We start from the raw sequence: 121,941 nt of genomic DNA, 5'->3' as shown, positions 1-121,941 counted from the left end.
TAAGTGAATTTTGGAAACTGAAACTATTTGTGTTTTTGTTCCTAATTCTTTGTTTTTCTTTTGTGTTAATACTCCGTCTCTTTTAAAAAACATGATAGATATGAATTGCCTATTTTCCCTACGCTATCATCAATACATTGGTATAATAGCAAGATAATTTAGTATGAATATTTTTCTCCTCTATGAGTTGAGGTTCTCAAACACATGTGAAAACGAATCATGTGAATTTTATTAAACAGCTAATTTACCAGCAATCCTAATACGAATACCAAATAATAATTTTATTAACAGTGAATTAAACATGATTTTTACATTCTCTTCCCCAAATACTTAAGAAATTTGAACTCCCTGTTCATCCTCTTTACATCCCAAATCGCTTCTCCACCCTTCCTAGTCCTTTGGCTCCACAGCAGAATGTAAAGGGACGGGAGTTTTAAAACATCCCACGATGCTCACACATACTTGTTCACACACAGCGTTATTTTTAGTTCTGGTTACGTGACATGTATTTCAACTCTGTTTTCTATGATGTTGTGAGTTATCTTAATTTCTATGTGACATTGTGAATTTTTCTCCTAAAATTGGTAGTTACATTGAAGGGATGTCATATAATATATGCTTCTTCAAAAAAGGAGGCTGTCATCCCAAACCTGGCTGTGCAGCTCTACGTGTTGGCCCTCCCAGCCCTGGTCCCCACACCGCTGCTGCTAGGACAGGGTCCAGGGCTGAGTCAAGGGAGTCCCCTGTCCCCTCACACCCCAGACATGGGCTCTGTGATGTCACAGTGGACTCACTACTGGAGGAGGAGTGACTGCTAAGCTCCTCCAAAGAAGACAAGCAGGGGTTTCACTGAGGAAGGAAGAAATGACCCAGGAATGGGGTGAGATTTGGGATGGACTAGATTCTGGGCAGGACGTGAGGACACCACATCTCCTCCTTTAGCTCTCAGACTCTCCCAGGAGGCTGAAGAGCTGGCATCCTGGGAGTGTCCCCACTATGGTCTGGATGATGTTTCTGCTCGGGCTCCTCACTTACAGCTCAGGTCAGGGGCCAGGGCTATGCATCCTTGGGGACACCTACAAGTAGGGGCTTGTCTCCATAACAAGCCCTGTCTCTCTCCTGTCAGTTTTAGGGGTGGATTCTCAGACTGTGGTCCAGGAGCCGTCACTTTCAGTGTCTCCAGGAGGGACAGTCACCCTCACCTGTGGCCATAGCTCTGGGTCAGTCTCTACCAGTTACCACCCCAGCCGGTACCAGCAGACCCCAGGCCAGGCTCCCCAAACTGTTATCTACAACACAAACAGCCACTCCTCTGGGGTCCTGGTCACTTCTCTGGATCCATCATTGGGAATAAAGCTGCCCTCACCATCACGGGGGTCCAGCCCAAGGACAAGAACAAGTATTATTGTGCTCTATATGTGGGTAGTATGTTCATGTAGTGATTTATATCCATGGGGAAGTGCGAAAAAAAATCCTCATATGCTCAGAGGGCTCAGCCCTTAGAGACAGGAGAGTTATGGATTAGAAAAAAAAAGAACAAACTAAACCCAAAGCTAACAGAAGGAAGGAAATAATAAATTTTAGAGCAGAGAAAAACCAAATAGAGAATACAAAAACAATAGAAAATCGAAACAAAACTGAGTAGGTTCCCTGAAAAGATTTTTTTTAAAATTAGACAAACCTTTAGTCAAATTGACTAAGAAAAAATATAGATGACTCATATAACTAAAACTGTAAAGAGTAAGCATTACTGCCAATTAAACAGAAATAAAAAGGGTTACATGAGAGTTCTATGAACAACTGTACACCAACAAATTAGATTCTTGTTTCTGCAAGGTGTCATCAAGCTGAAGAACAACGGTAATTTCTTCATTGTCAGTGAGGGCCGGCGACCCGTCTACATTGATGGACGACGGCCTGTGCTGTGTGGCTCTAAATGGCGCCTTAGAGACAACTCTGTGGTGGAGACTGCCAGCCTGTGATTCATCTTCCTCATCAACCAGGACCTCACTGCCCTTATTCGGGCTGAGGCTGCCAAGATCACGCCACAGTGAGAAGTGGTGGCAGGACCCATGGGCTCTCTCTGGCTTCAGTTTCCCCTGCCATCCCAGAGCCCTGGAGCTGGGAACTCAGGCTCCTGGAAAAACCAGAGGGGGCTGCGGGAGACTCAGCTCCTGGCCCCTTGATCTGAGCCTCCGCGGGAGGGTAGGGCTGGCCCTGGGGAAGCCCCTAGAGGCTGGGACCCTCAGGCTTCCTTAGTGCCAGAGCCCCTCCCCTTCCCTCTCTGCAGAGGACCCTACCCTTTCCCCCAGATTCCCACCTTTGCCCCGTGCCTACAGCTGATTAGCTTCAGACTTTTCCTTTATTATTTTTCTTTTGTAAATACAAAGCACTGAGTTCCACCCCCCCCAAAAAAAATGTATGTTCACTAAAGGACATTACCAACAGAGTGAAAAGGCAACTCACAATGGAAAAATACATATGTGTGTGTGAGTGTGTGTGTGTATAAAGCTTATATCTGATAAGGGATTAATATCCAGGCTATATAAAGAACTCAGCACCACCAACAAAATAAAATATGGGCAAAGACTTGAAGAGACATTTCTCCACACAAATGGGCAATAAGCATGTGATAAGATGCTGAACACCACAAATCATTCAGGGAATGCAAATCAAAACCACAGTGAGATACCACTTTATATTTACTTTTTATTTATGTATTTATTTTTTTTGCGGAGCACAGGCTCCGGACCTGCAGGCTCAGCGGCCATGGCTCACGGGCCCAGCTGCTCCGCGGCATGTGGGATCTTCCCGGACTGGGGCAAGAACCCGTGTACCGTGCATCGGCAGGTGGACTCTCAACCGCTGCGCCACCAGGGAAGCCCCCCACTTTATATTTAGAATGGTATTACCAAAAGCATAGAAAATAACAAGTTTTAGAAAGGATGTGCAGAAGCTGGAACTCTTGTGCATTGCTAGTGGGAATATAAAATGGTGTAGCCACTGTAGAAGACAGTATGGTGGTTTCTCAAAAAATTAAACCTAAAATTACTATATGATCCAAATTTCACTTCTGGGTAAGTGCCCGAAAGAATTAAAAGCAAGGTCATCAAGAAATATTTGTGCACCTATGTTAATAGCAGCATTATTTACAATAACTAAAGGGTGGAATCAACCAAGTACCCATCAACGGATGGATGTATAAACAAAACGTCGTATATACAAACAATGGAATATTATTCAGCCTTAAAAAGGTAGGAAGTTCTGACACATCCTACAATGTGGATGAACCTTGAAGACATTCTTCTACGTGAAATAAGATGGTCCCAAAAAGAAAAATCTTGTATGATTCCCCTAAAAGAGGTACCTAAAGCAGTCAAATTCATAGACACACAAAGTAGAATGACGTTTTCCAGGTGCTGGGTGAGGGGACAATGGGCAGTTACTGTTTAGTGGGTATGGAGCTGCAGTTTGGAAAAAAAGAAGGTTCTGGAGATGGGTGGTAGTAATGGTTGTTCAATAATGTGAATTTACTCAATGCCACTGAACTGTGCACTTAGAAATGATTAAAATGGTAAATTTTATGTTATGAATATTTTACCACAATAAAAAATGAGGAAGGTTTCTATTGTGTGCAGTTTCCAAGAGCAGTGGAAGAATACAGGACTGGGAAGGTGTGCATAAGTATCCAGGATATCCTTCCATTTATGCTGGCCCTGTGGCACCTTAACAGGCCAAGAGACTTGGAGTTGCCTCATTACAGGTGACTCAGAATGATGCCGTCAATGTGATAAACTGATGTGAGTTGGGATCCTGCAGAGTCTGAGGGTACCTAAGAACACCCTCAATTCTGACACCAATTGCAAGTTCAGTTTTGATAATTCCCTAGCATAACTCACTCAAACTCATATTTGTATTCATAAATATGGTTTATTACATCAAAAGGGTACAGATTAAACTCCATCAAAGGAAGAGGCACTTGGGCAGGGTCCAAGAGAATTCCAAGTTCAAGCTTCCAGTTATCTTCTCCCAGGGGAGTCAGAGACAGTGCTGGCTTCTCCCAGCACCAGTGTGTGGTCCTGTGCAGGGAGGACTGCAGACCAGGAAAGCTCACCCAAGCCTGGTGTCCAGAGCTTTTTGGGGGGTTGGTCAAGTATACTTTGTTGGCTTTAGTCTCCACTGAACTGGCAGAAAAACCTATAACCCTCAGTTTTTGGTCATTTTTAAAAATTCTCTAAAGTAAATTATTAAAATAATTCTGATTTAAGCCAGCTGTTTATTCGACTTGAGATTCTAAATTAATAACTCCAATAGAGTGAGTTGTTCATGAAACAATTCGTTTAGTCATTCAAAACACTTAGATAAGAAATTAAGATCGCGTAACGCTAAAATTAAATTACAGACGCTGGGGTGGGATTTCAACAACAGGTAGAAAAAAGAAGTATTTACAAACAGGACCGAGCAAAGAAGAGACAAGCAATGAATGTGGATTGGCCTGGGAAATACAGTTGCAATGTCAAAAATATAAATCAACAGTTACTAGTACTTGTTAAAGGAGACCACATGCCCTCAGCATGGGGAGGCCACTGGGAGGCGCTGTGAGTCTTCTCAGAGGACTTGAGAAAACCCCAGTGATTCAGATTTTTTTAAAAAACATTTTTTAAAATTTATTTATTTATTTTGTTTATCTATTTTTGGCTGCGTCGGGTCCTCGTTGCTGCGCGCGGGCTTTCTCTAGTTCCGGCAGGCGGGGGCTACTCTTTGTTGTGGTGCGCGGGCTTCTCATTGCAGTGGATTCTCTTGTTGCAGAGCACAGGCTCTAAGCGTGCGGGCTTCAGTAGTTGTGGCACACGGGCTCAGTAGTTATGGCTTGCGGGCTCTAGAGCGCAGCCTCAGTAGTTGTGGCGAATAGACTTAGCTGCTCCGCGGCATGTGGGATCTTCCCGGACCAGGGCTTGAGCCCGTGTCCCCTGCATTGGCAGGAGGATTCTTAACCACTGCACCACCAGGGAAGTCCCCCAGTGGTTCAGATTTAATGGGACCCTGAACCAATTGTTCACTGGCCCGGGGAATATCTTAGAGCAGCTGTTTCCTCTCACAGGGTAAATCCACAGCACACAGCCACCCCAGGCTACCCCTGACGGTGCAGCTGCTCTCAGGGCTGAGGACCTGGGTAGTGGAGAGGCTGGTAGAGGGCTCAGATTTGCATAATCACCACTCAAACACACCCGCTTCATGCAGGAAGCTCAGTAGGGGATAAGGAACCATCAGAGTCCAGCGCCCGCTCTGGGGCAGGGATCCTTCCAATGTCTGCACCATGGCCTGGATTCCTTTCTTCCTCCTTCTCCTCACTCACTGCCCAGGTCCACACAGATGCAGAGACCAGCCTTTGGAGGGATCCCTCTGCCTTTGTTCCTCACTCCTAACATGTGTCTGGTTTTGGTTTCAGGGTCCCAGGCTGTGGCGACTCAGGAGCCCTCAGTGATCGTGTCCTCAGGAGGGACAGTCACTCTCGCCTATGGCTCCAGCACTGGAGCAGTGACCAACAGTCGCTATCCATGCCGGTTCCAGCAGAAACGTGGCCAAGCCCCCAGGACACTGACTTAGGACACAAGCAGTAACTCTCTTGGACCCCAGCCCGGTTCTCAGGTTCCCTCCTTGGGGGCAACACTGCCCTCACCCTTTCGGGGGCTCAATCCGAGGACGAGGCTGAATACTGCTGTTGGCTGGTATACAGTGGTGCTCGCCGCACTGACAGACCCAAAGGAGGAACCAAGACGTTAACCAGCCCTTGTGGTAAGGTCTCAAGTACAGTATTCTTAACTTCACAGTGAATAGAACAGGAAACAGGGAGCTAACTGCAGCACACATTCGTTGGAGGCAGAACAGATGGAGGCATTTGGGACAATTCACATCCAAAATCACACCAGTGCTTCCGAGCATGCGTTAGACCAGTTTCTCTCAAACTTTAATGTGCACACGAATCATCTGAGCATCTCGTAAAATGTGGATTCTGATTCAGTGAGTCTGGAATGAGGGCAGATATTCTATATTTCTAAATGCTCCTTGCCACACAAAATCCACATGTATGTTTTAGTAATAGCAAATCTGTAAGTACAGTATAAAATTAAAACAAGAATTGTTGGCAGGGGACTTCCTTGGTGGCGCAGTGGTTAAGAATCCGCCTGCCAATGCAGGGGACACGGGTTCTATCCCTAATCTGGGAAGATCCCACATGCCATGGAGCAACTAAGCCTGTGTGCCACAACTACTGAGCCTGTGCTCTAGAGCCCACGCACCACAACTACTAAGCCCACGTGCTCTAGGGCCCGCGTGCCGTGACTACTGATCCCGCGTGCTGCAACTACTGAAGCCTGCGCGCCTAGAGCCCGAGTTCTGCAACAAGAGAAGCCACTGCAATGAGAAGCCCACGCACTGCAACAAAGAGTAGCCCCCGCTCACTGAAGCCAGAGAAAGCCTGCGCATAGCAACGAAGATTCAACGCAGCCAAAAAATTTAAAAATAAATAAATAAATAAAAACTAAAAGAAAAAGAATTGTTGGCAGATGAGAACCTAAGAGAGGTCTCTGACATCAAGAAGTGATGAGTTATGAGGATTACGGAAAAATGCCAAGCAAACACACATGAAAAGACCTCTTCTCACCTGCACTCCCCTCCAGCTCCTGCCCAGGCCCATAGGCGCAGAGCAGATATGCCCCAGGCCTATGGTCACTTGTCTGACATCCCAGTAGCTATTTCCTTTTCAAGTAACTAAATGTACTGGCCTGGGGAGATTATTTGCATAATTTCTCCTGTAGGGTTTAGGGACTGGCAATCCCTGGCCGGCCAGAGGGGTGTCAGGGCTCCGGAAGACACACCTCTTGGGGTGTATACCCCATGGTCCAGACAACTTTGCTCCTCTTCACACCCGTCGCTCACTCACAGGTCAGAGGGAGACCCTCTGAGCTTTGCTAGCAGAGGACCATGGAGGTAGTTCCTGTCCCATCGTGGCCCATGACTGCTCCCTGACATTTCCATCTCTGTCACTGCTTGTAGGACTCACTTTCCAGGCTGAGGTGATTCAGGAAACCTCACTGACCACAATCGCTGGTGAGAAGGTCACACTCATCTGTGGCTCCAGTGCTGGGGTTGTCACCACCAGTAACTATGCAGATTGAGTCCAACGGAAGCCTTACCAGGGTCGTCTGATTGGTGACCACACTCACAGAGACCCAAGTGTCCTCAAGCTGTTCTCCGGTGCCTTCCTTGGAGGCAAGTCTGCGCTTACCATCACAAGAGCCCAGCCTGAAGATGAAGCATTTCACCACTGTGCAGCCTGTTTCACAGATTACCACCACCGTGACAGCTCAACAGAAAAGCGACACTCGAACCTCCTGGCTCAGCTCAGCGCCCTGCCCCGAGCCCCTTCCTTCTTCTTAGTTCAGAGGCTGGTTCTTGGTTTGGGGCCTCAGGATGGTCAATGATCATGCCTCAAAAGAAGTGGGTCACACTTAGTGTTTGAGCTTCAAGGCTATAACTGCTGAACAGGGAGAACGGTGTCCCACTTCCTTTCTCTCTCTGGGTTGCAAGCACTATTCTCTTCCAACGTTATTTCTCCCTCCTTCCTTAGCAAGGAAAGTTCAGTAAAGCTTTGACACACAGACCTGTGGCTGCCTTTCCCTCTCCCGAGCTCTTGGTGGGCATGGAACAAAGCCCTAGTAAATAACATATAATCTAAACTCTGTTGCAGGACTTCTGGAAGTCTTCTTTGAAAAGACAGGATAGCTCTGCTTTGGGTATATCTGTATAAGCTCCTACTGAACAGAACCCTATGCAGATATCAACTACATATTCTGGACAAAGTATTGAAAAGCAACTATCTGAACGACCTGGACAGTGAAGAAAAGCAGGAAGATTCTGATTGGAAACTGATACTTTGAAGAAGGGTATGGTGAAACAGTTTCCCAATTTTTATGGCTTTTAGACTAGAGTCAGCAGGAATTGCCATGGCTAAGCCCCTAAAGAAAACCCACAGCCTGTCTTTCTTGAAGACATAATCCACAGAGTCCGGAGAAACCACAGCCACTGGGAAAGAAGGAGGAAATCCTAAAAACAGAAGAGCCACGGAGGGGAAACCTGAAATTTTTGTATGATTTCTGCCTAACTCTCTGACTCATATCTGAACCGGGCATGTGGTAGGCAGTTCCCAAGAAGCCTAAAGAATAACAAAGGGATTGACTGGATTTGAACTACCTACTCTCCAAGAGGCAGGGTTTCCAACGTGAACCCAGCAAAATTACTGCCTGCTTTAAAAAATCAAAATTACTAGGAGAAATATAATGGAACCCCAAATCAATATGATATAAAGTTCCAAATACAATCTCAAATTATTTAGCAGCAAAGAAATGTGAAAATGTGCCTATTTCCTATGAGACAAGATACTCAGGAGATAAATCTTGAGATGACCCAGAGGTTGGAATTAGCAAACAAAAATTTTAAAGAAGCTATTATAATTACATCAAATGAAATAATGTTCCTTAATTATAAGAGGACCTCCGTGCATTGTAGAATTTCCCTGTAGCCCCTTCTTGTTTTTACCTAGTTACAATCTGTCCTCCAGCAGCTCTGACGCTCTGCCCCATCTCCTCCAGATACCCTGTTGGTCCTTCCGCCTCTGGCTGCAGGAGCCCCTGAGATGTGGAGCTACTGTTCTGTCTACTAGTGACTCACTTTCCAGACCTGGGGCTCCTTGAGCAATGGTCATTTTGAGCATGGTGGGAGGTCCAGGATTCCTGACCCTGGGGGTCAGCAGTGAATGAGCTGTCAGGCAGTGCCCTGTTGAGCCCAGGCAGAAGCCTCTGGACCACCTGGACTCCTCTGCTGCACATGCAGAAGCTCAAAGAGCTTCAGAGGGGTGACAGGCTCAGCCCCATCTCTGGTGGTTCCTCCCACGCCATGGGGACCAAGAGATCTACCACAGCCTTCCTCGTGGAGAGGAGCGGGGTCCATCTACACATACAAAATTTGCAAGGAGCTCCCATTTTCTGATACTCATTCTTTTATGGATCCTGCCTGTCCCCAAGTGCCCTTCTACTTGGAAGGAAAAAAGCTCTGCCTTGTGCTTTTCCTCCAGGAACCTGATGTATGGGCTTGAAAATGTGTCACCCAGTGCCCTCCTTCAGAACCAAGACTCTCTTCCCTCCAACTTCCAGGAGTATTTGCTGCTGATAGCTAACAGCTACGTCTCTCTCTGGTAATTCCCTGGCATTAAATGAGCTGACCTGCATGAAATTACACCCCTCACCCAGGGGCACCCACATCAAATGATTGCTTGTTGCAGGAGCACAGAGGCCCAGTCACCTGCCACAATTTGCAATAAGTCTGAAGGACCCTCCCACCTACACAAATCCGCACGGCACCAGTTGAGGCCTCGACTGCTACTCCAGTGCAGATCGGTTTCTTCTGCTGTGCCATCCCCTTCCCTCACTCCTTTATAGGTCACTTACAATAAAACCCTGCAGGAGAACCTTCAGCTCACAGATATTTTCCTGAGGAAGCCACCATAGAAGAGGTACATTTTACATTGCCATTGATCTGGTGAGTGCATACTTTTCCATTTCTATCAAGAAAAAAGATTGAAAGCAATCCATAGTCATAGGATGGACTAACAGTATAACATTGATGTTTTATCCCAGAGCTACACTAATTCTTCTACTTTAAGTATCCCAAGGGACCTGGGCCATCTGGACATTCCACGGACCATCAGGCCAATCCGTTCTATTGAAGACATGGTATAAGATATGGCAAATACAGTAAAAACCTTGGTATAATAACTGCTCTAGACAAACCCTGTAAATTTTAGAGGCCCATCATTATCGATGAGCTTCCTAGGGGAGCATTAGTCTGTGACATGACAGGACATGCCCTCCAGAGTAAGACCAATTACTGCATGTCACAGTTGCCACCCTTAAAAGAGAAGTACACACTTAGTTGGCCACTTCAGCTTCTGGAAGTCTATATTCCACTGTTGGGAATACTGCTCCATCAGCTTACCGGGTTATACAGAGGCTACTAGGTTTAAGGTGGCCCAGAGCAGACAAGTGCTCTGAAGCTATGGGGCACACAGCCCTGCCATTCGAGTCCTGTGACCCAGCCCCTCGACCCCAAACACACAAAGTATTTGGCAAGCCTAAAAGAAAAATCATAATGTAGCCACCCAGTTTTCTGAAGCAGCAGAGAACTAAACACCATTCAGAAATCAATCCTGTCAACTCTACCTCAATTTTTAAAATTTTAATGTTTTTAAATTAAAAAATAATTTTAAAAAGAAATTGAAAATTCTGGTAAGAGAAAGAAAGAAAGAAGAAAGAAAGAAATCAGTTCTGAAATGCTACCAGGCCCTGGTAGAAACCAAGCATCTGACCACGGGACAGTCAGCTGCCTATGTACCCACGTTCCTGAGTGGGTCCCTGAGGAGCTGAGATAGCAGGAGAATCCAGGACCTCGGCTCCTGTACTCCACAAGCAAGTCTAATGTGTGTGAATTGGAGTAAAGAAGAAACAGAGGTGGTGATTCATTCAGGCCTCCTCTTCCTGAAATTCCTCCATCCAGTTCCTGCCTGGGGCATCCCAGGCACTGACCTCAAAGAGACCTGAAAACTCCAGACCTGAGGGAAGAGGGGTTGCGGAGAGGAGCGCATCCGTCAGTGATATTTTCAATATGGCCACTAGAGGGGGCTGTGATCCAGAGCCTGAGAAAGCCGACGGCTGTGAACCGGTCCTCCAGGCTCCCACTAACTCATGGTCACAGGTGAGGAGCAGATCAGCAGCTGTGAGCTGGCCGCCTTGCGGACTGTTCCCAGGAAGAAACTGCATCTGCGCGAAGGCCCCGCCCCACAGGCTGGTGGGAGTTATAACAAGAGCTGTGGAGGCTGACTCTGCTGAGGGCTCTGGAGAAGCACAGCCCGGGGCATTTACACCATGGCCTGGGCTCCTCTCCTGTTCACACTTCTGGCTCACTGCACAGGTCAGGGGGACATTGGGCTTGGAGGAGGGGGTTGTAAGGTCGGATCTTAACAAACGGCACCGCGAAACAAAGGAAAGCTTCAAGTGAGCTTTATTAGGGAGCGCTCCCGGGCGAGGTTCACTGGTCCGAGAGGAAGGGGCCAGAGAAGTCGCGCCCAGTACTGGATGAGAGGGATTTTTATTGGGGTAAAAGCAGAAGGCGGCTTGCAAGGGGAGGGGGTGGTTTGCTATACAGGGTAATTCCTTATTTGGTGAGGATACAGCAGGGCCAGGTGTTGGTTGGTCTGTTGTGGGGCGTAAGCCCATTTTCCCTTCCAGTCAGCCCCATTGTTTTCTGGGCAGGAAGTTAGAGTCTCTTGTTGATTCCCAGAACAGGTGAGGTCGTTATGTCCCAATGCCTCTCCTACCTCATACTGGTCGATGTTTTCTCTTACCCCCGGGGCCTCCTTTCACCCGGGCCAACGGACCTTACAGGGGTGGGGGTTCACCTCCATGCCCCTGTCCCCTCTCCTGACTTTTGGTCTCTCACCTCTTTTCAGGGGCCACTTCCCAGGTGGTGACTCAGGAAACTTCACTGTCCACAACTCCTGGAGGGACAGTCACACTCATTTGTGGTTCCAGTTCTAGGGCCATCACCACCAGTAACTATGCCAGCTGGGTCTAACAGAAGCCGTGTCAGGCCCCCTAGGGTCTAATAGGTGGTAGCAGCACCCGGGTTCCGGGGGTCCCTGCCCAATTCTCCAGCTCCCTGCTTGGAGACAAGGCCGCCCTCACCATCTCGGAGGCCCAGTCCAAGGATAAGGCTGAGTATTACTGTGTTCTGTGGTTCAGCAACCATTTCCACAGTGACAGATGCAGGTGGGGAAGGGAGACATAAACCCCCGGGCTCAGCCTCACCCTCTGCTGTGTGCAAAGCTGAACACGGGAAATGTGTCTGGTGTGTGAGACGGACGTGAATCTTTGGCGGCCAGAGGGCAGACTGTGGGGGGCATCCACTGAGATGGCTGCAGTGATCCCCACTTCTGGTATTCCTGCCCTGTGTGATCCCCTCCCTCAAGTGGGGGCGTACCAAGTACTGGGCAGTGAGTTTGAGGATTTCAGGCTGATGAAGGAAAAAGACAAAAAGTATGGTTACAAGATGGCAGTAACACATAGAGAGCTCTGTTTGGGCGACACAGAGAAGTGGACCTTTCAGAAACAGTAAACCATCCAGAAACGGTGGTGCAGGGCCAAAACTAGAAGAGGGCAAAGAACTCCCAGGTAGGAAAGGAATCAGAGAGGGACTTACAAATCTAGGATGAATCATTCAGCAGCACAGCCAGGAATCTCCTGGTCAGACAGCTACAAAGGGCAGAGCAGTTTGTGATCCTTTATAGCCCAAGGACTTCTCTCAGTTATGACAAGCAAATATTAAGTGCAATTTCATGGGGTATGCAAAGCAGGCAGGCTCTAAATGGCTATACATATGCTTATTGGGTCTATATTTAAAGGAAATGGGCAGGTGAAAATTTTATTTTGGTGCAGGCAGGCTTAAGCTCATGGCTACAGGCTTCCGTGAAGAAGTAAACAACGCAGGGACCAATGTACAGAGACCATCTTTAACCACTATGTGTAACAACTGGATTCTAGCAAGTAGAACACAGAAATGATGGACGTCAGCTCTGATACTAGGTTACAGAAAGACAGGGGTCTGTCTTGGTTGCCCTCTCTTGCTTTCTCTTGGATCGCTGACCCTGGGGGAGCCTAATACAACCCCACAGAGAGGCCCACGTGGTGAGAAACCAAGGCTGCTCCAACCAAGCCTTCAGGTGTACGTAGCCCCTTACAGACAGCTCACCTGCAACTAAACACTAAGCGCTATAGCAAGCTCTCAATCCTTTTTGGTCCCACTCCCAGTGCCCACTCCCCAGCATCCTCACTCCATCAATATCATTTATTATTTTAAGTCCAAGTTGATATGAATATGTTATTTTATTCTTCCTTTCTTCCCTCCTTTCCTTCTTCCTTTCCTCTCTCTCCTCCTTCCTTCCTTTTTACTGTTTGTCCTTGCTTCTTTAGAGAATAAATCTATAGGTTAATTCCTTATCCGTAATTCCCATATCTCTTGCACTTCTTCATTTATTGATCTAGTTCAACAAGTATTGATTGATTCAATACCCACTAAGAGTTAGGCCTCATTCTAGGTGCTGAGGATACAGACAAATACCTCACAGAGAACTCACTGTAAGTGGGAGAAACAGACTAGAAAGATAAATTGTGTGGTGTGTTAGGTGATAAGTGCTGTGGATAAAAATAAAGCAGAGAGTAGGAATAAGGATTGGCATGGGGATACAATTTTAAATTATCTAGTCTGTTGGCCACATGAAGATGATATTTGTGCAAATATTTGAGGAGGTGAGGGAGCAAGCTATGCAGGACACTGAGGACGACTGTAACTCGTTTGGTGCAAAAAATTCTCTTAATAGTTTATTACTGGGCTGGCCAAAAGGTTCGTTCGGTTTTTTCCGTACAATGGCTCTAGTAGCACTTCGTTGTCTTTAACTTCACTTGAAACAATTTTGTTAGATTGTATGTGACAGCTGTCATATCAGCGTGCATTTAAAAAAAGACATCAAAATCGGTGAATTTTTGTGTAGCCATTTTAATACTGAAGATGGAAGGGAAAAAGCAACATTTTTGGCATATTATGCTTTATTATTTCAAGAAAGGTAAAAACGCAACTGAAATGCACAAAAAGATTTGTGCGGTGTATGGAGAAGACGCTGTGACTGATCAAATGTGTCGAAAGTGGTTTGCGAAGTTTCGTGCTGGGGATTTCTCGCTGGATGATGCTCCACGTTCAGGTAGACCAGTTGAAGTTGATAGCGATCAAACTGAGACATCAATTGAGAACAATCAACGTTATACCACGTGGGAGATAGCTGACATACTCAAAATATCCAAATCAAGCACTGAAAATCATTTGCACCAGCTTGGTTACGTGAATCACTTTGATGTTTGGGTTCCACATAAGTTAAGTGAAAAAAACCTTGACCATATTTCCACATGTGATTCTCTACTGAAATGTAATGAAAACATTCCGTTTTTAAAACAAATTGTGACGGGCAATGAAAAGTGGATACTGTACAATAATATGGAACAGAAGAGATCGTGGGGCAAGCGAAATGAACCACCATCAACCACACCAAAGGCTGGTCTTCATCCAAAGAATGTGATGTGTATATGGTGGGATTGGAAGGGAGTCCTCTCTTATGAGCTCCTTCTGGAAAACCAAATGATTAATTCCAACACGTACTGCTCCCAATTAGACCAGCTGAAAGTGGCACTTGACGAAAAGAGTCCAGAATTAGTCAACAGGAAATGCATAATCTTCCATCAGGATAACGCCAGACCGCATGTTTCTTTGATGACCAGGCAAAAAGTGTTACAGCTTGGCTGGGAAGTTCTGATTCATCCGCTGTATTCACCAGATATTGCACCGTCAGACTTCCATTTATTTCGGTCTTTACTGAATTCTCTTAATGGAAAAAATTTCAATTCCCTGGAAGACTGTAAAAGGCACCTGGAACAGTTCTTTGCTCAAAAAGATAAAAAGTTTTGGGAAGATGGAATTATGAAGTTGCCTGAAAAATGGCAGAAGATAGTGGAACAAAACAGTGAATACGTTGTTCAATAAAGTTCTTGGTGAAAATGAAAAATGTGTCTTTTATTTTTACTTAAAAGACAAAGGCACTTTTTGGCCAACCCAATACCATTCTTCTTCTTTATATCTTTGATAACATTACACTTATTTAAATATTCATGTTCTGTCTCGTTGAGTCTAATTCCTGTTGCTATAACATTGAGTTGATGCCTTCTTACAGTGCGCTTCTCTATGGGCACCTGTTCACTTTGTTACCATCCCACTGGTGTATCAGCTATTCAGGCTAGAAAGCACCAAGGAGAGGGCATTAAACTCTGAGGCTTAACCTGTGTTACTCCCACTGAATTTAAATGGAGAGGTGTGATCTGCCCAGGCTTTATAAATGCGGTTGAGTCCCTGCTCTTCTGTTGCTTTCCCCCTGCTAGGTGACTACAGCCCCACCACTTTATCTCCTCCTAAGATTGATTTTATCTTTTTTGTCCTGTAAATTTAGGGCCTAGAGGGGGTTGAGGAGTGAAGAAACACTCCCACAGTGGCCTGCTGTGCTGTTGATCCCTGCTGCCCTAATGTTAGACTGCAAAATTCAGTTTGGCTGTGAGCTAGGTTTGTTTAGTTTTGTTTTTCAGTCTCTCAGTGGTGATAGCACAGGCAGCAATACAGCCAGGGCAGCAAGGGAGAGAGGAAAGAGCCAAACTCAAAAGCTCTTTTGCCAACTCTGGCCTCACAAAGAAGACTCTAGCCCTCCGCCCCAGGATGCTGCTTTCCACACGTAAACAAGGTCTCTTCTGTGCTGCTTCCCCACCTGGCCCCGCTTCCCTTTTTTTTTTTTTTTTTTTTTTTTTGCGGTACGCGGGCCTCTCACTGTTGTGGCCTCTCCCGTTGCGTAGCACAGGCTCCGGACGCGCAGGCTCAGCGGCCATGGCTCACGGGCCCAGCCGCTCCGCGGCATGTGGGATCTTCCCGGACCGGGGCACGAACCCGTGTCCCCTGTATCGGCAGGCGGACTCTCAACCACTGCGCCACCAGGGAAGCCCCCCATTCCCTTTATTTTAAACATAATTTACACAGATCAGTTGCTTGCCTCTCTCCTCGGAGGATCTTCCACGGATGAGCTGGGGGTGTGGTTTGCTGCCCTAACCTGGGCTCTCCCATTAGCCCCTCCAGCTCTGCAGGAGGACTTCCCTTTCCATCACCTCCTGAGGTGCTCTGCTTAATGTCAGGAAGGATCTTCCAATTGACAACTTCATAGGTGCACAGTACTTTTCAAATAACTTTCCCCTCCCCATTAGTTCAAAGTACTGACATCTTCCTTCTTGAAAATATCTTTTCATTAAGTCCCATGAGAGGCCCCTCCCCCGTTTCTCCCTGAACTATGGGCTCCACTTGCCTTTGCCTTTCCTTCTTTCCAGGCCCCTCCAATCCTATGTCATCTAGAGTGTTTTCCTAAACTACAAGTATGCTCCTGACCCTTTCCCCTTCAGAAGTCACACATACCATCTAAAACATCAAGTCCAAACTCCTAACTGACACATTCTCAGCCCTTTCAGTCTCGGTGACCCAAATTCTCAGCCCCACCCTGTGGCCCAGTCAAGTCAAGTTACTTTTAGGTATCAGACAACACTCTTCTTTCTTGTCTCTAATCTTTTATGCAGGATGATCTCTCGTCCAGAAAGCACCGTCTGACCAACTTCCCTCCCAGCATCCCCACTATGTCTAACTCCATCCTGGTCTTTCTCAAAGGTCAAATTTCAGATATTCTGTCCCCTGGAAAGCTTTCCTTGACTTCTCCAGGCAGATTTACCCACCCCACCCCCACCCCCGCTCATTCATGTGTTACATTAACATATTTTCTGACCTATATATATTTTTTCAAGTCTCTTTTTTCAAATAGACTGTAAATTCTAAGAGGGTAGAATGTTTTCAATTCATCTTGTGTTTGATAAGTAAAAATAATTTTATAAAGTTGAATGTATAGATGAATGAATATTTAAATCCTTTAGTTTCCAAAGGCTCTATCACATTGGCATCTCCATACCTGGAATCACCCTGAGGTACCCCAGGAAAATCCACACAATCATAACCTCTCGTCTCAGAGATATGCAGAGGCGGGCGGTTGTGCTGCTCGACAGTGAACCCGGTCATGGAAGGCTCTGCTGCCATTCTGGTCTGATGCATCCTCCCTGGCACCTGGAAGGATGCCTCCAACACAGCTGAGGAGTTTTCATGGAGTGAGTGGCCTCAGGCGTGAACATCTGCTTGACCGCGGGTTCCGCCCTCAGGGTATATCCATCAATTGTTCCATTTCAGTGGGCAGTTCTGCCCACGAGGGTGAAGAAAGAGTCCAGGACTAGGTGTGTGAATTCTGGGCCTAGGGAAGAATATTCGTTTTGTGCCACACTCAAAACATCTTACACCAACCAAGTCTTAAAAAGGCCTTATCAGACATGACAGTAGTCAGGGCCCATGAGTAGTTCCAAGTGTTTATTTCATTCCTTTAATCTTTCTGTATTTCTGTCACTGTTAGCAATAACAGTGTCAGCAATTTCTTTCATGATGATAAAAATTTTTTGACAAAACTTTTTGTCAAAACAGAGATGGAGAGCACATTAGGGTTGCCAGGGGACAAGGATGGGAGGGGTGGGCAAATATAAAGGGGTAGCATGAGGTGATTCCCTTGTTATGTTGGAACAGTATCTTGACAGTGGGGATAGTTACACAAACGTAGACATGGGATAAAATTGCATAGAACTATACACATGCATACACACACACAAATGAATGCATGTAAAATAGAGTGAAAACTGGATAAGGTCTGTAGTCTAGTTAACAATACTGTATCAATTTTGATATTTTTCTATAGATATAAGAGGTCACCATTGTGGGAAGCTGGATGAAGGGTACACAGGACTGTATGTACTATTTTTGCAACTTCCTGTGAGTCTGGTTGTTTTAAAATAATTTTTAAATAAGTATTTTTCAGGAAAATATAATCCAAAATTTGGAAATACAACAAAATATAATTGGATGATCCTGGAATATCACACTAGAGATTTTTTTAAATAGTCCCATCTGACCTTATCAGAATTTGTGACTTTGCTTGTCTAAGAATTGATTCCGGTCCAGATATTTTATAATGGGTGAATTTAGGTTAACATGTAGAAAACAGATTAGAAGTAAGTAGAAAAGATAGGCCCAAGGATTATAATTTTAGAATTTTTAACCAGCTTTGTACTTAATTTAGCAATCTACTTTACCTATCTTATTTCAACATAAGATAGCTGACTACATAAATCTTACTTCTTTACATCCTTATTGAATCAGCTTTGCCAACCTGGTTTCTTGGGAACCTGGTTTAATGGGATACTTAAATTTGGCATGTGCCACTATTTATATGATAATTAGTTTTCAATAATATAGGAATTATGCTTTCATGGTACTTGGAGGTACCACTGAAATGTGCTCAACTCATGTTCATTCCAACTGGAATAGGCTCTATGTCAAGGAACAACATGATAAGCATACTTTCAGGATCCTTTATGTTTCCCTGAACATAAAAAATTCATGAAGTTTTTACTGAAACATAAAGAATAGTTTTCATTTTCAGAGCTTGTACATGTCTAAGACATATGCCCTAACATATACCTACTATTCAACAGAAATGTATTTATATATGCTCTCCCAGAAAGTGCCAGCTTCTGTTGTCACAGTTTAATGACTTATTGCTACATAAAAAGTAAAATTTATGTTACTAGAAACTTCCATCTTGAAAAACCATTAACATGTTACCAAGGAAAATCTATGAAATATTTTTATGTAAGGGACTAATTTCACCTAATATTCCTCAAGTTAAATCCTGAATTAAATCAGAGATTTAATTTTGGTTCCAAAAAATAGGGGGAGGGAGTATAAAAAATTGGAAAGGAAGAAATAAAAACTGTCTCAATGCTTTTAAGATATTAAATATTTCCAAATTAGTATAGACATTCAAACCAATCCCAATCAAAATTCCAGTGGGTTGGCAGAAATTACTAAATGATTTAAAGTTACTTAGAAATGTAATGCATCTAGAATAGCCCTAGTAATCTTGAAACTTTCTACAAAGCCACAGTAATTAAGACCATGTGGTACTGGTGTAAGGATAGAAAAGTAAATCAGTGGAATATAATAAACAGTTCAAAAATAAACCAACATTTTATACTGTATATTTTAAATTTTCTAAGAGAGTAGATAAGTATTTTCACCACACACACACACACACACACACACACACACACACACAAAGGACACTATGTGAGATGATGGATGTGTTAATGAACTTAATTCCGGTAATCATTTCACAGTGTATACATACAGCAAGTCATCATGAATACTGTACAATTTATTTTCTTTATTTTTTTGTTTTTTTTGTTTTTGTATGTTTTAAATATATACAATTTTGTCAATTATACCTCACTAAAGCTGGAAAAAAAACCAAACACATTTATAGTCATTTGATTTTCAGCAAAGGTACCAATGAAAATCAATAGAGGAAAAAGTGCTTTTGATAAATGGTACTAGGACAACTTAATATTTATATTGGGGGAGAGCTCTGACTCCCTACCTCACACCACACACAAAATTAATTCAAGATGGTTATAGGGCTTCCCTGGTGGCGCAGTGGTTGAGAGTCCACCTGCCAATGCAGCGGACACGGGTTCATGCCCCAGTCCGGGAGGATCTCACATGCCTCGGAGCGGCTGGGCCCGTGGGCCATGGCTGCTGGGGCTGCGCAGCCGGAGCCTGTGCTCCGCAATGGGAGGGGCGGCGGCGGTGAGAGGCCCGTGTACTGCAAAAAAAAAAAAAAAAAAAAAAAAAAAGCTCTATTTGGGCTTCCCTGGTGGCGCAGTGGTTGAGAATCTGCCTGCCAATGCAGGGACACGGGTTCGTGCCCCAGTCCGGGAAGATCCCACTTGCCGCGGAGCAACTGGGCCCGTGAGCCACAATTACTGAGCCTGCGCGTCTGGAGCCTGTGCTCCGCAACAAGAGAGGCAGTGATAAGGAGAGGCCCGCGCACCGCGATGAAGAGTGGCCCCCGCTTGCCACAACTAGAGAAAGCCATCGCACAGAAACGAAGACCCAACACAGCCATAAATTAATTAATTAATTAAATTTTAAAAAAAGATGGTTATAGAATCAGTGAAACCAAAACAATAAAGCTTCTAGAAAAAATAGCAATAAGAGAATAAAAATTAATAATATAATATTTCTATAATATTTGCATAGAAAAGGCACAAAAATACCAAAAATACAAGAAAAAAATTGATAAATTGGGCTTCATAAAATGTAAAAGCTTCTACTCATCAAAAGATACCAGTAAGAATGTGAAAGGCAAGCTACAAGTTGTAGGAAAAAATCAAAGGAATTAAAACAATATTTGTTAGTTGAATGAATGGATGATCACTCATTCTCACTAATCTCCCATTACCATTCACATTCTCTTGAAGAAGCCCCCACGAGGCACTATGCATTCCCTCAGAGGTGAGCACAGCCCGAAACAAACTCAACACTTCAAATTTAAGGGGCTCTGGACCCACTCGCTTCACCAGACAAACTTGTCTCCTGGCAAGGGAGCTGCTTTGAGAGCTGAGGACACGGTTGGGAGGAGAGTAAAGGGAGCAGATTTGCACAATGCACCACACACAGGAACTAAAGAGCCAACAGAGCTCTGTGGAGCCAGCAGATCCTTGGAGCATCTGCACCACGGCCTGGACCCCTCTCCTCCCACTGCTCACTCGCTACCCAGGTTCGTGGAGATTTCAGAGACTGGTCTTTGGAGTGATTCCTCTGCTTTTGTTCCTCATTCCTAAAATGGGTCTGTTTTTGGTTTCAGGGGCTAGTTCTCAGCCTCTGGTGACTCAGGAGCCCTCACTCTGGACAGTCACTCTCACCTGTGCCTCCAGCACTGGAGTGGTCCCCGGTGGTCACTATCCATTCTGGTACCAGCAGAAACCTGGCCAAGTTCCCAGAACGCTGATTTAGGACACAAACAACAAACATAGATTCCCACCCGGTTCTCAGGCTCCCTCCGCGGGGGCAAAGCTGCCCTCACCCTCTCGGGGTCCCAGCCTATGGATGAGGTTGAGTACTACTGATGGCCGTACTAGTTAGTAGGTTTTTTATTATAAGTAGTATGAGTTAACAATTCTGAATCTATGTAATGTGCTTTCTAGAACTGAGCAAATAAGAAAATATATTGTAGTTAATAGGAGCTAGTGTTCTCACTAAAACAGAAGGGAGATATAATATGGAAAAGTAGTCTAGACTGAATCTAGGAGTGCTGGAATTAAACAGGAGGTATCAGTATAAACTCTTCCAATAGACAGGTATGGAAATACCATATGTATAGTATAACTAAAATATTGAATACAATTTAAATTTTAAAGATTAAAAATGTATATTATTCTCCAAAGTTCTATCAGTCAAAGAAGATTGAAGAAAATTATAGGTGAGAGTTGAACTGTTATAAAAAGGAAAACTTTAAGAGCAAAAGAAAGAAATGAATAATTCACAAACATTGCATATGTTTTCTCTCCTCTTATTCTGCTATTTTGCCAAATTTTAAAGATGCCTCCTATTTATTTGCTTTCTTATCTCATTTCCTTTTGCTTTTGAGTTCTAGATCTCATTATCACATGAAGCCCCTATCTTTAAATATTTTAACCACAAAGTATTAGGGGAAAATTAATAATTGTTTAATCTAATACCCTCATTTTACAAATATATGTCTTGGGCTCAAACTTTCATCCATCTATTCATCTGCCCATGCATCAATTCATTTACTCAACCATTTATTAAGGGCTACTCCTTATAAGGGCTAAACAATGTATTAGGTTGGTCTGGGAGGGTGTAAATACAAAGACAAATAAGACAGGTTTCCTTCTGTGAAGAAGATTACCCTCAAAGATATTAGAAATAAATTATAAACTCATATGCTAATTACTATTACAGAGAATTAGCTAGGATCTTTGAAACTCAACTGATAAAGCAACTACCCTTTTTCTGGACAAATCAAAGAAGAGTCCACTTAGGTAAGACATGTACGCAGGGTCTTAGAAGAGGATGGGTAGGTGAATGTCGAGAGAGTAAGGGAATCTTCAGCAGAGGGACTGTGTGATGGCTATAGAATGTATCTCTCCAAAAATTCCTATGTTGAACCCTAACCCCTAATGTGGTGGTGTTCGGAGATGGGGCCTTCAGTAAATAATTAGGCTTAGATGAGGGTAGAATCCCTATGATGGGATTAGTGTTCTTATAAGAAGAGAAAGTGACTAGAGCAAGTGCTCTCTCTCGCTCCCTCTGCCTGTGAGAGGATCCAGCCATGTGAGGCAGGCAGCCATCTGTAAGCAAGGAAGAGTGCCCTCACCAAGAACCAAATCTGCTGGCACCTTGATCTTGGAATTCCTAACCACCAGAACTATGAGAAATAAATGTCTGTTGTTTAAATCACTCATTCTATGGTAATCTGTTATAAGCAGCCCAAGTTAAGACAGAAATTGGTACCAAGAAGTGGGTGCTGCTCTAACAAAGACCTAAAAATGTGTACGTAGCTTTGGAACTAGGTTATGAGTAGAGGCTGGAAGAGTTTTAAAATGCATGCTAGATGAAACAAATATTGACATGAAGGGACATGAAGCCCCTTTAGTGAGGGCTCAGAAAAAAAAAATAGAGCAGCTATAGAGGAGGCTTCCATCTTCTTAGAAAATACATAAATAGCCATATACAGAATGTTGGTAGAAATATGACAGTAAAGGTCATTCTGATGAGGTCTCAGGGGAAAATGAGGAACATGTTAGTGGACAATGGAGAAAAGATAATCCTTGTTATCAAGTGCCAAAAAACCTGGCTGAATTGTGTTTGTGTTCCAGTATTTTGTGGAAGATAAAACTTGCAAGTGATGAAATTGGATATTTAGCTGAGGAGATGTCCAAGCAGAGTATTGAAGAAGTGGCTTGGCTCCTCCTGACTATTTAAGGTAAAATGAGAGAAAAGAGAAATAATTTCTTTTCTTTTGGCCACACCATGTTGCATGCGGGATCTTAGTTCCGTGACCAGGGATGAAACCCGCACACCCTGCAGTGTCTTAACCACTGGACCACCAGGGAAGCCATGGAAAGAGAAATAATTGAACAAAGAATTGTTAAGCAAAAAGGAAACAACTTAAAGATTTGGATAATTCTCAGTCTATCTATGTTGCAAAAAATGAGAAAGCATACTCCAGAGAACACTAAGGGTGTGGCCGAGCGAACATTTGATAAAATTGGTTATCACTGACTTAGTCAGCCACCCCAGCAGGAGCACTGAAGGGTATGGAGATGGGACAGAATGAAGGTGCAGAAAACTTGTAATATAAATCAGTTATATTAAAAAGAGAGAGAAAAACACTAGAAATTATATAGAAGGCTAAAAAAGAACCTGAGAATGGTAGTTATAGTTTTTGATGTTTGAACAATGTGAATATATTATGTATTCCAAGTTTTAAAAATAATGTATGTACTTCTAAAAAAAAATCTCATCTCAGATTGACCAGTGTCAGCCACAATGGCAAACTGGAGAGTGGGAAAGTAACAGCATGACCATTAACTCATTTTTATCTGCATTCCTTGTAGATTCTGTGTCATATATATTTCTATGTTCCATTCTCCCTGTGGTAGCCTCAAGATGGCCTGCAAGGATTCCCCACCCTCTGGCATTCCTGCCCATATATGGTCAACTTCCATATTATATCAAGTTTGGTCTGTGTCACCGACAGTAAACAACAGAAGTGGTGGTATTTCACCTCTAAGGCGAGATTACAGCTTCTCCCATGCTCTCTCTTGGATTAGTCACTCTGCCACAGCCAGCTGACATGACACGAGGAGCACGCGACAAGGAACTGAGGCCTCCTGCCAACAGCCATGTAAATTTAGAAGTTGATTGTCTTATTCTGTTCAAGCTATTATAACAAAACACCACAGACTTGGTAGCTTGTAAACAACAGAAATTTATTGCTCTGGAGGTTGGAAGTCCAAGATCAGGGTGCCAGCATGGTCAAGTTAGGGCCTTCTCCCAGGTCACAGACTTCTTGTTGTATCCTTACATGGTGGAAGGAGCTAGGGAACTCTGTAGGAACTCTTTTATAAGAGCATTAATCCCTCTCATGAGGGCTGCCCCCTCACAACCTAATCACCTTTCAAAGCCCCCACCTACTCAACACTATCACTTCTGGGAGACAGGATTTCAACATGAATCTGGGGGGACTAAACACTTAGACCACAGCACTGATCCTCAGCCCCAGTCAAGCCTTCAGATGACTGGAGCTCCATTTTAACATCTTAACTGTGACCTTATGAAAGAAGCTGAGCCAGAACCACTCAACTAAGCTAATTCCAAATTCCTGACTCTTGGAAACCATAAGATAATAAATGTTTGTTGTTTTAAACTGATAAGTTTGGGGTAAAATTTTATACAGCAATAGGTTACTTGGAAGGGGAGCACTGCTGTAACAAATACCTAAAATATGAGAGTGGCTTTCAAACTGGGCAGCGGACAAAAGCTGGAAGGACTTTGAGGAGAGTGTTAGTGCAAGCCTTAGTAAAAAAACAAAAACCGAACAAAAAACCCTGGACTTTGAGAAGGCATGGGTTAAAAGGAAGTGAGGGACATGTTATTAGAAAACTGAGAAAGGGGGTATATAGCAGCAGAAAGTTTAGTAACACTACACATACAGTTCTATGACAAGTAGAAAATGTACCTACTGAGCTGAAAGGAGAAATTGTACCTAATTAAGTGAGTCATCTAGCTAAGGAGATTTCCAGCCAAACGGCTGAAAGTGCTGCCTGGTTTCTTGCTGACTATAATATAATATGAAGGGAAATAAAAAAGCTAAGGGAAAGACTATTAAACAAAAAAGGAGACAGAACTTGCTGATTTTGAAATGTTCCAGTCTTTTAAGATGGCAAAAGATGCTAAAATTAATGGCTACCAAGCAAAGATCATATCCAGGGCCCTGAAGAAAGGTGGTCTAAATATAATATTGTACATCAACTATACTTCAAATTTTTTAAATTTAAAAATTTTTAAAAAAGGTGGCCTAAAGATGAGTGTGACTGTAAAATTTTTTTTAATTTATTTTATTTATTTTGGATCCTACTTGGCAGATGGAGAAACTGATGCTCAGAGAAGGGACTGACCTGCCCTGAGCTAGAGGCAGACTTGGAACCTGGGTATCCAGGCTCCTGCTGGCTTCACTTCCCACTGCTCACATTTGGGTTGTTTTAGGTCTTCGTTGCTGCACGCGGGCTTTCTCTAGTTGTGGAGAGTGGGGGCTACTCTTCGTTGCGGTGCACAGGCTTCTCATTGCGGTGGCTTCTCTTGTTGCAGAGCACGGGCTCTAGGTGCACGGGCTTCAGTAGTTGCGGCACATGGGCTTCAGTAGTTGTGGCGCATGGGCTTAGTTGCTCAGCAGCATGTGAGATCTTCCAGGACCAGGGATTGAACCCGTGTCCCCTGCATTGGCAGGAGGTTTCTTAACCACTGCACCACCAGGGAAGCCCCAAAATAGCTTTTAACCAGAGGAAAGGGAGCCTGGCCTTCTTGGAGGAATGGAAGGAGAAGCAGATGGCTGGAACAGAGGTTCAAGAGAGAAGGTGGATTCTAAAATTCTTTGTTAAGCCTCAGAAAGATTGAAGGTGATGCTTCACAGCATCATTTAGTCAGGCCAAGGCCCTCCAAAGAGTTAGGGGTGTGACTCAGCAGTCATCTCAATCACACAATACGACTTCTACAAAGCTTAAGGGTGTTATCCCTCAGCTATCTCAGCAGAAAACTAAGGTAGAGTAGGCCTTATCTTGAAGAGATGTGTGGTTGTGGCTTTGGAGTGGAGTTCTTTGGCATGAACACCAATAAGATTAACAGGAGAAACACCAAGTTTTAAAGAGAATATATTTAAGAAATGCCTCTAGCTTGTACTGAAAGGACCAGAAATAGTACAAAATAGAGAGCTTTGGACTTCTGCCTTCTACAAGCAGGAACCAGGCTAGGCAAAGACTATTTCACTGTAACCATGTATTACCTACCTTTCATAAAATGGAAGCATGTCAGAGGGCAGAATCAAGAATCCAGAGATTGAAGCCCAGAAAGTTTCCAGGTCTTGAATCCTAGTCAATGAACTGCCAACATGTACCTGGTGGGATTTCAGAATTGCTACTGACTATTGACTCCCATCTCCCCTCCCCTTTTGGAACAGGAGTATCTATGAAGGTTATCTATGCCATCCCACCACTGTATGTTGGCTGTGGAAGTGGACAGATTAACTTATCTCTTTTGTTCACAGGTCTTCAGATCTAAAGGAACTATACTTGAGATGCTGCACAACTGGACCCTGATCCATATCTGGACCTGATTTAGATAAGATTTTGGACTTCAAGTTGGAGTCTTTGGGGGGAAAATGGATTTTGCACATAGGAGGTATGTAAACAATTTGTGGCCAAGTGTGTACCCTGGTGGTTTTAAATTATGTCCACAAATTCTTTCCTTCAAGGGTGGGCTGGATTTAGTGGCTCACTTCTAATGAATAGAATATTGTAGAAATGACAGTGAAATGTCTGAGACTAGGTCATAAAAGGCATTGCAGCCTCCTTGCTCACTCTCTCTAGAAGCCAGCTTACTCATATCTTGAGAACACCCAGGTAGCCCAGTAGAGAGGCCCACATGAAATTATGGAGGCTTTCTCCCAACAGCCAGCAAGGAAACTGGAGTTTCAACAGCTATGTAAGTAAGCCATCTTGGAGGGAAAGCCACCAGCCCCTGTCAAGCCTTCAGATGACTGCAACCTCATGAAACCCTGAGCCAGAACCACCCAGCTGAATTGCTCCTGGATTCACAACTCTCAGAACCAGTGTGAGGGAATAGTTTTTAAGCTGTTAGTTTTGTAGTAATCTCTTATGCACCAACAGTTAATTAATACACTGCCAACTTTGGGCTATGTCTTTATCCAGGGGCTCTGCCCATTTAGTCCAATTTTAGCAAGAATCCTGCTGAGTTAGTCCAGGAAAAATCCCCCACCCTTGATCTGACCACCCTTGATATCAAATTCCTCTCCCCTCACCTAAATATCTCATCACCCTGGCCTGGCCTCAGCAATGATCCCATCAGTGGGTTTAGCTAGAATCCACCCTTACCCCTGATGCTTCCTCTCAGCAAGTTTCCATGCACTGACACCCACTCTGATCCTTGGCTATAAATCCCAACTTTGTCCTTGCTGGAGTCAGAGTTAAGCTCAATCTCTCTCCCCTATTACAAAACCCCATTGTAGTAGTCTTCCCTTGAATAAAGGTTTTCTTACCACCTTTAATAGGGGTTATGAATAATTTTTAACATTTCCAAGTTTTGTTACTAGGAATTACTCTCAAATGAATATTTTCATGCCTTTACCTTTTATACTATATTCATTTAGGGGGAATAGATTTCTAGAATTAAAACATTTCACGTTTTTACCAAACAGAAAATATCTTTTTAAAAAATACCCATATAGTAATCTGAAAAGGATGTGTATATAGACATGTCAGTGTACATACACACAAACACTCAGAGCTCCAAGGAAAACTTAATTCTCAGTAAACTATAAATTAAGACTAAAACATTCAGCCTGCAAATTCTGAAATCTTTGGAATTAACTTACAAAAAACATACAGAGAATGAAAATTTTAATAAAAAAAATATATATGCATCAAAATATTTGGGATTCAGACAAAACTGTTATTTAAATAAAGGTAGGTAAAGTCCTAATCCTTTATTAAATAAAAAAATACTCAATATCTTGTAATAACCTATAATGGAAAACTAAAAAAGGATATATACGCATAACTGAATCACTTTGATGTACACCTGGAACTAACACAACATTGTAAATCAATTTTCACAAAAATTTTTAAAAAGAAAAAAAGAAAGCTTTTAAAATGCAAGGTTATAAAAAAGAACAATCATAAAGAAAGTAGAAGGTATATAATGAATTGAGACAAAAATAGATTACAGATAAAACTTGTTGGGATAATAAAGCAAGGGTTGCTTCTTGGAAAAAGTAAATCAGAAACATTGATAAAACTGTGGCAAATCTAGTAAGGGGAAGAGGAAATTAATTCCAATACTAGAAATGAGAAATGGAATGAGATTCTGAGAGGATAATATTCAACCCCAAGTGGAATTATTTTTGTTTCACGAAAGAAAGTTTCTAATAGAAAAGTTGTGAATCCAGCCAAGCAAAACCTTGGGTTAGTGAAAGAAAGGAAAGAAAGGGAAGGAAAGAAAGGCAGGGAAGGAAAGGAAAAGAAGGGAAGGGAAGGGAAGGGGAGGGGAGGGGAGGGAAGGAAGGAAGGAAAATGACTGTCTCAACGGATGTTGTAAACTATCCAATAAAACAATTCTCTTTAAATTTTAAAGATAGAAATAGAAATTCATTAAGCCATATACTCATTACCTCTGATGGTAAAGCATTTCTAATTAAACCAAGAAGAAGAAAGCCCATTTACACATCATTGTTTAGAAGTCCTGGCCAATGCAATAAGATTACAAATAAAACTAAAAATATGCCACATTACTGGTGAAAAGACAACATAGTGAAAACACTTTTTCAAAAAAACATTTTATTTCTATAATTGCTAATTTTACTTACAATTTTTGGCAACATTAATAAAATAATAAATTTTATCTGAAAGAACAAGCAAAATAGACAAGGAAATTCACAAAGGGCAATAACAAAATAGTAATCTTGACAGATATTCAATATATTTGTAAACAAAACAAAGTGACATTCCTTAAAAAAATATAGAGGTATCAATAGAAAAACAGAGAAAGTTCTTGAAAGAACTCAACTCACTATTAATTGTCTTCTATTTGCAGGCACAGAAACTGACTCAAGCAAACTCAATTCTAAGAGAGAAGCAAAGCCCTTGATAATTATCTCTTCCCAGCTTTTTGTGAAAACCTAGGAAATTTAGACTGATAGGGAAGAAGAGTGTGGAGACTTAAAGTGCGTTTAAGAGGAGGAAGAAAAGGGGGGTGGGTTGGAGACTTCACTGTGTGATTGTAACAACACTGGTGAAGCTCAATATACCAAAGGAAGTGTCAAACAATTAAGCGAGGTAGCAAGCCATGCAGGCCTAGGGGAAGAGCATTCCAAGAAGGAGAACAGCAGTTACAAGTCTTTGGATCGAGAAGAAATGGAATTTGCTTGAGGAAAAGCAAGGCCAGTGTGTCAAAAATAGTGCACCAGTGGGGAAAATGGCAGAGTAGCACGACAGAGAATGGAAGAGAGGAGGTAGTCAGGGGCCATATCACCAGAACCTTAGTTGGCAATAAATAACAACTTGTACTCCTTAGGAGCATACTTTAGAGCAAACAACAGTAACAGGGTTGATAACACTGAGCAACCACAAACACAAAGAACTAAAACATTTCATATCTTTACCACAGAAACAGAATAAGGGAGATAAGTATGCAAAAGTATGCACATTTATTTATATATAGAAGTTTCCACCTGAGACCAGCACACACACACACACACACTCTTTCTACACCTAACGAAAGGGGTTCAACCTGAAATTTTACCAAAGTGCTTTGGCCCAAGCAAACTAACTGGAAAGGCCTAGTAAAATATTCAAAGTGCAAATCAATCAATCAAGCATTGAGCAAATAAATACAACAGAATCTACACTCAGGAAATTAAAATATGGATGATATACTCACAACAACTTTGTTATCTGTAGTCCTTCCTCCTCAATTCTAAGAGGGATGCTAACCCCTTGATGATTATACCTTTCCAGCATTTTGTGAAGGCTTAGAAAATTTAACTAGATTGAGGAGGGGGCAAAAGGAGTGGGGAGAGATAAAGTACCTTTAAAGGGGAGGAGAAAGCAACAGAAAAAGGGAGAGATTTCTCCTGGAACAGGTCTACAGCCAGGATCCCAGATTCCTTGAGTGGTGCACAGAGGCTGCTAGGTACCTGGGCTGGAGGTGGAGTGAGAAGGGATGGCACTTAAACATGCCTAGAGAGACTCAACTCCAGGAGCCCACAGAGGTAACCAAGGCTGCTGATGTTCAGGAACCAATACTTAGAGGGTACCCCAGTTCTGTGAAAGAGCCCTTGGAGATGGCAAGGAAAAAGGTTCCGGCAAGTATAATCACAGATTAGACAGTTGATAGATCAAATGAAGGATAATAACCCTATGACCTGATAATTACTGAAATAAATGAGACATTTCTGGCACATTGGAGTGTGTCAAGTAAGACCCAAACTCAGTATTAGTTTAAAAAATGGGAAATTATACAAAGAATTAACTGTTAACTGTAATACATTCATGTCCAAGGCAAGATACAAAATTGCAAACTTCACATGTTCAATTAGGGTAAGACATATGTAATTGGAAATGTTAGGAAAAGTCCTATAATGGGTTTAATCACTCTTAACTATTTTTATCCACTATTCCTACTTTTCTTGGACAACCCCATTCCAGCTTAAGGGTAAGAGAACTAAACTTAGCTCAATTCATAAACTGGACAGATTCCATGTGTTTGGCCCTTTTCAGTTAAAACTATGGGTCCAGTACAGATCAAACTATGGATGTCAGGGATTTTTTTCCTTGGGAACGTTAACTTGCTTTACTGCTGTGACTGAGAGAGATATGGCTAGTTCATTCTGACTAAAGGCCAGCCAGATGGGAGAGGTGAGAGAACAAATTCCCCTTTTGATCAGTCAAAAGGAGGTCCCCTGGCACCAGGTCCCATTCTATTAATTATCTCTACTTCCCCATCTGAAGCCAATGATACACAGTACCTGCTTGATGCCTGCAGGGGCCCCTCACTAAACACAGGCATTTTATTTTAATGGTTTGGCTTCCTTGGATGTCCTTGGGCTAGGTAAGGACAGTCCGAGACAGTGTTCCTTCTGCCTTGGCTCCAAGCCTGGAGTGAATGTGTGCCCCTTCCTCAACTGGGACAAGCCACTGCTCTCCACTGACTGAATTCCCTGTTTCTGGTCCCCATTCACACCACAGGGTCTCCGTCAACTTCTCCACACCAAGGCTTTCAGAGCCAGGTTATTTTAGATCAGCACAACAGAGGCACTTCTGAGAGTTCAGCAGCAAACGGGACCATGCCATAACAAAGCCATTTCAGTCTGGCTATAGTTAATATTGAAATATTCAAGGCATGGAAAAAGTTGAAAATAAAATTAAGTTGTTAAAAAATTCTACAGATTATATGTATAGCAGAGCTTTCAAACTTACAAATAACACGAAATACCAAAATAATAGAGGTTTTCACTTTTCTCTTTCTCTCTCTTCCCCCCATTCACACACACACACACACACACACACACACACACCTTTTATGTAAGCCAGATAGTTATATGAAAATCAGGTAATATATTTTTTAATAATATCTCAAAATTCAGATCAAACAATATTGTACTTCATGAGTTTTTAGAAAAACCTCATAAATGATCCATTGGTTTCACTATATTTGATGTTATTGAATAATGTTATGATTTGGATTTTTTGTTTTTAGTGGGGTTTTTAACTTTGAAGTATTTGCTTCAGATTTACTGAAAGTAGAATTAATGGGGTCTTTTTGAAATTCTACTTTTAGACCTGGGGGGTGAAGGTTCAGAATCAGATGTGTTCACAGTAATGGATGCTAATTCCACTGATCCTGGTTTAAGAGGTCCCAGTGACACCTGGATAACAACTTTTGTTTCAGGAGGCAATCCTTCTAGTTGCTTAGGCTTCTTAAACATTTGATGACACTGGGTCTTGTGCTCCATTTTCTCCTTGAAAGTTAAAAACTGTAGCCGGCATTTGGAACACTGGTGAACATTCTTTTCCCAGTGTCCTCTATAATGACACATGTATGGTGTTGCAGTTTTGAAAATTTTGAGACAAAATGGGCAAAGCAAATTCTTAGTGTTTTTGTGGTATGTTCTGAAATGTGTTTCTACATCAGCAAAGGCTGACGATCTGTAATTGCAGACCTGGCACACATAGGGCATTTCGCCAGGCTTATGATTGTCCTTCATGTGCTGTAAGAGAACCTGATCTGTTTCAAAAGACAACTCACAGATTTTACAGACTGCAGAGGGCTCCTGGAAAGTATGGACACTTTCAATGTGACACTGCAGCTGGAAGGGAGTGGGAAACTGGCGGTGGCAGTGCTGGCAGGTAGTATGGTTTTTCCAGCTGTCACCCCTCTGCTTTTCAAGTTCCAAATGGTGCTTCATGTGATTCATAAACTTGACATTTTTTAGAACTTTCAAGCAGCTGAGGCATTTAAAGGCTGTGTGAGTCTTCTGTTCTGGCTGCCCATCTCCTGTATGCTGTCCATAGTAAAAGTCATGAAGTAACACGATCAGATTTCCTTTCGTGGGATCAACAGTCTTGTTTTGACTTGTTGGACTCGAAAAGTCTGTTTTAGCCAGTCCATTTTCCCCAAAAGGACTTATAGGCTTGCAATGAACACTGTCCTTTGGAAAAGCTGTTGGACAAGGTTCTCCATTCTGAACATGGCTTAATGAGGTATGAACACTGTCTGAGGGTGTGCTTTGCTGAGCTGTCATTGTATGAAAGATACCTGAAGGGGCCAGAGCTAAAGAGTGTCCCCCTATGATTCCATTACTGAGTTTAGGCCTTTGGGGATTTGTGCTATTTGTTTCAGAAGTGGAAAGTCGTTTTGTTACACGAGGACTTTTATTCATACCTCCTATAGAAAGTGCTGCTCCTACTGGATGCTGCAATGAACTTGTGAAGGTAATCAAAGGAGGAGAACATGACTCTGAAGAGCTAATAGGCACGACTTGTAGTAAATTATTTTTATAATCAGGTTTAGACAAAGGCTCAATAATAATAGGACTATCTGTTGATCTTGACTCAGAGTCAGAAACTGGTAAGACAGTCATTGCTTCTGATGTAGGCATCACATGACTTACAGGCCGCAATTTGTGAGCATTATCTTTTCTGACGTGACCAGACTGTCTTCTCCTTGAACATGAACCTGGGGTAACTCTATTCAATATGTTTGAAACGACTGGTTTTGAATTTGAGGTCATCCCAACAAAGATCAGCTCAGCATCTTCATTTACATGTTCCACCCCAACGAAGATCAGTTCAGCATCTTCATCGTCTACTTGTTTGGTTTCTTGTATGCTTTTCTGCGGTTCTGACTCTTGTTCTTCACATAACATACATGGTGGTTCCATTTTCTAAATTTTTTTATTCTTGAAGGGTGTGGCCACAGGTCCCAGTGCTTCCTTTATATAAACTGCCACCTAAGTATAAACATACCACACATCAGTTAAGTACAGAAAAATACGTTACTTATTTCTCTCCAAAACTCTAGGGTATTTATAAACATCCTTATTTTACAGATAAGGACACTGAGAGTTAAAGAGGATAAATGACAGCTTAAAAACCTATGATTACAAGTCTGTACGACTCTAGAATCATAGCTTTGCCCTATGCTGATTTTGATCTCTCCTATTAAAAAAAGAAAACCCAAAACTCCAACAACTAATCACTAGGTGAAATCACATGTAAAGTATGAGTATTTTTACAAAAGCACCATTGTGCAGTGTTTAGAAACATGGGGTCCGGAGTCAAAGAAGATTAAGCTGGAATTCTAACCAGCTACATTTTTTTTTTTTTTTTGTGGTATGCGGCCTCTCACTGTTGTGGCCTCTCCCGTTGCGGAGCACAGGCTCCGGACGCGCAGGCTCAGCGGCCATGGCTCACGGGCCCAGCAGCTCCGCGGCATGTGGGATCTTCCCGGACCGGGGCACGAACCCGTGTCCCCTGCATCGGCAGGCAGACACTCAACCACTGCGCCACCAGGGAAGCCCAGCTACATCTTTTTTGGAAAATTTATAACTTTTAAATGTGTTTCTGTATCTTAAAGGCAAAAATCCTTATTTCTTAGACTTAAAGTAACAGCTCTTTTTAAAAAGCATCGGGACTTCCCTGGTGGCGCAGTGGTTAAGAATCCGCCTGCCAACGCAGGGGACACGGGTTCAAGCCCTGGTCTGGGAAGATCCCACATGCCGCGGAGCAACTAAGCCTGTGTGCCACAACTACTGAGCCTGTGCTCTAGAGCCCGTGAGCCACAACTACTGAACCCACATGTCACAACTACTGAAGCCCGTGTGCCTAGAGCCTATGCTCTGCAACAAGAGAAGTTACCTCATTGAGAAGCCTGCACACCGCAACAAAGAGTAGCCCCCCTTGACGCAACTAGAGAAAGCCGCGCAACAACAAAGACCCAACGTAGCCAAAAAATAAATAAATAAATTTTAAAAAAAGAAAAAGCATCAAATATTCAATGGCATCTTGTTTTGTACTAGAATTGGAAGAAAATTTATATTAAATGCACATATATAAATTGATTCACACATACTGATTTCATATATGTTAATATAGAAAAGAAGTGTCAACTTCAAAGAATAGAATAAGAATATCTACATATGGTCAACAAATAGCATAATTCAATGTCAAGCGCTTAGCACAGGCCTAGCAAATTGGGAATGAACTCTCTTGATAATCTCACCCCAACTCAACACTGATGTCTCCTAAATTTCTTCCTCTAATCCTGACTTCCCTACTAAACTTAAATCCAACAGTGCTTTGTGCCTCACTCCACCTGTCTCTTCACATAGCAGGCAAAGTAATGCTGTTCAAACAAATTAGACTGCATCACTGCTCAGCTCAAAACCTTCCAATGCCTTTCTGGTTCACTCAGTAAAAGGCCAAGTCCTTCCAATGCCTGTAAGACCACACTTCCAACCCTACATACTGTCCCCTGCAATTATCTCATACTCCTCTCCCCCATCCACTTCACTTTAACCACACTAACCTCCTTGCTATTTCTTGAACTAAACACTTTACCTTACTTAGAGTCTTTATATTTGTTGTCCCTCTAATATGAATGCTCATCATTCAGATACCTACATGGCTGGCCCCTCACCACCTTCAGGGCTCTGTTCCAAGCCTTCTTCTCAGAGAGGTTCTCAAATACTCCAACCAACCTCTAATTCACATTCCCAATTTCTCTTCCCTTCTCTTCCACCTATAAGCATTTATCACCACCTAATATATTATAAACATTATTTATCTTGATTATTTTCTATTGTCTATCCAGTAAAATGTAAACTCCAAAGGGCAGGAATTGTCTTTTGTTGACTGCTGGATCACCAGCACAAAGAACATTGCCTAGCATAGCATGGGAGCTCAACAAATACAGAATTTGTTAAATGAATTAATAAATAGTAACTCTCATCAATATGAACCTTTATTTGTAGAGCAGAGTGTGCTCCATTAATTCCATGTTTTCTATCAATTTACTCTGAGAACCTTGTCTGAATCAGAAATTCACGTGTTGAAGCCCTAACCCCCAATGTGATGGTATTTGAAGATGGGGTCTTTGGGGGATAATTAGGTTTAGATAAGGTCATGAGGGCCCTCATGACTGGACTAGTGCCTAGAAGAGACATCACAGAGCTTGCTTCCTCTCTATTTCCCCCAACACCCCCCCAAATGTGAAGACACAGGAAGAAGGTGAAAGAGAGCCCTCAGTGGGGAACCAAATCAGCCAGCACCTTGATCTTGGACTTTCCAGCCTTCAAAACTGTGGGAATAAATTTGTTGTTTTTAAAAAATAAAAATAAACTGGGTTCCAATAACATTGTTGAACTTTCACCTAACTGATCTTCATAGAATTTTTAGCTGTTGACCATACTGATTAACTTTTCATCCAACCAATCATCCGAGATGAAAAGTTAATTAAGAGTGGAGAAAGAATGATACATAAAACAAACAAGTTAATGAATGCGTTCATTTAGAACAAGAGTAACAACAGACCATGGGAATTTTCTTATCACTTCTCCTCTAGTGTCCTTATTTTCTACAATTACCAGAAACTTGAGAATTCGGGGTAGGGAGGTTGGACATGCCAAGACCTGCTAGATCTAAGGGATGAGTCCTCAAAAATCACTTCATTTCCCCCACCAACAAAGTTGCCAAGGGCTGTCCAAGGAGCCAATGAGAGGTTTCACTCCAAAAATAGCTGAGAGAACAGTGGGTGATGACCCACCTCCCAGGTTATTCCTGTGCATTTCAACAACGGCCCTTTAAATGGGTTTTGTTATAGCCACACAACAGATTTTTTCAGGCATCAGTCCCTCTTAAGTAACTTCCTGAGATTACACCACTAGGACTCCTCTGGTACCTACCCTCACCATTTTCCCTTGCCCGTGACTCTTTTCACCCATTACTGCTCCTCCAGATTCTTGTCCCAACCCTGTCACTCTCTCTCCACCACAGCACTCAAGTCCCTTCTCCACCACTCCTTCTTCCCGCTACTCCATTAACCCCACACAGTTGCTGCCTTAGAATTTAACATCCATTAAACACAGACCCTTGGGGGAAATGGGGGTTTCACAGGATCCTTAAAACTGCCATAAACATTTGGATTCTATCCTAGGGCAACTGAGCAAAACAAAAGTAATTTTTTCATAAATATTTTTTAACAAATATTTTTTCACAAATAAGCTCAGGATGATAAAGGAATGCAAAAATAGAGTCTAATCTAGCCTGGGAGTCGAGGAGGAGAACAACTATTAAGCCAAGGTTGTTCATGGTCAAAAAAACAAGACTATTTCTATAGAATGGACTGAGAGAAAAAGTAAGGATTTACAGACCCTCACCACCACTTCCACTCTTCCTTTTTTACTTTATTTTTGAGGTCGCCCTGACATAAACCCCCTCCTTCGCCTGAGGGCTTCTCTCTTTCAAAAATTTTATTTATTTATGGCTGTGTTGGGTCTTCACTGCTGCACACAGGCTTTCTCTAGTTGCCGTGAGCGGGGGCTACTCTTCGTTGCGGTGCACATGCTCTTCATTGCGGTAGCTTCTCTTGTTGCGGAGCATGGGCTCTAGGAGTGTGGGCTTCAGTAGTTGTGGCATGGGGGCTCAGGAGTTGTGGCTCACGGGCTCTAGAGCACAGGCTCAGTAGTTGTGGCGCACAGGCTTAGTTGCTCCGTGGCATGTGGGATCTTCCCGAACCAGAGTTCGAACCCGTGTCCCCTGCATTAGCAGGTGGATTACTTAACCATTGTGCCACCAGGGAAGTCCCACCATTTCCACTCTTGCTACGTCTCTGATCTCTCCTCTCTCTACTCTAACATTCATTCACTCCAATCCAGCTACAGTGGCTTCCTTGCTGCTCCCTTCGAAGTCTCCACCTGAAATTCTTGTCTTCCAGATATCCCCATGGCTAACACTTCTACCTCCTTCAAGTCCATGTCCAAACCTACCTATTCCAAGAGACTTACTCTGACCACCTTATCTAAAATCACAACACTCCTACCTACCCAACATTCAATCCTATGACCCTACTCTATTATATTTTTCCTAATTTCATAACATCACCTTTTATTTCACAAGAGAATGTACATATTTATAATACTATCTTTCTTCTTCCACTGAACTGTTAGTTCCTTCCACGGGAGAAATTCTGTTTTGTTTTTTAGTTTGTTTTTGTCTGTTTTGTTCACTGATTTCTCCCAAGGGCCAAAAGCAGTCCTGGCATACAATAAGCACTCAAATATTCATTAAAAGAAAATAATTATCTCGAAGGGGATAAAAATAATTCAACAAAAGAAGGTAGGGTGATGGAAAAGGTAGGAAATGTTCAAACTTGGGATATAACCAATTTTCTTCAAGTCTGGGAGCCACTGAGGTGCACTGTTATACCAAATGTGAGAGCCCTGCAATCCTGGGATTCAGGAGGATGACTGGCCAGATCTCATCATGGGAACCAACAGTTTGGGGAAGCCTTTTCTTAGAACAGTATGGTTAGAGTACTACATTTCACCCAGGCAGGCAGGAGAGAAATTCAGCCACTTTCCCTTTTCCTTCCTTTCCTCCCAACAGCAGCATCTTAGAAGAATCCACAAAGGAGATATGAGCAGGGTAGGAGTTCAACCTAAAAGTGGCCTGTTAGTTCTGAGGCAATTCCTTTCACTAAGACTAAGAATTTGGAGAGGGTTTGGAAGTATCAGGTGAGTGGAGAATGATTTAAAGAGAGGGGCTGTGGAGGACCACAAAAAAGACACCTTAAAAAAAAAATGGGGCTTCCCTGTTGGCGCAGTGGTTGAGAGTCCGCCTGTTGATGCAGGGGACATGGGTTCGTGCCCCAGTCCAGGAAGATCCCACGTGCCGTGGAGCGGCTGGGCCCGTGAGCCATGGCCGCTGAGCCTGCACGTCCGGAGCCTGTGCTCCGCAACGGGAGAGGCCACAACAGTGAGAGGCCCGTGTACCGCAAAAAAAAAAAAAAAAAAAAAGACACCTGCCTGCAGAAAAAGCATTTGACTAAATCTAGCACTTTTTCATGATGAAAAACAAACAAACAAAAAACCCTCAACAATTAGGAACAGAAGAGAACTTTCTCAAGCAAAGGGTACCTGTAAAACACCCACAGCTAGCATCATACTTAGTCGTGAAAGACTGAAAGCTTTCCCTCTAAGATTGGGAACAAGACAAGGATGTCTACTACTGCACTTTGAATCAATATTATACCTGAAGTTCTATAACCAGGACAATCAGGCAAGAAAAAGGAGTTAAAAAAAAAAAAAAAAAAGTAGCAGCAGCATTCAGAATGGAAAAGGAAAAAGTAAAACTATATTGGAGATGACATGATTTTGTATATACAAAATCCTGAGGAATCCACATAACAAGTATTAGAATTAAAAGGTTGCAGAATACAAGATCAATATAAAAAAATCAATTATGTTTCTATATAGTAGCAATAAATGTTCTGAAAATGAACGTAAATAAACACTTCCATTTACACAGTTACAAAGAATACTTATCAGAAAGAGAAAGACAAATATCATTATGATATCACTTATATGTGGAATCTAAAATAAGACACAATTGAACTTATCTATGAAACAGAAACAGACTCACAGACACAGAAAACAGACTTGTGGTTGCCAAGGATTGTGGGGAGGGATGGATTGGGAGTTTGGGATTAGCAGATGCAAACTATTACATATAGAACGGATAAACAACAAGATCCTACTGTATAGCACAGGGAACTATATTCAATATCTTGTGATAAACCATAATGGAAAAGAATATGAAAAAGAATGTATATGTACAACTGAATCACTCTGCTGTACAGAGGAAATTAACACAACACTGTAGATCAACTATACTTCAATAAAATAAATTTTTGAAAAAAGAATACTTAGGAATAAATTTAATAGAAATGCAGCACTTTTTTATTCTGAAAATACTGAATTATACTAAATACATTGTTGAAGCAATTAAAGACCTAAATAAATGTAAAGACATCCCACATTCATGGATCAGAAGATTTAATATTGTTAAAATGGCAAGACTCCCACAACTGATCTATCAAAATCTTGGCTAGCCTTCTCACAGAATTGAAACTCATATGAAAATTCAAGGAACTCAGAATAACCAAAACAATCTTGAAAAAGAAAAAAATGAAAGATTCAGACTTTCTGATTTCAAAACTTACTACAAAGCTATAGTAATCAAGAAATGTGGCACTGGCATAAGGATAGAAACAGATCAATGGAATAGATCAATGGAATAGAATTCAAGAGTCCAGAAAAAAACCCATGCATTAATGGTGAACTGATTTTCAGCAAGATTACCAAAATAATCAGTGGGGAACAGATAAATCTTTTCAACAAATGTTGATGGAACAACTGGACATCCATATGTCAAAGAATGAATGAAGTTGGGCCCCTGCTCACACCATACATATAAAAAATAACTCAAAATGGATTGTGAAACTAAAAGTACAGCTAAAACTAAAAAAAACTCTTTAAAGAAAATTGGAGTAAATGGTTTCTTAGAGAAGACACCAAAAGAATAAATGACAAAGGAAAAAATAACAGGACTTCATCAAATTGACAACTTTTGGACTTCAAAGGACACCGTCATGAAAGTAAAAAGATAACTCACAGAATGGGAGAAAAATATCTGTAAATCATATATGTGACTAGGAACGCATATATATATGATACATATACATTGATATGTTACAAGGGACACATATAGATACTAACATATGTGATAAAAGAATATATAAAGATCTTTTATAACAGAAGAATAAAAAAACAACTCAATTAAAAAATCAGCAGAGGACCTGAATAGACAATTCTCCAAAGATGATATAAAATGGCTAGCAAGTATATGAAAAGATGCTCAACATACTAATCATCAGAGAAATGTGAATGTAAACCACAGTGAAAGATCACCTAACACCCATCAGGATGGCTACTATAAGGAAGGAAGGAAGGAAGGAAGGAAGGAAGGAAGGAAGGAAGGAAGAAAGGGAGGGAAGGAGGGAAGGAAGGCAGGAGAAAGGAAGGGGAGGGGAGGGGAGGGAAACTGTTGGCAAGCATGTACACAAACTGTATCCTTGTGTGCTATGGATGGATTGTAAATAGTGCAAATGCTGTGGAAAACAGTATAAACGCTCCTCAAAAAGTTAAAAATAGAACTACCATATGATCCAGCAATTCCACTTTTGGATATAGATCCAAAAGAAATGAAAGTGGGGTCTCTAAGAGATATGTGCACATCCATGCTCACAGCAGCACTATTCACAATAACTAAGAGGTGGAAGCAACCTAAATGTCCATCAACTGATGAATGAATTTTTAAAATGTGATATACACATACAACGGAACATTATTTAGCCATAAAAAAGAAATTCTGCCACATGCTACAATATGCATGATCCTTGAAGACATCATACATCATGCTAAATGAAATAGCCAGTCATAAAGATAAGGTCATGAGGGCCCTCATGACTGGATTAGTGCCAAGAAGAGACATCACAGAGCTTGCTTACATACAAATACTGCATGCTTCCACTTATGTGAAGTATCCAAAGTAGTCAAAGCAATAGAAAAGAAACATAAAGGAGAATGGTGGATACTATGGTCTAGCAGGAGAGGGAAAAGTTTGTTGTTTAATGGGATGGGTAGTTTCAATTTTGCAAGATGAAAAAGTCTAGAGATCTAAAAGTCTAGAGATCATTTCAAAACAATGTAAATGGGGAATTCCCTGACGGTCCAGTTGTTAGGCGCTTTTACTGCAGGGAGCCTGGGTTCGATCCCTGGTCGGGAACTATCCTGCAAGCCGCGCAGCGTGGCAAAAACAAAAAAACAAAAAAGGAAAAAAACAATGTGAATATACTTAACACTTAAAAATGGTTAAGATGGGGCTTCCCTGGTGGTGCAGTGGCTAAGAATCTGCCTGCCAATGCAGAAAACACGGTTCGAGCCCTGATCCGGGAAGATCCCACATGCCACAGAGCAACTAAGCCCATGTGCCACAGCTACTGAGCCTGCGCTCTAAAGCCCGTGAGCCACAACTACTGAAGCCCACGTGCCTAGAGCCCGTGCTCCGCAACAAGAGAAGCCACTGCAGTGAGAAGCCCACACACCACAACAAAGAGTAGCCCCATTAGCTGCAACTAGAGAAAGCATGTGCCCAGCAACAGAGACCCAACGCAGCCAAAAATAAAATAAATGAATTTTTAAAAAATGGTTAAGATGGTAAAATTTATGTTATATGTTTTTTACAACAATAAAAAAACCTTTTTTAAACAGGCAAAGGATTCGAAGAGACATTTCACCAAAGAAGATGCTATACAAATGTCCAATAAGCACAGGAAATACTGCTTAACATGATTAGGAAAATGTAAATCAATCACAATGAGATACTCCTTCACACTCACTAGATTGGCTATAATCAAAAAGAGAAACAATAACAAGTGCTGCAGAGGATGTGGAGAAATTGGAATCCTCATATATTGCTGGTGCAATTGCTACAAAGTGCTACAACCACTTTGGAAAACAGTTTGGCAATACCTCAAAAATTAAATATAGAGTTACCATATGATCCAGCAACTTCACTCTTAGATATATACCCATAAAAACTGAAAACATTAAGTCCACGCAAAAACAATGTTAACAGCAGCATTCCTCACAATAGCCACAAAGAGCACACAATCCAAATGTCCACTAACTGATGAATGGATAAACAAAACTGTGGTGTATGCTTACAATGGAATACTATTCAGCCATAAAAACAAAGCACTGCTGTGTATCTATGACATGGATGAACCTGAAAACATGCTAATTGAATAAAGCCAGACACCAAAGGTCACATATTGTATGTGAGAGAATTGTATGTAGAGGAGAATCAAGAAAGAGAAGCATCCTGTAATCTAAATGAAAATTTTTTTCAGGGAGGAGGAAATGAACTACTTTGATAAATGCTGCCAATAAATCAAATAAAATAAAAACTAAAAATTGACCATTGAGTTAAACATTGTGGAATTCATTAGTGACCTTGACAAGAGTGGATTTAAAAGAAAACAAGAGACTTGGAGATAACAAGTATGGCCAACTCTGTAGAAGTTTTCCTATAACTAGCAAGTATGAAATAAAACAAGCAGAAGGGGGATGTGCCATCAAAAGATGGATTTTTTAATGAGAGATGACATTATAATCAGCCTGTCTGCTGATGGGAACCGTCCAGATAAACAGAAAACTTAATCCGAAGAAGAGACTTGCTAGAATATCCTTGAACAAACAGGAATTGATTGGATCTAGTATACAAGAAGTGTACACAAGCCAAATAATTCACTCATAGTAACAGACCTGAGACCATATGAAGAAAGGCTGGCATGGTGGATTAATGAGTATGGTAGCCAGCCTCCAAGATGGCCCCAAATGAATCCCGCCTCCTGGTATTCCCAATCCTGTGTAGCTCTCCCTCACACTATCACAGGGTTGACTGTGAGACTAAGCAAAGACAGAAGTGAAGGTGTGTAACTTCTGAAAAAGACTCTGCACTTCATCTTGGGTGCAAATTCTCTCCTGAATCACTCGCTCTGGGGGAAGCCAGCAGCCATGACATGAGCAGCCCCATGGAGAGACTCAGAGAGGGAGGAACTGAGGCCCCTTGCTAACAGCCAAGTGAGTGAAGTTAGATTCAACAAAAGTCATGGAGAGACCCTGAGGCAAAACCACCCAGCTAAGCCACTCTTGGATTCTAGACCATGAGACAATATGTTTTTTCAAGCTATTAAGTTGTCAGATAATGTGTACAACACAGATATTTCAAGTTACCATATCACTCACATGTCGTACTTGCAACTCTGAACTGTCATACACAGAATAGCTCTCCTATAAGTACAGCAAAATTTAAAAAACAAGCAAACGAAAAAAACAAAACGGGAATTCCCTGGCAGTCCAGTGGTTAGGACTTAGCACTCTGACTGCTGGCGCCCCAGGTTCAATCCCTGGTTGGGGAACTAAAATCCCATAAGCCACGCGGCGCAGCCAAAACAAAACAAAACATGGCAAAATTGACATGCCATGAAGCTTGTATAGTCAAATCAAACTTGTATAGTCAAGCCAAGGACTCAAAGTTGTACCAGCGACAGATAAGTAACTATACAACAGAGCTGTATGCACAAGTTGCTGGGCATAAAAACTTGTTTACTGACATGAAGTGAACACAGATACCCCGCCCATCCAGTCACATTCAATTACTTCATGAAATAAAACCCTTAAGGAAAAGGGTACAGAAATGAACAAACTAATCCCATGGAATCATGTTAAATCACAACACATTTACTCCGAATGAACCACTTTATTTATTTATTTATTTGGCCGTGCCACGTGGCTTGTGGGATCCCAGTTCCTCGAACAGGCACTGAACCCGGGCTACTGCAGTGAAAGTCCAGAATCCTAACCCGGAGGCCACCAGGGGGCTCCCATCACTTTATTATTTTAATACATTAGGTGAAACCTTAGGCCACGCGCATCAGCCCACATTAGCCTCACTGCGTGGTAGAAGTCAGCTTTACACAACTTAAAAATCCATGGTGCTCTTACTTTTTTCCCTTTCAAAACAGCAGGTGAAAGCCGGCCCCCAGCCCCTGCCCCTTTTTAAGGCCGCAAGTTAGAGGGCTCCAGAATGAGCTGAACCAATGGGTGCCCTGAAGTCGTCACACACATTCTGGGTCGGCTCCCACCCGCGCAGGAGAACGCTCTCTGGGCAGCAACGTGTTAGCCCGGGAGAGAAGAAAAACGCTAAGGGTAAAAAAGATACCACTCTGGGGGCTTCTCTGGTGGTGCAGTGGTTAAGAATCCGCCTGCCAATGCAGTAGAAACGGGTTCGAGCCCCGATCCAGGAAGATCCCACATGCCACGGAGCAACTATGCCCGTGCGCCACAGCTACTGAGTCTGTGCTCTAGGGCCCGAAAGCCACAGCTACTGAGCCCGTGCGCTGCAACTACTGAAGCCCGTGCACCCTAGAGCCCGTGCTCCACAACGAGAGGCCACCGCAATGAGAAGCCCGCGCACCACAACGAAGAGTAGCCCCCGCTCGCCACAACAAGAGAAAGCCCATGTGCAGCAACAAAGACCCAACACAGCCATATCTAGATAGATAGATAGATAGATAGATAGATAGATACCACTCTGGTTCTCATTAGAAAGACGTCTGTCACCTTACCTCAGGCGCGCACTGAAAACCTGGGGGCTTGAGATTTTCCAGGCAGGAGCAGGTCGCATCCTAGAGACCAGCAGAGAAAAGGGTGAGGGTGAGTCACGTGTTACGGGATCATCCTATCCCCCAGGCCCTAGCCGGTCCTGCCCTGAGCATGTTTACCAGGCGTCTCACACTGAACCAGAGAACAGAATCGCGAACAAGCCTCCTCCTCCCACCTCCCCTCTCTCAGTAAAAACCACCTCATCTGCCACCTGCCCAAACCAAAAGCCTGGACCTCGGGCGCCCAGGGGGGCTCCCACAGGGGGCCCAGGCGCAGCGGCAGGGGAGAAGCCACCAGATCGATTTGTTTTTTGTTTTTTTTTAGCTGCGCCCTCCTGACAGCGCCTGGACCCACGGCTCTCCAGAACCCCGCCGGGCCTGCGTCACAGAACTGCCCTGACGTTGGTTTGTGTTGTAACGTATTAGGAGACCTCGGCGGGGGCCGGGGGCCTGATACGCCCTTCCCCCGAGGCCAGCTCGGCCCACCCCTGGGGGAGGGAGGCTGACGGAGAGCGGCGCCCGCCCAGATTGGGGAAGGGAGAGGGTGAAAGGGATGTCAGGGCCTGGGCCTCACCCTCCCTCCTGAGGGCCCGCGGCCCCACACAGGCCGCCAGGGCCGTGCCAGGCCCGGCGCTCGTGAGGACCCGAGAAACCCTCCCCTCGGCCCTCAGGGACCGCTCCGGCCGCGCCACGGTCCCCGTCGACGGCGGGGCCAGAAAGTCCGGCGGCTCACCGGCCCCGAGGCGCTCCCCTGGCGAAGCCTGAGGCGACTACGCCTCCTCAGGCCCCGGGCGCCGCAGATGCCGCCAACGCCCACGCCTCGGCTCGCGCGCCCGCTGTCACCTGTGATTGGCTGCCAGGTGCCGGCGCGAGGTCGGGCGCTGTGGTCTGATTGGCAGCGAGTCCGGGTGGGCGCATGCGCGCTCTCTAGCGCCCCGGCAGTTGGAACCGTTGGGAGCGGGGTCAGGCTGAACCTGTGTCTCAAAGGTATTGGGCTGGCAAGACGCCAGAGTTCGCCAGGGCTCAGGGTAAAGAGCGGGCTCCCAGTCCCTCCGGGGAGTCCAGCTCTTGCAATCCTCAGGTGTGATCCCTCTCCCATAAAAGCACTATCTGCCGGCCCCTTGCTTAAGGAACTTTGCAACTGGGTGTTGAAGCCCGTCTTCTTGGACTTGCATTTGGGGCCAATCCAGTGCAGCCTGCCTCCTGTTTTTGTACAGCCTGCAGTGAGCTAAAAAAAGAGCTTTACAATAAAAAAAAAATTCTTTTTATTTTAGAGCTTTACATTTTTTAATGGCTGGGGAAAACCACAAAGAGAATATTATTTTGTGACAAGTGAAAATTATATGAAATTCAATTATCAGAGAGTCCTTAAAGTTGGAACAGGGACTTGCTTGTTCCTTTAGTTATCATCTATGGCTGCAAAGTAGATTAATTGCCAGAGAGCATATTCGCAAGCCTAAAGTATTATTTGGTCCTTTACAGAATCTTTTTTTTAAAAATTAATTTATTTATGGCTGTATTGGGTCTTCGTTTCTGTGCGAGGGCTTTCTCTAGTTGTGGCAAGCGGAGGCCACTCTTCATCGCGGTGCGCGGGCCTCTCACTATCGCGGCCTCTCTTGTTGCGGAGCACAGGCTCCAGACGCGCAGGCTCAGTAATGGTGGCTCACGGGCCCAGTTGCTCCGCGGCATATGGGATCTTCCCAGACCAGGGCTCGCACCCGTGTCCACTGCATTGGCAGGCAGATTCTCAACCACTGTGCCACCAGGGAAGCCCCTACAGAATCTTTTTTAAGTGCCCTGTTTTGCTGGAATCTCCTAGTAATCGTTTGAAAAAAAAAAAAGTTTTTGGTTTAATCTATAATGCTATTTTCTTCTCTATTATATTCATTTTCCATTCTTTATTATTTCCTTCCTTCTTATTACTATAGGTTTGTTCTGTTGCTCTCCTTTACAACTTTTTGAGATAAATGCCTAACTCATTTATTTGTAACTGATTTCTCTTGTATGTAATGCTATAAATTTACCTTAATTTACTAAAGTACAGATTTAACTGTGTCCCACAATTTTTGCTTAATAATGTGTTCATTATCATTCACTTCCAAGTATATCCTAATTTCCATGTATATCCTAATATCCTAATATTCTCTTCTTAAAACAAGGGTTATGTATTATATACTAATATATTTATTTTCCAAATCTATGGGATTTTAAAAGCTGTTTCTTTATGAATTTCTCATTTCGTTGCATTATGGTCAGATCACACAGTCTAAATATTATTGATCCTTTGAAGATTTCCATTCAGTGAAGTATACCATAGTCAAAATGAAGAGGATGTAAGGTAGAGAAAATATTTGCAATGTCTAAAATGTGTATATGTGAAATGACCTCCTTTAGGCCTCACAATTACTCCAATACCTTTCAGTAAGCTACCATCAACTAAGCTCCAGGCTTTATTCAAATTTCACTAGTTTTCCCACAAATGTCCTTTTTCTGTTCCAGATTGCCATATAGGATACCGAATCACATTTAATTGTAGCACCTCCTTAGCTTACTCTGGTCTATGGCAGTTTCTTAAACTTTCCTTGCTTTTCATGACTTTTGACAATTTTCAGGAATCCTTAAGTGTCGGGTATTTTGCCAAATGACTCTCGGTTTGAGTTTGATGTGTTTCTCCCGGTTACACGGGTTTATAGGTTTTTAGAACTATACCGCAGAGGTGAGGTATCCTTCTCATCACTTCCCATCAGGAATACATACTATCAATATGACTTACCACTAGTTTCTCCACTGTAAAGTTACTTTTCTCCCCCAGCCATATTCTATTCATCGGAAACAAGTCACTAAATCCAAACTACACTTAGGGAGGGGCAAGGAAGCTCATTGAGGGGAAACATCTATGAGAAACACAAATTATCAAGTACACAAATTAACTGGAACTCATTTGTAAGGAAGATCTGTTTCTTCTAGCTTTACCTTTTAATTTTAAATTAATCAAATTGAATAAAATTAAAAATTTAATATCTCAGTCTACACACTAGCTACATTTCACCAGCTCCGTAGTCACATGTGGCATATTGGACAGAGCAGATACAGAACATTTCCGTCTGAAATTTCCAGTGGTTAGGACTCCACACTTCCACTGCAGGAAGTACAGATTCGATCCCTGGTCAGGGAGCTAAGATCCCACAAGCCTCGCAGCATGGCCAAAAAGAAAATTCTACAAGATGAATACTCCAACCAAAAAATGGGCAAATGATATGAACAGGTCACCTCACAGAAGAGAAAAATACACATTTATACATGTGAAAAGCTGATCATCCTTATTAGGAAATAAATGTTACATTACATTTTAGGAAATAAATGTAACAATAACATTAAAAAAAATTCCATCACTGCAGAAACTTCTGTGGACAGCACTGACTTAGATCATTCTTCTTTTAAAACATAATGCACTTAAACATATGAATTTCTTCTAAGAACTGCTTTAGCTCTGTCCCATAAATTTTGCTGTTTTCAATATCATTCAATTCAAATATTTTCATTTTTTCCATAGTGATTTCTCATAGGAGCTACAAGTTATTTAGAATCAGAACCAGGACTAGGGTGAGCCTCAGACCACAACATTAAAGAGGCTTGTGAAACACAGGCATGGCACGTTTGCACTTTGGGCTCCTGGCAACACTTACTCTGGCCCCAGCCCTGTTTGCTTCATTATATTGCTTCATTTCAAAATTTTGGGGTTTTTTTCCTTAATTATCTTTCTGGTTGGTTTTTTTGTTTGTTGTTTTGTTTTGGTTTTGGCCATGCCTCAAGACTTTTGGGATCTTAGTTCCCTGACCAGGGATTGAACCCTAGCCCTCAGCAGTGAAAGTGCCAAGTCCTAACCACTGGACTGCCAGGAATTCCCATATCTTTCTGTTATTGATTTGCAGCTCAATCTTCCTGCAATCAGTGGGTAGTTACAAAAAGCCCTATAACTCATGTCACAATTGATGAACTACAGTACACAATGAACTACAGTGTCTTGAGAACAAGATAAGAATGTTCACTATAACCACTGCAGTACAACAAAACACCTGGAATAGCCAAGATAATTTCAACACCAAAGCTGGAGAACTTAAACTCCCAGATATCTGTGTTAGGGTTCTCCAGAGAAATGCAACCAATAGGATATATACATGAGGAGGTATGTTATGGGAATTGGCTTATGTTAAGTCCCACCATATGCTGCCTGCAAACTGGAGAACCAGGAAAGCCAGTGATATAACTCAGTCCCAATCTGAAAGCCCAAGAACCAGGAGCCTTGATGTCCAAAGGAGAGATGGATGTCCCTTCCTTCCCCTTTGTTCTCTTAGCAATGAACCCACATCCCATCTTAGGGATCATCCACATTCTCCTGGATGATGCCAACCCACATTGCTGAGGATTTATATTTTTACTCATTCTACTGATTCAAATGCTAATCTCTTCTGAAAACACCTCACAGATATACCCAGAAATAATGTTTCACTAGCTATCTGAGCATCCCTTAGCCCAATCAAGTCGATAAAAAAAATTAACCATCACACAAACTTAGGCAGAACCCCAGTAATTAAGAGCTATAATAATTGTGGCATTAGCACAAGACTAGAGCACTGGACAAATGGAATGGAGTCCAGAAATACATATACAGCCATCTCCCTGATTTACACAGAGCTTCCACCGCAATACAGTGGCATGGTCTTTTTAGTAAATGGTGGTTGATTTGAATACACATATGAAAAAACTAACGTTGATACCTTGATTTATCACACCATAAATAAAAAAAAAATACATTTGAGCTAGATCAGACCTAACTGTGAAAAGCTATACCGTAAAATTTCCAGAAGAAAACATGAGAGGAATATGTCCTTGGCAGACAATTTCTTAAACAGAACATTCCATGAAGCACCACTCTTTGTACATATGTACACCCATGAAATCACCATCGAGGCCAAAATAAGGGACGTTTTCAGGGTCCCAGAAGTTCCCTAATGCCCTTCCCAGTTGACAGTCTATAGTTTTGTTTTGTTTTTTAAGAGGAGGAGCAAGACTTGAATAGGCACTTAATAAAAGAGAGTAATATTCGAGTGGACAATAAGCATGTGAAAAAAATTCTCAAAATCATTACTCATCAGGGAAATACAGATGAAACTACAATGTGATACCACTACAACGTCAAGAGAATAGCACTAATTGTTCCTGAACAAAACTTGAGTCTGCTAGCCCGAGCACAGTAAAGCAAATCTACTAACACCATGTTGTGATGAAGGAAAGTACTGTGTTTATTGCAAGCCATCCAAAATGGGACCAAGCAAGAACAGGCAGCTCATGCTCAAAAGACCCAAACTCTGGGATGGCTTTCAGGGAAGGGTTTTTAAATACAACGTGAGGGAGAGGGTGGCAGGGTGTGTGATCGGCTCATGCACAATTATTATGACCATTGGTTGGTGGTGAGGTAACCAAGGTTGTATTTCAGCAGTCAACATCATCAACCTTCTGGTTCCAGCTGGTCTGGGGTCTACATGCTGGTGGGCAGCATACAGTTAACTTCTTCTGTCTTCTGGGGGTTTTAGTTTCTGCAAAACAACTCAAGGATATGGCTCAGGATATTATCTGTAGCCCCTGAGGAGAAATTAAAGATCCTTGACTTTGTTTTATGGCTAAACTATTATTGTTTTGTCTTGCTTGCTTGATTGTTTTCTTTTGTTTCTGCATTTTCTCACTTCTCTAGTTAAATTCGCTCTTTGGAACATGGGGAAGGCCTAGGACCTAAAGTTTTTCTACAAATAAGAGGCAGGGACATGGGGGTGGGGGGGGTCTGTCCCTGGGAAGGCCCTGCAGGGTCCTGCTCAGTTATATACTGAAAAGGACTGACAGTACCAAGTGTTGGAGCTGTAGAAATGGAATTCACAGTACTGTTGGTGGAAATACACATTGTTTCAATCACTTTGAAAAAGTGTTTGGCCAGAAAGCTAAATCTATGCAGTTTCAGAACTTCTCATATCTATATTTAGATGTATAGATATAGATATCCTAAAGAAATTACTATGAAAGACAGACACACGCTCATAGCAGCTTTATGCAAAATAGCAAAATTATGAGCCTCAAAGTTCAGGAACAATAAAATGGATACATAAACTCTGCCATATTCATTCAAGGGAATTCTACTCGGCAATGAAAAAGAATGTGCCACAGCGACACACACCAAGAATGTATCTCACTTATTTAAAAGAAAACAAAGACCAGACCAAAAAGAATCTATTGTGTGATTCTATTTACTTAAAATTTAGAAACAGGAAAACTAATCCCTGGTGGTTGAAGTCAGACAAGTGGTTACTTTGGGAAGGAGAGGGTGGCTGGGAAGGAGCATGGAGACTTCGGAGTTACTTGACAGTGGAGAGATGAAGCAGGTACAACCTCAGTCACTGTAAAGCCAGACAGGCGCTGACACTGCTTGCTGGCATCTACGAGCCACTACGTACAGCTGGCCTAGCCTCAATTCAGCTTTTTGGGATTTCTGGAGGTGGGTAATAATTTTTAGCCAGAACCCCTGCTGCAATACGTCTGGAATATCTCGTGTTCATAGCCATCCTCTTGGTAGTTTTTTCAGGTGACACTCGGGATTCAGTGCTGGTCACAATCATGGATGCTGCCTCTCTTGGTCCTGGTTGAACTGAAGTTTGGATCTTGACCTCTGTTTCAGGAGGCAGCCCTTCCAGTTGCTCTGGTTTTTTAAATGGTTGATGATTCTTGGTTTGGTGCTCCATTTTCTCCTTCAAAGTCAAAAACTGTAGCCGGCACTTGGAACATTGAAAGACCCTCTTGTTCCAGTGCCTCCAAGCATGATTTACGTAGGATGTCGTCACTTTGAAAATTTTGAGGCAAAACAGACAAAGCAAACTGTTTGTGTTTTCATGCCATGTTCTGAAATGTGCTTCCACATCAGCAAAGGCTGACGATCTGTAATTGCAAACCTGGCACACATAGGGCATTTCGCCAGGTTTATGATTGACCTTCATGTGCTGTAAGAGAACCTGATCTGTTTCGAAGGACAATTCACAGATTTTACAGACCACAGAGGGCTCCTGGGAAGTGTGGACACTTTCAATGTGACACTGAAGCTGGAAGGGGGTGGGAAACTGGCGGTGGCAGTGCCGGCAGGTGGTGTGGATTTCCCAGCCGTCATCCCTCTGCTTCTCAAATTCCAAATGGTTCTTCACGTGGGTCATAAACTTGATATTTTTGAGGACTTTCAAGCAGCTGAGGCATTTGAAGGCTGTGTGGGTCTTCCATTCTGGCTGCCTGTCTCCTGGATGCCGTCCGTAGTAAAAATCATCAAGTAACATGATCAGATTTCCTTTCTTGGGATCAACAGTCTTGTTTTGAGTTGCTAGACTCGAATAGTCTGTTTTTGCCAGCCTTTCCAAGCTACGTGCTCCATCTGGATCCATAACATGGTAACGTGCCTGGTTATATGCATGAGCCCATGGAAATGATGCCCCATTGTGAACATGGCTTGACGAGGTCGGGACACCTTCCGGGGTCATACTCATGTTCTTTGTAGGAAGGATACCTGGAGAGGCCACAGCTAAGGCCTGTCCCCCTGGGATTCCATGGCTGACTTTAGGTCTTTTGGGATTCCCACCGTATATATCCATATCTGAAGTGGGACGTCGCTTTGAATCACGAGGACTTTTATCCTTGCCTCCTACCGAGAATGCAGCTCCAGGTAGACAATGAGACCATGGAGAGAGCAACTCTGAGGAATTGTGAAGCACGACTTGCAGAGAGCTCATTTTATAATCAGGTTTAGATGAAGGCTCAAAAATAATAGGACTATCTGCGTCTCCCCATTCAGATTGAAAAGCCGGTGAAATGGCTGCTGCCTTTGACATCGGGGTCCTGCAATTTGAAGGCTGCAATGTGTAAGTCGTATCTTGACTCACGTGACCCTTCTTTCTTGTTGAGGATGAGTCCCTGGTCACTCTGTTCAAAATGTTAGAAATGACCGGCTTTGAATTTGAAATCACTCTGACAAAGAGGGTTTCAGCATCTTCATTGACATGCTCCACTCCAACAAAGATCACCTCAGCACTGTCATCGTCCTCGTCTCTGGGTCTGGACCCTCCCATCTTCTTCTCTGGTCGTTCTGGTGCTTGTGCTTCCTCACACAGAAAGGCGTGTGCCATTTTACAACCGCTTTTTGCTTGAAGTGGTCCCTTCTTCTACTGCTTTCTTTTGGCAAACTCCCACCTAAAGGCAACCACATGACACGGTCAGTACAGTTGTCCCCCCAGATCCAAGTTTTCGCTCTCTGGGGTTTCAGTGAACTCTCGGTTGTTAACTGAAAATATTAAATGGAAAATTCCAGAAATAAATAACTCATAAGTTTTAAATTGCACACCATTCTGAGGAGTGTGATGGGAGTCTCGCACCGTCCTGCTTCCTCCCACCTGGGACACTCGGTTATCAGATTGTCAAGGTATCACAGTGCTCGTGTCCAAGTCATGCTTATTTTACTTAATAATGGCCCCAAAGCACAAGCAGAGTGATGCTGGCAATTCAAATATGACAGAGAGAATCCATAAAATGCTACCTTTAGGTAAAAAGGCAAAAGTTCTCAGTTTGATTAAAAAAAAAGAAGAAAAAATTGTACGCTGATGTTGCTAAGGTCTATGGTAAGAATGAATCTTCTATCTGTGAAATTGTGAAGAAGGAAACGAATCTATGCTTGTATTGCTGTCACATTTCAAACTGCAAAAGTTATGGCCTCAGTGCATGGTAAGTGCTTAGCTGAGATGGAAGAAACATCAAATTAGTACAATAATATTTTTGACACAGAGACCACATTCACAAAACTTTTATAACAGTGTATTGTTATAATTGTTCTATTTTATTCTTAGTTACTGTTGTCAATCTCTTACTGTGCTTTTTTTTTTTTTTTTTTTTTTTTTGCGGTACGTGGGCCTCTCACTGCTGTGGCCTCTCCCGCTGTGGAGCACAGGCTCCGGACACGCAGGCTCAGCGGCCATGGCTCACGGGCCCAGCCGCTCGGCGGCACGTGGGATCCTCCCGGACCGGGGCACGAACCCGTGTCCCCTGCATCGGCAGGCGGACTCCCAACCACCGAGCCACCAGGGAAGCCCTCTTACTGTGCTTTTATAAATTAAACTGCATCGTAGGTACATTTGCATAGGAAAAAACATTGTGTATATAGGGTTTGATACTATCCATGGTAGCAGACATCCACTGAGGGTCTTGGAACGCATCCCCCCCTCCCCATCGTGGATAAGGGGGGACTATTGTATTTATTTCAAAAGACAAAATTGGTGCCTTATTTAATCATCAGCTGAAACATTGAGATAACTATTAACAGCCTTATTTTATACGTGAGGAAACAGGCTCAAACCCAGTTAAGTAACATGATAATTGTAAACTTACCTCTCTGGCCCCCAGCCCCCACTTTTGCCTTATCTCCCCAGGGCGGCCCCAATGCTCCCATTAAACTCTGCAGGAGAGCTGGCATGCACCCTTTTGCTTATAGATCTCCAATCTCACTCAGAAATGCCAACCAACATGAAAGGTCCAAAAGAGCCCTAGGCTATCGCCCGGGATGCCCCTCCCTCCCTCCACTCCGTGAGTCTGGAAGGCACCAGATCCTGTACACCGATCAAAAAAAATTTTTTATTTTGGTTGCACTGCGTGGCATGCCGGATCTTAGTTCACCGAACAGGGACGGAACCCTCGTCTCCTGCAGTGGAAGTCTTAACCATTGGACCATCAGAGAAGGCCTCGGATCAAATTTTTTTTTTTAATTCCAGAAAGATCTTAAAAGCAAAACTTGAAGTTGCCTTGTGCTGGCAACTATATATATAGCATTACACTGTACTTAGAACTATTTACACAGCATCAACATTGTATTAGGTATTATAATGAATCCAGAGATGATTTAAAGCATATGGGAGGATCTACTCAGTTTATATGCAAATACTACACCATTTTATATAAGGGACTCGGGCATCCATGGCTTTTGGTATCTTCGGGGTGGGGAGTCCTGGATCCAATCTCCCAAGGATACCGAGGAAGGACGGTACTTTCTCAGGACTTCTGTTGCTCCCCCTGCTTTGGATGCTCTTTCTCAGGTACCCTCATCCCAGCTCCTGACCTGCTTCAGGTCCACAGCTTCTCTGCAAGACTTCCCTGACCACACTTTCAAAAATCACAACCTCCCCCAACTCACATGCTATATTCAACTCCGAAGCTATTTTTCAACAGCGTTTATCACCTGCCTAACACACAAGTATAAAATACATCTTGCTTCTTTCGTCTCCACCCACTAGACTATGAGCTACATACACGAGGGCAGGGAGTTGTGTTTTGTTCACTGCTGTATTCTTTGTTTCTAGAGCAACATCTGGCATGCTGTCAATGCTACATGTTTGCTACATAAATATAAAGTAACTGTTAGTAATATGATCATTTACCTGTACAACAGGTCCGAACCCACTAATTCCAGGCTTCCCAAGCACTTACACTTGATCTTAGCCAAAAGACTGAGAAGTGATTTTCCAAGCATTTAATTAAATCCAAATCCTAATGATTTAACAGCATCATACAAGGGAGGAAATCAGCCTGTATGTAGTTGGGTGTGGGGAGGGGTGGCTATTGAAATAAAAGTTTTGTAACGTAGTTCTGTCCCTACAATAGATTTGCTGATAGCTGCCATGCCATTAACACATTCATTGACACGAAGGGACATTCTAATGTTGACATTCGACCATTTCTGTTATCTTGCATTTCTTCAGTAGCACTTTATAAGTTTGTTTGGCTGTATATATATATATATATATATATATATATATATATATATATATATATATATATATTTATAGTGGTATCAGAAATAATGTTGTATCTTACAGCTGATGGCATCTTAGATTCAATGAAAAATTCTATTTCTTTTCATAAGCTGAATCCAGCCTACTAAATTGACTTCACAAGTCACTAATGGGATGCTAGCTGCATTCTATAGGCAAATGGTTTAAACGGGGATTGGCAAATTGGCTTGCCCCCTGTTTTTGTTTTTTTATTGCTCAGCCACCAAGCTAAGAATGTTTTTTATATTTGTTAAGGTTTTTTTTTAACTTTTAAGAATATATTTAATTTTTTTTTAATTTGGGGGAAAAAAACAAAGGAATATTTTGTGACATGTGAAAATTACATGATATTCAAATTTCAGTGTCCACAAATAAAGTTTACTGGAACACAGCCACGATCACTTGCTGTTGCTGGAGGCTGTTTTGCACTACTAGGGCAGAGTCAAGCCACTGCAAGAGACCACATGGCCCTTAATGCCTAGTTACTCTCTAGCCCTTTACAGAGAAGGTTTGCAGACTCATGGCTTCAGAGAACAAAATGGAGCATACCAAACTCCGTAGCTCACCAGCTCCTGAAGTCCAGATGATTCAGTGAACTCTGAGCCCCAGCGAAGGGTGAAGCTGGAACGTCCTGGTCTCCATATCCAGGAGAGATTTCTCTCAAGTTCAGCAGCGCTACTTCCTGAGTCCTCTGTTCCTGGAACTCCTACCTGGCTCTCCTCAGTGACGCTGAATCAGAAGATTCCAAGCCTTTTAAAGCCCATTATAATCCAATCCCTAGCATCCAAACAGGGCTCCAATCATGTCCCTGAACCAGTTTATCCTGATTGGATATTCAGCTAGAAACCTTTCACCCAAATTGCCAGTGAAAGGAAAGAATGTGGGTGGGGCTTCAGGGCCAGGCCCAGAAGCTGCCTTCCTGGTCCCCATGGCAGGAGTCCCCACTCCTCTCTCTGGCGTCCACAGGCTCACCACCTCATCTCTAATTTACCTGCATTTTAAGCTATTGGGGGTCAGCAGGGGCAGGGGAATGTGGTCCACACAGATATTCCAACAGAACCCAGGCTGAGGTCAGGAACCTGAAAGGACAGAGGTCCTTTTCCAACGCCAGAAAATTCTCCATCTGCAGAGAGCAAAACCCTGCTCTCCTCCTGTCCCTGGGGGATCCAGGGGGCAGGGCTCACTCCCAAGTGGTCTGCACTTGAAGACTCAGCACCCATGGGACTCCCGGGGTCCTCATTGTAGGTCTTCAGACTGAAGCCCAGGAGCTTTTTCTAAGCAGGGGCTCATTCTTTCTTAAACCAGTTCCAGGGGTGACAGCTCATACCCTGGTCTCCCTCTCTCTCCCCTCCTCCCTCCTCCTCCTTCACTCTCCCTTCCCTCCTCACCACCTAGATTATATCTGAAACTTTCCCTCCCACTGCCTTTACAGCCCTCTGCAGACAGATTCTTGGAGATAGGGAGGGCTTCTAACAACTCCTCACTGGCAAGAATTATTTGTATTTCCACTCCTAATGCAACAGAGTCACTGAATTAGAACAAAAATGAAGTTCACTAAAGAAAGCATACTGAAGTGCCATAACCTGATATAACATCAAAAATACCTTTCTGGGACTTCCCTGGCCGTCCAGTGGTTAAGACCTCATGCTTCCACTGCAGGGGGTGCGTGTTTGATCCCTGGTTGGGGAACTAAGATCCCACATGTCAGGCAGAGCAGCAAAACAAACAAACAAAAACCTTTCTTGGGCTTCCCTGGTGGCCCAGAGGTTGAGAGTCTGCCTGCCGATGCAGGGGACACGGGTTCGTGCCCCGGTCCGGGAAGATCCCACATGCCGCGGAGCGGCTGGGCCCGTGAGCCATGGCCGCTGAGCCTGCGCGTCCGGAGCCTGTGCTCCGCAACGGGAGAGGCCACAACAGTGAGAGGCCCGCGTACCACACAAAAAACAAAAGAAAAAAAACCTTTCTTATATAATCAACATGCTATACACCTTAAATTCACACCATATATGTCAATTATATCTCTCTGAAGCTGGAAAAGTAAGTATAAATGATCTGACCATTAGAAAAGGCTCATTTTATACTTTTTCAAACGGATGGTGGTGAGTATCAAAACCCTATGCTATTTACATTCTTTTGGATACGTTTAAAAGCATGATAGTAACAGTTTTATTTCCTTTTTTTTTGGCCACGCTGTGCAGCTTCCTGTAGGATCTTATTTCCCTGACCAGGGATTGAACCCCGGCCCTTGGCAGTGAAATCGCCACCAGTTTTATTTACTTAAAGGGCCTATTTTTATTATACGCCAGAAGCTACATCCTTTGCAGTGTTTACACTTATGATGAAAACATTTTTTTTTTTTTTTTGCGGTACGCGGGCCTCTCACTGCTGTGGCCTCTCCCGTTGCGGAGCACAGGCTCCGGACGCGCAGGCTCAGCGGCCATGGCTCACGGGCCCAGCCGCTCCGCGGCATGTGGGATCCTCCCGGACCGGGGCACGAACCCGTGTCCCCTGCATCGGCAGGCGGACTCCCAACCACTGCGCAACCAGGGAAGCCTTGATGAAAACATTTTTGATGTCAACTTTAAAATGTTTGCAAAAACTTAGGGGAAAAGAAGGAAAACTTTGACTATTTGATACGTTTATAAAGATTGCTCAAATCTCAGAATCACCTGGGACATTGTGAAACATACAGATTCCAGGGCTGCATCTCACACCTGGGAAACTCAAATTACCAGGGCAGGGGCCTGGGAATCTGAATGTTCAATGTTTGCCCCATTTGATTCTGAAGTGAGGGGTGGCCCAAGGTGGAAAATCCTCCAATACTTTGGGAAACACTGATCTCTCCTATGATTAAAATACCCACGAGTCCACTCCTTCAAGGGAGCCTGAGGATGGGTTGAGGGTCGGGAATTCATTTCTCTTTCATTTGACACACTGAGCACCTGCCTTGGGATGAACATTTTATTGGTGACTCAACAAACCAATCAGGGACTTACATGGTGGCCCAGTGGTTAAGACTCCACACTCCGAATGCTGGGGGCCCGCGTTTGATCCCTGGTCAGGCAACTAGATCCCGCATGCCGAAACTAAAAAATAAAATAAAATCAGAAACATCCCGCATGCTGCAACTAAGACCCGGCACAGCCAAGTAAATGAATGAATGAATGAATGAATATTAGAAAAATATAAAAAATAAACCAATCAGAGGCTGGAGCTTGAGCTGGGTGCCTCCCCCTCCCCCTCAGAGATTCTAGGACCCCCACCTGGATATGTAAGCAAAGCCCAGAGATCAGGAGTCAGTTCGGGCTGCACTTCTGAATCACCTGGATTGTGCTTCTTAACCCTCAGTGAATCTAAGGAATCACCTACACGGTCTTGTGAAAATGCACATTGTGGTCCAGCAGTTCTGGGTAGAGCCTAAGAGTCTGAGTTTCTCACAAGCTCCAGGTGATGCCCAGGCCACTTGGCCAAGGACCAAATACTAACCAGTAAATACTAGGGAGCTATTGAAAAGTACTTATGTCCTGGTTGATTCTGCCCATCTTACTCCAAACCAACAGAATCAGTATCTTCAGAAATGGGACCAGGGAGTCTGTATTATTAAAGGTCCCAGGTCTTTCTAAGGAGCAGGTGGGGTACAAATCCCCTGCTTCAGATGATGACAGCACCTGTGCAGCATTCACCAGGTGAATCACCCCTACCATCACCCCCTGTTTTGGGCTTCATTGTGTCCTGCAAAATTCATATGTTGAAGTCCTAACGCACTTCAGAATGTAACCGTATTTGGAGATAATACTCTTAAAGAGGTGATTAAGTTAAAATGAGGTTATTAGGGTGGCCCCTAATCCGATCTGATGGGTCTCTGTATAAAAAGAGGGAGGGGAATTCCCTGGCGGTCCAGTGGTTAGGGCTCCGTGCTTTCACTGCCGAGGACCTGGGTTCAATCCCTGGTTGGGGGACTGAGATCCCAGAAGCCACGCAGCGTGGCAAAAAGGGAATTGGGACACACAAGACATCAGGGATGCTTGGACATAGAGGAACACAGGGACACAACAAGAACACTCTCTCCATCTGCACGCCAAGGAGAGAGGCCTCAGGAGAAGCCACCCTGCCAACACGTTGATCTTGGACTTCTAGCCTCCAGAACCGGGAGAAAATAATTTCCTGTTGTTTAAGCTCTCCCCCACCCCCAGTCTGTGGTATTTGTTATGGCCGCCCTAGCACTCTTACACACTCTTTAGATCAGGAGCCCATGGAGAGGGCTCACCTCAGGTATAGGTAGGGGGTATGCAGGTGATAGCTCAGCTCCCAGGTGACTGCCGGCCATCAACAAATGCCCAACCACCCTGATTTTCCAGGAAGCAGTCTGTTCCTCTTGTGGATTCCTTCCTGAAGACCACTGCTGCTAGGGGCCCCACTCAATTCTCTTTCTGGCCCCAACTCTTTTACTTCTCACTCTAGACTGTGATGGACAGAACCTTGAGGACAGAGCAAGTCCCATTCTCATACCTTCCTGAATGTGAGGGGAAGTATCTGTTTTGGCCAAGAAAAGGAAGAAAAACAAACACAGCTGTATAACAGAAACTCTGGGACATCCCTGGAGGTCCAGTGGTTAAGACTCCATGCTTCCACAGCAGGGGACGTGGGTTCGATCCCTGGTCCGGGAACTAAGATCCCACGTGCTGCACGGCGGGGCAGAAAAAAAAAAAAAGGAAATGACCTGTTCTAACCTTTCCTTCCATGGACAGCCCCATGGCCAAGTCCAGCCCAGGCCCAGTGCCGTGGAGACAGCTCCCTGGGACTTGTGGTCATGATAGTGGAGTGATATGTGGTCAGCCTGATTATCTACCAACAGGGCTGGGCATCTCACACCATCTTAGAACTTTGTACCCAGGAGGAGATCATGCCCTCAGGACCACAGGCTGTCCTCCTGACATGCGGACCAGAGCTGTGTGAAAAGTGGACTCTACTTTACAATGTGGCCCAGGAAGCACACCTGTTCCTGAGGACGCTAATCCAGATGGCCAGCCTCTACCCCTTCCTCCACCTCCAGGGGAGAGCTTGGCTCTACCATTGTTCTCCAAGCTTTTTCCTCCTCCACTCTCCCTGGGAGAGCTTTATCTCAGGAGATTAGGGCTTTCATAATCAGTGGCAGAGCCTTTGGCTTCCTGCTGCTTCTGTGCTCAGCTCTAGGCTCTGAGTTAAATGTAAGGGTGTGGCAGAGAGGGACCAAAAGGAAAGGGACCAGGACACACTGAAAAATTCAATCAGTGATGACTTATACCACCTGCTTACCCAAAGCAAGGTGATGTTAATTTCCAGGGCATTCCTGGATGAAAATTTCGGTGGCCCATGCTAGCCACAAAAAGGGTTTAGTGGGAGCCCCCAACTCTAAGGGGTACCCCTAAGGAAGGGGACTTGGTCACAGAAAAGTGCTCTGATGAGCAAGGGGAATTAGTTAAAACCTTAGCTCTGCCAGGTTGGCAGAGAACCAGGATTCGGGGGAAATTCTGTCTGTACCACATGGATTAAGGTAAAAACTCCAAATTACAGATGAATCATGCCAAGGAGAAAAATGTCAAGTTACATCTAACGCTGAAATCCTGAAATCAGATGTGACTCTTTTTTTTTTTTTGACAATTGAGAATGGATTTTGGTCAGCCTTTGAATAAAAATCATGTACAAGTTTTTATTCATTTAAAAACAAAACAAAATAAAACCTGCGGGGATATTAGTGGCATAAAAGCACAGTTAGACAGTGGATCCAGGGATAATGTAGTGTCCCTTAGAAACTCCTTTTCTTTTGGCCTAGCTCTGTGGCTTGAAGGATGTTAGTTCCCCAACCAGGGATTGAACCCCTGCCCCCTGCAGTGGAAGCTCAAAGTCCTAACCACTGGGCCCCCAGGGAATTCTCAGAAACTACTTTTCAATTAAAAATCATACTTATGCAGAGTTAACAATAAAAGCGAACCACGCAAAAGAGCATTCACCCACTGTACAGCAAGTCGCACTCCTGCCCCAGACCACAGGTATCTGTCTCTGTTCCCAAAATAAACTGTTGTTGAGAATTTCTCAAGTGTCCTTCCTTGCATGTCTTCCTCATCCACAAGCACACACCCCTCTTCCCCTACTTTTATGTAAATGGTGTATATTATTTGCATACTCCGCAAATTTAAGTTGTGTTTTATTAACATAATTTTACTGAGTGACTTTAACTTGGATGGGGAGAAATCCATCAGGGAGTTGGATGATTATCCTCATTTGATTTCAAATGATCAGAAGCAAACCAGAATGCATCTTCTGTGGAGGATGTGAGGGAAGGACCACAAAGGGGGGCATGAGATGCTTCGTGAACAGAAAGGCATGGGCGTCCCAAATTCAAAGTCGAAGCAACTTACAGGTAAATGTCAGAGAGTGCTCTTTGGACGTATCTGTGTTTTCTGGTTGTATGTTTCTACTAGAAAAGATCCCAAGCCTTTTCCAATAGTGGCTTAAAATGCCACTAGGTTCTATCTTTACCCTGAAAACGACTGAGTCACTGAAAGCCTCACCGGAAGCGGGAGCTATTGTTGGGAATAATAATACCAATAACAGCAATTAATGTTTATTTAGCACTGACGATGAGCCAGGCCCTGTTCCTGGAGCTCTATGTCTTTTATTGCATTTAATCAAAGTTATGGGACTTCCCTGGTGGCATACTGGTTAAGAATCTGCCTGTCAATGTAGGGGACACCGGTTCGATCCCTGGTCTGGGAAGATCCCACATGCCGCGCCACAACTACTGAGTCTGCGCTCTAGAGCCCACAAGCCACAAGTACTAAGCCCGAACGCCTAGAGCCCGTGCTCCACAACAAGAGAAGCCACCACAATGAGAAGCCTGCGCACTGCGTTGAAGAGTAGCTCCAACTAGAGAAAGCCCGCGTGCAGGAACGAAGATGCAACGAATCCGAAAATTAATTAATTAATTAATTTTAAAAAACCAAAGTTATGAGAAGGTATGTATATATTATTATTATATCTAATTATTACAATATGATATACTATAGTACAGATTTTTTTTTCATGGAAAGGCATTTTCTTTTAAATACTGTAGTGTGTACATGTCAATTCCAAACTCCCAATCTATCCCTCCCCCCAGTCTTTCCCCCTGTAACCATAAGCTCGTTCTCCAAGTCTGTGAGTCTCTTTCTGTTTTGTAAATAAGTGCATTTGTATCTTTTTTTTTAGATTCTGCATATAAGCGATATCATATGATATTTGTCTTTCTCTGTCTGACTTATTTCACTTAGTGTGATAATCTCCAGGTCCATCCATGTCGCTGCAAATGGCATTATTTTATTCTTTTTAATGGCCGAGTAATATTTCATTGTATATATGTACTACATCTTCTTTATCCACTTCTCTGTTGATGGACTTTTAAGTTGTTTCCATGTCTTGGCTGTTGTAAACAGCACTGCAATAAACATTAGTGTGCATGTATCCTTTAGAACCACGTTTTTCACTGGATATACGCCCAAGAATGGGATTGCTGGATCATAAGGTAGCTCTATTTTTAGGTTTTTGGGGTTTTTTTAGCATCTTTATTGGAGTATACTTGCTTTACAATGTTGTGTTAGTTTCTGCTGTATAACAAAGTGAATCAGCTATATGTATACATATATCCCCATATCCCCTCCCTCTTGAGCCTCCCTCCCACCCTCCCTATTGCCACCCCTCTAGGTGGTCACAAAGCACCGAGCTGATCTCCCTGTGCTATGCAGCTGCTTCCCACTAGCCATCTATTTTACATTTGGTAGTGTATATATGTCCATGCTGTTTTCTCGCTTCATCCCAGCTTACCCTTCTCCCTCCCCGTGTCCTGAAGTCCATTCTCTATGTCTGTGTCTTTATTCCTGTCCTGCCCCTAGGTTCATCAGAACCATTTTTGTTTAGATTCCATATGTACGTGTTAGCATGCGGTATTTGTTTTTCTCTTTCTGACTTACTTCACTCTGTATGACAGACTCTAGTTCCATCCACCTCACTACAAATGACTCAGTTTCGGTCCTTTTTATGGCTGAGTAATATTGTATTGTATATATGTGCCACATCTTCTTTATCCATTCATCTGTCAGTGGACACTGAGGTTGCTTCCATGTCCTGGCTATTGTAAATAGAGCAGCAATGAACATTGTGGTACATGACTCTCTTTAAATTATGGTTTTCTCAGGGTATATGCCCAGTAGTGGGATTGCTGGGTCATATGGTAGTTCTATTTTTAGATTTTTAAGGACATCCATACTGTTCTCCATAGTGGCTGTATTAATTTACATTCCCACCAACAGTGCAAGAGGGTTCCCTTTTCTCCACACCCTCTCCAGCATTTACTGTTTGCAGATCTTTTGATGATGGCCATTCTGACTGGGTTGAGGTGATACCTCATCGTAGTTTTGATTTGCATTTCTCTAACAATTAGTGATATTGAGTGTCTTTTCATGTGCCTCTTGGCCATCTGAGATATTAAGAAACTTGCTCACTATCCCAAAATAAATCACATCCCAGGCCTGGACCTTGGCAATGGGTCTATAGATCCTGAGCTCTTAATCCCTCACGTGCATCTCTCTTTCAATAAAGTCTCAAGTGTCCGGGGTCTGCCAGACATGACGCCAGGTTCTGGAGCACAGAAGTAAATGGTAACTACCTCCCTGGATCGTTATGACTATTAAATAAAATAATGCCTGCAAATAATTTGGTACTATTGTGAAACCCAGCCTTCAAGATGGCCCTCGGTGATCCCTGCACCCTGGTCTTCACACCCTTGTATCGTGACCTCTCACAAGGAGCAGGGCACCAGCAGGATACTGTGGAGTGCTAGTGTGTGATTTCCAAGATTAGATCACAATGGACATTCTGCCTTGCTCTCTTGAGTCACCCGCTCTGGCGGAAGCCAGCCAGCAGCCATGTCATGGGATCACTCCGGCAGCCCTCTGGGGAAGTCCACGTGGGGAGGCACTGAGGCCTCCAGCCAAAAGCCAAGGGAGACAGCCATCCTGGGGGAGGATTCTCCAGCACAAGTCAAGTCTGTCAAGTCTTCAGACGAATAAGCCGATTAAGCCAGTATTTTGAGTCGACCCTCACAAGAGACTCTGAGCCAGAAACACCCGGCTAAGCCACAGTAACTGTGCAACAGGAAACAGTTATTGTTTTAAGCCCCTACGTTTTGGGATCATTTATTTTGTAGCCACATCATTGGCCATATGGGGGGTAAACTCAACCTCCAGCCCCTCTCTCCTCCCTGGAGGTCATCGGGCTGGGACTGATTGTTTCAACCCTCTAATCACAGGACTGGCCCCACTGACAACCACTACCCAGCCTTAGGCACTTTCCTGAAGTCACCTCATTAACAAAAGACACCTTGATCATTCTCATCACTTAGGTAATGCCAAAGGTTTTAGGAGGCAGTCAGGTTTCATCTCTGTCCTGAACCGTTTTGGTCCATTTAAGGGATTGCGTGGAAGCACTTCTCTACCTGTCAACTAAAACACTGGGGGAACTGAGCTGGAAGAAAGAAGCAAGTGGAGCTGGATCTTCACCAACGAGTGAAGTGAGGAAAACATGGGTCCATCTCCTCAAAGGAAGATAAGATATTGAATATCCTGTGGACAAGAACAAAGCCATGCAGGTGCCCAACGGGGCCATGAGTGTGGGGAGTATGTAGAGGTCGGACCCCGGGCCCCACCGGGCACTTGTGCTTCTCACACGAACCCCACTCTGGCACTTTTGGGTCCACATGGCACCCACCACTGCATTTCTGCAGTTCAAAGTATCCCACGACACAGACTCAGCGTCTCCAACTCCCCTCCAACTTTGTGTCAGCTGCAGAGTCTAGGCTATTTCTCTCGGAACCTAGTTGCATAAGCCCCCTTATTAGTACCTCAGTGTAGTTTTGATTTGCATTTCTCTAATAATTAGTGCTGTTGGGCATCTTTTCATGTACCTATCGGCCATCTGGATGTCTTCTTTGGAGAAATGTCTATTTAGCTCTTCTGCCCATTTTTCAATTGGGTTTCTTTTTGGTTAGTGAATTGTAGGAGCTGTTTGTATATTTGGGAAATTAAGCCCTTGTTGTTCGCATCATTTGCAAATATTTTCTCCCAGTCCGTAGGCTGTCTTTTCATTTTGTTTACAGTTTCCTTTGTGTGCAAAAGTTTTGCTATGCAGTAACTTTGATTAGGTCCTGTTTGTTTTTGTTTTTCTTTCTATTGCTTTGGGAGACTGACCTAAGAAAACATTGGTACGAGACTTATGTCAGAGAATGTTTTGTGTGGCCTTTTTTTTTGGCCGTGCTGCACAGTTTGCAGGATCTTAGTTCCCAGACCAGGGATGCAATCCAGGCCAAGGCAGTGAAAGCGGTGAGTCCTAATCACTGACTGCCAGGGAGCTCCCATGTCAGGCCTTCTTTTGGTCTTGTTTCTGCCCGTGGCTATTTCCCTGTGTTAGATTGCTCTCTGGCTCTTTCCTATTCAGCTTCACCCCTCTCACATCCTATCCCTCAGCTGCCCTAACCTTCCTGCCTGTCCGACGTGCAGCTGGGGCTGCTCCTGGGTAAATGGTTACTTCCAATCATCCCACCCTATGTGCCATACTCTCCCTGCCTGCTTCCCAACAGCTGCAGACCCCGCTCCCCCTGCCCACACACACACAGGGCCTCCATCCACATGGCCCCCGGGCCCTTGGGCCCCCAGCAGTCACTACCTCCCCATGCCCCATCCTTACGGACGAGCTTCCTCTCCAGCCAAACTTGACTTTGAGAACCTCACTGCATTGATAGCATATGCCTCTTTGAACATGTTCATGACAAAATCTAAATTCTGAACAAAGATTCTTGTAAGATTTCTTTCTCAAGTGTGGTCTCTGGGCCAAATAAAGTCCCAAGTGCAGGGCATCCTGCTTGAGAAGCAAGAGGCAGTGTTCACTTTTGCTTTTCTTCCTTTACTTGCATCGGGCAGCTAATAATCCCCACTGTCCTATATGGGGCCATCCATGACCGGGCAAGTGCCTTCCGTAGGTTAGCCCTGTGGGTGACCTCACTGCAATGTCATGAGGCCAGTGTGGTTATCTGTTTTGCGGCTGAGAAATCTGGCACTGAGATCCCACGATCTCTGCCTCTGTCCTTCCTCGTGGAGAACCTGCTCGTCCTGTATACTTTTCCTCATATCCCAGAGGTGCCAGTTCCCGTTCCGGAAAATACGGTCTGTAACTTAGGGATGCTTGGGGATGCTGAGACTGGGTGCGCACTGGGGAAAAGTAAGAGAGATCTTTTTCTGACTCCCTTCTTCCCAGCACACCATCACTTATACAGATGTCTGCATTCTCTCTTCTTTCAGAAATGGCAAAGCATGTCCCCAAGCCGAGGGGTCCATTTCTTGTTCTTTCTTACGGGGCATAGGGTAGGAGGCTGGCAGGGGTGGGGCAGAAGAAAAGAGGGTGCCTGCTAGGGGAAGAGGATAGAGAAGGGCCAGTGGCTGTGCGGCAGGATAAGGGATTGCTGACAGTTGGCCACACCAGATAGGCGGTGGAGGATGGCTCCTGGTCAGGGACATGCAGACGAGCCCTGCCCCGGCCTTGGTGTGTGGCCTCCTCCCCAGGTCGTGTGTGGGAAGCCAGGTAAGGCAGCCCAGGGCCACAGGGCAGACCCCACTCTATGACATGTCCCTTTTTTTTTTTTTTTGTAAATTTATTTATTTACTTATTTTTGGCTGCGTTGGATCTTTGTTGCTGTGCACGGACTCTCTAGTTGCGGCGAGCGGGGGCTGCTCTTCATTGTGGTGTACGGGCTTCTCACTGCGGTGGCTTGTTTTGGGGCATGGGCTCTAGGCACGCAGGCATCAGTAGCTGTAGCGTGCAGGCTCAGTAGTTGTGGCGCACGGGCTTAGTTGCGCTGCGGCATGCAGGATCTTCCCGGACCAGGGCTCGAACCCGTGTCTCCTGCATTGGTAGGTGGATTCTTAACCATTGCACCCCCAGGGAAGCTCGTGTCCCTTTCATTTGGGTGGGCTGTCTTGGGGGGTCCCACGGGGTGGCCCCACCACACCCCCAAACCAAATCTGACGTTCACCTGCTCTATCCGAGTGCTCCCAAGACCTGGCGTGGGTTTGTTCTCTCTTCGGACCCAGAATCCAGGGCATCAGAGCTGGCTTATCACCTCCTCGACAGGGAAGAAGGGGGGTCTTCCCGGAAGAAGGGCATTCTCACCCTGGTGTGACCTACCTCCGCACAAAACGATGAACTCTTTTCAATGTGGGAAACGAATAGTAAACAAATGTTATTTGTCTATGTGAGCTTACTAGTATTTTGCTAGCAGGAATTAGGATGTTTTTACAGGCCACAACTGACTGAATTCAAGGGGCTGGACGCAGTGGGAAGGCGGGTATGGGCTGGTGAGTCCCAGAGGCTCCAGATGGTCTGTGGGTGGATTTTTCTCCCAGGACTCGGGGCCTGACTTTGCACATTGAAGCCCTATCCTGGCACCACCCAGGGCCAGGGATGGAGGCTCTGCATCTGCTGGATCCACTGCGGAGGGTGCTGGAGTCCAGTGCCTGGGTGGAGCTGGCAGCGAGGGTCCCTTGGAAGAATGTTTCCTCCAGTGGTGCTCACTATTGGGCACTTAGTACATTCCAGGCCCTGAGAACACACCTTGTGTGCAATGATAGACTGAACAGCCACAGAAGTAAGTGAGGACCTAACAGGTGATCCAGAAACAAGACCAAAGGGAGGGAGAAATGGTGCTGTTAACTCTTGGGGCCAAACCTCGTCCAGCCTAGGCTGCCTGGGCCTCACACAGGCTGGCTTCTTACTTAATCACTAACAGGAGATTCCTGAGGTTTAAACGGGAGAATCACGGTCACAGATCACAGCGAACACCAGGTGAATGACACTGAGGTTCCCTTTATTTCTGACCATTTCTTTATAACTATCCACGTAGGGGTAACGCCCCCATCTACTTCTCAAGCCTGAATACCCCTCTAGAAATTTAGATTCACATTTCTAACTCTACAAGATGCATCTCCCCGAAGATCCCATCAACTCCCCAAGTCACCATACCCCCCGCCCAGCTCTGAATCACCTTTCCTTTTCCCGCTAACAATGAACAATTGTCTGAAACTATAGCTTGTGTTTCTTCGAGATGCGCTGACGTCTGAGCGGCAGTGTCCGCGTGCCCGCGACAAAGCCTGCGGCTCGTTCGCTGGGCTAGGCGGCCATGTAACAGGGGCACAGGATGGGCTCTGGGTTGTAGAAGGTCCTGTCGCCACAGTGCGGACAGGGGTCGCCGCTGAACCAGACCATACTGGGAAGCCCCAACTCCTGCAGCACCTGCTTGAGCCGGGCGTGCAGGTGCGCCAGGCGGCCCAGGTGGACGGTGCCGTGCACGTCCTCGTAGCTCTCCAAGGGCGCGGGGTACAGCACGAGGCTCAGCTTGCTCAGCCCCACGGTGTGGCGCAGCAGGCTCTCCAGCACAGCCATCGAGATGGGGTTGCCGCAGAAGCTGAAGGTGGTGAGCTGGGAGCAGTGGCTCAGGGCGGGCAGGAGGGCGCTGAACTGGGAGTCCATGATGCCACACTCGTCCAGGTCCAGGTCCTGGAGGGTGGCCGAGGCCTTCTCGATCAGGACCCAGAGGGGCTTGGAGCTTATGCCGGTCAGGTTGACCCCGCTAAGGCTCAGATCCTTCAGCTGGCTGACGCTCGGCCACTGCGACAGATGCATCAGGTCTGCCTCTGAAATCAGGCACTTGGTAATCGACAAGGTCTCCAGGGGGTTCTTCAGACACCTGGAGAGAGACAGAGCAGTCAGTCCCGGGAGGATGGAGGTGGTGGGCGGAGGGATGTGGGGTGGCCCAGGCCTCAAGGGAAGAGAGGCCCATTTCACCAGATCCCAGTCTTCCGGAGGAGGCTGCATGGTCAAAGGAGAGATGCCAGGTCAGCCCAAGGTTGAGCGGGGTCCTTCCCCATCCCTTATCTGCCGTGTGACGGGGTCGAGGGAAGGAATCCTCAAGTGCTCCCTGTGCTCACCCGTCAAGTGGGGGACGACATACCCCTGCCAGGTGTTGTGAGCACAGGTAAGGTAACAATGGCAGGTGCCCACCGGGGAGCCTGACCCCATGTCCCAAGTGAGAGAGGGGATCAGCAAACTACAGTATTGGGAGACATGACCTAAACCGCTTTTAACTCGGGCTTCCTTCCTGCCGCTTCCTGGACCCCATCACCTGTTTCTCTGTTCCCAGTGAGAGTACTGGGATCTGTGCTTAAAGGGCTAAGCCAGGCAAGGTCTGGCAACGTCCCCAGGGGTCCAGCCGGCAGGGGCTAACTCTGGTCGCTGCATCAGCCACAAACCATCCCTCACTTTCCACAACTCTTTTGTTTGTCGTTGTCCTTGTGTCATGAACACGTTTATTCTTAATGCTTTGAGTTTGCAGTCGCCAGAAAGGAAATCAATCCAACTCTTTCACACAAATAAATCGGGCTGCATTCTCTCCTCTTTCATCATTGTGTCCCAGGTAAAGCTATGATTCTATTTTAAGAATGAAGAACACATTTCTAGAAGAAATCATCTGTTACTGAAGAATTCCTATATAATCAGAAGCCTTAGAAGCAAACAATAGTTGTAATTTGGACTCGAGATTGGAGCCACTTCAATGATGATACTCATTTGACTTCTTGTTTCTCTTCTCTGGACTATTTAGGAGCAATAACTGCTAACGTCCTGATGGACGCCACAACTCTTCACTCCTGCTCCCTCCCCGTCATTTCCACAATCACCCATTTCCCACATCACACCTCACCTGGAGCCTAAAGCAACCCGGGACAGACAGGAAAGTGGGATAGGTGGGAGGGACAGGCTCACGTGGACCAGCTGCTCAGCACAGAGCTTCCGATTTGAAACCTCACGTTGGATGGGCTTTCCCCTGGTTAATGTCCTCCTGCTTAGTTATTTTCCATCATCTCAGCTTAGACATCACTCTCTCAGGAAGAATTCCCAAAGCCACCCTCACCTGGCCCAAAGCCCCCACGATGCAGATTCCCAGCGAAGAGTCCCCTTTGACAGGCATCTAACTGAAGCCACACCTCCGACCCTAACCTGGGAGGCTATGTGACAAGGTGCCGGGGGACGGACTGGTGGCATCGTGTGGACCTCTGAGTGGCCCGTGCACTCTGGCACCATCCATGGCAGGCCGACAGTAGACAGACACCCCACGGATAACGAAACGAGAGAGGCCTGCCCTGGTCTGCAGAGACAGCGCCACGCCTCACCTGAGCACCTGGTCCAGGCGGCCCTCAAGGAAGGAGATGGAATCCAGGTAGAGCTCCTGCAGGTGCTGCAGGCTGGAAAACTGGCAGGTGAGCTGGCTGACGCAACGCTCCTCCATGCCGGGGGCGGCGTGCGGTGTCATGTGGATGTGCGAGAGGAGCAGCCGGCGCAGGCTGACCATCTGGCCCAGGTGCGGCGCGAACCTGCCCAGGGTGGCCAGCTTCCAGGTGCAGTTCACCTCCAGGTCCTGGACAGAGTCGAGCTGCACCAGCTTCAGGATCTTCCTGATGTTCTGCATCGGCATGGAGAAGACCCTCAGCTTCTGACAGCACAGGCGGAGTGAGCCCCTCCTCTGCTTGACCTTCTTCAGGAGGTAGCTTAGGGACGCATCGGGGGTGCCCTCCTTGAGGCACAGGTCTATGAGCACCTCCACGGGGGCCGAGGTCTGCTTCGACCACGCCCTTGCACCTTCCACCCGGCGCCTCTTCCTCACGGGCCGGGCCACCTCAGGCTCCAGCAGTGAGCACACACCAGCCCTGGTGCCGGAACACACGGTCCAGAAGTCCTGGTGGGCGTTCCGGCGCAAATCCAGCACCTGCAGCTTCCACCGCCTGCGGGACAACGGGAGACACACTGAGCTGTGCGGAGACCCACGGGGACCAGGACCGCACGGCTCAGAACCCAGGCAAGGGTGCTACACCCCAGACACCAGCTGCTCCTCGAGCTTCCGGGGCCCCTCCTGGTCCCCACTTTAAGCGCCACGAGGAGGGGGTGAGCCCACGTGCCTTTTGTCACCTCTGCACCTTAAGTAGCCCTGCACGCCCGAAAGCCTATTCCCAGAGTAGCCCCGCCACGGCCCCAAGGCCTCCCCGTGGCCCCGCACCACACCCCACCCGATGCCAGCTGCGTCTTGCTCAGACCCCCAGGCCCCACCCGCCTGCTGGGGCGCCCTCACCTGGGGCGGACCTCCTGGGCAAGCAGGACGTCCAGGCCGTCGATTGCAGCTTGGAAGGTCTCCAGGTGAGGCTTGTGCTCCTTCATCAGGGACCCCAGCGGGAGGCAGGGGAAGGGCCAGGCCTGCACCATCGCCTTCACGGCCTGGCCGTGCATCCCGGCAAAGGCCGCGGAGAACAGGGGTGGGAAGAGCTCAGCGGGCAGCTCCTCCAGAGCGGCGATGGCCAAGGCCTCATCCCTCAGCAGGCTCTGGACGGCCAGTTCCAGGAGTTTCGGCGGGGCCCGGATGCCCACCCTGAAGAATCTGCTCAAGAGTGAGTACTGGAGGGACACCAGAGAGCAAGGGGTGGGTCCTTCTCCGGCCAAGGACCGGCGACCCTGCCGTCCCTCCACCCTCTAGGGGACCCAACGCAGGGCCAAAGACACCCCTCTGGCCACAAGGCCACAGCTCTGGCCCTGCTGGTGCCAGCCCCAATGAGGGGACGAGGTGAGCTCTCGCCCTATCCCATATCCACCCATGCTGCATTTAATCCCAGCCCCTCTGAAAGGTGGGTACCTAGAAGCCTGACAGCTGACCCCACCCTCTCCGGAGAAAAGCTTCTGATTATCACTCAAGGACTGAAAACAACAGGAATAAGGAGTTTAGCCCAACATGGTCTCTTCCTAAACTCCAACAAATAACCCAGATGGGAAAGGTGGAGGAGTACCACACAGTGGGTACTGTTACCCCATTTAAAAATCTTTAAATCAGAAACCATAAAGCAGCATGACAGTATTTGATAGCATGTGATGTTAGAGATTAAGAAAAATAAAAACTGATTCCAAGATGTACCTATGAGTATTATTATTATGGAATTTTTTTTTATTCCATGGAATTAAAAAAAAAACTTTTCATTTCTAAAATGAAAACAAACCAAAAAAGCCCTTTAAACTAGTAAAAATCACAAAACCATAAATGATATGAACTATAATTACTAGTCACAAACCAAATATGTAACATGTCATCCAAAAATTCCAACTAATTAGATGTCTTACGTCAATAAAAGAAAAAAAATCTATTTGGTTAAGAAATACTGTAACTGTCTATGAGTGGCATAACCAGAGCAGAAATCAAAACGTTTGGGATTAAGGCAAAACTTCACATAGAAGCAAAAGCAAAGCCTGCTACTGCAAACGTGTACAGAAGGCGAAGAAAAATTCTCTACAGGACCTTGGCCTGCATGGCCTGTCCTGTGGAGACCCTGGCTGGGGCAGTGGTCAGGGCCCGAGGCCCCAGATGCCAGGGCGGGTGTGGTGCAAGCAGCAATGTGCTCAGGCCTCTGAGTCCCTCCTCTGGCTCCTGAGGAGCCATGAGAGGCCTTCCTGGCCACACTTTTCAGATCCCAGCTGAAATTTCCATTTCAAATGGAAAGCGGAATCTTATTACTGGAAATCCATCCAGCTAACGCTGATTTGACTTTCTCCTTACACACAACTGATAGGATCCTCTGTCCACTCGTGAAAGCAAAAGATAAAAGAAGAAAACCAACCTGCAAGCATATTTGTTCGAGGAGCATGGGCCACATCAAAACCATCCCAATGTCTGAGTTAAGCCAGCTTTGTGCAGACCTAGTGGTGTCACCCCAAAGGAAAAAGAAATATAACACAATTCCTGAGAACCACACAGTCACTTATACGTAACCTACAACTGCAAAATGTGTGCCCGTTCATGGGGGAACAGAGGTAACACTGAGGGATGGCGGGTCCTCCAGATTTTGAGGCTTAAGGCTTCCCCAAAGGAGGTCAGGTCAACATGACAACTAGGAGCTGGCTGGGAAGAGGGAGGGGCTGGGCGTTTGTAATGAGACCAAGGAAATTACCCAAGACCAGGGAAAGTGTGTTGTGTTTGGAGGAATTCAGAGACCTTTGTCAGGATGGGCCTGAGAAATTGCCAGCAGGAGTGGCTACGGGGGGACCTGGTGGATCCCTTAAAGCCAAGGCAAACCCAAGACTCAATCTTCCTCCCTCTGTCCCTGGAGCAAAGGGTGTTTCCTCCCAGAAGCGGGGATATGCAAATTGGCTTGACAAGATGAAATGTAGGCATGTGGGCTGGGAGAGGCCAGAACTGTGCTGGTGGCCAAACCTGGGACACACCTTATTCAGCCTGAAAGCCACTGAGGGGGTCAGGGCTGTGGGCTCTTTGGGCTCTTGGAGGCAGGGAGGGAAATAAACGTGGGCCAAGCACACATATCGGTGTCAGCAAAGGGCTGCAACCAGAAGAGGACTTGCCCTGAGGCTCAGGAGTCCTCTTCCACATCCCAGCCCAGGCTCTGTCCAGCAGCTTCAACCCTCATCATGACCTTCAAAGGCCCCTTCCCAGTGTTTGTGGATAACTTAACATTTCCTCAATCCTAGGAAACAAGTAATGCAAAGCGGCTTCAAAAAGCCCCCCGACCCCTCCCCTAAGGCTTTCACTTACAGGGTTTCTGACGCGAGAGCACCATTAGGCCCACAAACAAAATTCAGCTTTTCTCTTGCTCTGCGTTAAGCACAGCTACTCTAACACCGAACTTCTCCTCAGGGGACGTGAAGCTCTGCTCGGTATTGAAGGGTTTGGGGGCGATGCCCCTGCTGGGCTGGCTCACACGTTGGTTCTGTTGAGGTTTCAGAATACAGGCTGACGGAACCTCTCCGCCCCCTGCATTGTGACGCCCCGACAATTCTATTGTGTGGGCGAGGTGGCAGCATTCTCTGAAGGATGCTCTCTGGTTTGGTAATTTCCCAGAGACTGCTTTCTCCAAATTTCTACCGTCCCTATCAGCAGTTTGCCTAAAACAGGGTTAAGCTAGAATGTGCTCTATGGGCACTCAACTCCCAGACCATCACCTGGACTGATCAGCTGCAGGAAGTCGAGATTAGTACGTTAAGCAGAATGTTCCCGATTCTGGAGCAGCCACCGAGTGGTGCTCGCAACTGTCATCCAGCGCCTCAAATAACCTTCAGAGAAAAGCTGAAATTCAGTTAGTTTCCTTTTCAGCCTGGTGAGCCGGGGACTTGGCCAGGGGTGGACACTGCCATGCTCCACTCAGGGAGTAACCAGAAGACCTGCTTGGGGGAGGGGTGTGGATGGATCTGCCCCACAGAGCGTTAGGAAGAGATGACTGACTTCACGTGGACCTCGGGGAAACAGGCAATGGCAGACGTCCAAGCCTGGGATGTTTCCATGGGAACCCAGCATCCAGGAGATCCAAGGAGGCAGGAGGGACCACTGCCTTCGAATGATGTAAAAATGGGAAGTATAAGCCGAACATTCTTCCCCAGCGAGGCAGGGGACCCCCCTCTGTCCACCTCCACCTCCATGCAGAGCCTGTTTGTCCAGAGGCAGAAGGACCAGGGGCACAGCTGCAGGAAGACCTGTCCTTCCTGCCCAGTGTCAGGACTGGCCCAGGACGACTCCCAAGGCCCAGGCATGAGTCCACTGGGGGGACGTTTCTACCACATCCTGGTCACCTGTTCTCATGCTGCACAGGCCAGAGCAGCCTCTGAGCTCATGGTGGGGGGGTGTCCTGTCCCCCTTCCCGTCTCCAGTCACAGAATTTCTACTGGGAACGCAAAGCATCTGCCCCCAGGGCCTTCCTGGGGTCTTTAGAATGCATGTGCGTCCCCAGGTTCCGGCTCCTGGCCTGTGCTGATGGGGCAGCCCCCCCTCTCTGCATCCCTGGCAAGTCAGCCCACCTCTCCCAGAGCCTGGGGTGTGGCCACGATGCGGGGAGGGTGAGGGACCGGACATCCTTCCACTGGCATCAACAGAAATCACGGATTTCTCCCCAATTCTTCTGATATAACGAGTGTAGAAGAAGGTAAAGAAAAGGCCAGCTACTTTTCTGCATTCACAGAAGCACCAGAAATGCTGGAAGATGACCCTTCCTGGCTTCCAGAGGAAGACCCCAACCCTGCTGGTCTTCAGAGGCACCAGGCTGACAGAGGCCCTGGGTGCCAGGCCGATGGTGGCTTCTCCTCCTTCGGCTCTCTTGACCCCACCTCGAGCAGACAAGATCCTACCCAGGATCTGGTACGTCTCCTTTCCCTCTGCAGTCAGATCTCTTCTTGCCCTGGAATATTTTGCCCTCTGGGCCTTTTGAAAAATCGAAGGTCTCTGTCAGCCCTCTCTCTGCCTCTTCCTGCACTTGGCAAGATGTGGTTCCACTTCACATCCAATGACATCTAGACCGAAACAAGCAAGTCTCCCCACTTCTTCCTCCCCAGTGAGGACACGTCTGACATCCAGGTCACCCTGGGTCCAGCCAGTTAATCCTGAGGGAAGTGCTTCTAGAGGCAAGTAGGGGTGCGGGAGGCTGAGGGCCCACTCCAGGCTGGTTGGGCGGGGGATGGCCCAGGACGAGGGGGTAGGAGGGAAATGGCAGCAGAGCCGGGGGCCTGGTTTCCTGGCTCTCAGAAATGTGTCCCTTATATGCTGAAGCCATGTCTGGGACCACTAAGGGCACTTGGGGACTGGGAGTGTTCCCAGGATCTGGCTCTGTTTGCCTTGGCCTGGGGGAGGTGCCAGTGGCTGTCCCCCTTGCCAACTCCAAGGGACAGAGAGGGAGCACTGACCCTAGACACAAAGATGAGAGAGGTTCAGAGAGAAGGGGAGGCCCCAGTCTTGGCCTTTGGCCCCGGAGAGGATGCTTCTCAGGACTTTGCACGGTCAACCTCGGTATTGCCTGAGATGGTGGGAACTGTGCTTTTGGACAGAGGAGGAGAGAAGAGGGGTCTGGGGTTCATCCCTGTCATCCAACTGACCCCGACTCTCCAACACCAAGCCATAAGGTTACTGTGGCTCAGAGTGACACCAGGTGCGTTAGGCTGTCCAGCCCTTTGCACTGGACTGTTTTCCACTGGAGGAGGGTCAGTGAGCCTCAGGACTCGGGGAGCACTGGCTCCACCTTTGAGGGGACAGCCCACCCTGTGCTGAGGGCTGGCAGGAGGCACCAGGCAGAGGGGACGCGCTCACAGGGAGGTCTCCCGCCCAGCTGGTCCCCTCGCCCCCATACCCAGACTCCCCCTCTATCGGCAACCCTCGATTTACTCAAAACATTTACAGAGTGCCTGGAGCAGACCATCCACTGCTGTTCTGGGTGACGGGGAGGAACAGCCCAGTGAAAATGTCATGGTCGTCTTCTAGTTAGAAGTACATACTAGGGAGATGATGTACAACAGGGTAAGTATAACTGACACTGTTGTAGGTTACGTATGAAAGTCATTGAGAGAGTAAATCCGAAGAGTTCTCATCACAGGGAAAAAACGTATTTTCTGTATAAGCAGACAAATGAAAAACAAGCAAGTCGAAAAAATAATGACAGGCGGACGTGGCCTGCACGGTGGCCCAGGGCCACCAAGGCGACCAAAGCCAACCTTCATAATCTAAGGCAAAACATGGCTTTTCCTGCAGCCGTTACATATTTTTTGAAAACGTTAAGAACCCTCTTAACACGATCCACTGTAATGTTTAGAAAAGTAAAAAGAGTAAAGCTATTTTTTTTTTTTTTCCCAGTACGCGGGCCTCTCACTGTTGTGGCCTCTCCCGTTGCAGAGCACAGGCTCCGGACGCGCAGGCTCAGCGGCCATGGCTCACGGGCCCAGCCGCTCCGCAGCATGTGGGATCCTCCTGGACCCGGGCACGAACCCGTGTCCCCTGCATCGGCAGGCGGACTCTCAACCACTGCGCCACCAGGGAAGCCCAGTAAAGCTATATTTTTTAGTACACTGTGATTTTAAGCACTGAGAAAAAGTGTTTTGTTTCTTTGTGAAAAACTCATCAAGAATCCTCTCAACACTGCTTCCCTGCTTCTCATCACATAACTTGCAGTCGGGGCTGAGTGTCCTTCCTAAGCCCGGACAACTCATCACTCTGCCTTTTTTTTTTTTTTTTTAATTTATTTATTTACTTTTGGCTGCATTGGGTTTTCGTTGCTGCATGCGGGCTTTCTCTAGGTGCATCGAGCGGGGGCTACTTTTCGTTGTGGTGCGTGGGCTTCTCATTGCGGTGTCACTCTGCTTTCTAAGCCTGGATCTGCTTCCAACATTTCACCCTTTGTGTTTTCAGGGCCTGACATTATCTCCAAGTTCCTTTACTGTGAAGATGTTTGCTGGCATCACCGCCTCTGGGACATCTTCATTTTTTTGTCACAACCATGCCCTTCATGAAGCTTCTCCACGAGATGGGGACAAGGAGCCTGAAGCTGGATTCTGAATCAGAATGACGAGTCAGTCAACAATTCCTCGTGTTTGGTAGAGCTTAAATCATCAAAGCGTTTCACTCTCCTAGCCTCGGGTTCTCCCTCAAGATCTGAAATGTCGGCAGGGGCCTTAAATTGCTTTTTCCTTTCCCTGTGCAGTGGCTGAGGCTCAAAAGGGCGAGTCCTTTGCACCTGTGTCACAGAGCCAGCCACGAGAGGGTGACACGGGAACGAGGCCCCTGGCTCCTGGTCCAGGGCTCGCTAAGCCATCAACGTGCCAGCCCAGTGGGAGTGTGCCCGGGGAAGTCGCCTGCGGATGGGAACAGCCCACTCTGTTCGTGGACAGTGGACAAGGTCGGGGACGAGAGCGGAGGACAGGAGCCTCCATTCCGGGGACATCACCCACCACAGTCTAGGCACTCAGCAGCTCTGTGGGTCCTGCCAGGTCTTCCAGGAAGATGGGGGGAGGGGCGATATATCGGGGAGAAATCCAGAAAGGCCTGCACTCACTGGTACCTCGGCTCAGCAGCCGTACCCCGGGAGCTCAGGCTCCAGGAAACCTCCCAGCACTGCTTGCCCTCGCCAGGACGAAGGAAGCAGATTCGCTGATACGGTGTCGCCTGAAGGATTTGGGAAGCAGCTGTGCACAGAGGACCCTCCCACACGTGAGGCAGGGGCTAAGAAAGGTGTGGGGAGCCCAGCCTGGCGCCATGGCTGCAGAAGAGCTCGTGGGGGTCTCCGCCATGGCCTGGGGTCTGCTCATGGTCTGTCTGCACAGGTGAGAGGCACTAAGGAGGGGACCATCTGGCAGCCCAGGGCTGACCCTCTTTTCTCCCTCCACCCTCAACATCTCTTGACCTCTCCCCTTTGCACATCCTGCTCCTCTCTGGGTCCCGAGCCCAGTCTGTCCTGACAACCACTCAGTGTCTGTGTTTAATACAAGGCTGTGGCTCTGGGACAGAGAGGCCACATTTCCTGCTCTGGAGGCAGCAGTGATACTGGGGGTTACAGCCCGGTGCGCTGGCATTAACAGCACCCATGTGCTGCCCAGCACCCCCAGTGCACGAGCTCGTCCTCGCTCCTGGGGTCCCTCTCCATCCTCCAGCTCCAGGTCCGCCTCCCTGGCCACCTTGGGCTGAAGCTGGAGGACTCGTTGTGCCCTCGGGGTGCTTTCTTTCCGGGACCGCCCCTAGGCCCAGGGGTCCCAGCCCACCGCTTAGGGAGACCAAAACCTCCCTGGGCTCACCCACCCTGCCCCTGCCCAACACCACACAGGACTCAAGTCTCTGGGGACTTATGCCAGCCCTGCTCTTTCGCCCCAAGCACAGGTTCTGAACGTAACCGTGGCTTCGGGAATGGGACCCCAACACATTGCAGTTGCTTCTTCTAAGAAGGCAGCAAGATGAAAGCTCTCTTGGGAAAATGACTTGGAAAAATAAAGGCTGCTCATCCTCCTCCCCCTGTAAGGGCTTCAGGATGCAGATTGCATGCAGCTCCACGATTAACAGCACTGAGGGGGCAATAGGACATCCTGGGACATGATGAGGTGCAGGGGACCAGTTTACCTGAAGATGTCTTCCGCCGCGCTGGTCCAGCTCACGCTGGCCTCAGGTCCTCCGACACCTGGTCTCCCTCGTTTCCTACCGTCTCAGTCACCCGTCTCCACCCAAGTCTGAGAATAAGAACCCAAATTCTCGGGCTTCCCTCGTGGCGCAGTGGTTGAGAGTCCGCCTGCCGATGTAGGGGACATCGGCAGGGTTCGTGCCCCGGTCCGGGAAGAGCCCACATGCCGCGGAGCGGCTGCGCCCGTGAGCCACGGCCGTTGAGCCTGCGCGTCCGGAGCCTGTGCTCCGCAACGGGAGAGGCCACAACAGTGAGAGGCCCACATACCGCAAAAAAAAACTCCCCCCAAAAAACAACAAAATACAAGAACCCAAATTCTCCAAAAAACAAAGACACGGTGTGTTCACACGTGTAGTTATGAAGCCACAGTGAGAACTCTGCTGGGTGAACTGAAAACCGGAGCCCCGACCCTGCCGTTTCAGTGAGAATCTCTTCGTATCTCCAAACCCGAGAAATTTCTCATCGGCTGAAGCAGCAGACAGTCGAAGGAAAGAGCTGATGCTCGGGTCAAAGGGACCTTCCTCTAAGGGCACTAACCGCCGTCCTGCAGCCCCAGTTCTGCCCCTTTCTCTGGCCCCCACACCCTGGCACCTCCCGAGGGAACCCCAGTTCCAGCGCAAAGAGCGCCCAATGAGCTCTGGCCATCCCCGCAGACCCGGGTGCCTTGGATTATTACGTCCCCCACGCGGCGCTGCGGCCTCTTCACGGGGCACGTGGCCCGGGTAGGCCCAAGGCGGCCCCCCACCGCCTGTGGCCTCCGCTCCAGCCCCAGGTCGTGAGAGCTCGTTTTCGGCTGGAGAACAGGAGCGGGGGCCCGCAGGGGGCCCCGGGGACTAGCTCAAGGTCACCCCACGGGAACGCGGGGGCACCAGGACGGGAACTTACCTTTCGTGCCGCAGCGCCACGCCACACGATTCTCCGCTTGGGCTCTGCAGACAAAGAACCGCAAACTCAGCAGCGCCCCGCCCGGAAACCACGCGGCCCGACCAATCCTGCTTTCCGTTTCCTCCTGGGGCAAATCTCACGAGATCCTGGGATCGCGAGTGGGGTCTTTCAGGGAGTCTAGAAGGGGTTCCGTTTAGTAGGCGGGGAGGAAGTGCGGAGAGGGGGAGGGGTGGCGTCTGTGGCCATGCCCACTGGATGGCCGGGTGGTGAGAGTGGGGATGGGGTGGGTCAGGGGTGGGATGGGGGAAAGGTAGGGTTAGGGGGATGGGGAGGAGATGGGGGGATGGGTGAAGTGGGGGTACGAGATGGGATGGAATGGAAGTGAGGTGGGGGAGGGAGGAATCGTGGAATGGGGGAAGGGAATGGGGTAGGATGGAGAACGGGGTGAGGTGGGGATGGGGTGGGGGTAGGTGGGGGGGTGGGGAGGGGTGGGCGTGGGCTGGGATGAAGGGGCTCTTGAGTTCCGGAGGGAGGGGTCGAGGCTTAGAACCCCCCACCTCCAACTCCTCCCCCACCCCCACCTCTGGGCCTGTTCTTCCGCAACCCCTTCCTCTCTGTGGGGCGTGGGGTGCCAGGGCCGGCTCCAGGGCCCTCGCCCCACTCCCACCTCCCTCTTGTCGATAAGATGTCCCTGCCCTTGGCCAGGCCAGTGGCCCCTACTCTCTCGACTTTACCACTTATGTGACCCCTGGGGCAGCGGAGACCCCAGCCAGGGTTTGACTAGATCGTCCTCCCTCCAGATTGTGCTTCCCACCCCCCCACCCCCCCATATGGTTTTTCAGAAGCCAAACAGTTGCTGTGTCTGCTCTCTTCACCTCCGTCTGACCTCCGCAGCCCCTCTGATGGCCTCAGCTTGTGCTGGTCCTGAGTGCAGGGTTCACCTCTTTTCACCAACGGACCCCTTCGGACAAAATCAGGAAGGGGCCTGGAAAAGGAAGTGTGGGCGGGGCGGGGCGGGGCGGAGCGGGGCGGGACCCTCGCAAGCGGTGCCCCTGAACCCTGGGGATGTCGCGTCCGGGCCACCAGGGGGCACTGGAGACACGGAATCCAGGACGCTTTTGGCACCTCCTTCCTCCCAGCCCCTCTAGGGGAGAAAGTGGGGCTTCTGGAGAGATGGTGAGAGCCAGGTGGGTGAGGATTCTTGCCTGGAGGGGTTAAGAGCAAAGCGGAACTCCAGCCCTGTCACTGACGCTGGCCTGGGGGACCTCCTTTGGGTCCTTTGAATTCAGCTTCCTCACTCAAGCCCAGTAAGTGTGAGGCTGTGTCCTTGTCGTCCAGGTGACCCTAAATCTTTAACCACAGGCCACCAGAAGGTAGTGGTGGCCAAGAATAACAGGCAGGGCAGTAGTGATGGCTATCTTTCGTGGCTCAACCCTGCCATTCCCCCACACATCCCCCGTGCCTGTGAGCTAACAGAGCTTAAGGTGTCCAGCTACACCCATGGTTGGATGGATGGATGAATGAATACATAGGTACATACAAATGAGGGAATTGTGTTGATCCCCCCGGACCTGGGATTGTTACCTGGAACAGGGCTGGTAAAACCTCAATTTTTTCACTTTGCAACTGGAGACTCAGCCTCCCCCTCCTTCCTCTTGTCCAGACTCATTCAACAAACATTTGTCCTTGAGAGGCTGCTGATGCAACACTCAAGGAGATAGTGCTCATAAGTTTTAGGATGGAACCAGAAAAAAACCAAACCAAAACAAGAAGACCATTGTTTTAAAGTGGCAGGTTGTAACTAATTCTCTGAGAGGGCAAAGGATGCATCTGTGGGACTTGAGATGGAAAGGGGATCCCTTTGAAGATTGCCGAACGTTATTTTCATGATTCGATGGCTGATTTAAGGCCTGATTTCAGGTTGACACACTGAAAAGATGACGTCGGAGATATTTGAAAGCAAAGGTCACAGGATTGCTTATATTGTATGATATAGTCCTATTCATGTACAAGTAAACATGAAAGTAACATTGATTCATTTCATTGCTTCAAGCAATGCTCACAATGTTTACCATGTTCCTGGGGCTAGACTAGGCCTGGAGTAGAAGAAGCAGTGAAAGTTACAGGGGACCCCCCCCCACCTCCTGGAATACATGTAATTCTTTTTCCTGAACATTGTACTTAAGCATGTCAAGATGTCCAGAAGGTGGTCACTAAAATGATAACGCTGGCCATGGTAAAATAATTTTCTATATTTTGAGGGTGTTTTTGCTTGTTTTTTGTGGTTTTGTTTTGTTTTGTTTTTTGGCCTCGCCACACGGCACGTGGGATCTTAGTTCCCCGCCACCCAGGGATCGAACCACGCCCCCTGCAGTGGAAGCACGGAGTTCTGACCACTAGACGGCCAGGGAATTCCCAACTTTTCTATATTTGGGAGTAAACTTTTCCATCATAAATGTTTTCCTTGACCAGTGATTTATTTTGGAGATATGAAGAAATTCAGTCACCCCACACAGCCTCTAGTCCCCCAGTGTGCTGCAAGATTAAGCTGACAAGGAAGGTCTTGGAGAGAATCCAGGATGGCTGGTCTGCGTTCCTAAGGCCGTATGTCCTGATTTGGGGGAACCACCACTTTTGAAAACCCTTTTGGGGGACTCTCCTGGCGGTACAGTGGTTAAGACTTTGCCTTCCAATGCAGGGGGTGTGTGTTTGATCCCTGGTTGGGGAGCTAAGATCCCACATGCCTCGTGGCCAAAAAACCAAAACATAAAACAGAAGCAGTATTGTAACAAATTCAATAAAGACTTTAAAAATGGTCCACATCAAAAAAAAAAAGAAAGAAAGAAAATCCTTTTGGGGTAGCTATGAATGAGCTCAGAGGGAAAGGCAGGAGCCTTCAGGTAGAGGGCAGCATCCTTCCATCCCAGACTCAAACTCAGGCCTCCTGAAGTCAAGGGCCTTGCAGATGCAGAGGGCAGGAAGCCCCTCCCCAGGTGTGTGTGTGGTGGAAGGGGGAGATCAGGTGTGTGGGGAGGGGAACTCATCAGAAGGTCAGGTGCTCCGTGTCCCTCAGAACCAGCTTCAGAACAACTTCTTGGGAAGAAGATATCCTCCCCCCCACCCCTTCCTGGCTGGGCCAGGGCATCTGCCCGCTCCCCTGCGTGCCAAGCCTCAGTGCTTGGAGCAAAGGAGGAACTGAGAAGCATCCAGTCCTTTGAGGGTCTGGATAGAACACGAGCAGAGGAAGGAGGAATTTGCCCCTTTCCTATCTCGCTGTTGAGCGGGGACATCTCATCTCATTTTCCTCCGTCCTCAGCAACTTCGGTATCAGGTCTTAGGACTTGGTCTGAATCACACCAACAGCTTTCCTGAGTCTGCAACTTGCAGACTGTGGGACTTAGTCTTATCTTTAATAACAGACATTATTATTTTAACCAGTGTGTAAAATAAAAAAGCACAAACATGTTCAAAACACACTTAAGCAATAGTCATGAGTCAAAAATGATTGCTTCGCCCAAACATCTTTCTCCTTTTCCCTCAATCCCCAAGGCAAGCCTTTAGCTTTCCCCACCGTTGGCCATAGAGTCACCTCTCTTGGGCTCCTGAAATGTCTGTCACTTGGTATGAAGAGCTGCCTCACAGGCATAACCTGGTACCAAGGCTGTGGTGGGGTGGGCTAAATAGTCCTGGGGTGAGGGTCCAGGCCACCTGGTGTGGCAGGTGACACATCCCAACGTGGAGGGAGTTAATGGACAAAGGGAAATGAGGTTAGAGGGGATGGAAGGGATCGGGGGCCTGGTGCTGAGCTTGATGGGGAAGGAGGGAGGAGGGGAGGGCGATGCAAAAGGGATTTCCAGCCCCCACTCAGCTGCCTCCCAGGGGCTTGGTTGGCACCGTCTGCAGCCACCAGGGGGCAGCAAGGGCCAGGATTTGGGGAAGGTACTTGAGGGTTACACTGTCCTGCATGAAGTTTCAAGAGGGGCTCCCCACGGAACACTTCTTATGTCCCAAAGCATTTGTACCCCAGAAAATCATCTTAAAAAGTGCTAATAAATGGCCCAGGGCTCAGGCTCGGGCCTCAGACTCAGAGCACTGCAGAGACAGAGGCTGGAGGGGGACGTGAGGACCCTCCAAACTGAGGGGGATAAGGAGGAGTTGGGGGTGGGGGAGGGATGGATTGGGAGCTTGGGACCAGCAGATGCAAACTATTATATATAAGATGGATAAACATCAAGGACCTATGGTATAGCACAGGGGACTCTATTCAATATCTTCTGATAAACCAAAATGGAAAAGAATATGAAAAAATGTATATAGAGTATAACTGACTCACTTTATTGAACAGCAGGAATTCACACAGCATTGTAAATCAAGCACACTTCAATAAGAATGTTCAGTTTCTTGGTTCTTTTCTTTCTTTTTCTTCTTTTTTTCATTTTTCGCAGCACTATGCGGCATGCAGGATTGGAGCTCCCCGACCAGGGGTCAAACCTGCACCCCCTGCAGTGGAAGCACAGAGTGTTAACCACTGGACTGCCATGGAAGTCCCTTCAATAAAATGTTTTTAAAAAAGAGGGAGTTGAGGGGTTACTGTCCCCAGCTCTGCCTCTGACTCCTGGAAAGTGGGGCAGATGTATCTCTCAGCCGCCTGGGCTCAGGGCCTCTCCTTTGTCCCAAGAGCACAGAGGGGACCTTCTGGGATTCCTCCCCCAGGAACCATGATGACTCTCACACCAGGAGACAGGAAATCCCGGGCTGGATTCCTTTCCCACATCCTGTCATGGACTCGTTCTGTCCTTACAAACCATGTGAAGGAGTTAATTCTCCAGGATTGTCTGCTGTCCAGGGATGTAGAAGAATCTAGAACAAACCATGTCAGAGGGGGTGAGAAGAAGGGGTGCAGGAAGCAGATTTGCATGGAAGCCCCTCCCTCCTCTGGTGGGGAGCGGATAAGAGAGTTCAGGGGGACCAGGCCGAGGGCTGGGGGCTCAGAAGGCAGCGTCTGGGGCGTCTCCACCATGGCCTGGGCTCTGCTCCTTGTCACCCTCCTCACTCAGGACACAGGTGAGGCCTCCAGGGAAGGGACCCCAGGGACATCTGACTGATCCTTTGTGTCTTTGTCCTCTGGGTGACAGAACTGACTAGAGTGTGTTTCTCCTCTTTCCAGGGTCCTGGGCCCAGTCTGGCCTGACTCAGCCTCCCTCAGTGTCCGGGAATCTGGGACAGACGGTCACCATCTCTTGTGCTGGAACCAGCAGTGACATAGGGAAATATAACTATGTCAGCTGGTACCAACAGCTCCCAGGCACGGCCCCCAAAATCTTGATTTATGAGGTCAATAAACGACCCTCAGGGATCCCTGATCGCTTCTCTGGCTCCAAGTCTGGCAACACGGCCTCCCTGACCATCTCTGGGCTCCGGGCTGAGGACGAGGCCGTTTATTACTGTAGCTCAGATTCAAGTAGTAGCACTTGGCACAGTGGTCCAAGGTCACGGGGAAGTGAGACCAAAACCTCCCTTTAGCTCCCTCCAGCCCCTTCACTCTTAAATACAGGCTTTCAGTTGTTGCTTGTTTGTTATTAATTTATTCGCCAATAATTACAAACTTAAATGAATTTGAAGATTTCATAAAGAACTGCTTCATACCTTTTTCCCAGATCCATCATTTTTCACTATTGCCATCTTCGCTTTTCATTATATCAGCTTCTCTCTCATTTTCTCTCTCTGCCTATATATGTGTGTGTGTGTGTGTCTGTGTGTGTGTATGTATTTGGATGTGTATCCATATATAAACATCGATAAATATACATACTCATCACAACCACACACATAAACAAAACATTCATTTTCTGAACCACTGGGAATAGGTTTCATTCATCAGCATCTAAGACTTAATACATTTCTTTTAGACAGAGTTCACATGAAATCACAGTCATCATTTAAGGTGTAGAATCAGGGTTTTTAATGTATTGACAAGTTAGTCCATCCATGATCACTCCAGAGTCCAGATGCTTCCTGCCCCTCAAGACACACGTCACCCACCTGCAGTCACTCCCTGTCCCCCTCGGACCTCTGTGCCAGGATCCCCCCACATGGCCTAATGTTTCCAGGCTCATTCCTGTGGAAGCATATTCACTACTTCCCCCTTCTTACAGCCGAATAATACTGCATTATAAGGATGTACTTCATCTGATGGATCAAGTAATCAATTCACAGATTCACATTCATTTTTTCTCTCTCCTGTCACAACCCATTACAGAGTGATCCTTTCGGGGCCTGGGGAATGAAAATTCTAGGTTCACCTCACTTCCCGAGATGAAATGAAAACACGACATTCCCCTCAGGGACATCTTCAGAGGCAGTCAAGGCTTCATCTTCTCTCCTTCTCAGAGCCTCCTAAGGATCCCGGGTGGGGGCGTCTCCCCTTCCCTCTAGGTGCTGTTTGCATGTGTCCTGGATGAGCTGGAGGGGCAGGGAGGGGGCACGGTCTCAGCTGCATCAAACAGCCTGAGACGGTCTTTGTCCCGACGATGACTCTCTTTTCCTTTCCACTTTGTTCAGACGTTCCAGGTGCCTGTTTCTACCATCTGCAAGGCTTCAAGTGCAGCTTTGCATCTTACACTTGCAGTTTTTCGTGAAAATTTCCTCCATGTCTGAGTCCTGGTCTATGTAGCTAAGGAGAGGAAATGTAGTCATGTCTCTTTCAGTGTATTTTGCACAAGTCCTTTGATTATGAAATGCAGCATTCCTGAAGAAGAATGTGTGAAATGCACACTCACAATTTAAGGAGGAATAATAAACAGAAACCACATAACCCCAGACGAAATCTACCCCCCAAAGCACATCTGTCTACCCCACTCCCCAATTAGCTGGTTTGCTTACTCCAGGGTTAATCATTCCATGGCCTTTCTTTACATTCCTGCCCCAGCCTTCCTCGATATGCATCCCCCAAACAAAGTAGTTTGAAGCAGTGGGTACAAGCATCCAACCCACTGAGTGAGGAAAGGGTAGTGTGTATACAGGTGAGGCCCCAAGAGACATGGACCCTAACAGAGGCTCAGCTTGGTCCTGGGCGGGGCTTCCCTGGATTTCCTGGAGCCCGTCCTGAAGATGGCAGACAGGGTCCCAGAGGAAAGACAAGGAAGCCTAGAGTCAGGCATCTGGCCTTGTGGGATGTGGGTGGGTCCAGTATTTCTAAGGCGAATATTCTCAGGGTATCAGCTGTCCCACGTGTCCTGCTATTCAGCGGGACGTGGACTCCAGGAGTTGTCTGAGATCACTTCACTGGGAGGAAGCGAGAGAGATTGTTCCTGGCTGATCAAGACCCTAGAAAATTGTTCATGTCAAGACAATCCTAGCCAGCCATACAGTACAAATCAGACTCCGGGCGACGCGCATCCAACTTTACAGGATGGTGTCAGGTATGTCAGCAGCTGGATGATGTCATCTTCCTTGTAGGTGAATCTTTCTGCCGGTTGCCCATTGGAGAAAGGCCTCCGTGGGAGATGGCCATTCCAGAGAGGTGGGCAGAGGCTACAAAACTCTGGAGGAACACAGGCTTCTCCTCCTGAGCCCCACAGAGTCAGCTCTGCCGTGCCCCCTTATCCAGGACATGTGGTTCACCCTCTCCCTAGAGCAAATCTGTCGGTGGGGTTAGTGGGCAGTGGTCTACCAGCCTCACGACTAAAAGGAGAGAGAATCTGCAGATCTACCTGCATCTGTAAGGACTCACACTCATTATAATTGTTAAGTTACCTCAGCTCATCACGACCATACTCACCACCGACCACGACCTAAGGAATGACAGGTCTACTTAGCACCACTGCAGACCTGGCACTGGCCTTTCTCAGGAAAAAGTCAGTAAACACTTGTCGACATGCATCTTGGCTTCCATATTTGTGCTTTTCTGTACTCCTATGTTCTTTGGACTCTTCCTAAACTCTGATATATGACTCTGACTATCAGTATTGTTTGACTTGGGTTTGAAGGAAACAATCATAGTTGTGCATGTGCTCCACGCACCCACAAAGACCAGAGTGAAGAACTCTGGGACAGACGTTTGTGTCGTGAGGTTGGGGAGAGGGAGAGAGAGGAGGAAACATTGTGGTAGAATCTGCAGGGAACTGGGTTTTCTTTTTTTTTTGACCCCACCATGTGGCATGTGGGATCTTAGCTCCCCGAACAAGGATGGAAACCGTGCCCCCTGCATTGGAAGCACTGCGTCTTAACCACTGGACCACCAGGGACGTCCTGGAACTAGTTCTCTAGCTGACATTTTCCTAACATACCAATAGTCAATCAACCTGAAGAGGGGTCTCAAAATTGTCCACAGCTCAAGATTTCATTACAATGAAACTCGATGTGGTTGCCCTCTCGTTTCTACACCCTGAGGCGTGTCAGGATTCTGGATGTGAGGGTTTCTCTGTGTCTCTCTGTCTCCTCTCCTTTGGGAACTCCAATTATTCGTGTATTAGGTCAATTGAAGTTCCATAATTTGTGGATACTACTTCATTCTTTTAAATTCATATTCCCCCCTTCTGTTCAACAAGGGACTGTTTCCATTGCATGACTTCAAGTCAGAAATCTTTCATTATCCAGTGCTCTGCCTGTCGTTAATCCCATCTGCTGGAATTTTCTCTGTAGTAGATTCACTGTGGTTTTTTCCACCTTCTATTGCGTAGCTGAGACTTTCTTTCTTAAAAACATTTTATTGGAATATAGCAGATTTACACTGTTGTGTTAGTTTCTGCTGTCCAGCAAATTGAATCAGTTATACATATACATACATCACTCTTTTTTAGATTTTTCTCTTATATATTGGCTGACACTCTGTATCTCTCTATTGACTTCAGTAGGTTCCGTCCTTATTTCTTGCATCATTTTTAACAAAATGAATGAATACCTTTGTGACATAATTCCAGCAGATCTGTGAGACACGCTCTGTTAACTTTCCCTTCCATACTGTTGAGATGTTCTGGTTTTCCATATGCCAAATGATTTCATTCTATCCTGGTGTGGCCAATATTATGTGATGAAACTATAGGTCTTTAAATCCTATGTTGGCATTTTGGTTTAATCAGACTCTCTGCCCTGTTGAGTCCAGGTGGTTAATTCCATCCACCTTTTGTGAACTGTGCTTTCCATGTCAGTTCATTTACACAAACTTGGACCTGCTCTTCGGAAATGTCCTACAAGGAGCTGCACAGCAGGCAGTCTGGGGACCAGGTTGTTTTCTGTCCCTCAGGTTCCAGGGCCTTGGTTGGCACCATCTGAAGCCACCAGGGGGCAGCAAGGGCCAGGATTCAGGGAAGGTACCTGTGGCTTCTACTGTCCTGTGTGAACTTTCAAGAGCTGCTTCCTGCGTAACCCCTCTTAGTCCCAAAGCATTTGTGCCCCAAGAAATCATCTTCAAAAGTGCTACTAAATGGCCCAGGGCTCACGCTTGGGCCTCAGACTCACAGCACTTTGGTGACAGAGGCTGGAGGGGAATCTGAGGACCCTCCCAACTGAGGGGGATGAGAGGGAGTTGGGAGTGGGGGAGGGATGGATTGGGAGTTGGGACCAGCAGATACAAACTACTATATATAGGATGGATAGACAACAAGGTCCTACGGTATAGTACAGGGAACTGTTTTCAATATCCTATGACAAACCATAATGGAAAAGAATAAGAAAGAGAATGTATATATAAATGAATAAGTGAGTCACTTTGCTGTACAGCAGAGATTCACACAACATTGTAATCCAACTATACTTCAATAGAATTTTTTGTTTCTTTTTTCTCTTTTTTTTAATTTTTAAAAATTCTTTAGTTGCGCCACGCGACATGCAGCACCTTAGTCCTCCGACCATGGATCAAACCCTCACCGCCTGCAGTGGAAGTGTGCAGCCTTAACCACTGGACCGCCACGGAAGTCCCTTCAAGAAATTTTTTTGTTTGGTTTTTTGGTTTGTTTGCGGTGCGCGGGCCTCTCACCGTTGTAGCCCCTTCCGTTGCGGAGCACAGGTTCCGGATGCGCAGGCTCAGCGGCCATGGCTCATGGGCCCAGCCGCTCCGTGGCATGTGGGATCCTCCCAGACCGGGGCAAAAACCCGTGTCCCCTGCATTGGCAGGCGGACTCAACCACTGCGCCACCTGGGAAGCCCTTCAATAAAATTTTTAAAAGAGAAGTATTTGAGGGGATACTGGTACGCAGCTCTGCCTTTAACTCTCAGAAAGCGGGGCAGTTGGATCTTTCAGCCGCCTGGGCTCAGGGCCTCTCCTTTGTCCCAAGAGCACAGAGGGGACCTTCTGGGATCCTCCCCCAGGAAGCACCATGACTCTCACACCAGGAGAGACAGGAAATCCCGGGCTGGATTCCTTTCCCACATCCTGTCATGGACTCGTTCTGTCCTCACACACCATGTGAAGGAGTTAAGTCTCCAATAATCTCTGCTGTGCAGGGATGCAGAAGAATCTGGAACAAACCATGTCAGAGGGGGTGAGCAGAGGGGGGGAGGAGGGGCAGGTGCAGGAAGCTGATCTGCATGGAGGCCCCTCCCTCCTCTGGGTGGAGGGGATAAGAGAGGTTTGGGGGAGCAGGCTGAGGGCTGGGGTCTCAGAAGGCAGCGTCTGGGGCGTCTCCACCATGGCCTGGGCTCTGCTCCTTGTCACCCTCCTCACTCAGGACACAGGTGAGGCCTCTAGGAAAGGGACCCTAGGGACATCTGGCTGATCCTTTGTGTCTTTGTCCCCAGGGTGACAGAACTGACTAGAGTGTGTTTCTCCTCTTTCCAGGATCCTGGGCCCAGTCTGGCCTGACTCAGCCTCCCTCAGTGTCCGGGAATCTGGGACAGACGGTCACCATCTCTTGTGCTGGAACCAGCAGTGACATAGGGAAATATAACTATGTCGGCTGGTACCAACAGCTCCCAGGCACGGCCCCCAAAACCCTGATTTATGATGTCAATAAACGGCCCTCAGGGATCCCTGATCGCTTCTCTGGCTCCAAGTCTGGCAACACGGCCTCCCTGACCATCTCTGGGCTCCAGGCTGAGGACGAGGCCGATTATTACTGTAGCTCAGCTAGAAGTGGTAACACTGTGCACAGTGGTCCAAGTTCATTGGGAAGTGAGACCAAATCCTGCCCTGGCTCACAGGCTCCCCGTTGCTGTGACTCTGCTGGTTGCTCATTTGCATCTGTGGTTGAAGCATTTACAGCTGAGAGGAGATCTGAGGACCCTGCAGAGGGATGAGGACAAAGGACAATGTGTGATTTTCCTGTTTGTTGTCCCTGCTCTTTGACCTGCATCTGAGTGGGCTGAACCAGGGAGGGTTGGGGACACACTCTGGGTCTCAGAATTGTCTCTGTCCTAGCATCGGTGAACCCTGTCCAGGGACAGCCCTACAGGAAGACAGTCTTCCAATACGATGGGCTCTTTGCAACATGGCTCCAGTATGGAGGGTGGGTTGGAGGGTATGTCCTCCCTTCCTCAGTGATATCAAGGTCACATGTTTCCATGAAGAGCCAATGCAGCTTCCAGGTGGAATCCCAGCACATCTAACACCTGTGAGAATTCATTGAAAAACAGGCGTGAGTGTCGTGGCTTCAATATTAAATTTTTCTTGAACCTGAAAGACAGTTTTCAAATGGAAACATTACTAAAATGTAAATTATGTGAATTCAGTAGTTTAAAAAAATTTGTTTTTTATGTTTTGTTTTGGTTTTTGTTGTGTTTTCTGCGGCCATGTCACACAGCTTGTGGGATCTATGTTCCCTGACCAGGGATCGAAACTTCACCCTCTGCAATGTAAGTGCTGTGTCTCAACCTCTGGACCACCAGGGATATCCCAAATTCAATAGTTTAGATGAAAAAGTACGTTGGTTGGATTCCTCAGGACACATCATCCCCACAGTAACAAGTGAAGAGGAACATTTGATAACTGTGTTTTCATGCATCCAGGACTGGAGAGCAGCTCTTTCTTGGGGTCCTGGCTGCTGGCTCTCATGAAGTTGGAGTCATGTGTCAATCGGGCTGTTTTCAAGTGTCAATCGGTCCTCTATCTTTGGAAGGCTCGTCATATATGGCTCACTCTATGCCGGTCCTGGGCATGCTTTTCTTGTCTAAATCATCTTCCTGATAAACCTGATTATTTTTAACCCAACCAATTAGGCCCCTTATTTTCCAAGTCTATGTTAGTCTCAATGTGTGTATTCATTTGTCTTTATCACAGCATTTTACAAATGACCAGAATCTTTGGTCTTTCTATCTATATCATCAGAGCTCAAGTAGAGTGTAGACAATATTGACCAACTTCATTGCTAAGTTCTACTTTCATTGGGATTATAGCTGCTAATAAGTGTGCAGTGCGGGAATCAGTGTTTTTACTCTCCTGAAATAGCCTCTGTTATGATTTCTACCCTCCACCATTATTATGGAAACAGCCATTGCTCCTTTGCATCTGTCCTGTTATTTCTTTCTTCTTTCTTTCTGTTAAACATATAGCTGCATTTATAATCAGTGTTACATTTTTCAAAGCAAGACTTTTTCTTTTAATGAGAATGACCTGAATATGGCTTTCCACATGTTCAGAAGTCACATTCTACAAAGTAGACTGAGCTGTGATATCAAATATTCCCCTGAATATAGTAACCCTGAGCTTGCAGTTTAAACAATCCAGTGTGGGTACTTGTAGGCAGATGTGTGTGTTCGTGCCTAACAATCAGAGCAAAGGTCACCTTGTGTCCACACACGGACCCCTCCCCACTCCCGTCCTCACTGCAGGTACTAACAGCTCTGTCACTGAGCAGGATATGGATGGGTTTTCAAAAGAGCACGATGGGATACACACTGAATCTAGAGGATCATTGATTCCCTTCTGTCTGATGAGAAAACTCCTGGAGAAGTTTTGACCCAATATTTTAGGTGGGTTTGGAAACATATGTTTGACTAAGAAAAAAGGTACTTTCTATCATAGATGATATTTTGATTCTCGGAATCTCAATGAAATGAAAATCTCGGGACACAAAGCAACAGACTCTAGTCAAGAGCATCTCTTGCCATTTTGTGCCCCGTCCAATGTGATGCCCAAACATTACTCCAGACAGCATGTGGGACCCTGCTCTGGACTGAAGGTGTGTCTTGTTTTTTATCCACATCCCGGAAGTGAGAACAGGAGCCCTTGCTCAGGTTTGGGGGCGGGGTGGACAGAGAGGAAATTTCCTAAGAGTTCACAGTGAATGAAGGGTCAAGGGATATCCGATGGGTTACGTTTTCTGGAGCAGAGATGAAGAATCTCTGAAAATTCGATTAAATTTTTAAAAAATCTCCGTACTCTTTGCTGTTGTAATATGTTCAAGGCAGAATACGAGTCATGGGAAATCCAATAAGGATTCACCATCAAAAGTGGGTAGACAATAACTTTCCTGCAGGTGGTTTGCTTTGGTTATTTTCCCACTGCAAACGTATGGCATATTGAAAGGATAAACCAAGAAGGAAGCAGTGGACATTAGCCTGTGTTGTGGAGAAAGAAGATCTGGACTATTTGTGCATTTTCTCCCTAATGAGGACAAAACATGTGCTGACTGGCAGAGGACTCCCTCCTGCTATATGGGATCCCTCCTCATGGAGGCTGGGTGGCAGCCTGAGGCTCTTGTGGGAGCTCTGGCAGCTCTTAAAATCCACAAGGCAGAGGCTCCAGACCAGCTTCCTGGTGGGGGGGCGGCGAGCGTGGCCTCATCTGGGGTCCCTGCCTTGGGATCAAGGAGCCACAGAGAGAAACCAACAGGGGTGTAGACAGGAGCTCACACTGAAAGTCTGGAGAGCAGGAGTTCCGAGTGTGGACCTGATAATCCTCTCACTGGAGCTTGTTCCAAGGGTGGTGGGGAGTTTCCAGTGCTCCTGACTTACTGCTTCTCTGGGTGGTCCTGGGTGTCCAGGGAGGGGTGGAGTTTAGTGCAGACCCTGATTCCCATGATGACTTTTACCCCCCGGGTGCAGATGGCAGGAGACAGAGGGAAACCCTAGACCCTGGGTTTGCTGCTTGTTTTCTCAGATCATCCTGTGTCGAGTGTCCCCAAGACCACAGGCAACTACTTTCGTCATTAAGAAGACCCACAAGACTCAGTAGAGAGGTGTCCTGGGGGCTGTGATTTCCTTCAGTGAAGGGAGACCAAGCAAAATCAGCAAAGGGCTTGGTGGATGAGGTGAAATCTGAGGAAACGAGGATAAACTTCCAGGAAACCTTTTCCAAGGTCGGGCTTCATCACCACAGTTAAATGGTGACAACGTGCGTGAAGAATTGTCCCCCAGGGAGCCTCATCAGACCCACAAGACTCTTACTGGAGGCTGGTCTCCTAGGCATCCTGTGCCTGGCATCTACCGAAATTCCAGATTCCCGCTGGGGAGCAGGTCAGGGCTTCAGAATAAACCATAAGGTTGCAGGAAAGTGGAGACTCAGGGGGTCATTCTTCTTGGGGAATGGCCTAAACCTTCCTGAAATCTAATCACAAGACACAAACCAAGGGCGAGTCTTGTGGGCAGGTCTATCTAAGGACACTAGTCTCAGGCTGTGGGGTAACTCTGATGTGCACAGATCCTACGTGTATTCCTGCGCCTGAGTGCAGGTCCTGGATCCAAGGGAAACCCAACATCTCACCATCAGGTCCAGGCTATGTTCTATCGCAGGATGTGCTCTGTCTCTGTGAAGAAACACACACACAGCCCCACACAAATACAGACAGACAGACAGACACCGACACACACACCCAGCGCCATCACTCCTGGGTCCCCTCCACAGTACCCAGGAAAGAAACAGGAATCTGTTCTGTGGGGACCTGGAGCTCCTTCTGCATCACCCCCGGGGCCCTGTGCCCAGAGGCAGGAGCATAAACCCTGGGATGCAAAGGACAATTACACCAATTGTCAACTTTCTTCGTAATCAGGTACTAGACATTTCAGATACTGAGAAAGTGACAATGTTGGGAAACACCAGTCAGCCCTGATTCTCTGTCTAGAAAACACAATGGGTCCAGCATCTGGACACAGGTGTCTGACCTCAGGGAGGCGCCAGCTCTGGGGTGAGGACCTCCCGCTGAGGACAGAGGAGAATCCTCACTTGCACCACGTGGCAGACAGACCTGCCTGAGGAGAAGTCCCTGCAGCTGGGCCCTGAGGCCGACTCTGACCCAGTCCCCCCTCCCAGCCCTGCACACCCTGGCATCTTCCTTCATTTTCCATTAGGTCTCCCTCCATCCTGACGGAACTAAAATCCTTCTTACATTATTCGTTTTCAAAGCGTTTTGAGAATTCAGATTCATCTCATGGGCCCAATTTCTCATCCGCGTACGTATGGGGGTGGAGTCATTTATTGTGTGAGGTTCCCCTGCCCTGAGCTGAGATCTCCTCAAGGTCACTGTCCCTGAGACAAGGTCATGCTGAGACAAGATTAGAGACCCTGCAGGGGCCCTTCTGAGCCACGTGGGGAGGAAGGTGACAATTCTGTCCTGATGGGGCTGCAGGACAAAGGCTGAGCCCATGGAGGGGATGAGGAGGGACAGAGTCACTGGTGCTGGGCTGGGAGGAGGAGGAGGAGGAACAAGTTGGGGGGGTCAGAGCTGGGGGCTCAGCCCCACTCAGCTGCCTCCCTGGGGCTTGGTCATCCCCATCTAAGGCCACCAGGAGGCAGCAAGGGCCTGGGTTTGGGGGGGTTCTGGTCTGGTTTCCTGACCTGTATGAAGCCCCCAGGTGCTGCCTCCTGAGCCCCTAAAGGAGAGTGTGGGGTCAGCGTCCTCAATCTGCTCTGCTTCATAAGCCCTTTGCTAGGAAGGCCAATAAAGGTCCCAGGGCCCCTCCTCCGAGCCCTGCAGAGGCAGGGGACGGGGGGCAGGGGCCCCGTCCTGCTGCCGGGACAGGTGAGGGAGGGGGATGCACACCCCCAGCTCCCCTGTGGTGCCGGGAGGAGACGGGATGGAATCTCTAAGTCACCCCAGCCCCTCGGGCCCCTGTCCTCACCTTCCACCCGCAAAACCCAAAGAGTGGTTATCGGGATTATTGGCCAACGACGTCTTGACTCAAATAGTGCATGACAGGGACATCCCAGGATGGCCCCATTCCTGGGCCCTGTAATGGTCAGTGTCCAGACTAAGGACAACGTGTCACAGAGTTTTCATCATTTCAGATGAGCCCTGCTGTCCATGGATGCCTCTAGAGCCAGGTCAGAGGGGTGAGGAGAGAGTGAGCAAGGGCAGGTGCAGGAAGCTGATTTGCATGGAGGCCCCTCCCTCCTCTGAGGGGGAGGGGATAAGAGAGGTCTGGGGGAGCAGGCCGAGGGCTGGGGGTTCAGAAGGCAGCGTCTGGGGTGTCTCCACCATGGCTTGGGCTCTGCTCCTTGTCACCCTCCTCACTCAGGGCACAGGTGAGGCCTCCAGGGAAGGGACCCCAGGGACATCTGGCTGATCCTTTGTGTCTTTTTCCTCACGGTGATAGAACTGACTAGAGTGTGTTTCTCCTCTTTCCAGGATCCTGGGCCCAGTCTGTCCCGACTCAGCCTCCCTCAGTGTCCGGGAATCTGGGACAGACGGTCACCATCTCTTGTGCTGGAACCAGCAGTTATGTCGGCTGGTACCAACAGCTCCCAGGCATGGCCCCCAAAACCCTGATTTATGATAACAATAAACGGCCTTCAGGGATCCCTGATCGCTTCTCTGGCTCCAAGTCTGGCAACACGGCCTCCCTGACCATCTCTGGGCTCCAGGCTGAGGACGAGGCCGTTTATTACTGTAGTTCATATGGAAGTGGTTATGCTGTGCACAGTGGTCCAATTTCATGGGGAAGTGAGACCAAAACGTCCCTGAGCTCACAGGCTCCCTATTGCTCTGAAGATGCTTCTCCTCCCTGAGCTGCCAGCCTCATGCAGCTCGACCGTGAGAGGTCAGTGGTCTCTGAGCTCCTCCCTCTGCCTACAGTGGAGGCGGTGGGAAATATGATCTTGGGGTTATTGTCTTGGGATGGTAAGCACTTCCTCATCCTGTGTGATGTGCCACTCTTACCAGCTCTTCCACAGCAGTGTGATGGTTAATTTTATGTGTCTATTTGCCTAAGAGATGCCCATACTGCGGTTAAAACATTATTTCTTGGTGTCTGTGAGGATGTCTCAGGAGGAGGATATTGGCATTTGAGTCCACAGACTGAGTAGAAAAGATCACTGGTGTGATGCAGTGGGCACTGTCCTTGAGTTGAGGGCCTGAATAGAACAAAAAGGGAGAGGAAGGGGACGTTTGCTCTCTCCTCGTCATCAGAGGCATCACCTTCTCCTGACCCTGGACATTGGCACTGCTGCTTCTTCAGCTTTCAATCTCCGACCAGGACTTACGTCCTCGACCCCGATTCACAGGCCTCTGGACTCAGACTGAATTATATCACTGGCTTTCCTGGTCCCTCAGCTTGCTGTTAGATTGTGAGACACCTTCAACTTCCATTATGGTGTGAATCAATTCCTATAATAAATTATATATATATTTTCCTGTTTCTCTGGAGCCATGTGACTAATCCCGATTTTGGTACCCGGAGTGCTTCGAGAACAATAGAATTTTAAGGATGATTTTTCTCAACTGATTCTGAGGTTTCTGGAATTGGCTGTCTAATCTGGTTCTACTGAATGGTGCTAATAGCTATTTCCATTAGTACAGAGAGCACAGCTAGTGTATGTCATGACCTGTTCATTGGAATGAGAAAAATCCCTGCCTTGGATTCTTCTAAGCAACCACTTGTAAGAATCGAGGAGCTGAGTGACCCTGTATATGATATTTTGGAACGTTCTGGGAACCCTACAGAATATCATGACGAGGTATCTGCTCGGAATGTTGCTGGATAGAGTAGGGAGAGAAAAAGATGAGCTTAGTGATTCAAGATCCCATCCCAAGGGCCGCACAAGTGACATGCGAGCTTTCCAGAGTGCCCTGGAGGAGAGCCTCATCTCGTGCAGCACCTGGACTGAAATAGCTGAAAAGCCAACCCAGACCCTCCTCCTTCAATTGGCTACATTCCAGCAAAGTTGAGTCCCAGCCTTGTAGTGAAGAAGGTGGTTGGGAAAGAACCGGATCCTGCAGCTTGGGTGGGGATGTGTGGGAGGACCTGAGGGACCCGGGGACATTGAGCCCCTCAATTCTCATGTGTCTTCTTTGCCTGTGGAAGACGCCTCCCCACACCCAGTGGTACAGGTCTTTCCACATCTGTCTCGGGCGATTGACCCTGCATTGCCCAAGGAAAAGGTCACGGCTGCCCTGAGGAAGCTGCCACGTGAGGCTGTGCTGATTCTCCTCAGGACCCCCCGCCCCCATTGCCCCTCTTTGCTTCTGGACCAACAATTAGACTCGGGTCCCAGCAGTTTGCTAACATGAGAATAGAGTGTGAACCTCGAGAGGGGCACTGCACTCCAAGAACTGCTTGGTTCTCCTAATTCACACAGACAGAAATCCCCAGAACACGTTGGGAAGGGATTCGAGGGTGGGGGCAATGGTGAGAGGAACATCAAGCTGGGCAGCTGGATTTGTGATCTGGGCTCACTCCCCAGAGACTCTGCGTTTCATGTTCCCTGCAGCTCGGGGAGGGAGAAAGAGCCTCAGCACTTTGCAGGTTGGCTGGTGGACGCAGAATCCAAGATGGCCTCTAGTGAGTGACCTAGAGAAGCCAGACCTGCCTGGAGACAAAGGGATTCAAAAGGTAATGAGATTGGAGCATCCTTGAATGGCCCTGTGCTCACTCTTCTCCAAGGCAGAACTTAGAGTGGGAACTGCAGCCCCTCAGCTGCAAATCCTAAACGCAACGGGAGGAGCTGGATCCTGGGTGGCCGGGGCCAAGGGGTGGGCCTCCCCTACCAAGGGCAAGGCTACCGTCATGGCCAGTGGAGTCAAAGCAGCAACGAGAAGAGTCTGATGTGTGCAGATCTCTGTCACTGGCTTGTTAATCGTGGTATTCCTGGAACTGAAAAAGGTAGAAGCCTGCTAAATTCCTACTTGGTCAAAAAAAATTCTAGGTGAAGGGAAAAAATTATAAAAATTTTTTCAAATTATTAAAATTCTCCCCAAACGCTCATTTTAGGCCCACTGAGAAGACTCTTGGGACTCAGTAGGGAGTCAACCTCATGGCTGTGATTTCCTTCAGTGAAAGGAGACAAAGGAAAATCAGCAAAGGACAATGGTGCATGAGGTCAAGTCCGAGGGCACCAGGAGAATCTTCCCGGACGCCTTTCCGAGGGACGGGCTTCATCTCCAGCGTCAAATGGTGACAATGTGTGTGAAGAATTGTATCACAGGGAAACTCATCAGACCAGCAAGGCCCTTACCAGAGGCTGGTTTCCTAGGCATCTCCTGTCTGGCATCTGCGGACCTTCTAGACCCTTGCGGGTTTTAGCAAAGCGTTTTTAAAGGCCAGGAGAGAGGTGGTCACAGGGTACATGATCAGCGTGTGCACAGTTCTCTGATTGGCTGATGGTGAAGCAGCACGGTGGAGTCACAGGGCTTAACATTATCCGTCCTTAGGCTCCTGGGGGCTGGGGCTATGTGCTCATGGTCACCAAGTAGTTCTTCCATCTGGTGGGCATTGCGGGGATTTCACATCCGCAAAACAACTCAGGAAATTTGCATCAAATACTATTATCCAGGTACTTCAGAGAAGAGCTAAAGCAGAGGATATTGGGGATGGCCTGTCCCTGGAAGGCTCCATAGGGGTCTTGTTCGGTTACACACACACACACACACACACACACACACACCCAGCACCATCACTCCTGGGTGCCCCCGCCCCATTGTACCCGGGAAGGATGCGGGGGTCTGCTCTGTGGGGACCGGGTACTCCATCTGCATCACCCGCGGGGCCCTGTACCCAGAGGCAGGAGCATAAACCCTGGGATGCAGAGGGAAATTATACCAACTGTCAGCTTTCCTCATAATCAGGAACTAGACATTTCAGATACTGAGACAGTGATAATCTTGGGAAAGACCAGTCAGTCCGCCCTGATTCTCTGTCTAGAAAACACACAAAACACACTGGGTCCAGCGTATCTGTAGACAGAGGAGCCTGACCTCAGCGAGACACCAGCTCTGGGGTGAGGACCTCCCGCTGAGGACAGAGGAGAATCCTCACTTGCACCATGTGGCAGATAGACCTGCCTGAGGAGAGGTCCCTGCGGCTGGGCCCTGAGCTGAACTCTGACCCAGCCCCTCCTCCCAGCCCCTTAAACCCTGGCATCTTCCCTCATTTCCATTAGGGCTCCCTCCTTCCTGGCGGGCTCTAACTCCTTCTTATATTATTCCTTTTTTCGAACGCTTTTGAGAATTCAGCTTCATCTCATGGGCCCATATTTCCCATCAGTGTACCTATGGGGTTGGTCATTTATTGAGTAGCTTCCCCTGCCCTGGGCTGAGATCTCCTCAAGGTCACTGTCCCTGAGACAAGGTCATGCTGAGACAAGATTAGAGACCCTGCAGGGGTGGGTCTGAGTCACCTGGGGAGGCAGGTGACAATTCCATCCTGATGAGGCTGCAGGACAAAGGACAGGGGCAGGGAGGGGATGAGGAGGGACAGGGTGGCTGGCGCTGAGCTGGGAGGAGGAGGAGGAGGAACAAGTGGGGGGTCCCAGGGCTCCTCCTCCGAGCCCTGCAGAGGCAGGGGACGGGGTGGCAGGGGCCCCGTCCTGCTGACGGGACAGGTGAGGGAAGGGGATGCACACCTCCAGCTCCCCTGTGGTGCCGGGAGGAGAAGGGATGGAATCTCTAAGTCACCCCAGCCCCTCGGGCCCCTGTCCTCACCTTCCACCCGCAAAACCCAAAGAGTGGTTATCGGGATTATTGGCCAACGACGTCTTGACTCAAATAGTGCATGACAGGGACATCCCAGGATGGCCCCATTCCTGGGCCCTGTAATGGTCAGTGTCCTGACTAAGCACAACGTGTCACAGAGTTTTCATCTTCTCAGAAGAACCCTGCTGTACAGGGACGCAGAGACTCTAGGTTCCAGGGCCAGTCTGGGACCTGGGGTGGGGGGCTGGGTGTCAAGGACCTGCTCGTGGATTCGATGTGCAGATGCTTCAGAACAAAGAGGTGGGGGTGGGGATGGGACAAGGCTGCAGCTGGGGCTCCCCACAGCCACCCAGCAAACAGCAGGTGTTTCCCCTGGTGGGCCTGTCTCTTTCCCAAACATAGAGACCTTGGAGATAGACATCCAGCAGAGGGCGCTGCAGAATGTCCCCTGCACTGTGGTTCCCAGAGACACAGTCCTGTCCCAGCAGAGACCCTGAAGGTGCAGGAGCTCATTGCCTGAGGGACTTCAGCTGGTCTTTCTCTCCCTGCAAACCAGCTACAAACAATTCATGCTCCTGTATATACATGTCATCTATGTGTCAAAACGTTTAAATCCCTGAGCTATATTCTCCCCCCAGGATGCAGAACATCTAGTGTCCAGGGCCAGGGCAGAGGGGTGAGGAGCATCAGGTGCAGGAAGCTGATCTGCATGGAGGCCCCTCCCTCCTCTGGGGGGAGGGGATAAGAGAGGTCTGGGGGAGCAGGCCCAGGGCTGGGGCTCAGAAGGCAGCGTCTGGGGTGTCACCACCATGGCCTGGGCTCTGTTCCTTGTCACCCTCCTCACTCAGGGCACAGGTGAGGCCTCCAGGGAAGGGACCCCAGGGACATCTGGCTGATCTTGTGTGTCTTTGTTCTCAAGGTGACCTGGGCCCCAGAACGGGATTTACCAGAGTGTGTTTCTCCCCTTTCCAGGGCATTGGGCCCAGTCTGGCCTGACTCAGCCTCCCTCAGTGTCCGGCAACACGGGACAGACGGTCACCATCTCCTGTTGCTGGAACCAGCAACGACATCGGGAAATATAACGCTGTTGGCTGGTACCAACTGCGCCCAGGCACAGCCTCCAAAACCCTGATTTATGAGGTGAATAAGGGCCCTCAGGGATCCCTGACCGCTTCTCTGGATCCAAGTCTGCGAACACGGCCTCCCTGACCATCCCTGAGCTCCAGGCTGAGGACGAGGCTGATTATTACTGCACCTCATATACAAGTAGTAGCGCTGTGCACAGTGGTCCCAGTTCATGGAGAAGTGGGACTAAAACGTCCTCTGAGCTCATTCATCCCTTCACTCCTAAACTGAGGCTTTCATTTGTTTTTGTTATTATTTTGTCGTAATTAAAAACTTAAATAAAAATTTAAAGGTCTATAAGGAAGTCTGCAGAACCTTTTCCCAGATTCACTATTTTTGAATACTTTGCAAGATTCGCCTTTCTCATATCCCGTTGTCTCTCGTTCTCTCTCTGCCTTTGTACGTCTATACGCACACACAGCACACACCCAGGAACACAAAACATTTCTTTTCTGAATCATTTGAGTGTAATTTGTATCTATCAGTAACCAAGCCTTCATGTTCTTTCTACCATAGGCTTCACAGTCCATCACATACATCATTTTAAGGTGATGGATCCAGTGGTGTTTAATGTATTCACAAGTTTGAACATCCACTAACACTCAATCTTCCAGGGTATTTTCATCCCCGGAAAAGGAACTCCTCATCTGTCACCAGGCAATCCCCTTTCTCTGTCACTCCAGCCCTCCAAACATTAATGTACTTCCTGCCTGTTCCAGACTTTTCACACAAATGCCATGATACCCTATGTGGACCTTGGTGTCTGGCTTCTCTCATTCTTTAAAATGTTTTCAATGTTCTTTCCCCTTGAAGCACATATGAGTACTTGATTCCTTCTCATGGTCGAATAATACTGCATCGTCAGCATCGACCTCCTGGTTTGAACATCTGGGTGGACCCAAGCATAAGCACCAGAACTGGGCCATGACCAAGTCTCCTGATGCCAGAAATTTCCCAGTTTTACCACTGAAACTGCCCTGTCCTGGCTGGGCCTCATTGTGGGGCAAATCAGCGTGGATGGTCACTGAGATGGTTAAATTTGTGTGTCACTTTGACTGGTCACAGGGGACTCAGATGAAGCATCATTTCTGGATGGGTCCGGGCAGGTGTTCCTGGATGAGATGAGCATTTGAATCTGGGGACTCGGTAAATACATTGCCCTCCCCAGTGTGGGTGGGCATTGCCCAATCTGTTGAGGGTCTGTGCAGAGCAAAAGGAAAAGGAAAAAGAACACGTCTGTGTTCTCTTCTCACTGCATGAGCTGGGACATTTCACCTCAACTTCTCCAGCCCTCAGACTGGAATTTACATCACTGGCTCCCCTGGTTCCCAAATCTTTGGACACAAACTGAATTACATCACCAGCGTTCCCAGCTTTCAGGCTGAAGAGATCAACTCCTGGGAGTTCCGTGCTCAATAATCAATAATAATCTCTCTCTCTCAGTATATATATATAACTTACATAAAATTCTTCGTTATCTATATGTATATATTTCTTTTGTTTTGTTTCCCTAGAGAACCCTGACTAATACAATCCTCTTACCAGGAAGCTCAATCTTCTCATCATCACTAATTTTTCTAAGCTTTTACCTGTTACCTTCTTTCTTTACTTATAAACACATAGGTCAGTATCATCATGCTTGAATCACCTTGGCTTGAAGAGGGTCATACAGGGACCCCCAGCAGCAGTGGGTCACAGCACAGGGGGAAGGGGTCTCAGTTACTAGACACTGAACCGTGTCCTGAGTCAGGGTCCCTTGTGTGTAAGTCTGGTGAGACGCTGCAGCTGCCCGACAGGTGTGTGTCCTGGTGGAGACAACAGAGGTGGCACAGAGGCCACTGTTCCGGGATCCCCTGTGGCACCTGTGGGGAGACTTGCTCCCTGAGTGTAAGGGCACCGGCTGGATCTTTACCAAGGGTCAGCTGTGCACAGGGGGTCGGGAGCCGCCATGGTCTCTCTGAGTGTCTGTTCTAAAGGTGGGATACACTCTCCTGATGTGAAATTAGTTACTGTTTTTACAACGGGGAAAATTCCCAACAAAGCAGAGGATGCTTCAGGAGGAGCTTCTGGAGCCGTCACTGTCCTGGTGTGCAGTGCGTGGAGTCTCAGGCTATAGCGGCAGCTTCCTGTGGTGCTTCAAATAATTTAACTATATATGAATATAATTTTACAATGATGCGAGAAAAGCCCCTTTGGGTGGAGGTAACATGAAATGGCTTAGCTTTCTCTATGGTCAGGATATCTGCCACTGTTGTTGTTATTCACCGCAACGAGGGATCAGCGTCGCTGGGCTGTTACCTTTATGTGTCCATTGAATTTCTGGGTTAGGTGTCATTAAACTTTTCGGGATATTTTCTCTTTCTTTTCTTAAACTGTTGGTATTTAATGAATCCCATATTTAATTATTCCAAAAAGGTAAGAATCCAGTCATTGATTTTAGTGATTCTTAATAGGTATATGCTTTTACTTTATTGCCTATCACTCCTATTATGTGTTAGTAGTAATTTCCCTCCTTTAGAGGCAGTCATTCTTATTATATTTCCGTCATGTCTTATTGAGTGGGCGCAAACATCTCAGGAATTTTTAGTTCAACCGTGACACCCGAATCATGAGGGGCCCTGAGTTGCTGCTTGTATGAACAAACGTGCAGCAGAGGCAAGACAGCTCCCGTGACCGCGGGGTTTGCTTCTTGCAGGAAGCACTGGACACCTGGAGTGATCACAGGAGGCCTGTCCACAGCAGTCCCCAGATATAAAGATCCAAACCGCTGGGCTCTGACCTGGTGTCAGATGCCTGACTGATTGACCTGTGAGAAGGTCCTGAACCAGTCCCCGCTTTATTATAATCTCAAAAAAAGTCATCGTTAAACGAATGTCTACATAGTACAGCACATACCTCTGTGAAACACACGCCAAAAATTGTCTCAAATCCAGGGCTAACACCTCCTCGCACACTTTTCCTTTCCCATCCCCAGAAGCTCCCCTTCACCCACCCCAAGCTCAGCCAGGGCCTCACCCCCTTAGCTCATGGTATGTGGTCGTGTGATATGAAGAGTGACACTGAAAACCTTCATCAAAGTATTTGTGTTTCATAAACTCCTAGTCCATTGCCTGAGGGCTCATGTCCATTTCCAACCAGAAAGGACCCATCATCCTGAGTGTAATATATACTGCAAACTCAGCTCTTTCTGGAAAAACACCCTTGGGGAAGTGTGTCTGTGATGAAGAGCCTTGACCTCAGGAAGGTGCCAGGCTCTGAGGTGAGGGCGTCTGAAAGGCACAAAGGGGAAGACAGGGCAAGTCTGTGTCCCCATGACCCCCGCCCCCAAGGATAGGACCCAGAGCTGGACCCCCAGGCCCCTCCTGACCCGGTCCCTCCTCCAGAGCCCCAGTCCCAGAATCTGCCCCTTGATTCCCTGGGTCATTCTCTGTCTGGACAGAGCTCTCTCTGTGTCTCACATTATCCTTTTTTCTATATTTGAGGATTCAGGCATTTCTCGGGGGCCCGTTTCTCTCCTCGGCATCCTTAACGAGATAGGATTAGCTTATATCTCAGGTTCTCTCGGTCCTGAGCCCACTTCCATCCCCCATCACCAACCCTGTGACAAGGCCCTCCTGGGACGAGCAAGGTGACCCCGAGGGGGGCATCTGGGCCTCCTGATTTTGCAGGTGACATACTTCATTCTGGAGGAAGTCGAGGGAAGGTGAGGCTTGTCTGCAGGGATGGGGGCCTAGCACTGAGCTGGGGAGGGGGAGACCTGGGTGTCCAGCCCAACTCAGCTGTCTCCCTGGGCTCAGCTCTCACCACTGAGGCCACTGGGGGGCAGCAGGGCCCGGATTTGGGGGAGGTTGTCTGTGTTGTCATTCTGTCCTGTTCAAAATCTCAGCAGCTGCTCCCGAGCCAGGCCTAAGGAGGTCACGAGGGAGGGGTGTCCAATGTCTACCATATCCCATAATTCCTATAGTGGACATGTCAGGGAGCATCTCCAATCTCCAACCACCACAGAGCAGCGGAGAGAGTGACGCCTGAGCACCTTAGCCTAGGGGACTGGGGAGGGCATGAGGGACAAGGAGAGGGTCCCCGGCTCTCCCTGAGTCCCTGGAAGAGGGGTCACGGGATGCCCTCTCCTCCCCAGCATAGATGCCTTGCTCCCCTCCTCCTTGCAAAAGGAGGGGAGTCCTAGGATCCCTCTGCATCCAACATGATCCCCCACAGGAGAAGAGGACACAGCCAGCTGGGCTCCGGGTCCCGGCCTCCGTCACCTTCTCAGTCTGTCCTGAATCAGACAATACATGATAACCTGTTTTAATTTCTCAGGCAGCTCTGCTGTCCAGAGACGCAGACGTTACCAGAATCAAGGGCTAGAGCAGAGGTGGTGAGGACAGGCAGTGCAGGGAGCAGATTTGCATGGAGGCCCCTCCCTCCTCTGGGCGGAGGGGATAAGAGAGGTCTGGGGGACCAGGCCCGGGACTGGGGGCTCAGAAGGCAGCGTCTGGGGCGTCTCCACCATGGCCTGGGCTCTGCTCCTTGTCACCCTCCTCACTCAGGACACAGGCCTCCAGGGAAGGGACCCCAGGGACATCTGGCTGATCCTTTGCGTCTTTGTCCTCCGGGTGACCTGGGCCCCAGCACTGAACTGACCAGAGTGTGTTTCTCTTCTTTCCAAGGTCCTGGGCCCAGTCTGGCCTGACTCAGCCTCCCTCAGTGTCCGGGAATCTGGGACAGACGGTCACCATCTCTTGTGCTGGAACCAGCAGTGACATAGGGAAATATAACGAAGTCGGCTGGTACCAACAGCTCCCAGGCACGGCCCCCAAAACCCTGATTTATGAGGTCAATAAACGACCCTCAGGGATCCCTGATCGCTTCTCTGGCTCCAAGTCTGGCAACACGGCCTCCCTGACGATCTCTGGGCTCCAGGCTGAGGACGAGGCTGATTATTACTGTAGCTTAGCTTCAAGTAGTAGCCCTTGGCACAGTGGTCCAAGGTCATGGGGAAGTGAGGCCAAAACCTCCCTTTAGCTCCCTCCAGCCCCTTCACTCTTAAATACAGGCTTTCAGTTGTTGCTTGTTTGTTATCATTTGCCAATAATTACAAACTTAAATGAATTTGAAGATTTCATAAAGAACTGCTTCATACCTTTTTCCCAGATCCATCATTTTTCACTATTGCCATCTTCGCTTTTCATTATATCAGCTTCTCTCTCATTTTCTCTCTCTGCCTATATATGTGTGTGTGTGTGTGTGTCTATGTATTTGGATGTGTATCCATATATAAACATCGATAAATATACATACTCAACACACCCACACACATAAACAAAACATTCATTTTCTGAACCACTGGGAATAGGTTTCATCCATCAGCATCTAAGACTTAATACATTTCGTTTAGACAGAGTTCACATGAAATCACAGTCATCATTTAAGGTGTAGAATCAGGGTTTTTAATGTATTGACAAGTTAGTCCATCCATGATCACTCCAGAGTCCAGATGCTTCCTGCCCCTCAAGACACACGTCACCCACCTGCAGTCACTCCCTGTCCCCCTCGGACCTCTGTGCCAGGATCCCCCCACATGGCCTAATGTTTCCAGGCTCATTCCTGTGGAAGCATATTCACTACTTCCCCCTTCTTACAGCCGAATAATACTGCATTATAAGGATGTACTTCATCTGATGGATCAAGTAATCAATTCACAGATTCACATTCATTTTTTCTCTCTCCTGTCACAACCCATTACAGAGTGATCCTTTCGGGGCCTAGGGAATGAAAATTCTAGGTTCACCTCACTTCCCGAGATGAAATGAAACACATTCCCCTCAGGGACATCTTCAGGAGGCAGTCAAGGCTTCATCTTCTCTCCTTCTCAGAGCCTCTTAAGGATCCCGGGTGGAGGCATCTCCCCTTCTCTCTAGGTGCTGTTTGCATGTGTCCTGGATGAGCTGGAGGGGCAGGGAGGGGGCACGGTCTCAGCTGCATCAAACAGCCTGAGACGGTCTTTGTCCCGACGATGACTCTCTTTTGCTTTCCACTTTCTTTGTTCAAACGTTCCAGATGCCTGTTTCTACCATCTGCAAGGCTTCAAGGGCAGGTTTTCATCTTACACTTGCAGTTTTTCATGAAAATGTCCTCCATGTCTGAGTCCTGGTCTATGTAGCTAAGGAGAGGAAAAGTAGTCATGTGTCTTTCAGCGTATTTTGCACAATTCCTTTGATTATGAAATGCAGCATTCCCGAAGAAGAATGTGTGAAATGCACACTCACAATTTAAGGAGGAATAATAAACAGAAACCACATAACCCCAGACGAAATCTACACCCCAAAGCACATCTGTCTACCCCACTCCCTGATTAGCTGGTTTGCTGACTCCAGGGTTAATCATTCCATGGCCTTCCTTTACATTCCTGCCCCAGCCTTCCTAGATATGCATCCCCCAAACAACTTAGTTTGAAACAGTGGGTACAAGCATCCAACCCACTGAGTGAGGAAAGGGTAGTGTGTATACAGGTGAGGCCCCAAGAGACATGGACCCTAACAGAGGCTCAGCTTGGTACTGGGCGGGGCTTCCCTGGATTTCCTGGAGCCCGTCCTGAAGATGGCAGACAGGGTCCCAGAGGAAAGACAAGGAAGCCTAGAGTCAGGCATCTGGCCTTGTGGGATGTGGGTGGGTCCTGTATTTCTAAGGCGAATATTGTCAGGGTATCAGCTGTCCCACGTGTCCTGCTATTCAGCGGGACGTGGACTCCAGGAGTTGTCTGAGATCACTTCACTGGGAGGAAGCGAGAGAGATTGTTCCTGGTTGATCAAGACCCGAGAAAATCGTTCATGTCAAGACAATTCTAGCCAGACATACAGTACAAATCAGAATCCGGGCGACGCGCATCCAACTTTACAGGATGGTGTCAGGTATGTCAGCAGCTGGATGATGTCATCTTCCTTGTAGGTGAATCTTTCTGCCGGTTGCCCATTGGAGAAAGGCCTCCGTGGGAGATGGCCATTCCAGAGAGGTGGGCAGAGGCTACAAAACTCTGGAGGAACACAGGCTTCTCCTCCTGAGCCCCACAGAGTCAGCTCTGCCGTGCCCCCTTATCCAGGACATGTGGTTCACCCTCTCCCTAGAGCAAATCTGTCGGTGGGGTTAGTGGGCAGTGGTCTACCAGCCTCATGACTAAAAGGAGAGAGAATCTGCAGATCTACCTGCATCTGTAAGGACTCACACTCATTATAATTGTTAAGTTACCTCAGCTCATCACGACCATACTCACCACCGACCACGACCTAAGGAATGACAGGTCTGCTTAGCACCACTGCAGACCTGGGACTGGCCTTTCTCAGGAAAAAGTCAGTAAACACTTGTCGACATGCATCTTGGCTTCCATATTTGTGCTTTTCTGTACTCCTATGTTCTTTGGACTCTTTCTAAACTCTGATATATGACTGACTATCAGTATTGTTTGACTTGGGTTTAAAAGAAACAATCATAGTTGTGCATGTGCTCCACGCACCCACAATAACCAGAGTGAAGAACTCTGGGACAGGCGTTTGTGTCGTGAGGTTGGGGAGAGGGAGAGAGAGGAGGAAACATTGTGGTAGAATCTGCAGGGAACTGGGTTTTCTTTTTTTTTTTTGACCCCACCAAGTGGCATGTGGGATCTTAGCTCCCCGAACAAGGATGGAAACCGTGCCCCCTGCATTGGAAGCACTGCGTCTTAACCACTGGACCACCAGGGACGTCCTGGAACTAGTTCTTTAGCTGACATTTTCCTAACATACCAATTGTCAACCAACCTGAAGAGGGGTCTCAAAATTGTCCACAGCTCAAGATTTCATTACAATGAAAGTCGATGTGGTTGCCCTCTCGTTTCTACACCCTGAGGCGTGTCAGGATTCTGGATGTGAGGGTTTCTCTGTGTCTCTCTGTCTCCTCTCCTTTGGGAACTCCAATTATTCATGTATTAGGTCAATTGAAGTTCCATAATTTGTGGATACTACTTCATTCTTTTAAATTCATATTCCCCCCTTCTGTTCAACAAGGGACTGTTTCCATTGCATGACTTCAAGTCAGAAATCTTTCATTATCCAGTGCTCTGTCTGTCGTTAATCCCATCTGCTGGAATTTTCACTGTAGTAGATTCACTGTGTTTTTCCACCTTCTATTGCTTAGCTGAGACTTTCTTTCTTAAAAACATTTTATTGGAATATAGCAGATTTACACTGTTGTGTTAGTTTCTGCTGTTCAGCAAATTGAATCAGTTATACACATACATACATCACTCTTTTTAAGATTTTTCTCCTATGTATTGGCTGACACTCTGTATCTCTCTATTGACTTCAGTAGGTTCCGTCCTTATTTCTTGCATCATTTTTAACAAAATGAATGAATATCTTTGTGACATAATTCCAGCAGATCTGTGAGACACGCTCTGTTAACTTTCCCTTCCATACTGTTGAGATGTTCTGGTTTTCCATATGCCAAATGATTTCATTCTATCCTGGTGTGGCCAATATTATGTGATGAAACTATAGGTCTTTAAATCCTATGTTGGCATTTTGGTTTAATCAGACTCTCTGCCCTGTTGAGTCCAGGTGGTTAATTCCATCTACCTTTTGTGAACTGTGCTTTCCATGTCAGTTCATTTACACAAACTTGGACCTGCTCTTCGGAAATGTCCTACAAGGAGCTGCACAGCAGGCAGTCTGGGGACCAGGTTGTTTTCTGTCCCTCAGGTTCCAGGGCCTTGGTTGGCACCATCTGAAGCCACCAGGGGGCCTCAAGGACCAGGATTTGGGGAAGGTACCTGTGGCTTCTACTGTCCTGTGTGAAGATTCAAGAGCTGCTTCCTGCGTAACCCCTCCTAGTCCCAAAGCATTTGTGCCCCAAGAAATCATCTTCAAAAGTGCTACTAAATGGCCCAGGGCTCACGCTTGGGCCTCAGACTCACAGCACTTTGGTGACAGAGGCTGGAGGGGAATCTGAGGACCCTCCCAACTGAGGGGGATGAGAGGGAGTTGGGAGTGGGGGAGGGATGGATTGGGAGTTGGGACCAGCAGATACAAACTACTATATATAGGATGGATAGACAACAAGGTCCTACGGTATAGTACAGGGAACTGTTTTCAATATCCTATGACAAACCATAATGGAAAAGAATAAGAAAGAGAATGTATATATAAATGAATAAGTGAGTCACTTTGCTGTACAGCAGAGATTCACACAACATTGTAATCCAACTATACTTCAATAGAATTTTTTGTTTCTTTTTACTCTTTTTTTTAATTTTTAAAAATTCTTTAGTTGCGCCACGCGACATGCAGCACCTTAGTCCTCCGACCATGGATCAAACCCTCACCGCCTGCAGTGGAAGTGTGCAGCCTTAACCACTGGACCGCCACGGAAGTCCCTTCAAGAAATTTTTTTGTTTGGTTTTTTGGTTTGTTTGCGGTGCGCGGGCCTCTCACCGTTGTAGCCCCTTCCGTTGCGGAGCACAGGTTCCGGATGCGCAGGCTCAGCGGCCATGGCTCATGGGCCCAGCCGCTCCGTGGCATGTGGGATCCTCCCAGACCGGGGCAAAAACCCGTGTCCCCTGCATTGGCAGGCGGACTCAACCACTGTGCCACCTGGGAAGCCCTTCAATAAAATTTTTAAAAGAGAAGTATTTGAGGGGATACTGGTACGCAGCTCTGCCTTTAACTCTCAGAAAGCGGGGCAGTTGGATCTTTCAGCCGCCTGGGCTCAGGGCCTCTCCTTTGTCCCAAGAGCACAGAGGGGACCTTCTGGGATCCTCCCCCAGGAAGAACCATGACTCTCACACCAGGAGAGACAGGAAATCCCGGGCTGGATTCCTTTCCCACATCCTGTCATGGACTCGTTCTGTCCTCACACACCATGTGAAGGAGTTAAGTCTCCAATAATCTCTGCTGTGCAGGGATGCAGAAGAATCTGGAACAAACCATGTCAGAGGGGGTGAGCAGAGGGGGGGAGGAGGGGCAGGTGCAGGAAGCTGATCTGCATGGAGGCCCCTCCCTCCTCTGGGTGGAGGGGATAAGAGAGGTTTGGGGGAGCAGGCTGAGGGCTGGGGTCTCAGAAGGCAGCGTCTGGGGCGTCTCCACCATGGCCTGGGCTCTGCTCCTTGTCACCCTCCTCACTCAGGACACAGGTGAGGCCTCTAGGAAAGGGACCCCAGGGACATCTGGCTGATCCTTTGTGTCTTTGTCCCCAGGGTGACAGAACTGACTAGAGTGTGTTTCTCCTCTTTCCAGGATCCTGGGCCCAGTCTGGCCTGACTCAGCCTCCCTCAGTGTCCGGGAATCTGGGACAGACGGTCACCATCTCTTGTGCTGGAACCAGCAGTGACATAGGGAAATATAACTATGTCGGCTGGTACCAACAGCTCCCAGGCACGGCCCCCAAAACCCTGATTTATGATGTCAATAAACGGCCCTCAGGGATCCCTGATCGCTTCTCTGGCTCCAAGTCTGGCAACACGGCCTCCCTGACCATCTCTGGGCTCCAGGCTGAGGACGAGGCCGATTATTACTGTAGCTCAGCTAGAAGTGGTAACACTGTGCACAGTGGTCCAAGTTCATTGGGAAGTGAGACCAAATCCTGCCCTGGCTCACAGGCTCCCCGTTGCTGTGACTCTGCTGGTTGCTCATTTGCATCTGTGGTTGAAGCATTTACAGCTGAGAGGAGATCTGAGGACCCTGCAGAGGGATGAGGACAAAGGACAATGTGTGATTTTCCTGTTTGTTGTCCCTGCTCTTTGACCTGCATCTGAGTGGGCTGAACCAGGGAGGGTTGGGGACACACTCTGGGTCTCAGAATTGTCTCTGTCCTGGCATCGGTGAACCCTGTCCAGGGACAGCCCTACAGGAAGACAGTCTTCCAATACGATGGGCTCTTTGCAACATGGCTCCAGTATGGAGGGTGGGTTGGAGGGTATGTCTTCCCTTCCTCAGTGATATCAAGGTCACATGTTTCCATGAAGAGCCAATGCAGCTTCCAGGTGGAATCCCAGCACATCTAACACCTGTGAGAATTCATTGAAAAACAGGCGTGAGTGTCGTGGCTTCAATATTAAATTTTTCTTGAACCTGAAAGACAGTTTTCAAATGGAAACATTACTAAAATGTAAATTATGTGAATTCAGTAGTTTAAAAAAATTTGTTTTTTATGTTTTGTTTTGGTTTTGTGTTGTTTTCTGCGGCCATGTCACACAGCTTGTGGGATCTATGTTCCCTGACCAGGGATCGAAACTTCACCCTCTGCAATGTAAGTGCTGTGTCTCAACCTCTGGACCACCAGGGATATCCCAAATTCAATAGTTTAGATGAAAAAGTACGTTGGTTGGATTCCTCAGGACACATCATCCCCACAGTAACAAGTGAAGAGGAACATTTGATAACTGTGTTTTCATGCATCCAGGACTGGAGAGCAGCTCTTTCTTGGGGTCCTGGCTGCTGGCTCTCATGAAGTTGGAGTCATGTGTCAATCGGGCTGTTTTCAAGTGTCAATCGGTCCTCTATCTTTGGAAGGCTCGTCATATATGGCTCACTCTATGCCGGTCCTGGGCACGCTTTTCTTGTCTAAATCATCTTCCTGATAAACCTGATTATTTTTAACCCAACCAATTAGGCCCCTTATTTTCCAAGTCTATGTTAGTCTCAATGTGTGTATTCATTTGTCTTTATCACAGCATTTTACAAATGACCAGAATCTTTGGTCTTTCTATCTATATCATCAGAGCTCAAGTAGAGTGTAGACAATATTGACCAACTTCATTGCTAAGTTCTACTTTCATTGGGATTATAGCTGCTAATAAGTGTGCAGTGCGGGAATCAGTGTTTTTACTCTCCTGAAATAGCCTCTGTTATGATTTCTACCCTCCACCATTATTATGGAAACAGCCATTGCTCCTTTGCATCTGTCCTGCTATTTCTTTCTTCTTTTTTTCTGTTAAACATATAGCTGCATTTATAATCAGTGTTACATTTTTCAAAGCAAGACTTTTTCTTTTAATGAGAATGACCTGAATATGGCTTTCCACATGTTCAGAAGTCACATTCTACAAAGTAGACTGAGCTGTGATATCAAATATTCCCCTGAATATAGTAACCCTGAGCTTGCAGTTTAAACAATCCAGTGTGGGTACTTGTAGGCAGATGTGTGTGTTCGTGCCTAACAATCAGAGCAAAGGTCACCTTGTGTCCACACACGGACCCCTCCCCACTCCCGTCCTCACTGCAGGTACTAACAGCTCTGTCACTTAGCAAGATATGGATGGGTTTTCAAAAGAGCACGATGGGATACACACTGAATCTAGAGGATCATTGATTCCCTTCTGTCTGATGAGAAAACTCCTGGAGAAGTTTTGACCCAATATTTTAGGTGGGTTTGGAAATGTATGTTTGACTAAGAAAAAAGGTACTTTCTATCATAGATGATATTTTGATTCTCGGAATCTCAATGAAATGAAAATCTCGGGACACGAAGCAACAGACTCTAGTCAAGAGCATCGCTTGCCATTTTGTGCCCCGTCCAATGTGATGCCGAAACATTACTCCAGACAGCATGTGGGACCCTGCTCTGGACTGAAGGTGTGTCTTGTTTTTTATCCACATCCCGGAAGTGGGAACAGGAGCCCTTGCTCAGGTTTGGGGGCGGGGTGGACAGAGAGGAAATTTCCTAAGAGTTCACAGTGAATGAAGGGTCAAGGGATATCCAATGGGTTACATTTTCTGGAGCAGAGATGAAGAATCTCTGAAAATTCGATTAAATTTTTAAAAAATCTCCGTACTCTTTGCTGTTGTAATATGTTCAAGGCAGAATACGAGTCATGGGAAATCCAATAAGGATTCACCATCAAAAGTGGGTAGACAATAACTTTCCTGCAGGTGGTTTGCTTTGGTTATTTTCCCACTGCAAACGTATGGCATATTGAAAGGATAAACCAAGAAGGAAGCAGTGGACATTAGCCTGTGTTGTGGAGAAAGAAGATCTGGACTATTTGTGCATTTTCTCCTTAATGAGGACAAAACATGTGCTGACTGGCAGAGGACTCCCTCCTGCTATATGGGATCCCTCCTCATGGAGGCTGGGTGGCAGCCTGAGGCTCTTGTGGGAGCTCTGGCAGCTCTTAAAATCCACAAGGCAGAGGCTCCAGACCAGCTTCCTGGTGGGGGGGCGGCGAGCGTGGCCTCATCTGGGGTCCCTGCCTTGGGATCAAGGAGCCACAGAGAGAAACCAACAGGGGTGTAGACAGGAGCTCACACTGAAAGTCTGGAGAGCAGGAGTTCCGAGTGTGGACCTGATAATCCTCTCACTGGAGCTTGTTCCAAGGGTGGTGGGGAGTTTCTAGTGCTCCTGACTTACTGCTTCTCTGGGTGGTCCTGGGTGTCCAGGGAGGGGTGGAGTTTAGTGCAGACCCTGATTCCCATGATGACTTTTACCCCCCGGGTGCAGATGGCAGGAGACAGAGGGAAACCCTAGACCCTGGGTTTGCTGCTTGTTTTCTCAGATCGCCCTGAGTCGAGTGTCCCCAAGACCACAGGCAACTACTTTCGTCATTAAGAAGACCCACAAGACTCAGTAAGAGGTGTCCTGGTGGCTGTGATTTCCTTCAGTGAAGGGAGACCAAGCAAAATCAGCAAAGGGCTTGGTGGATGAGGTGAAATCTGAGGAAACGAGGATAAACTTCCAGGAAACCTTTTCCAAGGTCGGGCTTCATCACCACAGTTAAATGGTGACAACGTGCGTGAAGAATGGTCCCCCAGGGAGCCTCATCAGACCCACAAGACTCTTACTGGAGGCTGGTCTCCTAGGCATCCTGTGCCTGGCATCTACCGAAATTCCACATTCCCGCTGGGGAGCAGGTCAGGGCTTCAGAATAAACCATAAGGTTGCAGGAAAGTGGAGACTCAGGGGGTCATTCTTCTTGGGCAATAGCCTAAACCTTCCTGAAATCTAATCACAAGACACAAACCAAGGGCGAGTCTTGTGGGCAGGTCTATCTAAGGACACTAGTCTCAGGCTGTGGGGTAACTCTGATGTGCACAGATCCTACGTGTATTCCTGCGCCTGAGTGCAGGCCCTGGATCCAAGGGAAACCCAACATCTCACCGTCAGGTCCAGGCTATGTTCTATCGCAGGATGTGCTCTGTCTCTGTGAAGAAACACACACACAGCCCCACACAAATACAGACAGACACACACCCAGCGCCATCACTCCTGGGTCCCCTCCACAGTACCCAGGAAAGAAGCAGGAATCTGTTCTGTGGGGACCTGGAGCTCCTTCTGCATCACCCCCAGGGCCCTGTGCCCAGAGGCAGGAGCATAAACCCTGGGATGCTAAGGACAATTACGCCAATTGTCAACTTTCCTCATAATCAGGAACTAGACATTTCAGATACTGAGAAAGTGACAATCTTGGGAAACACCAGTCAGCCCTGATTCTCTGTCTAGAAAACACAATGGGTCCAGCATCTGGACACAGGTGTCTGACCTCAGGGAGGCGCCAGCTCTGGGGTGAGGACCTCCCGCTGAGGACAGAGGAGAATCCTCACTTGCACCATGTGGCAGACAGACCTGCCTGAGGAGAAGTCCCTGCAGCTGGGCCCTGAGGCCGACTCTGACCCAGTCCCCCCTCCCAGCCCTGCACACCCTGGCATCTTCCTTCATTTTCCATTAGGTCTCCCTCCATCCTGATGGAACTAAAATCCTTCTTACATTATTCGTTTTCAAAGCGTTTTGAGAATTCAGATTCATCTCATGGGCCCATATTTCTCATCCGCGTACGTATGGGGGTGGAGTCATTTATTGTGTGAGGTTCCCCTGCCCTGAGCTGAGATCTCCTCAAGGTCACTGTCCCTGAGACAAGGTCATGCTGAGACAAGATTAGAGACCCTGCAGGGGCCCTTCTGAGCCACGTGGGGAGGAAGGTGACAATTCTGTCCTGATGGGGCTGCAGGACAAAGGCTGAGCCCATGGAGGGGATGAGGAGGGACAGAGTCACTGGTGCTGGGCTGGGAGGAGGAGGAGGAGGAACAAGTTGGGGGGGTCAGAGCTGGGGGCTCAGCCCCACTCAGCTGCCTCCCTGGGGCTTGGTCATCCCCATCTAAGGCCACCAGGAGGCAGCAAGGGCCTGGGTTTGGGGGGGTCCTGGTCTGGTTTCCTGACCTGTATGAAGCCCCCAGGTGCTGCCTCCTGAGCCCCTAAAGGAGAGTGTGGGGTCAGCGTCCTCAATCTGCTCTGCTTCATAAGCCCTTTGCTAGGAAGGCCAATAAAGGTCCCAGGGCCCCTCCTCCGAGCCCTGCAGAGGCAGGGGACGGGGGGCAGGGGCCCCGTCCTGCTGAGGGGACAGGTGAGGGAGGGGGATGCACACCCCCAGCTCCCCTGTGGTGCCGGGAGGAGACGGGATGGAATCTCTAAGTCACCCCAGCCCCTCGGGCCCCTGTCCTCACCTTCCACCCGCAAAACCCAAAGAGTGGTTATCGGGATTATTGGCCAACAACATCTTGACTCAAATAGTGCATGACAGGGACATCCCAGGATGGCCCCATTTCCTGGGCCCTGTAATGGTCAGTGTCCTGACTAAGGACAACGTGTCACAGAGTTTTCATCCTCTCAGATGAGCCCTGCTGTCCATGGATGCCTCCAGAGCCAGGTCAGAGGGGTGAGGAGAGAGTGAGCAAGGGCAGGTGCAGGAAGCTGATTTGCATGGAGGCCCCTCCCTCCTCTGAGGGGGAGGGGATAAGAGAGGTCTGGGGGTGCAGGCCAAGAGCTGGGGGCTCAGAAGGCAGCGTCTGCGGTGTCTCCACTATGGCTTTGGCTCTGCTCCTTGTCACCCTCCTCACTCAGGACACAGGTGAGGCCTCCAGGGAAGGGACCCCAGGGACATCTGACTGATCCTTTGTGTCTTTGTCCTCAGGGTGACAGAACTGACCAGAGTGTGTTTCTCCTCTTTCCAGGGTCCTGGGCCCAGTCTGTCCCGACTCAGCCTCCCTCAGTGTCCGGGAATCTGGGACAGACGGTCACCATCTCTTGTACTGGAACCAGCAGTTATGTCAGCTGGTACCAACAGCTCCCAGGCATGGCCCCCAAAACCCTGATTTATAATAACAATAATCGGCCTTCAGGGATCCCTGATCGCTTCTCTGGCTCCAAGTCTGGGAACACGGCCTCCCTGACCATCTCTGGGCTCCAGGCTGAGGACGAGGCTGACTATTACTGTAGCTCATATACAAGTAGTAGCACTTTGCACAGTGGTCCAATTTCATGGGGAAGTGAGACCAAAACGTCCCTGAGCTCACAGGCTCCCTATTGCTCTGGAGATGCTTCTCCTCCCTGAGCTGCCAGCCTCATGCAGCTCGGCTGTGAGAGGTCAGTGGTCTCTGAGCTCCTCCCTCTGCCTACAGTGGAGGCGGTGGGAAATATGATCTTGGGGTTATTGTCTTGGGATGGTAAGCACTTCCTCATCCTGTGTGATGTGCCACTCTTGCCAGCTCTTCCACAGCAGTGTGATGGTTAATTTTATGTGTCTATTTGCCTGAGGTAAGAGATGCCCATACTGTGGTTAAAACATTATTTCTTGGTGTCTGTGAGGATGTCTCAGGAGGAGGATATTGGCATATGAGTCCACAGACTGAGTAGAGAAGATCACTGGTGTGGTGCAGTGGGCACTGTCCTTGAGTTGAGGGCCTGAATAGAACAGAAAGGGAGAGGAAGGGGACGTTTGCTCTCTCCTCGTCATCAGAGGCATCACCTTCTCCTGACCCTGGCCATTGGCACTGCTGCTTCTTCAGCTTTCAATCTCCGACCAGGACTTACGTCCTCGACCCCGATTCACAGGCCTCTGGACTCAGACTGAATTATATCACTGGCTTTCCTGGTCCCTCAGCTTGCTGTTAGATTGTGAGACACCTTCAACTTCCATTATGGTGTGAATCAATTCCTATAATAAATTATATATATATTTTCCTGTTTCTCTGGAGCCATGTGACTAATCCCGATTTTGGTACCCGGAGTGCTTCGAGAACAATAGAATTTTAAGGATGATTTTTCTCAACTGATTCTGAGGTTTCTGGAATTGGCTGTCTAATGTGGTTCTACTGAATGGTGCTAGTAGCTATTTCCATTAGTACAGAGAGCACAGCTAGTGTATGTCATGAACTGTTCATTGGAATGAGAAAAATCCTTGGATTCTTCTAAGCAACCACTTGTAAGAATCGAGGAGCTGATGACCCTGTATATGATATTTTGGAACGTTCTGGGAACCCTACAAAATATCATGACGTTGGTATCTGCTCGGAATGTTGCTGGATAGAGTAGGGAGAGAAAACGATGAGCTTAGTGATTCAAGATCCCATCCCAAGTGCTGCACAAGTGACATGCGAGCTTTCCGGAGTGCCCTGGAGGAGAGCCTCATCTCGTGCAGCACCTGGACTGAAATAGCTGAAAAGCCAACCCAGACCCTCCTCCTTCAATTGGCTACATTCCAGCAAAGTTGAGTCCCAGCCTTGTAGTGAAGAAGGTGGTTGGGAAAGAACCGGATCCTGCAGCTTGGGTGGGGATGTGTGGGAGGACCTGAGGGACCTGGGGACATTGAGCCCCTCAATTCTCATGTGTCTTCTTTGCCTGTGGAAGGCGCCTCTCACCCCCAGCGGTACAGGTCTTTCCACATCTGTCTGGGGCAATTGACCCTGCATTGCCCAAGGAAAAGGTCACGGCTGCCCTGAGGAAGCTGCCACGTGAGGCTGTGCTGATTCTCCTCAGGACCCCCCGCCCCCATTGCCCCTCTTTGCTTCTGGACCAACAATTAGACTCGGGTCCCCGCAGTCTCCTAAGATGAGAATAGAGTGTGAGCCTCGACAGGGGCACTGCACTCCAAGAACTGCTTGGTTCTCCTAATTCACACAGACAGAAATCCCCAGAACACGTTGGGAAGGGATTCGAGGGTGAGGGGCAGTGGTGGGAGAAATATCAAGCTGGGCAGCTGGATTTGTGATCTGGGCTCACTCCACAGAGACTCTGCGTTTCATGTTCCCTGCAGCTCGGGGAGGGAGAAAGAGCCTCAGCACTTTGCAGGTTGGCTGGTGGAAGCAAAATCCAAGATGGCCTCTAGTGAGTGAACTAGAGAAGCCAGACCTGCCTGGAGACAAAGGGATTCAAAAGGTAATGAGATTGGAGCATCCTTGAATGGCTCTGTGCTCACTCTTCTCCAAGCCAGAACTTAGAGTGGGAACTGCAGCCCCTCAGCTGCAAATCCTAAACGCAACGGGAGGAGCTGGATCCTGGTTGGCCGGGGCCAAGGGGTGGGCCTCCCCTACCAAGGGCAAGGCTACCATCATGGCCAGTGGAGTCAAGCAGCAACAAGAAGAGTCTGATGTGTGCAGATCTCTGTCATTGGCTTGTTAATCGTGGTATTTCTGGAACTGAAAAAGGTAGAAGCCTGCTAAATTCCTACTTGGTCAAAAAAAATTCTAGGTCAAGTGAAAAAATTATAAAAATGTTTTCAAATTATAAAAATTCCCCCAAATGCTCATTTTAGGCCCACTGAGAAGACTCTCGGGACTCAGTAGGGAGTCAACCTCATGGCTGTGATTTCCTTCAGTGAGAGGAGACAAAGGAAAATCAGCAAAGGGCAATGGTGGATGAGGTCAAGTCCGAGGACACCAGGAGAATCTCCCGGACGCCTTTCCGAGGGACGGGCTTCATCTCCAGCGTCAAATGGTGACAATGTGTGTGAAGAATTGCATCACAGGGAAACTCATCAGACCAACAAGGCCCTTACCAGAGGCTGGTTTCCTAGGCATCTCCTGTCTGGCATCTGCGGACCTTCTAGACCCTTGAGGGTTTTAGCAAAGCGTTTTTAAAGGCCAGGAGAGAGGTGGTCACAGGGTACATGATCAGCGTGTGCACAGTTCTCTGATTGGCTGATGGTGAAGCAGCACGGTGGAGTCACAGGGCTTAACATTATCCGTCCTTAGGCTCCTGGGGGCTGGGGCTATGTGCTCATGGTCACCAAGTAGTTCTTCCATCTGGTGGGCATTGCGGGGATTTCACATCTGCAAAACAACTCAGGAAATTTGCATCAAATACTATTATCCAGGTACTTCAGAGAAGAGCTAAAGCAGAGGATATTGGGGATGGCCTGTCCCTGGAAGTCTCCATAGGGGTCTTGTTCGGTTACACACACACACACACACACACACACACACACACACACAGCACCATCACTCCTGGGTCCCCGCGCCCCTTTGTACCCGGGAAGGATGCGGGGGTCTGCTCTGTGAGGACCGGGTACTCCATCTGCATCACCCGCGTGGCCCTGTGCCCAGAGGCAGGAGCATAAACCCTGGGATGCAGAGGGAAATTATACCAACTGTCAGCTTTCCTCATAATCAGGAACTAGACATTTCAGATACGGAGACAGTGATAATCTTGGGAAAGACCAGTCAGTCCGCCCTGATTCTCTGTCTAGAAAACACACAAAACACACTGGGTCCAGCGTCTCTGTAGACAGAGGGGCCTGACCTCAGCGAGACACCAGCTCTGGGGTGAGGACCTCCCGCTGAGGACAGAGGAGAATCCTCACTTGCACCATGTGGCAGATAGACCTGCCTGAGGAGAGGTCCCTGCGGCTGGGCCCTGAGCTGAACTCTGACCCAGCCCCTCCTCCCAGCCCCTTAAACCCTGGCATCTTCCCATATTTCCATTAGGGCTCCCTCCATCCTGGCGGGCTCTAACTCCTTCTTACATTATTCCTTTTTTCGAACGCTTTTGAGAATTCAGCTTCATCTCATGGGCCCATATTTCCCATCAGTGTACCTAAGGGAGTGG

At 47.1% G+C, this 121,941-nt stretch overlaps 3 protein-coding genes, 1 non-coding gene, 1 pseudogene and 4 gene segments (V, D, J or C); 6 read left to right on the top strand and 3 right to left on the bottom strand.

Annotated features, from left to right (window-relative positions):
* The window catches only part of LOC132532236 (immunoglobulin lambda variable 5-39-like), an 8,202-nt gene extending 2,595 nt beyond the window's left edge, over window positions 1–5,607 (top strand). Inside the window, 1 exon segment of the V gene segment in view lies at window positions 5,450–5,607. Within this exon segment, the coding sequence occupies window positions 5,450–5,607 (158 nt within the window).
* A 23,659-nt stretch (window positions 5,608–29,266) lies between these two features.
* ZNF280B (zinc finger protein 280B) lies at window positions 29,267–45,111 on the bottom strand. Its single transcript, XM_060120694.1, has 3 exons — window positions 45,068–45,111; window positions 44,299–44,358; window positions 29,267–32,998 (listed from the first exon to the last, which is right to left on the bottom strand). The coding sequence occupies exon 3, from the start codon at window positions 32,927–32,929 to the stop codon at window positions 31,295–31,297; it is 1,635 nt and encodes a 544-aa protein (XP_059976677.1). The 5' UTR covers window positions 32,930–32,998; window positions 44,299–44,358; window positions 45,068–45,111; the 3' UTR covers window positions 29,267–31,294.
* On the top strand, window positions 43,017–43,089 carry TRNAQ-CUG (transfer RNA glutamine (anticodon CUG)). Its single transcript has one exon. It is a non-coding gene; the product is annotated as a tRNA-Gln (tRNA).
* A 5,305-nt stretch (window positions 45,112–50,416) lies between the features above and the next one.
* Window positions 50,417–55,939, bottom strand: LOC132503907 (zinc finger protein 280A-like). 2 transcript variants are annotated; one of them, XM_060120787.1, is made up of 2 exons: window positions 55,782–55,939; window positions 50,417–52,608 (listed from the first exon to the last, which is right to left on the bottom strand). In XM_060120787.1, the coding sequence occupies exon 2, from the start codon at window positions 52,542–52,544 to the stop codon at window positions 50,856–50,858; it is 1,689 nt and encodes a 562-aa protein (XP_059976770.1). In that variant the 5' UTR covers window positions 52,545–52,608; window positions 55,782–55,939; the 3' UTR covers window positions 50,417–50,855. The 2 variants fall into 2 exon arrangements, with proteins under 2 accessions (XP_059976770.1, XP_059976769.1); XM_060120786.1 differs by having other exon boundaries at window positions 55,799–55,939.
* Window positions 55,940–68,462: 12,523 nt separating this feature from the next.
* Window positions 68,463–73,045, bottom strand: PRAME (PRAME nuclear receptor transcriptional regulator). The gene is made up of 4 exons (XM_060121405.1): window positions 73,001–73,045; window positions 71,473–71,792; window positions 70,520–71,128; window positions 68,463–69,039 (listed from the first exon to the last, which is right to left on the bottom strand). Exons 1-4 carry the CDS (start codon window positions 73,043–73,045, stop codon window positions 68,463–68,465), a joined length of 1,551 nt encoding a protein of 516 aa, XP_059977388.1.
* Window positions 73,046–85,188: 12,143 nt separating this feature from the next.
* Window positions 85,189–85,720, top strand: LOC132532235 (immunoglobulin lambda variable 2-18-like). The segment is given in 2 exon segments: window positions 85,189–85,261; window positions 85,365–85,720. Coding segments are annotated over 2 exon segments (402 nt in total).
* Window positions 85,721–90,799: 5,079 nt separating this feature from the next.
* On the top strand, window positions 90,800–101,631 carry LOC132532234 (immunoglobulin lambda variable 2-18-like). The segment is given in 4 exon segments: window positions 90,800–90,871; window positions 90,975–91,307; window positions 91,554–91,641; window positions 101,616–101,631. Coding segments are annotated over 4 exon segments (483 nt in total).
* Window positions 101,632–101,786: 155 nt separating this feature from the next.
* On the top strand, window positions 101,787–104,820 carry LOC132532233 (immunoglobulin lambda variable 2-18-like; annotated as a pseudogene).
* A 7,369-nt stretch (window positions 104,821–112,189) lies between these two features.
* Window positions 112,190–121,941, top strand: part of LOC132532232 (immunoglobulin lambda variable 2-18-like) — a 10,649-nt gene continuing 897 nt past the window's right edge. The window contains 2 exon segments of the V gene segment in view: window positions 112,190–112,261; window positions 112,365–112,697. Of these exon segments, the coding sequence occupies window positions 112,216–112,261; window positions 112,365–112,697 (379 nt within the window).

This window comes from Lagenorhynchus albirostris, chromosome 14, assembly GCF_949774975.1.
Source record: "Lagenorhynchus albirostris chromosome 14, mLagAlb1.1, whole genome shotgun sequence".
NCBI lineage: Eukaryota > Metazoa > Chordata > Mammalia > Artiodactyla > Delphinidae > Lagenorhynchus > Lagenorhynchus albirostris.
The sequence above is the reverse complement of the archived record's forward strand: the minus strand, read 5'-3'. Positions and strand labels throughout refer to the sequence as shown.

Excerpts from the sequence above, each read along its gene's own strand:
- LOC132503907 (XM_060120787.1), bottom strand. The coding sequence starts at position 52,544 with ATGGCACACGCCTTTCTGTGTGAGGAAGCACAAGCACCAGAACGACCA.
- ZNF280B (XM_060120694.1), bottom strand. The coding sequence starts at position 32,929 with ATGGAACCACCATGTATGTTATGTGAAGAACAAGAGTCAGAACCGCAG.
- PRAME (XM_060121405.1), bottom strand. The coding sequence starts at position 73,045 with ATGGTTTTGATGTGGCCCATGCTCCTCGAACAAATATGCTTGCAG. Across the intron at positions 71,793-73,000 it reads TCGAACAAATATGCTTGCAG|TACTCACTCTTGAGCAGATT; the intron begins GTTGGTTTTCTT and ends GTGTCCCTCCAG. Across the intron at positions 71,129-71,472 it reads GCCCAGGAGGTCCGCCCCAG|GCGGTGGAAGCTGCAGGTGC; the intron begins GTGAGGGCGCCC and ends GTTGTCCCGCAG.